The sequence below is a fragment of the Apium graveolens genome, chromosome 5, assembly GCF_009905375.1.
Source record: "Apium graveolens cultivar Ventura chromosome 5, ASM990537v1, whole genome shotgun sequence".
NCBI classification, from domain to species: Eukaryota; Viridiplantae; Streptophyta; class Magnoliopsida; order Apiales; family Apiaceae; genus Apium; species Apium graveolens.
The window spans coordinates 316,781,053-316,925,231 of record NC_133651.1 but is presented as its reverse complement, the minus strand read 5'-3'; the positions used below and the strand labels follow the sequence as shown (position 1 = coordinate 316,925,231).

The 144,179-nt window shown below is 35.1% G+C and overlaps 8 protein-coding genes across 15 annotated transcripts; 7 read left to right on the top strand and 1 right to left on the bottom strand.

Annotated features, from left to right (window-relative positions):
• The first annotated feature begins 23,672 nt into the window (after nt 1-23,672).
• LOC141659575 (uncharacterized) lies at nt 23,673-40,033 on the top strand. The gene is given in 13 exon segments (XM_074466508.1): nt 23,673-23,823; nt 23,919-23,974; nt 24,685-24,718; nt 24,984-25,082; nt 25,179-25,327; nt 27,077-27,115; nt 27,759-27,830; nt 27,832-27,852; nt 28,236-28,334; nt 30,841-30,942; nt 38,073-38,156; nt 38,414-38,479; nt 39,696-40,033. Coding segments are annotated over 13 exon segments (1,005 nt in total). The 5' UTR covers nt 23,673-23,747; the 3' UTR covers nt 39,804-40,033.
• Nucleotides 40,034-42,461: 2,428 nt separating this feature from the next.
• On the top strand, nt 42,462-44,607 carry LOC141723334 (berberine bridge enzyme-like 8). The gene has a single exon (XM_074525129.1). It carries the CDS (start codon nt 42,816-42,818, stop codon nt 44,439-44,441), a length of 1,626 nt encoding a protein of 541 aa, XP_074381230.1. The 5' UTR covers nt 42,462-42,815; the 3' UTR covers nt 44,442-44,607.
• A 5,171-nt stretch (nt 44,608-49,778) lies between these two features.
• Nucleotides 49,779-51,417, top strand: LOC141661329 (berberine bridge enzyme-like 8). The gene has a single exon (XM_074468313.1). The coding sequence runs from the start codon at nt 49,779-49,781 to the stop codon at nt 50,982-50,984; it is 1,206 nt and encodes a 401-aa protein (XP_074324414.1). The 3' UTR covers nt 50,985-51,417.
• Nucleotides 51,032-51,412, top strand: LOC141661328 (cannabidiolic acid synthase-like). The gene has a single exon (XM_074468312.1). The coding sequence runs from the start codon at nt 51,032-51,034 to the stop codon at nt 51,410-51,412; it is 381 nt and encodes a 126-aa protein (XP_074324413.1).
• Nucleotides 51,418-72,130: 20,713 nt separating the features above from the next.
• Nucleotides 72,131-81,585, top strand: LOC141659574 (phospholipase A(1) LCAT3). Its single transcript, XM_074466507.1, has 11 exons — nt 72,131-72,520; nt 73,733-73,824; nt 74,716-74,843; nt 75,007-75,142; nt 75,235-75,286; nt 76,380-76,480; nt 77,494-77,670; nt 78,884-79,041; nt 79,832-79,886; nt 80,197-80,250; nt 81,134-81,585. The coding sequence occupies exons 1-11, from the start codon at nt 72,307-72,309 to the stop codon at nt 81,293-81,295; spliced, it is 1,329 nt and encodes a 442-aa protein (XP_074322608.1). The 5' UTR covers nt 72,131-72,306; the 3' UTR covers nt 81,296-81,585.
• Nucleotides 81,586-93,471: 11,886 nt separating this feature from the next.
• LOC141723331 (AP2-like ethylene-responsive transcription factor BBM2) lies at nt 93,472-97,551 on the top strand. The gene is made up of 9 exons (XM_074525125.1): nt 93,472-93,973; nt 94,289-94,865; nt 95,328-95,410; nt 95,549-95,557; nt 95,702-95,790; nt 95,953-96,026; nt 96,120-96,170; nt 96,287-96,363; nt 96,523-97,551. Exons 1-9 carry the CDS (start codon nt 93,760-93,762, stop codon nt 97,341-97,343), a joined length of 1,995 nt encoding a protein of 664 aa, XP_074381226.1. The 5' UTR covers nt 93,472-93,759; the 3' UTR covers nt 97,344-97,551.
• A 382-nt stretch (nt 97,552-97,933) lies between these two features.
• LOC141659573 (putative E3 ubiquitin-protein ligase ARI8) lies at nt 97,934-114,219 on the bottom strand. 2 transcript variants are annotated; one of them, XM_074466505.1, is made up of 15 exons: nt 113,908-114,218; nt 111,165-111,289; nt 110,770-110,872; nt 110,566-110,656; nt 109,647-109,819; nt 108,969-109,073; nt 108,047-108,135; nt 106,486-106,593; nt 105,481-105,571; nt 105,276-105,365; nt 102,518-102,565; nt 101,184-101,255; nt 100,860-100,959; nt 100,655-100,781; nt 97,934-98,663 (listed from the first exon to the last, which is right to left on the bottom strand). In XM_074466505.1, the coding sequence occupies exons 1-15, from the start codon at nt 114,067-114,069 to the stop codon at nt 98,465-98,467; spliced, it is 1,683 nt and encodes a 560-aa protein (XP_074322606.1). In that variant the 5' UTR covers nt 114,070-114,218; the 3' UTR covers nt 97,934-98,464. The 2 variants fall into 2 exon arrangements, with proteins under 2 accessions (XP_074322606.1, XP_074322607.1); XM_074466506.1 differs by lacking the exon at nt 97,934-98,663 and adding an exon at nt 99,307-99,439 and having other exon boundaries at nt 113,908-114,219.
• A 16,579-nt stretch (nt 114,220-130,798) lies between these two features.
• LOC141659572 (uncharacterized) lies at nt 130,799-138,837 on the top strand. 7 transcript variants are annotated; one of them, XR_012549791.1, is made up of 5 exons: nt 130,799-131,414; nt 132,434-132,862; nt 135,872-135,959; nt 136,050-136,183; nt 137,312-138,837. XR_012549791.1 is itself a non-coding variant. In XM_074466504.1 (2 exons), exons 1-2 carry the CDS (start codon nt 130,852-130,854, stop codon nt 132,702-132,704), a joined length of 834 nt encoding a protein of 277 aa, XP_074322605.1. In that variant the 5' UTR covers nt 130,799-130,851; the 3' UTR covers nt 132,705-132,994. The 7 variants fall into 7 exon arrangements, 1 of the variants encoding a protein (XP_074322605.1); XR_012549790.1 differs by having other exon boundaries at nt 135,872-136,183; nt 137,312-137,443; nt 138,315-138,837; XR_012549789.1 differs by adding an exon at nt 137,176-137,231 and having other exon boundaries at nt 135,872-136,183.
• The last annotated feature ends 5,342 nt before the right edge of the window (nt 138,838-144,179 follow it).

The window sequence follows — 144,179 nt, the reverse complement described above, 5'->3', positions numbered from 1 at the left end:
TCCTTTCAGTGTCTTGTCATCCTTGCATTTGGACTTAATTACTTTCTCCCCCTTTTTGGCATCAGCAGGAAGTAGAAGAAAGATAAGCAATTCCACTGAAGATTGGATTTCAGTCAATTGTGATTGCTGAGAAGCTTGATTTTGCAGAATTTGATCAATCTGTGCTTGTTGACGATCTTGAGTCTTCTCAATATAAGCAATCCTGTCAATAGAAGGTTGAAAGAACTTTTTCTTATCAAGTTTCCAAACTTGTTCCTGCTTGATTAAGTTCTCCTGAATCTGGTGTATGTCTGCATGAGTGGTTGAATGAAGACCTTGGAGATGTTTAGTACTCAATGCAGTGACACGAAGCTGGGTTTTGAAATCATCAGAATTTAACATTTCATCAGCTTTAGTTAAGTGCTCAGTAAGATGTAACGCAGATGGAATAAATGAAACTGAGTTCCATTCCTTAGTCCACTCCTGACCTGCAGGAGTTTCACTCCAAGGCACTGGTGGTTCCTCTGTAACAAACTTCTTTACTTGTTCAGACTTATAAAGAGGAATATGTCCTGAAGGACCTGCTGCATCAGTATCTGCAGTTGGAGCAGCATCACCAGTATCTCCAGCATGTGCAGCATCAGAACTTATAGAATCAGTATCATCTGATATAATAGCAGTGTGAGTAGCAATGGAGACTTCAGCATCCTCTAATTGCTGATCTGATGCTAAGTTCTGATCAACAGCCATATCCTGATGCTCACCTAAAGTCTGATCATCAGTGTCTAGATGCAGAGAAGGTGACTTAGATAATTCCGGAGTTTGAATAGCATCAGTAACAGGTGTTAGCAAAAGATTTGTTGTTGTTGGAGCTTCTAAGAGAATTACTCTAGGCACACCTAAGTGCTGATCAGCATTATCAGCACTTGTGCCTTGATTACCAAGAGACACAGAAGGGGAATTAGCCTTGTCAGATACTGGTTCCTGAGTTGGAGTGGATGGAGAAGAAGTAACTGGATCAAATTCTTTTTCTTGTGAGATCAGAGATTCCTGATCCCCTTCCTTAGCTGCTTCCTCCTCATCAGCTGAAACTGGCCTTTGTGCCCTCTGTTTCTTGTATTTCTTGTTTGATTTGGATTCTTTTGGAGTTTCAGGAACAGTCATTCGTCTAAGCCTTTTGAGAAGCTTAGAACCCCTAATATCAGAATCCTTCTGAGAAGTTGCTTTCTCAGCTTCATTTACAACAGGTTCTGAAGAAAGAATCTGTTCCTCAGAATCTGATTCATCTCTCAAAGTAATCCTCCTCTTCTTCTGAGGTGTTTGAGAAATAGTCTTTGTTCTCTTTGACTTAGAAGATGTAGGCTTCACATAGGACTTGAGATATGTTCTGAGAGATGGTTGAGAGGTTTGAGGTGGCTGAGTAGAGGTGGTAGGTGCTGATGAACCAGGTTCTGATGTTTGAACATCAGGATAAAGTGCAGTGTACTTCACAGGATCATAGGTGATTAAGGCTTGTTTGACAGATAAAGGTATTAAGAGGGGTCTTAACAGAGCCTTTTTATTATCAGAAGATAATAAATCAGTAAAAGCTCTCTTAGCTATTCTGAAAGATGGAATTAGATCACCAAAATTTTGGGGCTGATTACAACAAAAACTATAAATAAGCTGACAAAATCTTGCAAAATATACAGTATTGCGATCTTCTGTCATCCTATCCCCAATAAAACCTAAGACTGCTCGTGCATAATCAAAATCAGTGTGATTTAGAAGTGCATACCCGATTTGTTGGCTGAATATGGGAATTGCATCAAAATTTGAACATTTGTTGGCGAAAGCTTTGGTAATGCAATCAAAGAAGAAACTCCATTCCCTCCTTATGGAAGATCTCTTCAACTGTCCAAGCTTGGTCAATGTTCCTTCATAGCCCAGACTAACCATCATGTTTTGAAGAACTGAGTCATCAACAGTAGAATAAACACAGTCCTCAGGTAGCTGTAATGCCTGTCTAACTGTAGACAAAGTCACAACATACTCATCTTCCCCTGATGAAAATATTATACTTGGGGACCCTTGAGCACCACCATTGTCATATACTCCACTCCTCCAAAACTCCAGTACTTGAACTCCAGAAATGGATGTAGGCTCAGTTAGAGCAAACCCAGTATCAGAACTAGTGAGAAAGTCCTGAATGAAATGAAGTTCAGAGGGTGCCTCTGTAGTGTTGAGTATCGCAGAGAAGTTATTAGGAACAAACTTTGCTCCATCAAAGAGAATGTCCTTGGGTGCCATTATGTTTGAAAAGAAATCGGTAACCTGTAATGTGTTTGAGAAAATGCCTCTTAAAAGAAAATCGTCAGTAGGTGAGAGAGTTGAAAAGTAAAGAGAGATAAAATATAAAGGTAAATAAAAGATTTGACAATCTTTGCTCTCTTTTACTTATACACAAAAAGTAACCGTTGAGGACACATGGCAGACATGCATTTAAAAGTAGTGGTAAATACCTTGACAACTGTTATACATAGAGAAGGCAAAAAGTAATGGGCACGATAAATAAGGAATAATTACCACCCACTTGCAGTTTTTCAAGGAAAAACCGTTCCACTTACCTAGATTCCATTAATCAAGGTGAATCAGTTTAATTTAAAATTAAAACCGTTCCACTAATTCAAATATTTTACTCTGCAATATCAATATTCTGAAAAAAAACTGTGTATGAGAATGAGTAATATCAATCAGTTAAGTAAGTACTGATAAAACATTATCAGAACTTAAAGTCAGACACAATTTAGACGATCATCAGAATATTTATCAGGATTTATCAATGCGTATCAAAATTTCTCAGAGACAAGATCATAAGATAAAAACAAATTCCATTAATATATCAAAATAATACATTTGATGAAATTGAAATTACATCAGAACTTTTACAATCTTGTCCTAAGCTTCTAAATCTAACATCAACAGCCTTAGTCCTAGCTAAGAAGCCTGATAAAGCTGAGGATGAAGAAGAACAGGAAGAAGACGAGATTAAGTCATCTTCCTCTTCCTATCTTCGACAAACAAGATAGCGAGTCGAATGATTCGCTCTTGCTGACGGATAGCTTCCCGCCTTTCCTCCTCCAATCGATCAAGATGAAGCTGGTAATCCATCTCGAAGAACAGAAGTCGGTTCAGCACCGCCTGTGGGACAGAGCCCCATATCTCTTCAGGAATGGCAGTTTTGTTGCAGTGGTCATGGGAGTGGATGCACTTGAACAGTCTTGCATTCCAAATTTCTTCAGCAAGTTTCTGGTGTACTTAGATTGACAAATAAAAGTGCCTTCTTCACTCTGCTTGACTTGAAGGCCCAGAAAATAACTAAGTTCTCCCATCATACTCATCTGATATCTTGACTGCATTAGTTTGGCAAACTTTTTACAAATTTTGTCATTTGGAGACCCAAAAATGATATCATCAACATAAATCTGGACCAAAAGTAAGTCCTTGCCATGGTTGAGATAGAACAGTGTTTTGTCAATAGTTCCTCTGTTGAATCCACTTTCCAGAAGAAACTGAGCTAAAGTCTCATACCATGCTCTAGGAGCTTGCTTAAGTCCATAAAGTGCTTTATCAAGCCTGTAGACATAATCTAAATATTTGGAATCTACAAAGCCTGGAGGTTGTTCAACATATACTTCCTCCTCCAATTTTCCATTGAGAAAAGCACTTTTCACATCCATTTGAAAGACAGTAAACTTTTTGTGAGCAGCATATGCCATGAATATCCTTATGGCTTCTAACCTAGCAACTGGTGCAAATGTTTCATCATAGTCAATTCCTTCCTGTTGAGAATATCCTTTTGCAACCAGCCTTGTCTTGTTCCTTGTAATTATGCCATCACTATCAGTTTTATTTCTGAATACCCATTTTGTACCAACAACAGATCTATTCTTAGGTCTTGGCACTAAGGTCCAGACTTTGTTTCTTTCAAATTCATTTAACTCTTCCTGCATTGCTTGCACCCAATCAGCATCTTGAAGAGCTCCTTCCACTTTCTTTGGCTCAGACTGAGAGAGAAAAGAATTGTAAAGACATTCATTAGAAGTACCTGTTCTAGTTCTGACACCTGCATCTGGATTTCCAATTATCAAATCATGTGTATGTGATTTTGTCCACTTCCTTGCAGATGGAAGGTTTTCTCTAGAACTGGATGCTCCCCCATGATTCATGCTGTCTTCGTTTTCATTTTCTGATGCTCCCCCTGAAACTATGCTCTCTGAGTTGGATCCTTCAGCATATAGATTTTCAGCACTGTCAGTAATTGGCTTATCAGAACTTGACGAATTAGAACTTGAAGAGCCAGTTGTGTGTTCTGATGCTTCTTGAGATGTGATTATATCTTGAGTATGCTCCCCCTGCATTGGTGCATCTTCCTTTGACGTAGTCACCACAGTTTCAATAACATCAGAGTTTAATCTATCAGAGTTTACAATATCAGGACTTAGACTGTCAGGACTTAAGGTATCAGAATATGAATCTTCATTTTCAAATCTCAGCTGATCATGATCAATGCAATCTTCAAGTCCAGTGATCTTCTTGTCATCAAAAGAGACATTGATAGATTCCATGACCACTTTTGTTCTCAAATTATAGACTCTGAAGGCTTTTGTGGAAAGTGGATATCCAACAAAGATTCCCTCATCAGCTTTTAGATCAAACTTGGATAGCTGTTCAGGATGAGTCTTGAGAACAAAACACTTACATCCAAATACATGAAAGTATTTCAGATTTGGCTTCTTGTTCTTCACCATCTCATATGGTGTTTTTCCCTGCTTGTTAATGAGTGTTGCATTTTGAGTAAAACAAGCAGTCTGCACAGCTTCAGCCCAGAAATAGGTTGGAAGCTTTGCTTCTTCAAGCATTGTTCGTGCAGCTTCAATGAGAGTTCTATTCTTCCTTTCAACAACTCCATTTTGCTGTGGAGTTCCAGGAGCAGAAAATTCCTGCTTTATTCCATGATTTTTGCAGAACTCTTCCATTATCAGATTATTGAATTCAGTGCCATTATCACTCCTCAAAATTTTCACAGAATCTTTGATCAATTTATCCAGATGTTTGACATGATCAATCAGGATAGATGCAGTTTCACTTTTTGTGTGCAAGAAATACACCCATGTGTATCTGGTGAACTCATCTACTATGACCAATGCATATTTCTTCTTTGCAATAGACATGACATTCACTGGACCAAATAGATCAACATGAAGTTGATAATAAGGCTCAAGAATTGATGATTCAGTCTTGCTCTTGAATGAAGATTTTCTTTGTTTGGCCTTCTAACATGAGTAACAAAGACCATCAGGAGCAAACACTGATTTTGACAGTCCTCTCACAAGATCTTTCTTGATCAGTTCATTTATCTTGTTGAAGTTTAAATGAGAGAGTTTCTTGTGCCAATTCCAGCTTTCTTCAATTGAGGCTCTACTTATCAAACAGATTGCAGAACCTTCAGAACTTGTTGAAAGCTTAGCTCCATAAATGTTACCACGCCTGAATCCCTTCAGAACAACTTTTCCTTTCGATTTACTAACTATTTCACAATGTTCTGCAAAGAAATCAACATGATAACCTCTGTCACAAATTTGACTTATACTCAGTAAGTTGTGTTTAAGTCCTGAGACCAGAGCTACATCTTTAATGATGACATTCCCAAGATTGATATTGCCATATCCCAAGGTTTTTCCAATGTTGCCATCTCCATAAGAAACACTTGGGCCAGCTTTCTCCACAAAGTCTAATAGCAGGGCCTTATTTCCAGTCATATGTCCTGAACATCCACTGTCCAGAACTAAAATATTTTTCCTGTTGCCCTTTGTTTCAACAGCTTCAGAACTGCTCTCAGAACTTGATTTATCAGCATTTGCCATCAATGCATAGTTCTCCTCACTTTCAGAGTCTGAGGTGTCTGTCCAGCTTTTCTGCTTTGTGACAAGAGCTTTGCCTTTGTCACTCTTGGTCTTCTTGCAATCAGGAGATATGTGGCCTTTCTCACCACAATTATAACATTTAACATTGGTGTAATCTCCTCTGTCAGACTTTCCTCCTCTTCCTTCAGATCTTCTGAAATTCTTCTTATCAGAACTTATGCCTTTCCTGGAAAACTTCTTTCCCTTTCTGAACTTCCTGTATGCAATCTTTGTGATTCCTTTCACCATAAGAGCACACAGCTTCATCATCTCCTCATCAGCATCAGTCTCAGGCAAGCTTTCAGAATCTGAGTCATCATCACTCTCAGAACTTGATGACTCAGTATCAGACTTTATGAAAAGAGCTTTACCCTTGTCTTTCTTTGAGGAAGGTGCTTTGGGGGATTCCTCTTCAGCCTTGAGAGCAACTGTCCTTGACTTTCCTCCTTTCCTCTTGCTTCTTTGTTCCATCTCAAGTTCATGAGTCTTGAGCATTCCATAGATTTCATCAAGAGTTGTTTCATCAAGATTGTAGTTGTCTCTTATTGTTGTTGCCTTCAAATCCCAGCATTCAGGAAGAGCTAACAGGAATTTTAGGTTGGTATCTTCAAGATCATACTCTTTATCAACCAATGACAAATCATTCAAAAGTTTGACAAATCTATCATATAAATCATTCAATGACTCATTAGATTTTGAGTCAAAATGTTCATACTCTTGAGTGAGTATTGTCTTCCTGTTTTTCTTAACTGTTTCAGTTCCTTGACACCTTGTCTCCAATGCATCCCATATCTCCTTGGCAGTCTTGCAGTTTATTACCCTGTTTGATATTACATTATCAATGGCACTATGCAGTAAGTGTCGTACCTTGGCATCCTTAGCAATAGATGCTATATCTTCAGCAGTGTAATCACTCTTTTCCTTTGGTACAGTCATTGCTGCTTCACCTGCAACTACACCAGCGAGCTTGGTAGGTTTGTGAGGCCCTTCCTTGATTCTATCAAGATATTCTGGATCTGTTGCTTCCAGAAACATGGTCATCCTTACCTTCCATATGGGATATTCAGATGGTCTCAATATGGGAACTCTAATAGTCTCATATCGACTCTGAATTGATGTCTTTGATGATTCCTCAGTTTTGGTAGCCTTAGTTGGAGTTTCTGTGTCAGACATGATTGTGTTTGGATCTTTAACTGTATGTGTGTTTACAGAATGCTCTGATACCAATTGTTAGGTCACACTATCACTGTAGAGGGGGTGAATACAGTGTTTATTACAATCAAATCGAACTTCAAGAACTTAAATAACAGAAAACAAACTTTATTGAAACAATAAACTCTGTTACAATCTGGAACTGTTATCTCTCAGTGATGAACAAAATATCACAAGAGCTGCTAGGGTTAAGTTAATAATATTCTCGATTATGATAACACTTATAGTGTAAACCCTATGTCTGTGTTTATATATTACACAGTTACAAGATAATCGCTAATTGATATGGAATATAATTCTGCTTCCTAATATATATCAATCAGATATCTTTTCTTCCAAGTATTCCATTCTTTATGGAATTCCTTCTTCATGCATATCTCTTCTGATGTTTATCTTGATCTTCTTAACTTTAATCAGTTGTTGTCCTTATCTGATCGTCCTTCAGCACTTAAGTTCTGATATCTATCTCCTGATGCTTATCTCCTGATGACATAAGTACTGATATCTCTTAAGTCCTGATATCCAGTATAAGTACTGATCAGTTAAGTACTGATTTGTCCTGTTCAAATAAGATCTGAAATCTAAACATAAAACATATTAGCCATGACATTATCAAATATATCTAACAAGCTGCAAGAACAAATTTGATTTTTAACACAGATTATTCCATCAACGGATATTCCCTATCCGTTGAAAGTCAAAATTGTTCTGTCAACGGATGTTCATTATCCGTTGAAAGTCATATACATTTCTGGAATTTTTATCCGTCAACGGAGAAAACTGAAGTGCTCTTCAACGGATGACAGTTTACCTTATCCGTTGAAATATCACATCAGTCGATTCAGGTGTTTCACAGCCGTTGATTCTATTGTCTTAACCGTTGATACTCATACATACAGCTGTATGTATTTGTTTTAAAGGTAGTTTTTAGAATACTTACAGTTTATTCTTAAACGGCTGAAATTCACTTACATATATTTATTGTTTAATCTCTTATTTATGCTTTTTAATTTGAGAAAGTATATAAGCCCTTCTGATTTTTCATTTTTTACTTTACGCTTTCTTGAAATTTCAAAGCTTTTACCATTTTCTCTCTGTAAAACCTTCAAGTTATTCTCTGCAAATTCTACTCACAACAATGGCACCAGTAGTAAAGATTATGTCTCAATCCGGATTCATCTATGAGAAGAACAATTTCATAGCTTTGGTAGAAAAGAATGAAGCCCACTCCGATTATCACAAAATGATGGACTTCATCAAAAACTGTAAACTTAGCTATGCAATGCTGGAAGCCCCAACGATTTACTGTGAAGTAGTTGAGGAGATTTGGACAACTGCTGAGTTCAACTCAATAGATATGACTATCTCCTTCACTCTCAAAGGTAAAAATCACTGTGTTAACTGTGATGATTTACTAGCATGTTTTAAATTACCTGAGAACAATGCCATGACACCACACACTGATAATGATGTATCCAGCATGTTAGATTCCATAGGTTATTCTCTTAACTCTGCTAGTTTAGGGAGTATTAAAAGAAAAGGCCTTAGGAAAGAATGGAGTTTTCTTGGGGATGCCTTTATCAAGGGTTTCTCTGGGAAAATTAGCAATTTTGATGCCATAACTTCATCTCTTGTTAATATGCTCTATATGCTTGTTTCTGATAGGTATTTTAATTTTAGCAACTATGTTATGCTAGAATTGGGTACTAGATTAGGTAACAAAGCTAATAGATCTAATAACATCTATTATGCTAGATTCTTTATGTTATTGGCTAACCATGTTGCTAAAGGTTTGGTCATAACCAATGAGAATAATAAACTCAAGTGCTGGGCACAAGAGAAAAGAGTTCTTGCAGATTTATTGAGAATGGATCTCAACAGCAGTGTGCCAGTGGTATATTTACCAATCATGAATGCACCTCAGGTAAGTGAGGTAATTGCTTCTATAACTCCTACTTCTTCCAACCACTCTATTTCTTTATCTTCTAGTGTGGCCATGGAATCTGTGACAATGCCCCAACAGATTCCTACCAAGGTCACCAAAACTAAACTTTCAAAATTAAAGACAAAGAAAACTACCTCTGTTGTTTCTCAAAAGACAACAGTTGTAACATCTACCATTAACCTTGAAGGGAGTGAACAGGGTGTGAGTGGTGAGGGGAGGGGTGAACATCAAAGAAACCCCCAGGATAAGGAAGGAGAGATAAGTGCTTCCCAAGCTAGCCAAGCCACAGTTTCTCAAAAAGCTGTGGTGGTTGAAAGGGTTACTAGCATATCCCTAGCTGCATCCTCCCAAAAGGATGTAACTATTGAAAATAGTTCCCAACCAGGAACACAGAACAAACGAGGGAGGGACACTAAAGCCAAACACTCACCAACAAAAACCTTTATTAGAAGAAAGAGAGCAAGAACCCAATCTTCTACACAGGGTGCACACACTGCACAGATACATCCATCTGTATCTATGCCTTCTCAAACTCAGTTTGATGTGGCTCCAACAAATGTGGAGTCACAGCCCCATTCTCTCACAATTAACACACATCAATCACCACACACTTCTTCACCATCTCTAGATGTGGATATGTTATTCCCATCAATTCCTGATTCTCCCTCTTTACAACTCAGGGAGGAGCCCCACTCAAAAACAAGTGATCATCATCTTTTAGATGATTTGTTGGATCACCCGCAAATTCTTTCAGATGTAATTGAAGGATTTGTGTCACCAAAACTCATATCAATCTACACAGATTCAACAGTTATATCACTTTCAATTTCTACTTCTTTTCCTTCTTCAACGGATATCACTCATCCGTTGACAAGTGGTTGTTCTTCAACGGATAAGCTTAACAGCAGTTATCCGTTGATACCATCAGTTTCACCTTCAACGGCTATTCCTCATCCGTTGATAGTCTCTACACACACAACTAAAACAATTTCAAGTGTAGAAGACTTGATTATTGTACAATCACTTCTAGGACTGAGGGAAGGGAGTGACAATTTGAGTGAGAGGCTGGGTTGCTCCCATGCAAAAGGAGAGATTGAGAGCTCAAACATGCATGCTATTTTTTCCAGCATGGCAAAAGTAAGTGAGAGGAGTACCACCTTAGTAGGTGAAGGTGAGGGAGTGAGTTGTGTGAGCCAGGGGGAGCCCCTGATGCAAGAACATAGAGAAAATGAGAGAAAGGCAGGTACAGCAGAAATAAGGATGGATCCAGCCATTGCTAGTGAGTCAATGATTGTGAATGATGCTGAAAAGGAAAGACAATTTCAGCAACATTACAAAGCTGTTATTGATAACATTTCCTTGGATGCTGACACTTTTACTCATCCTGTTTCAGCCTATCAATTATTGGATGCACAGGGCAATGTGGAGGCAGAAAAGACACTACATCTAGTACATACAACAACATCTCTTCAAAGGGACAAAGCTGCTATTAACAAGATGCCTTCAACAGCTGGTGAGTCATTTGAATAATTTGGAGTAAATTCTGATGATGATGACTTTGTTTCTTCTGATGGAAGCATGAACTTAGGGGGAGATGAAGGCCCTAGTTCTATTCCAAATCTACCTGAATGGGCCTTCACAAAGGAGTCTACAACAGGGCAATTCAATGTCTCCTCAGTCAAACAAATCAGTACTATCAAACAGGCCATTCAGAAAACTTCTCATGCTGGTACAAAGGCTATCCTTACAGCTCACTTGGACTCACTGCATCTCATGAAGTTGCAGCAAGTAAGACAGAATCTGAGTGTGGATGAACTCAGAAAGGATATTGCTGACTTGAAATCCTACAATTCTGAAAAATTGGATTCAGTCATGCCCTATGGTACAATGCAGGACATTTTGTTGAGATTGAAAAAGGAATCACATACTAAAAAGAGGCTGGCCAAATTGGAAGACAGAGTTCAAGTTATTGAAGATTCTGTGGCCACCATTCTTCACAACCAACAATCTCAAACAAATCTACTTATGCAGCTGGCAAAGGCACAGGGCTTGACCCCTCTCCTTGATGATAACAAAAAGGGGGAGAGTAAAAGGGAAGGGGAAGGAGAGCCATCTACAAAAATCCAAATATCTAAAGTGCTAGTTCCTGCCATCACTACTTCTCCAATCATTCAAATCAAAGGAAAGCCTGATGGAATTGATTTAATCCAGCTAGCAGCAGCTGAAATTCAAGTGAAAGAGCAAAGGAGGAGAATTGATGAAAGGATGCAACAGCTGTTTGGCTCTACACAAGATAAATCAATATCTGTGAAACATAGCACAAAGGTTGAACCAATCAATATGGAGCACAAGCCAGAAAGGAGAAATAAGGTTGGAGAGACTTCTTTCAAGAATCTAAAACCTATGGTTCTCAAGCCCAACACTAGATCTAGCAAGGACTCCACAAAGAACCCTCTAGACTTTGCTCAGATGAAAGAAGTGGACTTTCATCTTCCAAAGCCTGATGAAGACAAAGTTTTGGGTACTAGCATCATAAAACACAAGGAGACCATGGATGAGGCAGTAAGGAGAAACATGGCTATTATCTTTAGAGAGGGAAAGAGCATATGTGTGATGCAAGGACATCCCAAATTCTCAATAGCCAAGAGGGAAGAAACCAAAAGGTTAAAGAAAGAAGCTGAAAAACTCAAGGCTGACAAAAGAGCACAAGCAAAGCTTGAACAAAAGCTAAAGTCAAGTCTAGTTGAAAATGAGAAAGGAATTGAAGTCAGGGGTGAAGACAAGATTGCAAACTTAGATGAGGTTTTTGGGAGTATATTTGGTGAAAGTATGGAGGAAAAAGAGGAATGGCAGAAGGGAAACAGAAGAAAGGCCAAGGCACATAGAAGGAGTGAAGGCAACACTGAAGAAACTAAATCTCTACCTTACATACCTGAACCCTTTGTTTCTGATCCCACTATAAACATCCATGGTGAACCAATCATCCCAAAAGAGGAACCTATTGATTGGGACACCATCAATTTGCCTACCTTTTTAACCACTCTTCCACTACCAAAGAAACAGAAAAGAAAATCCAAATCTACACCTCCCCTAAACTCTAAGAAATTCACTCAAAAACATAAACCTAACCCTAAGCCACCCATTTCTAAAGATGATTATGTTCACATCTGTGACATAAAAGAAATTTCAGACATTGAACTCTATCTGGATGAGCTGGAGGATGTAAGGGGAATTGCTGCTTACAGACAGCTACCAGAGAGATTGGTGTTCAGATACAAAGGAGCTGGGGAAAGAACATGGCCTCTCTACAGGATTCTGAATGAAGGCTACTCTACCTTGATCAGAGTCTTTTCAGCCATACAAAAGGATTCTGGCTTTACCAGGACTGCCAAGACTGAAATTCTCAACAAGATTGCCAACATAAGGAAAACTTGGAGGGAGCCCAATGCCTTGCCCAGAACCTTACTCATTCAAGAAAGGGGAACTACAATTCACAAATCACCTCATTGGTTGATGGAATTCAGAGATGATAAAGGAGTCAGAAGATTTTTCAGACTTGAAGACCAACTCAAGATTGCCAGCAATGAAACTCTCAAAGAAATGCAATCTAAGTTGGATATCAGTGATGAAGATGAAGCTGAATTCTTCAGACAACTCCAACTCCAAATTGAGGAAAATGACAAAGGGCTAGGAAAGAAAACCAGGGATCAAAGAAGAAAAAGATGATTTGCTCAGGCTAGAGGAGCATCCTTGGAAATACTGTAAATCTTCAATTACCTTCTAGTACATACACTTTTGCAGCACTTTTGAATTTCTACTTAGTTTCAGTTCATATAATTGTTAAGTGTTTTGTTATCATCAAGTTAACCTTGAATTTATGTCTACAATTCTTATAGACATAAATAGGGGGAGATTGTTAGGAATATATGTGCATTAGTTTGATGATATGTTTAACAAAACACTTAAGTAGAAATCTAGTGTTTGTAGCCTCAACGGATAAGACCATTTTGGCTATCCGTTGATGGTGTAGCTTTACTTAGAAATAAGTCTAGTGTTGTAGCACATTTCAGTCTCTGAATTTGAGATATAAATTCTTAAATGTTGAGGGAAATTATAAGTCATGTTGACTACTAGAGGATATGCAGATAGGAAGGCCAATTGTAAGTATTTCATGCCTTGTAATTTTGTATAAATGAAATGGTGTCAACGGATAACTTAAAGACCTTCAACGGATGAGAAACAAAGCTTCAACGGATGTCTCTAAAGCTTCAACGGATAACATCCTTCAACGGATGAGTGCATCAACGGATAGAGCTTCGACTGCTAACACATCAACGGATAAAACCATCAACGGATGAAGGCTTCAACGGATGTTCTGTTAAATAGCAGTTGACAAGTGGTAGTTGTACCTACAAACAGAGGCACATGGGTTGACAGAGACAACTGAGATGTGGTAGCCTATTTCAGGAACATCAGAAAAAGTAGCCGTTCTACTCTAGTATAAAGAGGCAATAGTCAACAATGCACTGGAGTAAAATGGAGAAGAAACAAGTGGAGAACTTATTTTATTATTGTACTTTTTATCTTTGTCTTCACTTGTAAACTTGGTGATATATAAACCAAGTAGCAGCTAGTAATTAGAGAAGAATTTTTCCAGAGCTGTTTAGAAAAATCTTGAGAGAAAAATTATCTAGTTTGTACTAGGACGCAGCTGTGATCAACTTCTTGAATCACAGATTTTCTGAAATACCATCTCTGGTGGAACAACAATCCACCAGAAAAGTTTTTAAGGTCTGTTGTGTTCTTTACATTAGTGTTTGAATATATATCTGTCAGTCATAGCTTAAATCAATTCATACACTTGTTTATCTTAAACACATAGCCTTTGAAACTGCTCAAAACTTGAAAAAGTTTTGAGATTTACATTCAACCCCCCTTCTGTAAATCTCATTGTTAGTTCATTAGGAATAACAGAACCACATATCAAAACGAAGCTCGTAACATGAACTATCTAATCATGGCAGTGGTCAAAACCTAACAGTGAGTTCTTGGGTCCTGATGTTAAGAACAAAACAGTCTAAAATAAATCGGGCATTACGACGGCTATGTTTACGCGATTACCAATTTTTATCCTACTCCAAATCAACCACCAATCAACCACAATTCAACCATACAACCAAAATCCATACATACAATGCTACAACAGCCCCAACAACTCAATATTTCCAATTTACACTACTTCCCAATCATGAACTAAAAGCTTACATAAGTTCTTTAACTAATCTACAAGATTTACAACTCCAAACACATCACAAAACCAACACATCTCTAAATACACAATAACCATGCCTCTCATGAACCATACCAAACATACTAACTCTAATTTATACAAAAGTAGGGCTAGGGTATGAGATTATACCTTCCTTGGTGAGTAAAAGTAACTAGGGAGCTTGGAATCACCCTTGAAAATCCTTACCAAAGCTATATCTAAACAAAAACACAAGATCAAAATTTCAAGTTCTTGAAAAACACTATTCACCAAGAATTTTGATGAATTGATTAGCTATGATAATCATGGAATCTTGAGCTTAAACTTATGGCTCATCTAAGTTATGAATTATAGAAGCTAAAGAAACAAACCTCTTGAATTATGAAGGCATGTAGCTTAAGTTTTGAAAAATTCCCCTTGCTTTCCTTGGAAAAGGCGAGAGCTTTCTTGAAGAAAAAAGGAAGTCAAGTTGTGTTTTTGTGATTTGTTTTGCTTGCCTTGGTTGGTTGCTTTATTTTGATTAATTACTTTTAACCATGGTGAATTTTGTGTGGTTTAGAATCAACCAACACTTCCTTCCCTTTTTGTCATGCTCATGTCATCCTCTTATGTCATCATCCCACACTTGTCCTCTACTTGTTGGTGAGTTGACATCACCCTCTACTAACTCTTTGATTAACTCCTAATCAATTGGCTAATGACCGCTGATCTGTTATACGGTTCGCTTAACTTTCGTTCTCGTTTGTCGCTTGAGGGATCATACCCGGGATCTTATTACTTGGGTTCCCTTAACCTTTCTCAATACATTATATTCCTTTTATGATCCTCTCTTATAATCCTCGAATCTAAATCCTTTTAATAACGTTACCTTATACTCAATTCTTTTGGTATCTGGTGGATTTTCGGGAAAAATCAAAGTGTTCGGATTTGGATTCTGACGATCTTTACATACACTTATATACCACATAGAGTACTAATAATATCTCAGAAGATCAATAAAAGAATCCCTACATAGTGTGGTATGAAAAGTTTTCTCATTCAGCATAATCAGCAAAACACTATTCATAAGGGTTTCAAAAAAATTCAAAAATTGGGGTTATTACATCAGAGAATGTGAAAAGTCACCAAGAAAATCTTATTTAACTTTTCTAATGCATATTACTTAATACCAGCAATGCACTTGGGTCTTCCCTTCCACATACATTTTTCTCTAGATCTCAAAGGAGTACCTGATATTTATTTCTTTTCTTTTCTTTTTCTTTTGATAAGTGAGGCTTATCAACACTTAGTACATCCATCAGAATTACCACATCATAACTTAACAGATAAGAAGCACTATTCTAGTTTGTGACTTAGTAATAAGATACACAAAGTAAACCTAACCAAGCTCAATATCAGAATTTGCTTGTGTTAAAAGATTTCCACATAAACAATTACTTCAAACATGGGATCCCTAGTATATTAGAGACTACTAGGTCAGCATCTAGCACAGTTATCCTTATTGGATTGAATAGTCACGGAAACATTCATATCACAATTAGAGTTTAGAAATTCACATCATACAGCAATCATCACTTAGGAAAATATCAATTTAAGCACATATTACATAAAGATAGTAATATTTGTAAATACTAATCATAAAGTCTGGTGTATCATAACATAAACTAAACAGATTTAGAGAAATAACCTGAAAACATTCCAAGTTCATTTACCAATCTTGTAAAAGTAGCTTCACATAGTGGTTTTGTGAAAATATCTGCTAGTTGTTGATCTGTTGGAACAAAATACAATTCCACTGTACCTTCCATCACATGTTCCCTTATGAAGTGGTACCTAATGCTGATGTGCTTTGTCATTGAGTGTTGCACTATATTACATGTCATAGCAATAACACTTTGATTATCACAGTAAATAGGTATTTTAGAAAATTCTAACCCATAATCCAGTAATTGATTCTTCATCCAAAGAATCTGTGCACAACAACTTCCTGCAGCAATGTACTCTGCCTCTGCAGTTGATGTGGAAATTGACTTTTGTTTCTTGCTAAACTAAGAAACTAATCTGCCTCCAAGAAATTGGCAGCTTCCACTTATGCTTTTCCTGTCAATTTTGCACCCTGCAAAGTCTGCATCTGAGTAACCTATTAGCTTAAAGTCTGATTCCCTAGCATACCATAATCCTATATTAGTTGTACCCTTAAGATACTTGACAATTATTTTCTCAACTGTTAAGTGAGGTTCTCTTGGATCTACTTGAAATCTTGCACAAAGACAGGTAGCATACATGATATCAGGTCTACTTGTAGTTAGATAGAGTAGTGAGCCAATCATACCTCTGTAATCAGTAATATCTATTGATGTACCATTATCCTTATCCAATTTTGTTGCAGTGGCCATGGGAGTGGATGCACTTGAACAGTCTTGCATTCCAAATTTCTTCAACAAATTTCTGGTGTACCTAGATTGACAAATAAAAGTTTCTTCTTCATTCTGCTTGACTTGAATGCACAGAAATTAGCTAAGTTCTCCCATCATACTCATTTGATATCTTGACTGCATTAGCTTGGCAAACCTTTTACAAAGTCTGTCATTTGTAGAACCAAAAATGATATCATCAACATATATCTGTACCAAAAGTAAGTCCTTTCCATGGTTGAGATAGAATAAAGTTTTGTCAATAGTCCCTCTGTTAAATCCACTTTCCAGAATAAACTGAGCTAATGTCTCATACCATGCTATTGGAGCTTGCTGAAGGCCATAAAGTGCTTTATCAAGTCTGTAGACATGATTAGGAAATTTTGAATCTACAAAACCTGGAGGTTGTTCAACATATACTTCTTCTTCCAGTTCTTCATTAAGAAAAGCACTTTTACATCCATTTGAAAGACTTTGAACTTTTTGTGAGCAGCATAAGCCAAAAATATCCTTATGGCTTCCAATCTGGCAACTGGTGCAAATATTTCATCATAATCAATTCACTCCTGTTGAGAATATCCTTTTGCAACCATCCTTGCTTTATTTCTTGTAATTATGCCATCACTATCAGTTTTGTTTCCGAACACCTATTTTGCACTAACAACTGATCTGTTCTCTGGTCTTGGCACTAGGGTCCATACTTTATTTCTTTCAAACTCATTTAACTCTTCCTGCATTGCTTGCACCCAATCAGCATCTTAAAGAGCTTCTTCCACTTTCTTTGGTTCAGTCTGAGAAAGAAAAGAATGATAGAGACATTCATTTGATGTTGTTGTTCTAGTTCTAACACCAGCTTCAGGATTTCCAATAATCAAGTCAGGTGTATGTGCTTTAGTCCACTTCCTTGCAGATGGAAGTTGATCTCTATAACTGGATGCTCCCCCATGATCCTTGCTGTCTCCATCAATATTTTCTGATGCTCCCCCTGAAATTATACTCTCTGAGTTGGATTCTTCAGAATTTGAGTTTCCAGAACTATCAGAACTTGGCCCAGCAGAACTTGATGAATCAGAATTTGAATTTCTAGAATTATCAGAACTTGGCCCATCAGGAACTTGATGAATCAGAACTTGAAGAACCTGTTCTAGGTTCTGATGCTTCTTGAGATGTGGTTGGATCTTCAATATGCTCCCCCTGCACAGGTGCATTTTCCTTTGGTGTAGTCACCACAATTTCAATAACATCAGAGTTTAACCCATCAGAGTTTGCAGTATCAGGATTTAGACTATCAGAATTTACAGAATCGGAATTTAAAACTTCATTCTCAAATCTCAGCTGATCATTATTATTGAAATCTTCAAGTCCAGTAATCTTCTTATCATCAAAAGAGACATTGATAGATTTCATGACAACCCTTGTTCTTAAATTGTAGACTCTGAAGGCTTTTGTGGAAAGTGGATATCCAACAAAGATTCCTTCATCAGCTTTTAGATCAAATTTGGATAGCTGTTCAGGATGAGTCTTAAGAACAAAACACTTGCATCCAAATACATGAAAGTACTTCAGATTTGGCTTCTTTTTCTTCACCATCTCATATGGTGTATTTCCATGCTTGTTGATAAGTGTTGCATTCTGAGTAAAACAAGCAGTCTACACAGGTTCAACCCAAAAGTAGGTTGGTAACTTTGCTTCATCAAGCATGGTTCGTGCAGCTTCAATAAGAGTTCCATTCTTTCTTTCAACAATTCCATTTTGCTGTGGAGTGTCAGGAGCAGAAAATTCCTACTTTATTCCTTGGTCTTTGCAGAACTCTTCCATAATCATATTCTTGAACTCAGTGCCATTATCATTTCTAATGATTTTCACAGAGTCTTTGACCAATTTGTCCAGTTGTTTGACATGATCAATCAAGATAGATGCAGTTTCACTTTTTGTGTGCAAGAAATACACCCATGTGTATCTGGTAAACTCATCTACTATGACCATAGCATATTTCTTCTTTGCAATAGACATGACATTCACTGGACCAGATAGATAAACATGTAGTAGGTAATAAGGCTCAAGAATTGAAGATTCAGTCTTGCTCTTGAATGAAGATTTTCAATTTTTTTGCCTTTTGACATGAATCACAAAGGCCATCAGGAGCAAATACTGATTTTGGCAGTCCTCTCACAAGATCTTTCTTGACTAATTCATTTATATTGTTGAAATTTAAATGAGAGAGTTTCTTGTGCCAATCCCAGCTTTCTTCAATTGATGCTCTGCTTAACAGACAGATTGCAGAACCATCAGAACTTGTTGAAAATTTGGCTTCGTAAATGTTACCATGCCTGTATCCCTTTAGAACAAATTTGCCTGTAGATTTGCTTACAACTTCACAGTGTTCTTCAAAGAAATCCACATGATAACCTCTGTCACAGATTTGACTAACACTCAGCAGATTGTGTTTAAGTCCTGAGACTATAGCTACTTTTTCAATGATGACATTTCCAAGGTTGATATTGCCATATCTCAGAGTTTTTCCCATGTTGCCATCTCCATAAGAAACTCCTGGGTCAGCTTTCTGCACAGAGTCTGATAGCAGAGCTTTATTTCCAGTCATATGTCCTGAACATCCACTATCAAGAATTAAGATGTTTTTCCTGTTGCCCTGCAATCACAATAACCACTAATGATTAGTTTTAAGGACCCAGACTTGCATGGATCCTTTGGCCTTATTAAGTTTGTTAGCATTTGTAGCAGATTTAATTTCATAGTTTATGCTAACATGCTGTTTATCAGGATTTACAGTATCAGACTTTGCATCAGAACTTACACTAGAAGGAATAATGCTAACTTTCTTCAAAGAAGGCTTTATTTGATAATAATCATAGTACAAACTATGATATTCCTTACAAGTATAAATGGAATGCCATAAACTACCACAATGAAAACAAGGATTTTGTGGCTTGAACCTAACAGACTGACTCTTAACTCCTGACTTAGAAGGTAAGGAGTTTATATTCTTATTCTTCCTGCAAAAAGAAGCCAGATGGCTAGTATTTCCACAGTTATAACATTTCTTTCTAGGAGCATTAGGAACAGGCTTATAATTATTGCTTTTATTCACACCTTCCTTTCCATTCCAATTTTTTCCTAGGTGGCTTTACCTTGTTTACATTCTTAATCTTTTTCAGCTTATACTTAAGCTGCTTCTTTGTCATTAAGCCTATGTTGACTTCAATTGGCTTATCCTGTTTTGATTTGTCAGAAGTTGACTCTGCCTTAACTCCTGTCTCAGTATCTTTCATCTTTTCAGAATCAGACTTTACATTTTTAGGTACAAACTTAAAAGGATTCACCTTTGGCTTAACAGTATGTTTAACAATAATTGGCTTAATTTGTTCGGTTCCTATTTCACTTTTATCAGCTCCATAACCTAAGCCCTCTTTCCAGTTTCCACTACTTAGTAAATTCTGAGTTGTTCTGCCAGAGTTAGTCCAAGTCCTGATAATCTCTCTTTCCTTTTCTAACTCAGTTTTTAGAGATTGATTCAATTTTAACACTTCATCTCTAACATAAAAAGCATCATCTCTTTCTTTCCGAGTTTGATGGAACATAACTAACTCCTTTTCTAAAATAGTCATTCATTTTTTTAAAAGCCAGATTTTCAGAAGTTAACCTATCACATGTTAAAGTCTGATCTCTATAGCTAATGAACATGATTTTAAGATAAGATCTCAACTCAGTAATATCACCAGTATGAAAAGCATAAGTTGTTTAAGGTACTTTTAACTCAGTAGCATCAGAAATGCTATCAGCATTTGCCATCAAGGCATAGTTCACCTCATCTTCAGAATCTGAAGTGTCTGTCCAGCTTTTCTTCTTTGTGACAAGTGCCTTGCCCTTGTCACCTTTTTCTTTCTTACAATCAGGAGATATGTGGCCTTTCTCACCGCAATTATAGCATTTAACATTTGGGTAATCTCCTCTGTCAGACTTTCCTGCTTTGCCTTTAGATTTTCTGAATCCCTTCTTATCAGAACTTCCACTTTTCCTGGAAAACTTCTTTCCCCTTCTGAATTTCCTGTAGGCTATCTTTGTGATACCCTTCACCATAAGAGCACACAATCTCATCATCTCTTCATCAACATCCATCTCAGATAGACTTTCGGTTTTTGAATCCTCATCATTATCAGAACTTGATGACTCAGTATCAGACCTTATGATGAGAGCCTTTTCATTGCCTTTCTTTGAGATAACCACTTTGGGGGATTCCTCCTCAGCCTTAAGAGCAACTGTTCTTAACTTTCTCCCATGTCTCTTGCTTCTTTGATCCATCTCAAGTTCATGAGTTTTGAGCATACCATAAATTTTATCAAGAGTAGTTTCATCAAGAGCATAGTTATCTCTTATAGTGGTTGCCTTCAAATCCCAACTTTCAGGAAGAGCTAAAAGGAATTTAAGATTAGTATCTTAAAGATCATATTCCTTATCCACCAGTGACAGATCATTCAAGAGTTTGACAAATCTGTCATATAAACCAGTTAATGACTCATCAGGTTTGGAGTCAAAGTGCTCATACTCTTGAGTGAGTATAGTCCTCCTATTCTTCTTAATTGCATCAGTTCCCTGACATCTTGTCTCCAAGGCATCCCATATCTCCTTTGCAGTCTTGCAGTTGATTACCCTGTTTGATATGACATTATCAATGGCAATATGCAACAAATGCCTTACCTTTACATCCTTGGCAATAGATGATATATCTTCAGTTGTATATTCACTTTTCTCCTTTGGTACGATCTTTGCTGGCTGATCTGCAACTACAACAGAGAGCTTGGTTGGCTTATATGGTCCTTCTTTAATTCTGTCAAAGTATTCTGGATCTGTAGCTTCCAGAAACATAGTCATCCTCACTTTCCATATGGGATACTCAGAAGGTCTCAGCATGGGAACCCTAATACTCTCATATCGACTGTGGATTTGAGTCTTTGGAGTTTCTTCAGTTTTGGTGGGCTTGGTTGGAGTTTGTTCTTCTTCAGACATGATTGTTTGAATTTTTACTGTATATGTGTTAACAGACATGCTCTGATACCACTTGTCAGGTCACACACACTGTAGAAGGGGGTTGAATACAGTGTATAGTACAATCAAATCAAATTAAGAACACAAGTATGTAACAAAGAATAATCTTATTAATAAGACAGTGTTGCAATGGAACTGTTCTCTCTCAGTAATGAACAATATCACTAAGAGCTGCTAGGGTTACAAAAAATAATATTCTCGATGATGATAACACTTATAGTGTAAACCCTATGCCGTGTTTATATAGACACACAGTTACAAGACAATCTTCTAATTGATATCGAATATAATTATGTATCCAAAAATATATCAATTAGCTATCTTTTCCTCCAAGTCTTATATTCTTCATAGAATTCTTCTCCATGCATATCTCTTCTTATTTTATTCTTGATCTTCTTTACTTTCAATCATCCGCCTTCCTTATCTGAATGTCTTCTTAAGTCCTTATATTATCTTCTGATGAATATCTTCTGATGAATATCTTCTGATGAATATCTTCTGATATCTTAAGTTCTGATAACTTAAGTTCTGATATCTTAAGTTCTGACTTCAGTATAAGTACTGATTTCCAGTTAATTCCTGATTTGTCCTGTTAATCAAGATCTGATAACTAAACACAAATCATTATTAGACATGACATCACAAATATATCTAACATAGTGTCATAATGATGGGTTGAAGAAACACTAAAGAAAATTGGTTCATTTTAATTGGTGGAGATTTTGTGTATGCACTGGTCAACCCTTATTAAAGAGTAGGAGTCAACCAAAACCATGTTAAAATTATAAAATGTAATGCTTAAAAAAAACAATATAAAAATTAGGGGTTGGTACTAAATATCAATTTGAGGTGAAAAATGGTCCAAAATGTCACTTCTGAAATTAAGGTCTAAAATAGCACTTCAAGACGGTAAATTGTGTAACGTTAATAAAAATTCTCAAAGCACTGCATCGTATAGCATTTTGACACTTTTCCTTTTTTTTTTATAATATGCAACACAGGGGATAAAGTATAGTTTTGGTTCCAAACACTACATCATGTAGTGTCTTGGACCCAAAACATCACTTTATCTAGCGTTTTATACATAAAATTATTTTTAAGAAAGTATTTTTAAACCCAAATAAAAATTGTTAAATCCTAAATTACAAAAAATTATTTAAATTGTTTCTAAATCTCAAAAGAAAATTGATGAGCCCTAAAATATTCAAAATTATTAAATTAAGTTACACTTTTAAATTTTAAAATTGTTTTATTTAAAGTTTACATTTTGGTTTACAGGGATAGGTTAAATTAGGGTTTAAGATAAGGTCTTAAATCTTAAACCGCTGTAACATTTATTAATACTTTTTTAATATTTAAAAATTCAAAAGGGTATTAGTAAACTTAAATATGTTAAAATTGTAAATTATGGTGTACTCTTAAATTTTAAAAAGTATTAAATAAAAAAATATAAAAAACATAACATTAAATACTGTTTTGACTTTTGAGGCCTCTAAACAATATATTAAAAAAGCTCAAAACAATAAAAAAAAAAACATCTTAAATATTACACGAAATAACATTATGATCTTAAATTTTTTTAAAAAGAAAACAAAATCCTATATCGTGTATCCTTTTAAATTATTATACGCTACACAATATAGCATACTCAAGTAATATTTTGGACCGGAACGAAATGAAACGAGACTTCGGACCATATTTTATATATACTTTATGATCTTAAAAAGTTTAAAAAAGGAAAACAAAATCCTACATCGTGTAGCGTTTTAAATTATTATACGTTACACGATATTTTGGACCGGGCCGAAACCAGACTCAGACCATTTTACATATTTTGGTCTATTTCTGAAAAAAATTGTGGCCGAACAAAATTTAAATTTGACTCGGTTGAAGCACCGAAGATCATATTAACTAAAAAAATGCTAACGATTATCATCTCTCTCTCGATTATATCCCTTTTCATCGCAATCCTCTTCAAATTCATCACCGCCGATGGTACTTAAAATCTATATCTACACTCTTAGCTCACTCATCTAGTTTCAATTTACTCTCTCAACTCACTCATATAGTCATATTGTTTGATTTTGCAGGAGATTTCACTTTATTGTCGAAACGAAGCGTAAAGCGCGAAGAAATCGAGGATAAGGTTGTTCAATTGGACGCGTAGTTTGTTTATATTATACATAATCTACTGTTGTGTTGAATTGATTTGAAAATTTAGAATAGTTTGTGAGTTTGTTTAGTGTTTGAAGTGATAATCGCGAATTTCGATGTGGAAACAAATAATTTGTGTTATGTTTGGCGATGGTAGCTGTTTTTCAATAATTTACTGTTTTGCTGAAATTAGTGGAAAATTGAGGATAGCTTGCGAATTTGTTAAGTGTTTGAAGCGATAATCGCGATTTTCGATGCGGAAACAAATAATTTTTGTTCTGTTTAGTGATGGCAGCTGTTTTTAAATAATTTACTGTTTTATTGAATTTAATTGAAAATTGAGGATAGCTTGCGAATTGTCAAGTGTTTGAAGTGATAATCGCGATTTTTGATCCGAAAATAAACAATCCGTGTTTTGTTTAGCGATGATTGCTGTTTTTAATTAAGTTATTGTTGTATTGAATTGATTTGAAAAATTAGAGTAGTTTGAATTGTATGGGAATTTGTTAGGGTATTGAGGCGATAATCGAGATATTTGGTGCGAAAACAGACTACTTGTGTTTTGTTTAGTGATAGTATCATAGTAGCAATTTTTATGAGAATATTGAAAGACAGGATTTAACTGAAAATATAGATTACGAGCTCTAGATTTAGGTTCTTTTTGAGTTGTAGGTGCTTATGTAGATAATTTTGTTTCGACAGGTTGTTTGGATTACCGGAGCTAGCCGTGGGATAGGTATGACCGCAGGAGATGTTATTATTGAAATTTAGAGCTGTTTCATAAAATTATATCTCGAAAATAATGAAGTATTCTTTGGAATAATCTTCTTATGAACGTTTTCCTACCCGCTTGTACGTTTACAATTCAACTGACACTAACCAACACTAAACTTGATATTTCTATCTGAAAACCCTCATAATATATTTTTTTTTAATTTTTTTTTATGTAATATTTATTTTTCGGTGTATTTATATTTTTTGGTGCCTATGCTGGTATGTAGGTGAGATTTTAGCTAAACAACTTGCAAGTCTTGGTGCCAAGCTTATCATTTCTGCTCGAAGTGAGCCTGAATTGGAGCGAGTCAAGAAACAGCTGGTTGGTCTGCCCTCTTATCAATAGTTTTTTGAGTTTTCAACTCTCTTTTTTATTTTAATGGTCATTTCCTTAATTTATACTGTACGTTTCTTGCACATAGGAAAATATGCACCTCAACAGGTTATGATATTACCTTTGGACTTGACATCCGGGGAAGATGTTCTTAGGAAGGCTGTACAGGAAGCCGAGTCCTTTTTTGACGGCACGGGTGTTAATTACATGATCCATAATGCAGCATATGAACGCCCGGTAAGTCGGATATAATTTTTAAAGATAATATCACCTGCTTTGCTCTTAACAATTCTGTCTCTAGAATTAGAATGAAAATTAAGCTTGAGGAAAGGTACGGAAAAACTGAGTATTCAGGTTACTAGTGAACTTTTTGTACTTTGCTTTTAACAACCGTATCTAGAAATAGAAAGAAAAATTCAGGTTGAAAAAGGACAGAAAAAACTGAGTATTCATATTACTTGTGAACCTCTCGGAAAATGTTTAATATACATTCAGATTTGTTGTTGATGTATAATGTTTTCGTAGAACCTTAACTTTAAGGTTTTTAATAGTAAGAGTTGACGTAGGATGAGTGAAAGACATACTAAACTATGTTGTTTGAGTTTTTTGGTTTTGACTTGGGTTTAAAGTTATCTATTGAGCATGTAAACCAACGACTCAGAGTATAAAAATAGAACTGAAGGAAGATAATGAATAAATTAAAATAAAATAAAATATTAGATGGCCGTCAATATCCTTAGATTTCTACCACCTGGCAATATTGTACTCAAATCTTGCATCTATTTGATACATCATAGTATCATACATGAATTATGTCATTTACCTGCCACCTGCTTCCACCATGATCCTAAGTACTTGTGGTATCTACTATCTAGGCTTTCTCCTTTGATTATTTTTATGATCAGTACATGCTTTTAAGAGAATAATCAAGCATCCCCATTTGAACATTTGAGGTTGTTAAAGTTTCTTAATAAGAAATTCAACAAATACTATAATAGCAAGTCGTAATGTCTTATACCCATTTTCTCCTATATTGTCAGAATATGCTGCAGTTCATCAATCATAGAAATTGTTTTTTTTTTGTCTTTGAAAGTCACTTTTTGTCAAATTGAATAGGTTACCCCAGAAGCCACAAACGACACATGACAGAGTATTTCACTTAGCTATCAGTAGGTGTGCATGCAAAAAAAATAAAATTGTTTAAAATATCAGAATCTGGAAAAGTGCGGATTAAAATACGACAATCTAGTAGAGTGCCTGAAATGCCACATGCATCTTGATGCAAGGCAGGTAAAGAAGAAACCTGTCAATTGCACAAATGAGCAATGTGTGATCAGTTGTCCTTGAAGGTGATGCACAGTTCTCTAATGTGCTCTTATTTGGTTTTTACAGAGTGTTGTATTTTGGGCCAGCACCCTGTGTGAATTATATTTTGTGTCCTTAACTTTTGCTAGAAGAAGGATATTCATTTGCTTTTGCTGCATAAAAGAGAAACACAAGATAAAGCAATTGCTTGATGTATGTTAGAATGGAGTTTTAATTATATAATTTGGTAAAGATTCAAAATTTAAAAAGTAATTTTTCTTGTTACTGCAATTGGAAATGGAGGTAGACCAGTCACCAGTGGTTATTACTTATTACATACCTGAAAGCTTAGCCTCTTCAGTATCCAAAATTTTATAAGCTTTCTCGATAACATGCTATATCGTTGCTAACAAACTGGCTATGCCTTTGTTAATACCAAATAATATTGTCAAATGTCAACATATCTTTAGTTTTATTTTGTCCCGAATAGAATCGATATATTATGAAGGCGTCTGAATACATAAATTTGTGCTGTATTTGCAATTAGGTGACGAGAACTTTTAAATTGATAATTATGAGGTAAAAGCTGACTTCTTTACAATTAGTGAATTCCATAGAGTGTCGGATTGTTCAATCTATTTTGTGAATATATGACCCTCCCTAAATTTTCTTTTGCTGCAGAAATCATCCGCGGTGGATGTCCCCGAAGAAAGTCTCAAGGTATGATATGCCAGAAGTACATTGTACCACATTATAGTTGTAGATATTTGTTGACAAAAAATATTCACTATTCCGGGTTGGTTACAACTTAAATATTTATATATATATCCATTAATTCTAAGACTGACACTGAGACTGGATGCAGATCTAAATTCATTTTTAGATTTGAATAGCTTGTTTGCAGTTCTTTCCTTTATTGATTTATAGGATCATTGTGAATGGTTTGTGTTCTGTTTCGTACTTACTCTTACTTAAAAAAAAATATTTATATCCTTTACTTAACATAAAAATAATATTTTGTTTATATTCTGCCTTCACATAATTGACGTGATAGTCGGACTAAATTGTAACTTGGTTTAGCACAAAGACAAGCTATTGAACTTAATTACCAGATCGGATCATCATTTCCCTAGAATTTTGATTGGTATTTATATTTGAAGCAGTTTGTACGTATATATTTATTGATAGAATTACTTTTCTCTTGGGTCTTTGAGCCAGATGTTTTGTTAGAAATTAAAACTACCATTAAACGATATCACTTGATAAAGGTGATGCTCCAAATTTAATCTTGTATACTACTTTATCTCATGACTTTCCAGCTCAAATGTCTTAAAGTACTGATGTTACACTATTCTGCAAGTAGGCTGCATTTGAAGTTAATGTTTTGGGGCCGATTTGTCTTACGCGGCTGCTGGTACCGTTCATGCTGGAACGTGGGAGAGGGACACTTTGTTGTGGTATGTGGCAAAAATCTGTCCATAATTCTCGGCTGAAAGCTTTGCTCCTGGCTATTCTTAACTGCACGTTTGTTTTTAGTCATTTTCTGTTGGCAACATCAGAAGTCGATAAACTACTTTAGGCCGAGTTAACTGCAATTGCTTATTTATTACAACAAACATATAGAACCAGTCAATAAGTTCCTACTCTTATAGGTGGTCGGATCTTACCATATGTACTTGATAATATTTTACTTTTTATTAAGTGATTAATGATTGTTTCTGATTATCGGGTTTGTTCTAAAATTTCTTTTCTCATTAGATAATAAAATTTGTTCTGTGACTATTTCATAATTGTTTTACACCCAGTAAGAATCTTACGTTTTTATTTATTCTACATACAGATGAGCAGTGCTGCTGGGAAGTCTCCTGCACCTGGTCAAGCAGTATACTCTGCTACCAAGTATGCTCTAAATGGATACTTCCATACCTTGCGCTCAGAGGTATAGTGGTAAATATATTTGGATATCAAGATATTAATATCTACAATCCTTTTCGGTGCAAGGAACTTCGGATTAATGTTAAATTTTCATGAATAAGCTTAACCTAATCCCATAATATCCCTTGTATGAACAACAGTGTTGATTGGAATGAGCCCAACAGTTAGAGTAGTTATCACATAAATCAAAAAATCAAGTACTTTCTTCTGATTAGATTATTCTAGTTTACCATTAGTAAAACAGATTGACGTCTTTTAATATAAACATTTAATTTATAGTAGTCGTTAAATTTTTAATTGCATATGAGAAGATGGAAGTTTATTTTCGTAGTAAGATAGTATGTTGCTTAACCGTATTTGCACTTGGTATCTTGTTGTGCGCAAGTAGATATTCTTAAAGTCTTTAAACATGAGATGCTGCGGACAGTTAGTAAACAATTCCCACATGTATTTTTTTCCAAATTTTTGAGTGGAACCACACTGGTCGCCCTTACCCACCCCTAATACATTCCACTGAACTCCTTAAATTTCCTGGAATAGAATCTACAGGTTAAATTAGTCTGATCTTTTTTATACTTGCAGTCCTCGTCTACCTTTGATATTTATAGAGGCAGTAATATGTACAATTCATATACTAATATACCCACTGGGTGTATATTTTGACATTAACACACTAAGTTTTACATTCCTTGTGGGCACAAGGCACATTGAGAAAATTTTAGAAGTCTACAAATCAGCAGCAGCCTGATCCCTTGTTATTCCTTATAGGAACAAAATCAATGCCTTCTGGAACGGCCCCAACTGTTAGAGCAGTTATCTTAGTTATCAGAAAGTCATAGTTCCTTCTCCTTAGATTCTTCTATTTTGTATCATCTTAAGAGAAAAATATGTTTACTTTAAACAGAATCATGTAACTTGTAAAAGTTTGCTGTGAATCACTATAAGATGACAATAATTATATACAGTTAAATAAATATGAATATGTTTACTTTAAATAGAATCATGTAACTTGTAAAAGTTTGCTATTTATCACTGTAAGATGACAATAGTTATATACAGTTAAATAAATATGTTGTTCAGGATTGTTTGCAATTTATATCTTATATGTGTGTGCAAGTAAAAATAAGCTTCGTACCTGGCAATTCATATTGCGTCGTGTACTTTTGTGTTTCATGTACAAAATGATGAACACAAACATGATATTAAATGGGGCGTGTACTTTCGTGTTTCATGTTGTATTTTCGTGCCGTGTGCGTTTTTGTGTGACACAAATAAAATTAAGTATATTTTTAAAATATAAAAGTATAAAAAGTATATATTTATATTTATTTCCTTACAACGTACAATATTATAAAAAATATGCTTATTTATACAAATAAATGTATTAATATTTTAATAAACTGCTTAGCAAAAAAAACAATATAAATATACTTATTTCATGTACTTTCATGCAGTGTCGTGTACCCAAAGAGTAAACGCAAACACAGTGCTAAATTTGACCGTGCACTTCTGTGTTCGTGCACTTTCAATTTTGTGTCCTTAAAAGATGAACACATACACTAAATTATAAACTGCTGTACAAAATTGCCGGGTCTAAGTTAGAATATCTTAAATCATCCTTAGTCTGCAAACATGATATGCGGTGGACAGTTACAAAACATGTTGTGCATGTATATGCTTTCCAAGTTTTTGAGAGGAACCATGAAGGTTGCCCTTCCCCTACCTGAATAAATCTTACTCCCACTCAACATCTTATTATTACATAACTACTTTAGTCTCCTGTAAGAGAATCTTGAGGTTATAGTTTATACAAAGTCGAAATTTCATTAGAATCATCCTCTTTGCCAACCATTGATATATATTTTAGCAGTAATATATGAAGTTATATCCCTTTTTAGGTATCAGCATTTGTCTGCCTTTGCGCATGAGTTTATTTCGCATTAACTTGTTGAAAGCCATCTAATCATTACGTCAATGCAATGTGACATATAATTTTTTTGGTAGTCTGAAATACCCAGAACCCAAATGTAGAAGCATTTGTAGCTTTTAGGTTTGTAATTGGTGGTTTTATCTACGTGCATGTTTGTGTGTGTGTGTAGAGATCTCAACTAAAACTTTGCCCCTAAAGTTTTGACTGAACAATGATAGTTGTAATATACAATTTTCTGCAATGAGGTCTCCACATCCTTTGTTAGGAAAATTGTTGATCACTAGAACTTTGACAGCAGTTAGTCCACGATATTTAATAAACTAGTTTGATTATTTCTAGTGTTCAAAGATTACTCACTTTTAATTTAACTAATAGAACTTTTTCATGGCACAGAGATATCACCTCTTTATTTCATTTATACCTGGGTGGATGGAAATTTGACTATAACTAGTTCCACAGAAAGTAACGTCTTTAGAACTATCCAGGAAGAATCTCAATACATGTTTATGAAGACATTGCTATAAATTTACTATAATGATCTAAGATGTCTCTTCTTCTATACTATGATCTTTCCCTGCAGTTTTGTCGTAAAGGGATTGATGTTACTGTTGTTTGTCCTGGGCCGATCAAAACTTCAAGCGCTCCTTCAACAAGCAACTCTGAAGAAAAGGAGCCTGCAGAGGTACATTCTACCAACTCTAAATAAATTAAGGAGGAAATACTAAACTCATGCTTAGTGTAAATGAAGGGTACGGAAACCACTTATTAAAAAATTTACAATCCTAGAGTCATCCTAACCTCTGCATCTTTCCTAATCTGTTCATGATATAAGTAGGCTATAATGGAAATATTAACATGTTAATATTTGAAGTTCCTTTCTTCCCATTCGATACATTAGGTGAGTTATTTATGTGTACCATCAGGCTTGATGCTTTATAAATTTGGATAGACATCATTTACTACTGGATCTTTAGTGCCATCTACCCTTGTTGTCAATGATTTGATTCCAAAGGTTAGCCTATTTGTTATTCCTGTGCTTACTGTTAGAGTTAGTTTAACCCGACTAGATTTTTTTGGTAAACTTAAAAACCTCAATACTAGAAGTAGTTCACTTTTAAAAGATTTTTTTTGTGAACATTCTGAGAGCTACTTGCTAATGGTTTTTATATTTTTAAAAAAAGAAAACTGCGTGATGGAAACTTAAATCACACTGTAAGCTTGTTCGCGATATTCTGGTTTAAAATTTAAGTCCTCTCCTATTTATGAAGGAAGACTTGTAGATTTTCTGATCAAAAGAGGGAGAGGATACTCATAAACGGTTGTGCAATTGTGATGGTTCAGGATCCAGTATAAGGTTGTCTGAAAGAACTTTGGGTATGTTGTAGCCTTCGTGGTAGGAGGGTTGGGTGAAGTATATATAGGGTATTTTCTTATTTCATATTTTTATTATCCTTATCTCCTGAAGACTAAGTCTATCTGATATGAAACTTGGGATGGAGCGTTATCACACTTATTGCTTACACGTAAGTTGTCTGTGTGGGATAAAGTTCCTTACTCTCCAAGAAAATTTATAGGTCCTTAATGGACTATGATATAGATGCATTTACTGGGAAGTATTATAAAAGGAGGGGGAAGTCAACATAGTAATGGGAAGGTGATCAAATTAATAAACATAGTAATGTGAAGGAGATCAATTTAATAAAGGCAATAAATTACCAGGAGTATTAGCATCCAGACTTATTAGTTATTTCCTGTTTTGTTTATTCTATTTTCCAAATAATTATCCTATAATTTAGGATATGTGTTTCCTGTTTTACGCAACCTATATGTAGCCTATATAAAGGCCTTTAGAGAGGAATAAGAAATTAAGTTTTATTCTCTGGAAATTAAGTCTCAAAAAGGGGCTCTGTCAAGGAGGAGTCTTGCTGAGAACAATTCACCATAACTTCTCATAAGAATTCTCTCGTATCCACTAGATCCTACGCTCAGGCACATAACATCTTGGTATCACAGCCATCCGTCATGGGTGATGCGGAAAGTTTAGCGAGTAAACTGGATGTGTTTATGGAACAAATGGCTACCCGACAGCGTGCACTGGAAGAGCAGATGGCAGAGTTGTCAATATCGGTTAAAGGGAAAGGGAAATATGTTGATAAAGACAACGGGGGAGAGCAACACAGCAGAATTCATGGCAATAGAGGAAGTTCAGGTAATAGAAATCCGAATGATTCACAGTCAGGAGGTTTTATGGTACCTCGATACTCTAAGATGGAATTTCCTACGTATGATGGCATTGAAGATCCTTTGGGATGGCTAAAAAGATGTGAAATTTTTTTTATCAGCCAAAAGATTGCTGAAGAAGATAAGGTGGGACTACTTTCCTTCCACAAATTAGGTGAGGCACAACTTTGGTTTGATCAAATTGAACAGGAGGAGACATATATGAACTGGGAGAGATTTAAAGAATGTTGTCATGTGCGATTCGGGCCCCCTATGAGTAGTAATCCTCTTGGCGAGTTGGCCAATTTCAAACAAAGTGATCTGTTGAAGATTATCAACGCCAATTCCAGTCGTCGTTGGCCAGAACTTCAGATCTTAACCCGCGTCAACAAGTAAATCTTTTTACTGCTGGTTTAAAAGAGGACTTGAGAATTGATATTGAGTTACAGCAACCAGGGAATCTTGGTATCGCCATGAATATGGCTCGAGCATTAGAAAGGAAGCACTTAGTGTCACACGGAACCTTAACCTCGCGTGTCAATGGAAGCTGGTCCACTCCTAAATCCAACAATAATGAATCTATTTTCTCATCTAACAAGAATGCAAACACCAAAAGTGGGGAACAATTCCGGAAGCCTAATAGCAGTAGCAATCGAACGAACACTTCAACACCTTTTGTCAAGAGGCTAACGCGAGCAAAGATGGCGGAAAGAAGGGCTAAGGGACCGTGCTATAATTGTGATGAATCCTATAAACAAGGGCACAAATGCAAAAAGTTGTTCTGGATTGAGGTTCCCGATGATGATAGTGAATCAGAAGAAGACAAAGCTAGTGACCTTGAGATCTCTTTGAATGCCATCAGAGGAACACGAAATTCGCCTACTATGCAGCTATTGGCAGAAGTACGTGGTGTTACGGTTTCTGTGTTGGTCGATTCGGGAAGCACACATAAGTTTCTGCGTGAGGGCTTACTTCCAAGCATTGGGTCTAGAAATCTGGAAAAGACCAGGATTACAAGTTTGTGTGGCGAATGGAGAACGCGTACCAAGCATGGGAATTTGCAAGTCAGTATCTCTTCAAGTTTTGGATGACATCTTTCAAGCTGATTTTTATACCATTCCTTTAGAAGGGTTTGATGTGGTGCTGGGAGTAAAATGGTTATGCACCCTTGGACCAATTTTATGGGACTTTAGTTCTTTGACTATGAAATTTGTTCTTAACGGAAAGAAGGTCATGTGGCAGGGACAACCCCCTTTAGCGGAGGCACGGCTCAGTTTGATGCAAACACGGAATTCGAATATGACAATATTAGATAATTTATTGGCAGAATATGCTGACTTATTCCTAGAGCCTTCAAGTTTACCTCCAAGCCGCGAGAGTGATCACCGCATACATTTGTTACCCGGGAAAGGACCTATTGTTGTCCGGCCTTAAGATACCCTCATTTTTAAAAAGATGAAATTGAGAAACAATGTGAACAGATGCTAAAACAAGGAATTATCCAGCCAAGTAAATCTCCATTCTCCTCCCCGGTACTTTTAGTCAAGAAACAAGATGGCTCATGGCGTTTCTGTGTGGACTATCGTGAACTTAATGCCAACACTATTAAAGATAAATTTCCAATACCAACAGTGGATGAGTTGTTGGACGAACTTCATGGAGCGCAATATTTTACAAAGTTGGATTTAAGAGCAGGATTTCACCAAATCAGAATGGCGCCATCAGATAGGGAAAAGACAGCTTTTAGAACCCACCATGGGCACTTCGAGTTTCTGGTCATGCCATTTGGGGTTACCAACGGTCCTTCAACTTTTCAGAGTTTAGTGAACGAAGTTTTTCGACCTCATTTACGTAAGTTTGTCTTGGTTTTCTTTGATGACATTAATTTATAGCAAAACATGGGTTCAACATATGCAACATGTGAAATTAGTTTTTGAACTCTTGCGCTCTAATGTGTTGTTTTTAAAGAAATCTAAGTGTTCCTTTGGCGAGTCAAATGTAAATTATCTGGGACATATCATTCACGGAGAGGGAGTTGAAGTTGATACAACAAAAATCAAGGCCATCAAAGATTGGCCAACACCTCAATCAAATAAGGCTTTACGGGGTTTTCTAGGGCTGGCCGATTATTACAGGAAATTCATCAAAGATTACGGACTACTGGCTGCACCATTAACTAGTTTACTAAAGAAAAATTCTTTCAAGTGGAGTACTGAATCAAACACTGCTTTTAATCACTTAAAGACCTCTCTCTCAACAACCCCTGTTTTGAAGTTACCAGACTTCAAAGAGGAATTTGTGGTCGAATGTGACGCTTCTGGAAGCGGATTTGGGGCTGTATTGCAACAAACAGGTCATCCAGTAGCTTATTTCAGCCGCAAAATAGCTGACCGCCATCTGAAATTGGCTGCATACGAGCAAGAATTGATTGGATTGGCAAAAGCAATAGCTCATTGGAGACCCTATCTTTGATCTTTGGGGCAGACACTTCCTTGTTCGGACTGATCATTTCAGTCTTAAATATTTGTTAGAGCAGCGCATTACCACATCACCACAACAACATTGGATCAGCAAGCTAATGGGATTCGATTTTCGAGTGGAATTCAAGGCTGGAAAGTTAAATAAGGCTGCTGATGCCTTGTCTAGATGTGAGGAACACTCCCGGCTCATGGCAATTTCTCTTCCTCGAGTTGAAATCCTCAATGCAATTCGACAAGAAATATCTACCTCACAAGAATTACAACAATTGTAAAGACGCATTGTGCAAGGGGAGTTAGGGGCTGAATGGAATGTAAAGGATGGACTAATTTTCTTCAAGGGTAAAGTATATTTTTTACCCACCTCTTCGATTATCTCAACTCTGATTTCAGCTATTCATGATATGGCTCATGAAGGTGGACAAAAGACGATACAACGTATTAATCAGGATTTCTAGTGGAAGGGCATGAAACGTGTTGTTTTAGAGTATATACAAAATTGTGTGATTTGCCAGCACCACAAGTGGCAAAATCTACAACCTGCAAGATTACTTCAACCTCTTACAGTCCCGCAACAGGTATGGGCTGATATTTCCATGGACTTTGTGGAAGGATTACCTAAGGTTCGAGGTAAATCTGCCCTTATGGTGGTTGTTGACCGACTTTCCAAATATGCTCATTTTTTTCCGTTGGCTCATCCATTTACGGCTATATATGTTGCTACTACCTTCTTTGCAGAGGTGTTTCGCCTCCACGGACTACCCGAATCAATAGTCTCGGATCGTGATAAGGTTTTCCTAAGTTTGTTTTGGAAAGAGTTATTTCGTCTAAGTGGTTCTAAGCTAGCTTTTTCTACAACTTACCATCCTCAATCAGACGGTCAAACAGAGGTGGTTAATCGAACGATTGAAATGTACCTACGTTGTTTGACAAGTGATCGACCTCAACAATGGGTTGATTGGCTACCTTGGGCCGAGTATTGTTATAATACCTCTTATCACACTTCTTTGGGAACCGCTCCTTTTCAGCTCGTTTATGGCAGATTGCCTCCTCGATTACTTTCATATTCAGCTGGTTCTACACGAGTTGATGCAGTGGATAAAGTTCTGCTGGAGAGGGATGCAGTACTGAAGGCTGCTCGTGATAAGCTTTTACAAGCTCAACAACGAATGAAAAACACTTATGATTCTGGTCATCGGGAGTTGAGTTTTGCAGTTGGAGATTGGGTCTGGCTTCGCCTTCAACCATATCGTTAGTTAACAATAGCACGAAAAAAGTATCATAAACTCCTTCCAAAATATTTTGGCCCTTTTAAAATTACAGCCACCATAGGACCTGTGGCTTACAAACTTGAGCTTCCAGCTGGTAGTAGAATACACGATGTGTTCCATGTGTCTCTTCTCAAAGAGGACAAGGGTCCTCCTCCGGAAGTTGTGACTAATTTACCTCCTGTAGTTGATGGGAAAAGTTTGCCAACACCCCATACTGTTATCCGTAGCAGGCTTAATAGGGGCCAACGTGAGCTGCTAGTACATTGGACAGGTTGTTCCACCGAAGATGCAACATGGGAGCCATTTGAACACTTCCAAGCTGCCTACCCAGAATTTAAGCTTGAGGACAAGCTAAAAGACGTGATGAGGAGTGATGATATAGATGCATTTACTGGGAAGTATTATAAAAGGAGGGGGAAGTCAACATAGTAATGGGAAGGTGATCAAATTAATAAACCTAGTAATGGGAAGGAGATCAATTTAATAAAGGCAATAAATCACCAGGAGTATTAGCATCCAGACTTATTAGTTATTTCCTGTTTTGTTTTATTCTGTTTTCCAAATAATTATCCTATGATTTAGGATCTGTGTTTCCTGTTTTACGCAACCTATATGTAGCCTATATAAAGGCCTTTAGAGAGGAATAAGAAATTAAGTTTTATTCTCTGGAAATTAAGTCTCAAAAAGGGGCTCTGTCAAGGACGAGTCTTGCTGAGAACAATTCACCATAGCTTCACATAAGAATTCTCTCGTATCCAGACCTGTGACTAGATCCTACGCTCAGGCACATAACAGACTACATCAGAAATCCCACACAGCGGAATCTAGACCACCCCTTAGATCATTTGACAGTGAAGATTATTCTGAGAGCCTAGAGCTATGCCCATGTGGTCCCTGTTAGTACATGTCGCAGTCTCATCAACATTCCAAAGAATGTGAACTTGAATCGTCGATTTTGAAATTTACTGAATAAACTCTGGGTTGTTATTACTCAGATCCCCTAGTATAGCATATCTATCCCGTGTACAAGGGAGGACCACAAGTCAGTTCAAATTTCCTTTGTTTTTACTTTGTCATTTGTTTGGTGTTGAGCTAATTGTCCGAGTCAGTGATTGCGAAGGTAGATTGTGTTATTCTTATGTGTATTTATACTTTATATACAGATCTAGCTTACTGCATATTGGGAGTTACCACACATACTGCTTGATATAAAACAGAGATTTGATTTACTTCTGTTTTTTGTTGAATCTTTTTCACAGCTTGATAGATAACTTAATAAGACTAGTTTAACTAGTAATTTCTTGGGTGGTGATTATTTGACTGAGCTAATAAAGAACGCTGGAGTGATTCTAAGTTATAACTATTGAAAAATATAATGAAGTGGAATCTTAATGGATACTTTCATCTACAGCTATAAATATGCTGGATACGGGGGTTAGCTAATGTTGATGGATGATTCAGAATTTCAATTCATGTGTCCTATATGCTAAAACTTTGAATATAAATTTGAGACCGTCAAGTGAGCTAAAGAAATCGGTGAACTTATTTATTGTAAATCAATTAGTCATAATCTACTTCAAGGTAAATAATAAGAAAAACCGATACACTGGCTATCGGATCTGTATGTTATAATTTTATTGCTGCTGAATCATACAATGCATGCATAGTGTAGCACAATGTAATACTTTTTCACCATTTGCTGTTACATTATTGCAGTACACACTTCTTGTAAGTTGTAATTTTTCCAAGTGAAGGAATTCAGTTAACAGCTTTATCTTAGACAATGCAGCTGCAGAAGTTTTCTGTTATTAGCTTTTAACGATTCATTATAACATTTTTTCCAGAAGCGTGTTTCATCACAGAGGTGTGCTGAACTTACGATTATTGCAGCAAGCCATCATCTGAAGGAAGTCTGGATATCATATCAGGTCTATATGCGATTGTGGACTTTTTCTGCACCAACTGATTTTTCTCTTCATCAAATGTGATAGTGCTCTCACCATTTACTTACTATGACTAAGCTAAAAGTTTGTGATTCGTTCTGTGTTGAATTTAAGTCGGTGTTTATTTTAAAGTCTTTTGGGTTGAACCGTACAAATTCCGAAGTATAGGCAGAGAGTTTTCACCTCCACGCCCATTTATGCAAATCATGGTGGTTTATTTTTGCTTCAATTTTTTCTTGCAGCCTGTTCTTGCTGTAATGTACTTGGTTCAGTATATGCCGTCTATTGGCTTTTGGCTCATGGATAAGGTAATCTCTAATGCCACCTAATGTCAGGGTTTGGAATATTTTTATCATGCATGATTTTTGAATGGATCAAGTACATTTGAGTAATATTTGTGCATGTGCCTAGTAGAAAGCATGCCGAGTGCCAGCTCTTGGCTACTAAGTAATGACATATGATTGATAATTAAGATAGCATACATCATGTTGATCTTTCTGATATTAGCTATGCATTATATGTTGGCTGTTGAGTCGAGTATTTTTTTTCATAGATGTAGTTGTGTCGTACATTTAAAAACTAGCTGAGCATAAGTTTTGAGACATTAGTTGATCTATAATTGTACAATGAAAAAAATATAATAATATTATCAAGGGAGTACTGTAAAACTAATTTTACATGTGTGTGGGTTGGAGAACTTGTAGCCAGCATACATTGCGAATAATCTCACCAAAAAAAGAGTCCAAATGAATTATTGCTTTTGTTTCTCAATGTTAAGTAGTCGCTTGTAACTACAAACTACTAGTCTTATTCTTAAAAACTTAAATTTTTTTTGGAAGGGGATGGCTATCCCTGGGTCAAATACAATCTTGGTCCTCTACATGTTATGTGTAAATCCTGTACATCTTACTCGATATGCCGATGCTGTGCCAAATCCTCTACCTCCGTATGTAGTATTTTATTTAATTGAAGCTTAATCATACTTGGTCGGTTTACCCAGTAAATCTGTGCCCTTGTTCACGGTCCAAACATGATAAGTATGCTTTTAATGGCACCATAGGAAGACATTTAATTCTTTTATGTATTTTTTGTACCAAGTAATCCATGCACAGTAATTATCTTGCATGGTTAAAGTCAATTGCCATTCCTTTTCATTTACTTGTTTTACTACAAGGGAGTAGAAGGGGAAAAGGAACTATTTCGAAGTTTTAGGAAAAAACAGCATATTGGCTACAAAACTGTAAATTGCCTTAATGTAACCTATAAAGTCTGAAACCTTGCTTGTCTAAGCTTGGTATTTAAGTTCATTCTATTGTACAAAATTGAAAAAGTATAAAGGCAAAGTACTTTAATTTCCATTAATTCTTCGAAGAAACTTGATATTACTTCTAAGACACCTGCAGAAAATCAACCCGTGATAGCTAGATTTCCCCGGCCTTTCATAAATTTTTACTTTAAAAAGTTGAAAAGCTGGTCTTTTATTGATTTATTCTCTCTTGGTTTGGTCATTTTTGATGGCTACAGATCGGGGCACGGCGTGTAGAAGCAGCAACTCAGAAGGGGAACACATACTCGCTTGGTTTGCTCTCTTCAGTAAAAAGAGAGCATAGTCTCGTCTTCTGTCATATGTGAAGCTCATCTGTTACCTAAGTACGGGTTTCCTCCCAATTTTCTCCCTCATGCCCGTGCTAAAAAGTACTACTGGTAAGAATAACTTTTGTATTGCCATTCGGGATTCGGGAATGTAGCATAAGCCAAAATAATAGGAGGTGTATCCCATAATCACTTGGTATTTTCGACCTGCCTCTCCATGTACTGCAACATTACTGAATCAAAAAGTTGGATATGCCTCGTTGGTTCCATGTCTTCTTCTTGGGTAGTTGCATATTTATATTAAACGGGCATATATACAAGAATGTGAACATAAATATAGAGGATTAGCTAATTTTACTCTCCTTAAACAACTGAATAATTAATCTACATTAGGGAAATCGATTCTCTTTCATGAGGATTGCTTGCCACGACGGAACTAGGAATTTAAATAAGAAGGCTTGAGAAGTCACTAGCCAAATTTTGCCGGGAAGTAAAAAGATACTCCCTCCGTCCCTTTCAATTGTTTACATTTTTTCGAGAGTGTTCGAAACGTATTTTAAGGTGTATATTATGTATAGTTCTGTAATTTTTTTTTACAATTTTGTTTTTCTGAATGAAAATTAAAACATTTAACTTTTATTCAGAAAAAAAATTTGTAAAAATAAGTTACATAACTATACTTTTTATGCACCTTAAAATGCGTGTCAGACACTTTCTCAAGACCGAGGGAGTATTTAACAATTTGATCATACTTACGGTTGATCCTCGATGAAATAATAAATAATAAAGTAATAAGCTCGTTAAAATAATATTTTTCTCCGATCCCAATATAATGGACGCAATATATATTTAAGTCTGATAAAGTAATAAACTCGCTGAAGTAATTTTTTTTTATCCCAACCATATTAATTTAAAGAGGTTTAATATATTTGGTGATATCAAATAAAAGTTGAGTTTCATACATAAATGGACTATCATAGAATATTAATAAGTGTAACTAATAATTTTTTTAAAGTTACTGGACTTGAGCCTCGAGAAGCCATATGAGTTCATGAGTATATCATACATGAGTTCGCTACTTTTACGGGATATTGAGGTTTGGGATATTGAGGTTTCGAAGTTTCTAATATATGTTCCGACATTCAGACATGAGTCTTCTTACCAATAATTGGAAGAAGTTACAGCGTTGCATGATACTCCCTCTGTCCCAAAATAAGTGTCGCTTTGACTTTTGACACATTTTTTAAGATACTAAAAAAAGATATTTGCATATATTTTTTTTCAAATTTCTTTTCCTGAATTAAAATTTTACATTTATATTTTTATTTAGAAAATAAAATTTATAAAAAAAATATATACAAGTACCTTTTTTTTACACCTCAAAGCGACACTTATTTTGGGACGGAGGGAGTATATCGATGGTGATCACTGAATTAAACTGAACTCAAGTACGGATGTTTCATTTATTACTGAACCTATCCTTTACTGTAGCTTTCACTGTAAAATTAAACTCTCTTCTTGCAGAAGACTTGTTACACATAAATATTTCATTGTAAATTACGATGACACAAATCATTTGTACTAGTTTATTGTAATCAAATAACGTGTAACATGACCCTTCAAATTTTAAAATAAATTTCATCTTACTTTATACACGTGTCTTATGGTAAAAAAAAGTGGCCTAAACATATTGTTCTCTCAATTTTTCTTCTTTTTTTCCTAATAAAATTCAACCATTATATTATTTCCAAAAAATGAAAATTAAAAAACAATATATGTAATTCATTTTTTTGTGAAATTCAAAATAAAAGCATTATTTTAAAGCAATTCTTATTTCAAAATGGAGGTAAGTGAAAACAGTAGAGCCAATCACATTTAAGAAAAATATTATTTAAAATATAAATATCAATTAAAATATATAACAATCTGATTAGACAGTATATATTATATTTACATTTTGTTATTAAAAAACAAGAAAATTATTATTATTATTATCTTCAAAAATGAAATCAATAGAGTCAACTATGCTCAACTAACTAAATGAAATAAAAAAATGAAATTAATTTGTCTTCGCTGGATAGAGTGTATATGTCGAATAAATCAACGAAATTATTTACAACTACTAACCATCTCCCCTAGGAAGTAAATGAGTGCATTATTTTGTTCTTGTAATTATGATTGTTTTGCATAGTCTATATCCACTTTCTAGCATTGTTTATTTTATATTTTTAAGTTATTGTAAATATTTTAAAATCCGAAATGAATATACGACGGTAGGCGTTAAAACTACTTATTATATTCATGATATTCTAATTATTTGCCAACAAGCAAAGATAAATGCATTTAGCATCATAAAACACTCTCTTGATAAACATCAGTTTTAATTAGCACCAATGTTAGAGTTTAGGTTATGTATTTAATTTCTAAATTAAATAAATAAGGTGATAGGATGGTTAAAATGTAAATAATTGAAATAATATGTGTTCTAAAGAATATTATAAAAATTGGTAATCGGCACCAATTCTCAAAACAACGAACAATATTGTAAAAATCGGTAATCGACACTAATTTTCAAAACAACCTCTTAACGATTAATCAGGCAAATTGGAGATTAATCGTCACATAAATTAAAATAATAGATTAATATATAATTTACTTACCTTAACATATTAGTTTATGAAAACTATGAAATCGTTGATCAAATTTAAAAAATGGAGCCCGTATGGTTTACCCAGTACACACCCGAAGAGTAGCGGCTGCGAGTTAACTACGATAAAAAAATTAAAAAATGGAATCGTTAAATCGAGAATTTTTAGAACACCGCAGCGAATAATGTGCTGTGTTAATTGTTGAATCAAACTGTGGCATGTAACCTGAAGCCTCCAATCAGCCATTTTAATATTTACATGCAAACTGTACGTCAAGCAGTAGTAATATATGCCATTTTCTCATCCCACCTGCAGCCTTTACTGAAGTCTAGCAGTGCAGTAGTATAAATAAGAAGCAGAGAAAGCATAGTTCTTCACAAACCAACCAAATTCATCTGCAATTATGATGAATAATGCAAGTAATTTAGTTCTTTCTTTTGCATTCTTGTCGATCATTTCATTGTCAGCTTCTTCTCATACTGGTTTCGATTTCCTTCAATGCCTAACTCGAGTTTCTCTGAATACTGAGTCCATTTCCCAGGTTGTTTACACTCCAAGCAACTCTTCCTACACTTCTATTCTCCGAAGTACCTTGCAAAATCTGCGATTTGCATCTTCCAAAACCCCGAAACCTCTAGTTATCGTTACACCCGTGGAAGAATCACAAATCCAAACTGTCGTATATTGTGCTAGGAAGACTAATGTGCAAATGAGGATTCGAGGTACAGGGCATGATTTTGAGGGTGTGTCTTATGTGTCACAAGTTCCATTTGTGTTGCTCGATATGTCTAATCTCCGGTCTATTGACGTTGATCCAGTAGCTAAAACTGCATGGATTCAAGCTGGTGCTACTCTCGGTGAGGTCTACTATGCAATTGATCAGAAGAGTAAGACACTTGGCTTTCCAGCTGGTGTTTGGTCTACTGTTGGTGCTACTGGCCTAATTGGCGGTGGAGGGTACGGTATTCTGAGACGAATGTATGGTCTTGCTGCTGATAACGTCTTTGATGCTCGTATGATTGATGTTAATGGGAGGATTCTGGACAGGAAAGCAATGGGAGAAGACCTCTTCTGGGCTATTAGAGGAGGCGGTGTTTCTAGCTTTGGAGTGATTCTTTCTTGGAAGTTAAAACTAGTTCCTGTCCCGAAAATCATGACTATTTTCGAGGTTGTCAAGACCTTGGAACAGAATGGAACTGATATTGTTCACAGATGGCAAACTGTTGCACCAGAACTCCCAAAAGAGGTCGAGATACGAGTCGTTGCAGAGGCAGTTAAAAGTGACTCCCCTCCTGATGCTATAGGAACAGTCTTGAGTGAGTCTAGCCGAGATCATCATAATGGCAAGACTGTACAGTTCAGAATCGTTGGCTCGTTTCTTGGAAAGATCGATAAACTTCTTCCAATAATCGATCAATGCTTCCCCGAATTAGGCTTAAAGAGAGAAAACTGTAACCAAGTTAGTTACATCCAAGCTGTGCTCACATTCTCCCTTCTCACACCTGAAACTCCACCCGAAGCACTCCTCGAACGAGAATCGTTCAAAATTCCATTCAAAGCAAAGTCCGATTTTGTGAAACAACCTATTTCAAAACAAGGCCTGATTGGAATGTGGAACTTGCTCCTCCAAGCCGAACCACAGACAACAAACCTGATCTTGACCTCATACGGAGGGGAAATGGACGAGATATCCGAATCATCGATCCCATTTCCACACAGAGCTGGAACATTGTACATGATGTACATGAGAGTCCTATTAAGTGGAGATACCAACAAGGCCTTAAGCTGGATCAGAGGCTTGTACAGCTACCTGACACCTTATACAGCTCCAAGAACAGCATACGTGAATTACAACGATTTCGATCTCGGAGTGAACAATCTGCATGGGAGTACTAGCTATGAACAAGCTAGCAGATGGGGTAAAAAGTATTTCAAGAGTAATTTTGACAGATTGGTGAAGATTAAGTCCAAAGTTGATCCTACCAACTTTTTTAGACATGAACAGAGTATTCCTGTAATAAGGTGTTGATTAATTTGATGATCAGCTTCCATCTAATCAACCTGAGCGACAAAGATTTTATCTGGGACATGTATTATTTCTTGAAAATAGCTCCTTGAATTCGAGGTGCAATGTAAAATAAATTTACAATCGGTTTTTAAAAATATCTGCGTCGTTTCTCACTTTGGTTGGTGATTTTCAGTGCCGGCTCTGGATCGGTGCAAGCTCTGTTCGAGAAATCGGTCGATTTTTCAAAAATCGTTGATAAATCGGTCAAAAATATTTATCCGATTCGACCGATTTTTGATAAATCGCCGATAAATTATTCAATTTTATAAAAATCGTCAGATAAATCGCAAATCAGTAACTCAGCCAAATAATTTCGATTTCCGAAATCTGTGAGTGCAAATGGTGCGAACGCACCGGACCCATTACAAAATTTTCAAAATGTTGTTAAAGGTTTTCTCCCAAGTATCCAGAAGGTAAACTTATTTACAACTACAGATGCACAAAAAACCCACCGGGCTGGCCTTTGAACGGGCCTTAAAAAGCACGGGCTTTGACCAGGTCGGGTTTTTCGGGCTTTGACTTTGACCGGGCCGGGCCGGGCCGGGCTTTCCGAAAATGTCAGAGCCCGGGCTTTCCGAAAATGTCAGAGCCCGTTTGGGTTCTCGAGGCGGGCCTAACCGGGCTTTTTTTTTCGGGCCAGATCGGATCGGGCCGAGCTTTTTTCTAATTTAAATCGGATCGAATATTATTAGAGATTACGAAGAATACATATGTTAGCAACTAGATCATCGTAAAAATATATTAGTTTACATAGAATATTTTATGAAAACATTACTTCGTTGAAAACATTTAAATTCGGCAAAAAATAAATATGTTTATAGAATAATATCTTTTATCATTGTTATGATAACAATGATATCCAAATATATATAGTGTACTTATTATATCTTCTTTCATTATTTATGCAATGAAATATATAAATAATATTATTAATCACAAATATGTAAATATATATGTGTTCAAAGTATTATTTATATATATAGTAAATGTGAATTTATAAAGATATAATAAAATATATTAGAATAATCAGATTATAACCGGGTTTTTTCGGGTTTTTAACCGGGTCGGGCCGAAACCCGGGCTTTTAACCGGGTCGGGCCGAAACCCGGGCTTTACCTAAAAATATAGGGCCTGTCGAGGCCCGAAGCCCGGGCCGGGCCGGGTTTGACCGGACCGGGCTTGACCGGGTTTTGACCGGATCGGGCCGAGCCAGATTTTCGGACCCGGGCTTTTTGTACATCTCAATTTACAACCAACTCAACTCAAGTGTGTGTTGTATAATGGCTCATTACAAGTTCAACTCATAAGTTAATTTTTTCTGTTCAAATTTCTCAAGACCGCGTATTCTATGTTTGTAAACTATAATTTAGGCAACTCTACTTGGTTCTTAGAATATGTTTTGCACAAGTGTGGTTGCCGAAAATTGCTGCAAGTTAAAAAATGCTAGAAATCATATACTCCCTCCATCCCATTTTAGTTGTCTCATTTGTATTTGTACCGGTCAAATTGACTTAAGTTTGACCGAAGTTTATTAATAATTTAGGATTGAACAAAATAAAAAAATTACATCACTAGAAAGCAGATTTAATCTACTTTAATATATAATTTTTAGTTTTTCGAAATAATTTAAGAATAATGTTTAATCGTTGGTCAAAAATTGGTCAATTTGACTTCTATAAAAGGAACCGTGACAACTAAAATAGGATGGAGGGAGTACTAGAATAGAAGCGTTTATTGAAATTATCAACAAATAGCAATCACACCGTTGGAAAATGTTCAATAAACATTAATTTCGGACCAATAATCTTCACGTTGGTGATTTTTTCAACCGATATTAAAAAAGATATTACTTATTGACATTTTTCTATTAGTGTCGTGATATTATAATCACCCCATCTTTTAAGTAAAATATTTATAATTACTTATAGATAGTGGGGATGAAACCGAGCCCGAATTAGGGGCCCTATCAAATGCCCTTTTAACTAGCAAAATTATTTTAATTACTAGAAGAAACCAAGTCAGGATTCTGAATTAGGGGACCTTATCAAATGCCATATTAGCAAGCACCGGGCTGACACAGAATTCCGGTTTGGACCTGTAATTTTGACCGCAACGGGTTTATCAGTCCAAGACCCGAACCAGACCGAACTTATCCGGTCCGGTTCCCAGTTATTATAATTGAAAAATTATGATCTTCGGTCTGATCCGGTACAAAACCTGAACAGTTCAGACCTGAATCTGAATTCATATATATAATTATTTTATCTTTACTTTATTTTTATAAGATCATATATAAATATTAAATATTTACCGATATCATATTTTATTGATCCAAATTAATGGATAATAAATTAATATAATAAAATAGATCGATACTACAATTTAAATTACTAAATTTCGTATTTCATGTGATAAACCATTGATATTCATACACTTAAAAATTACTCCCTCTGTCTCTCCCATTTGTTTACACTTTCCTTTTTTGGATGCCCCTTCCAATTGTTATATTTCAAAACTTTCCAAAAATAGTAAGGTTTTTATAATTTTTAAAATAACTACATCCACTACTTCTCTCCACTATACCCACTTTATACATATAATATTAATCCGTCCCACTACTTTACGCACTTTTTTAACTTTTCTCCACTATTTTATCATTTTTCTTAAACTCCGCGTCCCACCCAAATGTAAACATTTGGGAGGGACGGAGGGAGTAATATTTACTTTTAAAATAATAAAATATATACTTACTTTTAAATTTTTATTGACGTACCAACTAACAAACTTTTTAATGTCTATAAATTTAAAAGAAAAATTGAAATAAAACTATATAAATAATTTTTTTTATATAAATATTAATTAAACTTGTCGAAACCGGTCCGGTATCAAAACCAGATAGAGCCGATCCGGTTCTTAATTCTTAATTTTGAAAAATTCCGGTTTTCGGTCCGGTCCGAATCGATCCCGATTCGGTCCGGATTTTGACCTTTGTGCCGCCCTAGCAAGCACAAATCGAGTCAAATGAGAGGGATAAATCCTTTTTCACTTTAGCTATGCAATAACGTTCTCTATGATGTTACTTAAAATTCTTAAAAAACAAATAAAACTTGTTTGCTTACCAATGACGAAGACAGCTCATTCATACTAAACCATGCGGGAAACAAAAACTTATATATTGATAAATAAAATATAATATATCCATGTTGCTCATGCCAAAAATTATATATCCCATGTTGGTAATCTAGAAAGAGTTGATTTTAACACGAGTTACATTGAGTTTATATTTAGAAAATTAATTAGAATATATATACGAGCAATGTTACATAACTCGAAAATGATTTCAATTTTTTCTTAAATGACACGTGTCTTTTTTTGTGGGATTCATATTAATACATGAGTGAATCATTTTATTTTAAAAAAGTTAGTCATAAAACGATGATAACCTAATATTTGAGAATCATTTCGGGAACACTTTTAGAAATTTTAACATTTATTTACATGTACTTATTGTCGAAAGCAATGCTCTATTCGCTAAGTTATTAACATACAGTCATTATTATAGAAATCAACCGATTTTTCAAAAATCGCTCAAAAATTGGTCAAAAATATTTGTTGGATTTGACCGATTCCCGATAAATCTCCGATAATTCATCCAAAATTTTAAAAATCGCTCGATAAATCGCAAATCGGTAGCTCAATCAACTAATTCCGATTTCCGAAATCTATAATCATGCATACGGTCATAAATTACCACCAGTTCTTGAGATCGCATATCACTATTCTCAAATATTTCTATTTCCGATAAATCTCCGATAATTCATCCAATTTTTTAAAAATCGCTCGATAAATCGCAAATCGGTAGCTCAATCAACTAATTCCGATTTCCGAAATCAATAATCATGCGTACGGTCATAAATTACCACCACTTCTTAAGATCGCATATCACTATTCTCAAATATTGCTATTTCCGATTTCGATTCCTAATCAAATGCCCATTGAGTTATTATTAATATATACAGCGATACAAACCGGGCTTATATTAGAAAATCTGTGGTCGAAGCCGTTAATCGCGACACGTACGCAAATATTCTTACATTTTTGTATTGCACGAATGTGCTGTGAGAGTATATTGTTGTATGTAAATGCGCTGTATATAATAGTATATTTAATAATTCATTCAAGCTCTTAAGCCATTTATTAATTACCAAAAAAAAGTAATTGTGTTCAAAAAACTCAAATATGTCATTTATTACAATTATAACTTAAAGTTATCTTCGATTAAGTTAATTTGATTATTACGTTAAAGTCGATAATTGAAATTATTCAAAACCGAAAAACGGTAACATAAGATGACATAACTCGTTTGTATTGAACTTTGATATGAATACTAAAACTTGGCTCACGAAATTATGATAAAATCTGACTTCCTGGTCTATTTTTGAGATTTTAAAAAATTAAGTCAGATTTCGTGAGCCAAATAACAAGTTTTATAACATATTATTTCGTGATATTATTCTGTGACTTGTGTTAATTGAATTTTTTTGATGTGAATAGATGATAATTGGTTTTATATTCCCTCTACGGCGCTATGATATGTTATATACTAATATATGCTTATTCTATGACATGTTAAATAATAATATACGTTTGTTCTGAATCATCCGCCTAAAAATTATACCAAAATACTTTTATTGTATCTTTTAAAGAAAAACAGTCTGTTTTCTTTTCCGGGAAAACCTCTAATTAATGAGGCTCAAGTTAGTACTCCTTCCGTCTCAAAATACAAGTCGCTTTGACTTTTTATGCGTACTTTTAGGTGCATAAAAAAAATAGCTCCATAATTTTTTTTCAAAATTTCTTTTTCTAAATAAAAATATACATATTAAATTTTAATTAAAGAAAATAAATTTAAAAAAAATATGGAGCTATGACTTTTATACACCTTAAATTACGCATAAAAAATTGAAGGCACTAATATTTTGGGACGGAGGTAGTATATTGGAGGGCACCTTATTCAAAATTATTTGACATTAATTTCACCCGAACTTAAAAAATTCATGTTGTGGGAGTTGACTTTCGTTATTCTAATTTTCTCGAACTGGAATTTAAGTTGACATTTTCTTGTTAATCATTGATTTAACTTCGACGTGCAACTACGTAGAGCTCAATATTATCCCATGCAAGCTGGCCATTTGCCGTAACTCTCGCACATCTTCATGCCAATGGTGCTATAAATATACATGTTTCCCACTTAACATGCTCTGTGCAAACCAAACTAGCTTGTGTTAATCAACGAACATGAAGATTGCAGTTTGTTTCTTTCTTTCTTTTGCTCTTTTTTCCTGTGTTTCTTCGGCAAATTTGCCTCAAACTCATCAAGGCTTCCTTCGATGCCTAACTCGAGTTTCTCCGAACGCTGATGCAATTTCAAAAGTTGTTTACACTCGAAGCAACTCTTCGTATTCTTCGATTTTGAAAAAGACTCTGCAGAATCTGCGATTTGACACGCCTGAGACTCCGAAGCCTTTGGTTATTGTAACACCTGTTGATGCATCGCAGATCCAGACTGTGATTTATTGTGCTAAGAAAAATAATGTTCAGATGAGGATTCGAGGTGGAGGGCATGATTTCGAGGGTGTTTCTTATGTCTCAGAAGTTCCATTTGTGTTGCTTGACATGTTTAATCTTCGAGAAGTTGATGTTGATGTTGTTAGTAAAACTGCGACGATTCAAGCTGGAGCTACTCTCGGTGAGGTGTACTATGCAATTGCTTCAAAGAGTAATACACTTGGATTTCCAGCTGGTTTTTGGTCTACTGTTGGTGCTACTGGCCTAATTGGCGGTGGAGGGTACGGTATCTTACGACGAAAGTATGGTCTTGCTGCTGATAACGTCTTTGATGCTCGTATGATTGATGTTAATGGGAGGATTCTGGACAGGAAAGCAATGGGGGAAGAGCTGTTTTGGGCTATTAGAGGAGGTGGTGCTTCGAGCTTCGGTGTCATTCTTTCTTGGAAGGTGAATTTAGTCGATGTTCCTGAGATTATGACTGTTTTTCAGGTTGAGAAGAAGGTAGAAGAAGATGCTACTGATGTCGTTTATCTCTGGCAAAGCCTTGCCCCGAAACTCCCTAAAGATGTTGAGATCAGAGTCGCGATAGATTCTGTCAAGAAAGACGCGATACCTGAGCCTAGCAAGACAGTTCTAAGCGATGGCTCAGGCCCGAGTGTGACTCCTGATCAGATTACAACGTTACGGATCAGATTTTTTGGCACGTACCTTGGTCGAAAAGATGCATTACTTGCACTAATGCAGCAAAGCTTCCCTGAGTTAGGGCTAACTGAACAAGGTTGTCAAGAAACTAGTTACATTCAAGCAGTGCTTATTTTCGGGCTTTTCTCCCCTACAAGCTCCCTCGACGCCCTCTTGGAGAGGACGTCGTTCAAAATCCCTTTAAGGCAAAGTCTGATTTTGTTAAACAGCCGATTTCCAAACAAGGCCTAAAAGGTATCTGGGATCGGATGATCCTAACATCACCACAGACGACAAACATGTTATTGACCTCATACGGAGGAAGAATGGATGAGATATCGGAATCTGCATTGCCATTTCCCCACAGAGCAGGAACATTGTACAAAATGTACATGAGGACTCAACTGACTGAAGATTCTACGGAGGAACTCGCCTGGATCAGAGGCTTGTACAGCTACTTGACTCCTTATACTGCTCCAAGAACTGCGTATTCCAATTACAACGATTTCGACTTAGGAGTGAACAATCTGCGAGGTCCTACCAGCTATGAACAAGCAAGCAGATGGGGCAAAAAGTATTACAAGAACAATTTTGACAGATTGGTTAGGGTGAAGACTGTGGCTGATCCAACCAATTTTTTCAGGAATGAGCAGAGTATTCCTCCTATAGTAGGCATTTGATGAACTGAATGATTAAGTAGCTTCTTCTTTCATCTAATAAATTTGAAATCTTCAATATGAAAGTGTAAAACTAATCAAATCACACTTGCAGTTGCAGATGTCTTTTAATTTTAATGTTTAATTTGTATGGTGTAAGTGTAACTTATCATTTATATGAACAATATGTATTTTCTGCCTCCAGTTTACAACTCTGTAGACGTTTTGACTTGAGTGATAGAGTTCGAACATTGTAAAATATAAGAAGGGGTGTGCCGGTGCGTTTAACTGTTGCAAGTAGGAGTGTAGAAAACGGCTCAGTCGCTCGCAATCGAACCGTATTTTGTGAATAATCGCTACCAGTGGGTTGATTGTGAATTTAAATTTTAAAAACCGCTTATTCGTAGTTTGGATGTGATTTTAAATTCTTGAAAATCGCAAAATTGTAACCGCAACCACCACTCGCAACATATATTTATAATAAAATATATTTTCAAAAATATTGTTGATATCATATAAATTACATTTATTCACTAATAATAGGTTAATATTAAAATTTCGTTCATAAGAAACACAATCATTATAAGATATATAACAAAAATAAATCGAAAATGTAATAAACATGTAATTTTATTTTTATCCTTTTCTTTTTTCTTTTCTCTCACCTCCATATTTTTGTATATTTTTAATATCCAATTAGTTTATATTTTATTTTTGAATGTAAATTTATCACGTAACTTAAACTTGAATTTATTAATATTCCAAATTAATTTTTTTATAAATTATTAATTATTTTAAAATAAGGAGTTGAACTGCAAACTGATCGCAATAATCGCAAATTCGCAACCGCAATTGACGTGGTTAACCGCAATGACAATATTCTAAACCGCTCTTCGCGGTTTAGTTCGACTTTTACCCCAAAATCGAACCGCGTACACCCCTACTTGCAAGTTACATTCAAAAAAAAGTTTTAGGTAACCTAAAATTAGTACAAAAAATTGCAAAATGACGTGATATGACATGTGTCGCAATTTAATTCATGGACGCGTATGAATGCACACCGGTCCCATATTATTTTGAGAAAAATTACCATTATAAAATATTTGAATTTTTTTTGAAACAATATTTGAGATCTCTAACATTTTTTTAAGAAAGTGTAGAATAAAGCCTCAATGTAACATATCAATTTTAGATGTCTACTTAGAATTTTTTGGTATCATATAATTGGATAAAACACATTTTTGTTGAAAGTGTATATCACTTATTTGTTGGATTTACATTTTTTATTTAATTTTTCTCATAATTTAATAATAATAATAATAATTAAATATTATCATTATAACGAGTTAACAATATTTGATATTGTTATGGATTAAAAACTAATATATATAATTGCTGTATTTAGTACTAAGGAACGTGAGCTTCAAGACTCGATTTGACTGCTCTTGTGTTTCGTGACTCAATCTGCCTTAACAAGATGGCTATGTACCTTGCTGATTGCCAAGGATCAAGTCAAAAAACGTAGTTATGATTTGTGGGGTGAGGCCCCTTATATAGATGTGAGAGTCCTTGAATTGGACTTGGTATAGGAGAATTGGTGGTCAAGTCTCTGAATTAGGATAGACTTAGGAGTTCTAGGAAGTAGAAAGCTGATTCCTTATCCTATGAGGTCCCTTGGAGGCCAATCTACAAGGAGTTACATCCCACTAGGACTTATCTTAATAGCTGTTTTTCTCCCTTATTAATTAATTAAGAATTTAATTAATATTCAGGGTTTTGGGCCCTCTTTGTTCCATCAGGCCTGATCTGGTCCATCAGGCCTGATCAATGTGGTAACCTTTCTGGTCTGAATATCATACATCTTCTTATTGGGCCTAGCAGCCCACACCTTGTACAATTAATGCAATATTTAATTAAACAATCTGGATTTATTTATCCCTGTCATTTGCCCCCCAACTTTTGGGAAATATTGATTAGGTTTCGCAGAAGTTAAGTCTATTCATTCCCTTACAGGGTTTCATTTTTGCGTAAAGTGTGGAGCGACCTACACGTTTACAACGATTTTTCCTTTTATTCAGGAATTATCTTAATTTCCAGGAATTTTTCCCTTGATTCCGGGATTTTCCCCTAATTTTCTGGATTTTTCCCTTAATTTCTGGGATTTATCCTTATTTTTCTGGATTTTCCCCTTAATTTCTGGGATTTATCCTTATTTTTCTGGATTTTTCCCTTAATTTCTGGGATTTATCCTTATTTTTCTGGATTTATTCCTTATTTCTGAAAATATTTCAAAAATATTTTAAGGAATTTCCTCAATTTCTGTAATTTTTCAGGAATTTTTCTTTCTTTTTCTTCCCTCTTTTTCCTTTTTTTCTTTCTTTTCTCTTTTTTTTTACAGATTTTGACCAGGAATCCTATTCGACCAGGATCCTGGTCGAATTAACCTTCATTCAGCCCTGGTCGAAGGCTTTTCGAGGAGAATGTGTTCGAGCAAGAATCCTGGTCGAAATTCGGCCAGGATTTTTTCCTATATATATATTTTTTTTTGAGCAGAAATCTTCGAGCAGGTTATTAATTTCGATCAGGATTTTTGGTGAGGACCCTGATTTTGACCGAATTAACCTCCCTTAGTTGCCCAGGTCGACAGAAATTCGGGAAGAATCCCTTCGATCAGGATCTTCTCTTGATTTCTAGTCGAATGAGTCTTAATTCTGGTCGAATTAAGCTTATTTTTCAGGCTTGATCGACAAAACTTCGACCTCGGGAGCTTCGATCAGGATTTCTTCGTGTTTCTTGGTCGAATGGATATTCATTCTGGTCGAAATAAGGCTGTATTTTAGCCTTGATCGACAGGATTTCGACCTCAGTGGCTTCGATCAGGATTTCCTTATATTTCCTGGTCGAATGGGTTTTTAAATATATTAATTTCTCGTATATATTTCTGTAATTTGGATTTGGGCCCTTAAACCTGGGCTGGATCCTTTTGGGCCATCCTTCCCTTTTTTGGGCTGGTTTTATTGGGCTATCCTTTGGGCCCATTGTTTTCAACTGGGCTTCTTTTCCACCCCCTAAAATCATTTGGGCCTAATCCATGGGCCTTTTTACCTGGGGTTTTTAAACACTTGGGCCCTTAACTGGGCTTGCTTTTTTCTAAAATTGGGCCCTTTTTCTGAGCTGGGCTTTTGTTTTCTAAGCCCAATTCCAAATTCTTCTAGGATTGTTCTGGATTCTTCCAGAATCTTCAAAAAACTCAAATTTTTCTCTTGAATTTTCCAGGAATTTCCTGGATAATTCCAGAACCTTCTTAATTTTGGGCCTGAATGGGCTTTTTAGGCCCAATTTCCTCTTTTCCCCCTATATAAAGGTGGGAGGAGTGTGCTCTCCTTCACACTCTTCACTCTTCATTTCATTCATTTCTAAAATACTCAACTTCCTCCTCTCTCAACTTTCCTCCCTTAGTTTCCAGCCTCCTTCCTTTCAAAGTTTCCAGGCTTTTCCAGCTTTACTAATGGCTGACAAGAGTTCCGAGAGGGCGGCCAAGATAGCCTCGGCTTCAAAACGGGGTAAGGATATCGAGATCCGTTCTTCGTATATGTCTTTAATCGATATGATTAACACTAGGGGGGATGAATATCCCTCTACTGCACATCTCGATTCTTTTAATCATTGTAACACTTGGCACAACATTGATTTCGATAAACTAAATGCACGTTATAATGTCCTTCCTCCTCTTAGATTAGTTCCAGTCTCTGGTGGTGATCGTACTTGCCACTGGAAACCCGACACTCTCTTTATTTATACAGATGCCCTTAATGTTGGGCTTAAGTTTCCTTTCCATCCTTTCATTCCTCATCTTTTAGCTGATTTACAAATCAACCCGTGTCAGCTTCCTCCAAACGCTTGGAGGAACATTTTATGTTTTATGGTCTGCTGCCTTAGGGAGGGTTTTCCCCTTTCCGTAGCTGTTTTTAGGAAGGTCTTTCAGTGCTATAATAGCTCTTCCAGTATTTGTGGTTGGGTCTATGTTAAGCAAAGGCCCAAAAGTAAACATATCTTTAACAGCGCCTCTATTCCCGATAACAACCAAAATTGGAGGAATAGTTTCGTTGGGTTACGTTGGGAGAATGGTGACTGGGGCACACTCTTCCGATCTTCCTTCGGGAAGGTCAGTGATGGTAGCCTCAAATCCATTCACTTAACTCCTGAGGAAACTATTATTTATAATGGGCTTACTCAGGACGACGACACTACTACCAGCTCGACTCTCTTAGAGGAGTTCTCCTTCATTCACGTGGGACTATCCCATGTTTCTCAACAGGGTATTTTTCTTCCCTTCTCAACTTTATTTCATTTCATGCATTATTAACACCACTTATTTTGTTTTTTGCCTTATTTTGCAGCTGCTAAGGAGATCAACGAGGACAATGTTCCTCCCGTTGAAGAGACTACTAGGATGAAAAAAGCTCGCCTTGCAGGCCTGGATACCCGAGGGAAGGCCACGGAGCCTAGCTTCTTGAGAAAACACAAGGAGCCTATGTGGGAGGCTTCAACTGAGGGAGCTGAGGGCCACAACGCTCCTATCGCTGCTGTTGTTCCTGCTGCTGCTGCTACAGGTGCCTTCCAGCCTCTCTGACGTGGTGGCCACCCCTGATCTTGAGAGGATAAAGCTCATGGGAGCTCAGTCTCTGGCTTCGGTATGCCTCTTCTTTTTTGAACCTATCTTTCTTTCTTGTAGCATTCTCTTGCCTTATACTTTGTTAATTGCTTTATTTCAGTCTAACACCTATTTTCAAGACGCTGTGAGGCAAGCCGAGTCATGGAAGCGGGCTTCCGATAAGGCCGACAATGCCCTCAGGAGGCAACAGAAGAAGTATGCTACTCTGGAGAAGAAGTTCAAACGCAAGGCGGAAGAACTCGGGGAGTCTAACGCCGAATTGGTGGTACTTCGGGCGGAGAAGGACAAAGCTATAGATAATTACCTGGACTCGGAGGAGTTTGCTCAGTCCATGAGGATTAGGGATGACTCAGTCTTTCCCGTGTTTTTTAGGACTGGTTGGGATACGGCCCTTGGGACCGTGAACGAGGCTTGTCCTGATATTAACCCGACAGATTATGTCTGCCCTGATGACGGGGCTTTGCTACAGAGGTTTCGTACCCGAGTAGTTGTCTCGGATCATGTTCCTAAGGATCCGCTCCTTCCTCCTCCCGAGTCTTCTTCCAGGCCTGCTGAGGACGACAGCTCTTCCTCCTCCTCCGAGACAACAGAGACATCTAGCGAGAGCGGAGGAGACGATGATATGGATGCCGAGGGCACCTCAGCTCCTTAGAGCTTTTCCAGCCCTGCGTGGCTTGTTTTCTTTATCTTATTTTCGAGACTTTATTTATCGAACTCTTGAAATATTTATCCGATCTACTTTATTTATCACATTTTATGCTTGCATTTCACACATTTGGTTTTCCTTGCATTCAAACATATTCTGAAAACTTCATGAATTTCCATAAATTGTTTGGGATTCATCCCTTACACAAGTCTTAATAAACTTCAAAATAAAACTAGAACATATAAATACTAAGCAAGCAAAGCTTCAAGGTGCTTTTCAACCTACTCGCCATCTTGACAAGTGAGAATCGTATCCAACTGACCTACACATAGTTAACCTTCAGGTTTTGTGCATGCCAAGTTCTTGGGACTTCAAAACCATCAATCGTCTCCAGCTTGTAGGTTCCTCTACCTTGAACGCTCTTGACTTTGTACGGGCCTTCCCAATTCGGGGCAAGCTTCCCTTTCTGTCCTACCCCAGAAGCTTCTATCTTCCTCAAGACTAGGTCACCTTGTTTACAAAACCTTTCTTTAACCCTTAAGTTATAGTAGAATGAAGCCTTCTTCTGATACTCTACTATCTTTGCATGTGCCCCATCTCGCACCTCATCGATTAAGTCCAGAGCCAACCTTTGTCCTTCCTCATTTTCCTCAGCATTGAAAGCCTGAATCCTTGGAGAGGAATGTGATATCTCTACGGGAACTACTGCTTCTGCCCCATATGCCAACATGAAGGGAGTTGCTCCAGTCGTGACTCTACAGGTAGTCCTGTAGGCCCATAATATTGGAAGTATTTCATCCACCCAATTATTTCTTGACTTTTCGATCCTCTTTTTTAGTCCATCCAGGATTATTCGATTTGCTACCTCTGCTTGCCCATTGGCTTGCGGGTGAGCCACAGAGGTGAACCGTAACTCAATCTCATTTTCTTCACAGTACTTCTTGAATTCCTCGTTGTTGAATTGTGTTCCATTGTCGGTGACTAGGATACGGGGAATTCCATACCGGCACATAATATTTTCCCACAGGAATTGTGCAACCTGCTTAGTTGTGATCTTGGCTTCAATCCACTTGGTAAAATAATCAATGGCTACAATCAGAAACTTCCTTTGTGCTGTGGCCATGGGGAAAGGCCCAAAAATATCCATTCCCCACATAGCAAAGGGAATGGGCGAGTTGATAGAGGTCAGCATCTCGGGGGGTTGTCTAACAACAGGTGCATGCTTCTGATAGCGATCGCACTTCTTCACATATTCTTTGGCATCAGCCATCATTTCTGGCCAATAGAAGCCTAAACGGGTTATCTTATGAGCCAAGGCCCTGCCCCCCAAGTGTTGCCCACAAATACCTTCATGCACTTCTTCAAGAGCCAAGCGTGCCTCATCGGGCCTGAGACACCTTAAGTAAGGAACCACAAAAGATCTTTTGTACAGAATCCCATCTATCAAAGAGTACCTTAGTGCCCGAACAGTTAATTTCCGTGCTTCAGTTGCATCGCTTGGCAACCAACCGGTTTGAATGAGAGCCTTAATGGGATCAATCCATGACGTCCCCAGGCCTATAGGAGCCACAAGCTTAACATCTATGCTTCGTGTTTTTAAAACACGGAAGTACACACTTCCTGAACTTTCTTCTATCTCGGATGAAGCAAACTTTGATAATGCATCTGCCTTAGCATTTTCCTACCTTGGAATGTGCTCAACATGGCATTCATTAAATTGGGTCATCACAGCCCTTACTAGGCGGACATACTTAGCCATCGTATCATCCCTTGCCTCAAATTCTCCCTTTACCTGGGATATGATCAGCTTCGAGTCTCCACGGACCTTTAAGTTTTTGACTCTAAGTGTTCCAGCTAGGCCAAGGCCAGCTATCAGGGCTTCATATTCTGCCTCATTGTTTGTGGTTGGAAAGTCTAGCTTCATAGCATACTCAATTAAGAACCCATCAGGGCTTTGTAAAACCAATCCTGCTCCACTGGAGTTTGTTTTTGATGCTCCATCAAAATAGAGAACCCAATATTCTTTCTCCTTATCATCCTTCTCTTTGTCCCCATTATCGACTCCCTTATCTTGAGGTATGGTATCTTCCTGCCCCCCGACTTCTTGGTTGGGTATGGTACACTCCACCATGAAGTCAGCTAGCGCCTGGGCTTTTATTGCCGTTCGTGGCTTATACTTGAGATCGAACTCTCCCACCTCTATTGCCCACTTAATCAATCTCCCACTTGCCTTGGGACTGTGAATGATATTTCTCAGTGGCTGATTTGTTAGCACCTCAATTTGATGAGCCTGAAAGTAGGGACGCAGCTTTCTTGAAGCCATTACCAAGGCTAGAGCAAATTTCTCAATAGTTGAATAATTCAACTCAGCGCCATGTAGAATTTTGCTTACATAGTATACGGGTTCTTGGATTTTCAATTCCTCCTTAACCAACACAGCGCTCAAAGCACTTTCTGAAATGGCTAAGTACAAGAATAAAACTTCATTCAAAGCTGGCTTGGCCATCAACGGGGCCTGGGCCATATGCTTCTTTAACTCTTCGAATGCCTTCTGGTTTTCCTCCTTCCATACAAAGTCCTTGATGTTCTTTAGTGACTTGAAGAATGACAAGCACTTGTCTCCTGACTTGGAGATGAATCGTCCTAGCGCAGCAACCCTTCCTGTGAGCTTCTAAACATCCTTGACGGTTTTTGGTGGTTCCATGTCCAGAATTGCCATTACTTTGTCGGGGTTAGCCTCTATCCCTCTCTTGGAGACCATCAATCCCAAAAATTTTCCAGATCCTACTCCGAAAGCACATTTTGTAGGATTTAACATAATCTTGTGGTACCTCGGGACCTCAAAAGCTTCCCTCAAATGGGTTATATGATCAGTCTTTACTAGACTCTTGACTAACATGTCATCAACATAGACTTCCATAGTCTTACCAATGAGATCCTTAAAAATTATATTTACCAACCTTTGATAGGTGGCTCCTGCATTCTTAAGACCAAATGCCATAACAAGATAACAATAAACACCAAAGTCAGTGATGAATGATACCTTTGGAATGTCATCCTTGTGCATCTTAATCTGATTGTATCCGCTAAATCCATCCATGAAACTCAGCATCTCATGCCCAGCAGTGGCATCAATCAAAGTATAAATCCTTGGCAACGGAAAACAGTCTTTAGGGCATGCATCATTCAGACCAGTAAAGTCTATACACATCCTCCACTTTCCATTAGCCTTCTTCACCATTACAGGGTTTGCTAACCACTCCGGAAATTGAATCTCCTCAATGAAACCAGCCTCTAAGAGCTTTTCTACTTCCTGTTTTATAGCCTCTTGTCTTTCCGGGGCAAAGTTTCTTTTCTTTTGTTTCACTGTCTTCCGGCTCAGATCCACGTTTAACTTGTGAGTAATCAGCTCCGGGTCTATGCCTGACATATCAGTTGCTGATCATGCAAACACATCACTATTTTCTTGCAAAAAATTCACCAACTTCCCTCTAAGGGGCTCCTCTAATGTAGCTCCAATGAAAGTCATCCTCTCAGGATTCTCGGGGTCTAAAGGAATTGAAACCATGTCTTCTGCTGGCTTTCCTCTCTTCTCATCATTTTCTCGGACATCCATATCTTCAATAGGAAGAACCTGCCCCCCGACTCCATCTGCCCTCAAAGAGGCCACATAACAGCTTCTAGCCATTTTTTGATCTCCTCTCTCTTCTCCAATCCCGTTCCGGGTGGGAAACTTCATGACTGAATGGTAGGAAGTAGGGACTGCTTTGAAGGCATGTATCCCTGTTCTCCCCAAGATAGCATTATAAGTTGAACTAGCCTTTACCACCACAAAGTCCAACATCTGCGTTGCTTGCCTTGGTTCCTGACCTATGGTGGTTGGCAACTTGATTATCCCTTCCACATGACATTTCACTCCCGTAAATCCATATATTGGCATGTCGGTTGGGGTTAACTGGGAGTCGTTATACCCCATCCTTAGAAAGGCGTCATGGAACAAGATATCCACTGAAGCACCGTTATCCACAAGGACCCTCTTGACCGGGCTATTTCCTATTACCGGTGTTATGACCAGCGGGTCGTCATGAGGAAACTTCACACCCTCTAGGTCAGAATCATCAAAAGCCAATGTTACTTCTGTCTTGGCCCTCTTCGGGGCTTCTCCAACAATATGCATAACCTCTCTAGTATATGCCTTTCTGGAAATTTTGGACAATCCAGCAGCAGTTGGACCTCCAAAGATCGTGTTTATCACAGGTCCTCGAGGTCGCGGTCCTCCATAAATTGTGTTTATAACTGGTCCTCTAGGCTGGGGGTTTCGCCCCTGATCGTCTTGGTCCCTCCTACGATCTTCAAAGTTCTTCCTTCCATTATTATTCCTGTCCCCTCCTTCTCCAGTGTATTTGTTTAATCTTCCTTTTCGAATGAGGAACTCAATTTCATCTTTCAGCTGCCTACACTCATCGGTGTCGTGACCAACATCTTTGTGAAATCTGCAATACTTGCTTTTGTCTAGCTTGGCAGGATCAGCCTTCAGGGGCTTAGGCCAATGAATATCTCGATCTTTCTCGATTTCCATCAAGATCTGGCTTCTAGGAGCATTCAGCTTAGCGTATTCGGTGAACTTTTGCCCAGGTCCTCCCTTCTTGGGGGTTGAATCAGGGTTTTGCTCGGTTCTAGGATACTTGTCCTTAGCGATATACTCCAGATCAGTTTTTCGCTTCTTGCCTCTAGTGGGCTCATTACTTACTACGGTCTTCCTCATGCTTTCTTCAACTTTGATATACTTCTCTGCCCTCTCCTGGAGCTGCAACATGCTTTCAGGGGGACGTTTAGCCAAGGACATCTTAAAAAACTCATCCCTAGTTCCTTGTTGCAGTATTATCATGGCTACCTTATCATCAAGGTCTGGGACTTTTAAAGCCTCCTTTGTGAAATGATTCAGGTAATCTCTCAAGGATTCCTTTGTTCCTTGCACAATGCTCATAAGAGATGCTGAACTTTTCTCATGAACTCTCCCATTGATGAATTGCTTAATAAAAGCATGACTTAACTCTCTGAACGACCCAATAGAGTTTGGGGGCAAGCGACTATACCACCTTTGAGCCATGCCCGACTGGGTTTGAGGGAAGGCCCGATACTTAATAGCGTCATTCACGGGTTGCAGCAGCAGTGCATTAGAGAATGTCCTAACATGATTAGCGGGATCTCCTATGCCATCATAGGCTTTGATAGTTGGCATCTTGAACTTCCTTGAGATATGGGCATTCATTATCTCTTCAGTGAAGGGCGGAGTAGGATCATCAGGATCTCCAAGGGGAAGAAGATTTCTTGGATCAGTTCTTGGGACAACAGCCCTTCTCCGTACCGGACCATCCAGGTCTATGACAGGAGGAGGATTTCTCCCCCTATGAGGTATCTGGGGTCTGGTGATCTGGTGCGCCTCCAAGTCGCGCCTCAGCCTTTGAATCTCAGCCTCATGAGCCCTGATTCTTTCCTGCACTTCTTGGGGATTCGCCCCTTGGGTGCTTTGAGGACGTCGGCCTCCATCAGCCATCGGCTCTTTGCCAGCACGCCTCCTTCTTGGGGCTACTCCATCGTCCGAAGATTCAGAGTCTCTCTCAGTGTATGGACCAGAAAATTCCCGATCCTCGGGGATAAGAGCCAAACCTCGTATGTAGGGGGTGATTGCCCTCGTGCTTCACTTCGCCCAGCATGTCCGCTTCCTCCAACCTCGGGGTAAAGGGGCATCCCATAAGGGGGTTAGTAGTAACAACGGTTGAATATTCATACCCGACGGGTCGAGAATTCACAAGTACATGTACTTGTTAAACTTGAGGATTCGTACCTTGAATAGTCGGGGGAGTCGTCCCTTGTGGCTGAGGTTGAGTTGCCCCTATCTGGGCTTCCCCTTGAGTAGATGCATAAGTTGAGTGGGGAGGAATCTCCACGGTTGACGAAATCACCTGGGTTGTCCCCGATGGTGTTCCTACCTCCAGAGCTCTAATTGTTCTCCGTGTTCTCGCCATGATTGTTGTTGTGCTTTCCCACAGACGGCGCCAAATGTTATGGATTAAAAACTAATATATATAATTGTTGTATTTAGTACTAAGGAACGTGAGCTTCAAGGCTCGATTTGACTACTCTTGTGTTTCGTGACTCAATCTGTATTAACAAGATGCCTACGTACCTTGCTGATTGCCAAAGATCAAGTCAAAAAACGTAGTTCTGATTTGTGGGGTGAGGCCCCTTATATAGACGTGGGAGTCCTTGAATTGGACTTGGTATAGGAGACTTGGTGGTCAAGTCTCTGAATTAGGATAGACTTAGGAGTCCTAGGAAGTAGGAAGCTGATTCCTTATCCTATGAGGTCCCTTGGAGGCCAATCTACAAGGATTTACATCCCCACTAGGACTTATCTTAATAGCTGTTTTTCTCCCTTATTAATTAATTACGAATTTAATTAATATTCAGGGTTTTGGGCCCTCTTTGTTCCATCAGGCCTGATCTGGTCCATCAGGCCTGATCAATGTGGTAACCTTTCTGGTCCGAATATCATACATCTTCTTATTGGGCCTAGCAACCCACACCTTGCACAATTAATGCAATATTTAATTATACAATCTGGATTTATTTATCCCTATCAGATATAGAATAATTTAATAATATAAGATGATCATGTATAAACGATTATTAGCGATATTTCATGATCTAACATGATGTATAAAAATACATCTTATGATATAATATATTAACACAATTGTTTGTCTTCAACAGTTATGGTTATAAAGATCGACCGATTTGAAAAAACCGTCAATAAATGATTGATAAATAGTTAAATATTGTGACATATTTGATAAATTTCAGATAAATTATTCGAATTTTTAAAATCATTAATAAATCATTTATTAATAACTCAACCTATTAGTTATGATTTTCAAAATTCGTAACCGTGCTTAACGAACTCATTTACACCTTACTTCTAGATTTAAAAAGGGAAAAAGTGGTGATAAATATAAATTTGACATAGTTTCAATTCAAAAATATAATGAAAGTACTAGCATAAAAGCCTGTGCGAGGCATGGGCCTGTATTTATATCGAAATATTATCTCGAACGAATTTATGTTTATAAGAAATTAATTTTTGAATACAGTAAATGATTATTATAACTCTATTTTATATTCATACATCAATTACGTAAAAATGAATAATATATTTTTATAAATTTAATTACATTTCATTAAAATTTAAATAAATAAATATGCAATGAAAATGAGATGACATAAAGGTCATCACTATATTTTCCTATTTTTTTCCTTTTCGAACATATAGACAACTTAAGTGGTGAAAACTTATTTTTATCGTAAAGTTCGATTCTCGCTTAGCCCGGATAATTTTAATATTAGATATTTAGTTTAAAGTAGATAAACCTAATTACTAAAAAAATTAAAACTATATTATTATAACAAAAATACTTCTAATTGTTTATAAGGATAAACATTGGGTCATTTCGGAATCAGGAAGTGCTATCTGATCCCCAAACCCACCCTACACCCCGAACGGAGATTCTATTCCTTTCCAGTCCTCACCCGAATGAGAAATTCTGCGAGAATTCTGGATATAATTAAAAATAATAAACATGTATTTTTATTTTAATTTTTTTTTTAAAAATCTACTAATTCGTATTATACAAAAACATTAGTAATATCTCATATTTTTAAAATTAAATCATATTAAAATTGATTTACAATATAAGGAAATGATAAATTAAAATTCAGATAAATATTTTAAATTATAATATAAAAAAGTTGATCAACAAAGTTTTAGATTAATTTAAGAATAAAATTATATTTTATTAATATTTTTTATAATAATTAATATAATATAATATATAAATATGTTGTTATGTATATATATACATATAATCGGAGTCGGGAAAATGGGGTAGGGAGACACTAATCCTAAACTCCGCCCGACCCCCGAAATTTTATAAAACCTTCCTCGTTGCTAGGCCCGCCCCCGAAAACTTCTCGAAATCCCTACTCGAACGAGCTGGGATGGGTCGGTGTGACGCCCTTAATCTCGGGGTTAGGAAATGAGGACTCACACACCTCTAATCTAGAATTAAATAAGCATAAACCCCGATTTACTACTAACAAGATCAACAGGATAAAGTATGAGACAAGATTACAACTACCAATCATAAAATATAACTTACAAACCCCAAATATTATTAAATAAACAATATCGATTCCGGCTGGGAACCGACAGATAACCCATTGTATCTTTAAATATTTCCTTCTAGGCGCGAGCTCACTCACAAATACCACTACCTGCTCTGGCAACCGAAAGCCCTCAACACGGTAGGGACCACCAGGTACGCTCTTACGAGCAGTGCGCCTAAGCCTGACCATCTTCTTGCTTAACTGCCATGGTTAGATTTAAACAAAACAAATGAGTATAAAACTCAGCAAGTAACTATATAGCAGTTCTACAATATCAATTCACAATATGCTTTACCAATCTCAGGGCATTCTACTTTATTTGATCTAGGTGGCAGATTTCCAGCTTTTGGGTTAAGGAAAGGTTTTGAAGGATAATGTGGGGCTGTCAAGGAACAAGGCTCAATGCAGGACGAAAGACGACATTCATCACAAATCATTAAAGGATCAGAATAGATCTTTCAGTAGAGGAAAGCAACAGTATGGAATCAATCATATGATCAACAAATGCAAGAATCAGGGTTCTCGAGCTTTAAGCTTCACATTGACATAATCAACTCTTTTCAAAACAATATAAACCATTTTCATTTTCAATAATCAATTTTACTGAACAGATAGTTTCAGTTCCCTTTTTAAATAATCATTTAGAACCCTTGATTGGATCACTTTATCTTTCCATTTCATTATATACGGGTGATCAGCCCGTACCGACCTCCATTCCGGTCTTTAAGGTACCAATCGGCATAATTTCAGCCTTAAGTTGGACTAGCCCCGCTAGCCTCTTACCATGACTTGACTAGTCCCACTAGCCTCTTATGTCCCAATCCTATCCATCAGGAATTCATTTGGAAAACCTTGAGTTGGAAAAAAAACAAATAGGTTTTCTAAAATCCATTTTATCATTACCAAGAATTTGAAATCATTCGGACTCTTTCAAGTCGAAACTCATTCTTAATTCAGATTTTAAGGAAATAAAGTTCAGGGAGTGATTCAAAGATACGCAAGGAACAATTCATAAGGATTCTGTATCAGGGATAATAAGGCACTTAAGTTAGAAGGATCAACATTTGTTTAGGGATCAATAGGGTGATCAGGAAAACAAGGTATCATTAAACAGGGTTAACAAGGATAATCAGAGGGTTCAATATAATCCATGGATTAATAGATAACTTGAACAGAAAGGACAGATTATCAAAGGGTTGAATCATTAAGCTTATCAATAACAGTTTAACAAGAACAAAGGCAGGGTATTAATATCAGGGTTTTAAACAGTTCAATACTCTACATGGTATGAACAACATTCTCTTTATAACCATTTACACAAGTAATCAGAGTTACTTGCCTAAATTTGCTTTCCTGAAGGTTGAACTACTGCCACCTAGTATATCATTTCCTTTTCTAGCGTGAATGCCCTCACGCTCCGAATCTACAATCAAAACCAAAACCTTAATCAGATTCTCAACTCTCGTTCCCGGAACGATCACTCAATACGATAACTCGATTATATCTTTGACTCGAGTATACGATTATAGCTTATACACATAAGCACATAGCACATAGCATATAACATATCCCTTTCTCGCAACTTTTATATCCTTATATACTTAACAATCAAAGCGTACTTGCTTAACCTTAGCTATTTCTCAAATCACACTAATATAACTCTTTTTCGACCATAGCTGTCACTTATAGCTCTTAATAACAAATGATTTAATTTTCTTTTTCTTTTATTCCTTAATCCGAACCATACATACAAAACACAACCATATATATTCAATTTCGATCTCATATAATCAAGCACAACTAGTGCAAATCACAAGAGTCATTTACGCACTTAAACTTCATCCTTTATAATTAAAAAAAATCCGAATCATAATCACATTAAGAATCAAAATCAACGCCTTCTTTTAATCATCAAAATTCGAACATAAACACCACCCCAATCTTTATCATGCAATCAAGTTTCCACTAGCCATTAAGATAATTGACAAAACCAACTTAATTCCTCTTTTTTACTCCTAAGACCCATTCGGGTTTTTCCATAAATCAAACATGCAAGAATCAATTTTGACATGCAAGGTTATATATCACATTTCCCACTTATTTTAATCCTTTACTAGATCATTCCATTCATTTAAACACCAAACAATGCATCACCTAACGATTCTAACTTTAATTAAGTCATTCAACCAACATGCATTCACTTAATCAACAAATTAATCCCTTTTAAACTCATTTTCCATTCGGCAATAATTAAATTCACAACTCAAGGACTAAACATTGACATGCACAACTTGATCTTCTTTAAAACTAACATGCAATTACTTTTTATGCTAAATAAGCTTAGTGTTTACTAAGATCAACTCATCAAATCCAATTCCTCTTTTTAATTAGCATAAATCCGAAGTATAATCCAACATGCAAACCTTGATTTTTGATTTTTCTAAGAAACAATCACCTATACACATCCATTTACTTCCTAAAACAATCAATGGAATCATTTTATCAATCCCATATTCGAGTTTCAACAAAAGAAATAAAACCCTTTTTCAAGCTTTCAAGAAACCATAACATGCAAAGCTAAAAAATAAAATTATCATATCATAGAAACTCCACCGGCTCTCCTTGGATCATAGTCGGTGGTGGTCGAACTTGAGAGAGCCCGTAATGGGACTCCTCTCGAGTTTATGACCCCAAAAATTTCTTGAAATCACTTTTATAGTTATGTATCAAGAAATCATTTTCCTTGAACACCACCATAGTGATTAATCATCAAAACACTTGCAAACACTTACATGCAAATGGAAATCGAGAAGTATACCGAAAATAAAATCTAGAGGAAGCAATATTTTTGAGTTTGAGTAAAGTTTGAGGGTTGCATGCAAGTGAGAGAGATGAGAGATGGAGAGAGCCGAGAGAGAGAGTGAGAGTGTTCGAGAGAGAGAGTGAAGGAAAGAAAGAAAAAGAGAGAAAGGGAAATGGGGTGCACGGGAGGAAAAAGAAAAAGGGGGGGGAATGGATTTATATACTACCAAAGCAAGGGCAATCTTGTAATTCACTAATTCCTTTTTATGCTCATTGTCCCTTTTCTTTTTACTCAAATGCAACAAAAATTAGATATAAAATATTTCTCTCTCGGAAAGTCGGAAATTATTGGAAGTGACGATTTTAACACGTAGATCTCGAAATTAGCTTTTTAACCATTACTCATAATAGATTTTTGAGCAGACGGTTGATTTTATATGAATTTCGCAAGCTCCCTTTAATAATAACATTTTCCACATAAAATAAATTTAAAAATGCAAAGACCATCAAATAAATCCACTCATCATTTTTAAAAAGTCTTCGGGACTACTAAGAAGATATCAGAACAAATCCCATATTTTTATCTTACTCGGATGATTTTATAAAAACGCGCGAAGGTTAATTAAACTTTTATTTAAATCACATAATCCCTAAAAATGTCACAGAATACATAGTCATGCACACATACAACAATCTCACATATACAATCACATAACGACTCAAGTCTGATCATAGAATTTATCCTTCTTTAATCTTTATCCTTTTCTACGCGTACCGAGTCACGTTCAACCTGACGGCCCGACGCTCAGCGTTCCGATTACGCTTCTCATTATCATTATCAATCGACACGTCACTTCGGACGAAATACTTTATTTAAACATTCATTTCATAATTCACATTTTATATTCTTTATCTCCTTATTAGGACGTGTTCCGTTCTACCTGACGGCCCGACACCACAGCTTAACTTCTAGGCTGACTCTTTAAATTGGAACGTTTTGATTTACGCTCCTATATTCTAATATACAAAAAAGACAATTAATCAGCACTTAGTCACATAATTATAATCACATCACATAACACATACTTTATTGACTTAATTACGTCGCAAAATTCTTAGTCGTCACAGTCGGGGTCAGGAGGGATGACGTTAATTCTCATTCCTATTTATTTCGTTGAGATTCATTACTAATTCGTCTCAATTCTCAATTGTTAACACTTATGACTAAGCGCGTAAATTAATAAGAGTGTACAACATTTTAAAATTAATAAAAGACTAATATTCTCTATTAGAAGATAATAACAAATGAAGTATACTCAGAAAAATATCATGATAAAAAATAAATTTTCCAAAATGAGTGTGTAAAAATGAATATTATTTAATAAAACTTGCAGCACTAATTTTCTTATTTTACAAATATACTTAAAACAAGTAATGAAATGCAATATATTTAATATATTATTTATATTATATCAAATTTTAGTATTTTATTTTCCATGTCACTACTCGACTAACCCAATTTATTGTTCTAAAACTTGAACGTTTTAGCCAAGATATCGACCGCGTACACATAATTGAACTTATTCACGAGCTATTTTTTCTTTAGTCGAATAAACTCGATTTTGAGCCAAACTCGGGTCAAACTTGTATCTACTCGGATTAAATATTAAGAAGTCTAAAAATAAATAGAAGGTAAGAAAAATATTGAACAAACACAATTACCTAATTATTTAAGAGTCTTACAAAATTTACTTACTCATCTCGTTGTGTAATTTATATATGTTTGATTTTGTACTAAATTAACTTTTTTACCTCTGTAATGAATTATAATTAATATTTTTCAGTTATATAGGAGTATGTATATAATAATGATAAGAATGAGAGTAATGCATACTGTTTTGATTGGTTTCATCTTTAAAAGTAATATATAATTTTTTATATGATACATATATATAATAAAGGTATCTCCAATCACATCTTTATATGTCATATTACTTCATTTATTACTCTATATATGAAGTTACGGGGCTCCAACGCTGAATTACCCTATCTTTATAAATAAAGGAAAGCACCGTGCAACTTCAAATTTGGAGTTATGCTGTAGATATGAAGATATTGATTTTATAATAAACCCTCTCAAATATTTCTATATCATGTAGGTTCAACTCTCTGTGTATTTTAAAATTATTTAATTATTGTACATAGTGATTAAGTAGATTTAAAGTAAAATTTGAAGGAATGATTGGAGATGAAATGGTAATATAAGTAAAAAAAAGGTGAAATATGAAGATAAAGTTATTTTAAAATAGAGCAATGCTTGGAGATGACCTAATGAATTAGTTTTTAAAGTTAAAATTTTAATATATTTGGTTTTTTAGATCCAAATACTCATTACAAGTACTCCCGGATTAAACCGAATATTTTTGACTCGACAATCACACAAATCAAACTGAATAAAACAGTATTATGATTTTTTGAAAACAAATCCAAAAAAAGTATAAAAAATGAATAATTTTATTAAATATATTTTAAAACATAATTGATATGTGCGTGTGTGTCTAACTACAAAATTTAAATTACAACTATATAATTAGATAAACTATTATTTTATTTACTCAAATAGCATAAAACAATATATTTTGTCACAAATAATCAGGGGTTTGAATTGGGGCACGCAACATGTTCGATGTTTTGTCTCAAAAAATCAGGGATTTAAATTTGGGCTTTTTCCGAATTAGGATACTGGCGGGAAAGATTGAGTTTGGGGTATCGAAATGAGTGCAATATGAGAAATAGAAGGGTCTTATGACGACTACTTTTGGCTGAATTGAATAGGTAACTCCCATGTGAATAAAATCATGGGCGGAGGTATTGTCTCGCTTACTTTTTATTTACCGACTTTAATATATCATTGTTTATAATTTTTTACTTAGATTACACATATTTGTGCACACACAAGACGAGGGTCTTTTGAGAAAACAGCCTCTTCATTCTTTGGAATGAGGGTAAGGCTGTGTACTGTACACCCTCCCAGACACTGCCATAGGCGGTATTATTAGGTAAGATGATGATGATGATTATTTTATTTACTCAAAAGTTAAAATTAAAAAAAGGAGAAAATATATTTTTTTAAACAAAACTTTTAAAATAAAATCAAAATTCATTATAGCACCATGATTCTAAGATAAAATTTAGTCACAAGTTCGATTCTCGTATATTTGATTTTTTTTTCTGATTACTCATTCCAAGTATTTCCGGATTAAACCGAATACGTTTGGCTCGATAAACACACAAGTCAAACTGAATTAAATGAAATTATGATTTTGTAAAAAAGTATTAAAAATATTTAATTTTATAAAATATATATATATATATATCATAACAATTACAACATAATTGATATATGTGTTTGTGTTTGTCTAACTACAAAATTTACATCACAACTATATATTTGTATAGACTAATATTTTATTCACTCAAAAGTTAAAGTAAGAAAAAATAGAATTTGATAAAAGGAGAGGATGTGAGTTATCTAATAAGAAATTTAATTTGGACTCAAAAGTTATGTAGCTTGATGGTAGGGACATGAAATTTGTGAGTAAGAGGTAAGGGATTCAATTCTATAGTATACAACAATTTTACTTATTTTTAACAAAAATTATGTAATAGTGACATTTTTATAATTTTTCAAAACAAAAGGGCAAAATTGTAATTTCACAACCATTAAAATGGCTATTTTTACCCTTGGTTGACATATAATATATAGTATAAGAGATTTTGCCTCAAATCAATTAACAATACTTCAATCCATTTTAAAAACTCATCCTGACCTTAATTATTACTATTTATGTTGTAAAAATTGCTAGGTGGATAAGTGTGATTGGTATACCGCCTAGCGCTTAATCGGGCAAAAGATCATTAATCGGTTGCATTATATATTATTTATATATTTTATATTATTTTAATAGTAAAAAATACTTTTTATATAAATAAATATAACCTCTTTAATATCAAATCTAGTACATAAATATTACCATTATATATATTAACTTCATTTTTTATTAAAAATATTACTTTTTTATAATTTTACCCTTATGACTTATTTTAATTTTTTTATCAATTAATTCCCGATTAATTTCGATTAATTACTAATTAATTAATTCTAATTTTGACCACCTTAATCGATTTTTGCCGATTTTGACCAATTTTATGAAAAATCGCCTAATTAACCGCATAAACCTAACTCAGGACACTTCACTCGCTCTAGATATCATCTATATTAGCGTTTCAACCGATTTTTAGAACACTGCTCGATAGCCTCGACCAAAACCAACTAAAAAGTGTAGGGGGGTCAAAGATGCAACCCAAACAAAAACACAAGGGCCACACAAAAAAAACCAATCTAGATTCTTGTCCTCTACCACCTTCCAGATAAACTTAAAAACTGCTATATATATCACTACACACCAACACACTAAAAACCAACCACCCCACCACCAGTGTGTATCTACCATTCTAACTTCTTCTGCCCCCCATTTGACCCGACCCGACCCGACCAACTAAAAAACAATGCTGGGCAGCGGTTTCTGTTGCTTCCCGGGTCGGAGCTCCGAGCCCGACCCTCAACTTGACCCGGTTGTTCTCATTTCAGGCATTGGTGGGTCCATTTTGAATTCCAAGAAGAAGAAGTTCGGGTTGTTTCAGACCCGGGTTTGGGTTCGGATCTTCTTGGCTGAGTTGGAGTTTAAGAAGAAAGCCTGGTCTCTTTATAATCCTCTATCAGGTTTGTTTTTTTAAATTTAAATAAATTCTCGGGGTGAGCGAGAAACGAAGCCAGAGACTTAAAGTTTAAGTCTTTAGTGTTTATTGTTAGTGTTATGGAAAGTGTTCATTTTTAGTATTTGTACTAGAGAAGTAATGTTTGTGTATGTTTTAATATGAGTGAGCGAGAATTGAACCGAGGACCTCGGACGATAAATGAGAGTCTTTAATGTAAATTGTTAATGTTATGGAATATTATGATCTTGATCATTTTTGATATTTTCAGTGTTAAGTGTACTATAGTAGTTATAATTTGTTTATGTTTGAACTTCATTTTAATATCGCGAGAGCGAGAATTGAAACTAGGACCTTGGATGATAAAGGATAAGTGTATGTTGTTAATTTTTACGAAATATTATGATCTTGGTTATTTTTGATATTTGAGTGTGTTGACTTTTTTGTAGCTCAGATTTAAAGTTAATTAGGAGCTTTAATGAGTAGATGAGCTTTAAAGAGAAGTTGGTAGATGGAATTTAATGAGTTTTGAGCAAACATAAAATAAAAAGTGGATAACATTTTGCATGTTTCTTTAAGTTGTTTATCTGTATAAACTTATTTAGTGATTAGTTTTTCTTTTAGGTGTGAAGTTAGTTCTTGATACATCCTTTGATCTATAATAGTCGTATAGTTTTTATTTTAGAGTTGAGCGTTTGGCTTAAGAAGGAAGTTGTAAGAGAAAAATATGTCAGATGTTGAATAATATGAGGAATTACGTGATATGAGATATGCACGAGTGAAAATCTGCAAGCATTGTATAATCTAATGTGTTACGTTATCAATTTATCATATATGCGGGGCGTAAGACTCTTCTTTGATGCCTTGTAACATCACGATTTTATAACACTTAATAAACTGAAATCTTATCAGTTGGTCTTTTTTCGTGAAAGGCTACGTTTTTACTTGTACTCCCAGAAAGTAACTGAATATCATTTTATAAGATATTAGTGCATCTTGTGCAGTGTGGCCAGACAGAACTACCTTGAATCTTTGTTTTTATGTGTAACTGCTATTATTTTTTTCGTGCTTGATTAGTTATTTACCACAAAATAATAGTTTCAATAGTATTGGTCTATCATGCAACTTAATATTTGGTTGCTTTCTTTTGTGTTTATTTGGTAAATTTGTAAATATCTTAACTGGTATTGTTTCTTTTGGTTTCTGGGGTGGATTTTAGGTTATACGGAATCGGTGGATGATAGCATTGAAGTTGCAGTCCCTCAAGATGATTATGGACTCTATGCAATTGATATTTTAGATCCTTCTTATGTAAGTTTGACAGTTACTATTTTCTAAATTATTTCACATTTTTAGTATTAAGTGTTGCATATTTCATGTCTTATGTATATCACATCTTTCATTTTATAGTTCCATTACTTTGTATCATCTATCGCAAATGTACCGTCAGTTTGGTGGAATGCATTTGAAGCAAGAAGAATTATGTTATTTGTAACTGTCAAATAAACGTAAACATGTATGTGACAGGCGGTAAACTTGTACCATGTCAAAACTGTCCCTGTTGTCTGCCACTCGTGCTACTGACCCCTTTACATTTATCATAGGGATATTTCAGAAATTCAAAAAAATTCAATGGCTTGATTGAATTGAAAAGGGCACATAAATTTTTATATATAAATATAATGGGAAGTCGGGAACAATGTTGGCTGCAACAGTTATAGGTAAAAAATTAAGGGACATTGCCAAATCTTCTCATAGATTATTTGTTTTCTAGGTTGATTTTTTTAATCTTCATGCCATATATTTAGCTGGGGCTTGTTCTCATTTCAATTTCCAGAGAGACTCTCAAATTCTACTTCTTGCAGTCAAACAACATTTCAGGATGTTAATTGATTTCAATTTCCAGAGAGACTCTCAAATTCTACTTCTTGCAGTCAAACAACATTTCAGAATGTTAATTGGCTATAGTGTGTACTAGTATATTTTTAACTGTATGGGTTGTTTACAGAACTATTGATCACAAAGAATCTTATATTTTTATTTTTATCTGGATTTCGCATGAGTCTAAGAGAGTAATTATGTTACGAGTTTTCACTTAAATAACCAAATTAGGATTGTTTTGTATATGAGAAATTATATGTATGGTAAATATATGTTTGCATATAAGAAATAGAATTCCTCTTACTTGTCTTGTTATGGCAGATGGTAAAATGTATGCATCTGACGGATGTATACCATTTTCATGATATGATTGATATGCTAATTGGATGTGGTTACAAGAAAGGAACAACGTTGTTTGGATATGGTTATGACTTCCGGCAAAGTAATAGGTAATTTTTTTTGTGCTATCTGCTAAAATTTCTTCAAACCTACATAGATGATAAGATAATGACTTGAACCCACCCAAGTTGTGCCGAATAGCTCAAAGTTCTATAATCTTGTTAAACCGATAAAGGGCCCAACATTTTGTCACTTGTCTTGTATCTCTGGCAGAATTGGCAAATCTATGGATGATCTTAAAGAAAAATTGGAAACTGCATACAAAGCTTCTGGAGGAAGAAAAGTCAACTTAATTACACACTCTATGGGTGGACTTCTAGTAATGTGTTTTATTTCACTTCATAATGAGGTACTCTTCTTCCATACTTATCAAAGAAAACATATCCAAGACATGTTTAAAACCATAATATTCAAAAGGGATGACATTTTATATCTGTACAGATATTCTCCAAGTATGTTAATAAGTGGATCGCTATTGCATGTCCTTTTCAAGGTAATTACTACATACTACCGTTTCAGATTTTCCTACGTAAATCTTTCATCTTTAGTTATTGTTTCCTTCAAAAAAATAAGAGACAAAACAAATCCATGGTTTAAGTTAAAACAGCTAGAGTATGCAACAAAGAAAATCAACACTTGTATGCCTGTGCGTTGTGCTGCTATTTCTAAGGCCAGTGAGATCTAGGATGTCACCTTAAGAATCCTAGTAACGAATCAACTGTACTAGCCTTTAGCACTATAGAGCCACTTAAATGATATCACTTGTAATATTTGTTTTATATATTTTGATCTGTGGGTAATACCAAGGTATACAAAAAAATTCATGCTCTATGTTCAGTTCAATCCACTTCTGCTCAACTGAGAAACATGGTAAAAGAAATATCTTTATCCAACTGGTAGATTCAAACCTAGCTTGTTCAGGTACTCAACTGGGATAAGGGTTTATTAGTTGTGCAGGTAAAGGTCTTAATGGACAACATGACAAACCATACCCACCAGTGATTATGACTCTGGTACTTTTTTTTAGCATGTTCAGTCGATTTTGCCTAATTTGTGGGGACTTCGTCAAGTTTGTGGAGTCTTTGTCTATATTAATGTTTAGCAAAAACATTTTTTTTAATTGATTCCCTTGTGTTAATAAAATACGCGTATAGATTTTGTGCTGGTACATCTTGGCAAACTTATTGGTTCTAATGTTTCATCGTGTTTTCAAACAAACACACACTCACTTATATGTGAGATATCTATTTTTTAAAACCTTAACTTGTTACTTCAAAATATTTCTGAATGGAAACAGACTACTTGTTTTCCTTGTGTAAAGTCACAGCAGCAAGGAGAAGGGGAAGATAGAATATTTTGGCTCTTAATTGCTAACAAATGTATTTAAGAACACCTACCAATGTAATTTTAAGAACATTTCCTTGTTTCTGGGCTCTTGATTGACTCTTATTTGCTTAAGAAGTATCCTTACCTTTAAAGAACATTGGACATCAGGCAATCATTATATGTGTCAACCTATATGCTTACAGTGTCTAAGTATGTTATGCAGACCTTTCCTTATCACGAGCTTGTTTCATGCTTGACAGGTGCACCTGGATGCATCAATGACACACTCTTAACTGGACTGCAATTTGTCGAAGGCTTTGAAAGCTACTTTTTTGTGTCAAGGTGGTCGATGCATCAATTGGTAATTTCTCTATTATTATAATTCTTATACAGCTACGGAGCTGTGGGTGATCCACTGAAATTTTGATGCCACGGTTAATTTTTGTAAACTAGTAAAATATAATGGTTTCCTCTTTCACAAATTAGAGGCTACATAATTAAGAGTGCGTTAATTATTAGGTTTAAAAATATTTGATATAATCTGTTTTTTGGTAAGGACGAGTTTTAGAATTTTCAGGACAGTTCTAGCTTTTTTTTTTTTTATCTTTTTTAGGGTGTGTAAAAAAATCTTATTGAGGTGGCAAAAGTTCTCCCTATTCCCTAAAGGAACTTGCCTTGTAAAAGATGTTGAATCTAATTTATGTTTCAATTAAGTCCTCCTTTATAAATCAAAGGTTTCATAAGAGTTGATTATTTAACAAAAGTTATCGGTCATGATCAATTAGCTGTTACAACAATCCATTCACGGATTCAACCTTTGCTTGCCCCATTCCAGAAAGTTCGTCCTTGAATGCATCAGTGAGATACATAATAACAATAATAGAAATCTATTACTACACGTTTCAGTTCAACTTAACCAAGAGTTTGTAGCCAAGCTGTATTTAACTTTTCACCAGAATAATCTGTTATTGAACTACTCTAGAGTCTAGATACACTTATCTTGTATGTCCATAAGCTGGGGATACAACAATTACTGTGCAGTTTGAAAAATGTTTTAGGATGCATAAGTTTACAATACATGCAGGCCTTGGTTGTCCAGTTACATTAAATATTTATTGTTTTCTGAACTTGACTACTTTGCTTCTGGACCATAGTTATTTAGACTTCAATTTTTTATTCTGTACTATTTAAGTACAACAGAAATCCAAACCACGTAAGCACCCCTCATCTATAAGGCATGTACAAGTGAGTAGAACCTAATGCATAATAAGCATAACTTATTTATTTACTTTCGTGGAAATAAGCTGTCAATTTGGGGTTTATGTTTCGTTTGGAATATGTATATACATACCTAAAATTATGTCTGATGTGTAGCTGGTGGAGTGCCCATCAATATATGAGATGTTGCCAAATCCTAAATTCAAGTGGAAAAAACAACCTGAAATATTAGTATGGCGGGGACAATCAACTGATGGTGAAACTGTCAACTTGGAGTCATATGGCCCAAATGAAAGTGTTCTTCTGTTTGAAGAAGCACTGAGAAATAACGAGGTACTATTCTTGACTCTTGTAATGATGTATGTGCTGCAATAATAACATTGTAGTCAAACAAGTAGTGACAAATTTGTCACCTTTAAACAGCTCTTAAATCTCTTACAGAATATGGAAAGCCCTCTTAGTTTCTTCTCATCAATAACAGTTATAGAAGAAACCTTGAATTTTTCTGGTCATATGGCTGCTTCATGAAATGGCAAAGCCTCAGAGAGGCTGTTTTTCAGATATCAGGCTTGGATTTTATTTTCTTGGTAAACGGATTTTTAAATTTAAATCAAGCTGACCTTGGAAGGATATATTGGTGCAAACTGTTATATAGTGCGGACAATTCTTTATATTTTTGGTGAAAGTATTTACCCTCATCAGGTGATAGAAACTCGTATGCAAAGCACACACCACAGTAAAATTTGTTTATAATAACAATCTACATGTATTGTATTATTGCCTTAACCATATATCATTACATATTGTAATTGCAAGAAGAATTCTGAGCTTATGTAATATGATCATCAGTATTACATTGATGTACAATGAGACCAACTGATTGTAAGAGATCAGAACTCTGTCCCGGTTCTTATATATAAGTAGAGATTCCAGCAACAAACACATTATAGAACCTGTAATGATTTGTTTCACTATAATTGGACCTGGGCATCAAGAGCAAGTTGGATTTATCTGCTGAGGTCTATACATAACCAAAGAAAGAGAAAAATAAAGCAGCCACCGTGGATGAAATCTTAGTTTCTGTGATTCAAACAAATATGCATTGTCTATAATGGAAAAATAATTATCTGTGTATTAACAGCCGATTTCAATCTAGTTTCTAGCATTTCAGAAATCAGAAGAGATGACGAGCAACCGATTACGGTTAGGTATTGGGTTATCTCGAGAACTATGCATTTGATTGTCATTTGAAGTCATGCAAAATTATAGTAGACATGTCTTTGATATAGGAAGTTGAGTATCATTCTGTGGAAAGACGACCGTGTCAAAGAACTTTACATGTCATGGCAATATAGGCTTATAATTATTGCTTCCAAACAGTTTGTTGTGCATATTTGTTAGTCGATGCTCCCTTGTAAATCAGGATTTTTCTTTAAATACAAAAGTGCATATGATTTTTTTAGCGCGTGTATCACTTCACACTAACTGTTTACTGTGAAGCTAGTACTTATCGCTTTTTGTCTCAACTATCTGTGATCTGTTTCAGTTAGAGTATGACGGGAAAACAGTTGCCTTACCTTTCAACTTCTCTATTCTCAACTGGGCTTCTGATACTCGGAAAATGCTTAATAATGTAAAACTACCTGAAGGGATCTCGTTCTATAACATATTCGGGACATCTTTTGAGACACCTTTCGATGTCTGGTAGGTATAGAAATTACATTTATTTGCTTGTAGATAGATAATTTTTTCTGGTTATAGTTAACCATATGCACTTAAGAATACTCTCCCTCTAAATATTACCCTTACGCATCGTAGATGTGTTTATTTATTGCCAAAACCTGTCAGTGTTCTAAACACTTGCACAGTGAAAAAATAGAAGGGTTTATTTTATGCAAACATTTTAAGAATGCTCTTTTTTTGTTATACAATTTTTTAAATAATGATTTCAGCCGTTAAATTTAATTTGACAGTTCTGGTAATTAGCCTAATGGTTTATATTGAGGCTTACTTTTTTGGACAGAGGGAGTATATATCATATTTGGTTGTCTATTGTGCTGTAGCTAATAGATTTTATTTAACTTGCCTGTTGAGACTGCTTTTTCTCTTTTTATAACAACATCAGAGAACATTATACTGTTTGTAAGTGCCTCGTGAAGTACTAAAGAAGCTATTTATTTTTGTGATATCTTTCACTTCCTATTAGATCCCTACATTTAGACATTTAATAGGATTAAACCATAATTTCAAGTAATATTTATGAAACTAACCAACTATATAATACTTATTACGCTTTCGAATTATATTCCCCTCCGAATTGTTTAAAACTATATTCATATACAGTACGTATGTTCTCCTCATAAGTTTATGGTATGACGAAATGGATCTTATTTTCGGTACAAAGTTCCTGTATGATATCTAATCAAAGTTTCACTATTGTTTTAAATGAACTGTCATATCTAACATCTACATTTATTTTTAATGTTGTTTTCAGCTATGGTTCAGAAACTTCTCCAATTCAGGAATTATCTGAAGTATGCCACACATTGGTAAGGGGTTAGAGTGTCATGTATATTAATAGGTCTGGTCAATTGATGTGCCGTATCATGAAACTTGATATGTATCTTTGAGGTTGGAAATATCTGTAAATTGCGTCTGATATTTGAGCTCTCATAACCACCAAATTTTCACTAATTCCTTTATTTAAATGGGATGCAAGTCTTAACATTGTAGAATTGATTGGTAAATATTGGGGATTTTTTGTATGTGACATACATGTGCAACATCAAATTGAACATGTTGCTAGATTGAGGAGTAGTGAATGTTTTCTCATATGTTTCATTTTTCGCAATGCTCCAGCCTGTGTACTCGTACGTGGATGGAGATGGAACAGTCCCTTCAGAATCTGCAAAGGTGCTAAATCTAACTTTCAAAGTTATTCTTGGCCATAGGCACCGTTAGAACCTCTGATTTCAATATAATATATACAAAACATTGTTGCAGGAAAACTTCACAATCACAATGATTAACTGAATATATCTGATGTGAACTTATTCTGGTAGTACATATATTAATTTGCTTAGCAATATTAATCATATAGTTATTTTCTGGTTAAATGTAAGCAATATTGATAATAGTTGAGTTCTAGGTGTCTAAGGTACCACCTTTGAGGCATTGATGAATATCACAGCGGAAAGTCAAGATAGACTTTAAAATTGTCACCCTCACCAGCCAGCCTCCAATATAACTAAATGAATAAGAAAGTTTTCATCTTCAATTTTTTTTTTTTAATAATTTATGTATTCCCTTATTCCTAATGTAGCGATTAGCATTAACTTTTATAGCGGTTACGTCGAAGGGTAGAGTTACCCTTGCAAATACACCTTAACATTTGTTTATGTGATAGTACCGCTTCAACAGTACACAATTAAAAGGTAATTACGGTGAAGCTTTTTTAAGGAGCTGAAATTTAATTGTTCTTGGTTTAGTATCCCCTTCGGGAAGATGTATACCTTAAGTGTGCAATTTATTATTTTCTCTGCCCGTGGGACGTGTAAAATAAAAAAAATATCTAATTAAAATAAGTAAAAAATTCATATACCTAATACAACCATTATTTAGGAATCACAAAACTACCATTTTTGTCAACAATTTTGACCAATTGAAAGAAAGTTATATATATGCATTCACTATATCAGGGAGCACATATAGACGGAGTTAATATTTATGACCACCTACTTTTACTTGCTTCTGATAGATTGATTGATATCACTGTACTTTCTTATGCATCCGACAGGCTGATGGATTTGCAGCCACCGAAAGAGCAGGGGTTGTTGGTACTCACCGCGAACTGCTAAAAGATGAAAAGGTATTTGAACTCCTCAAAAAATGGCTGGGAGTATACGAGGTCAGCTCGGGCTCGACAACTGCCAAAGTAATGGATGCATGTATACAGTAATTTGTATATTATGATGATATTACCTAGTAAACTATCAGCGAACTATGATAATCCTTGTAGTATTTGGAAAGGACCCATAATGGTTATTGAGAATCCTTGTATACAATATAACTCAAGTGGTTAAGGTTTATCTCTTGTCGTCCGTCCTAGGTTCTGGGTTCGATTATTGGAGAACAAATACTCAAATTGTAAGGCATATAAGCCTAATTAGTCTGAAAAACAGAACTCTGAGCTTAAAAGAACTCTGAGCCACAAGTGGGAATGCAAATAATGTTTTATTTTTATCCTTTTTTATCTTCATCTGCTTTCATATGAGAATACAATTTTAATTTTTAAATGAAGGTCAAAATTTTATAATATTTATCAAAATTATGTGAGTAAAATGCACTTTATGTACTTACATTTTGGGTGTCAGACCACTTGCAATACTAACTTTCATTATCTCTCACTTGAAATACCGCAGTAATAAATTTTGTATAGTTTGCGTGATTCCGTTAACTTCCACTAACTCCGTCTCTTTTTGCAGGGGTATGATTGTCATATCCTTATTACAACGCGACAATCATATTCTGCCACTTTATTGAAAGAAAGAAGTTCTCATCTCTGTCTCTCGCCTTTTAGAGAAGAAAACAAAACTCTTTTTCCCGCTAGAAGATCGTTGTTGCTGCTACAATGGCGTGGTTCATCAGAGATAGGAAAGACAGATATGCTTACCAGCCTCATGAAGGTCCTGATTACGGAGGTTAGTGCTCTAATTGAGAACTAGGGTTCTAATTGAAAAGGGGCTTTTTGTATTCTTGTACATATATGTTCGATTAGGGTTTTATTTTGTTAGAATATGAATTTTTAGTTTAGTTTTGAATCTTTTTGTCTATTTAATGTGTTGCATGTGCTTCGAGCTGTATTCATGTGGTTCTTTTCGTTTTTATACTAGAAAGTGATAAAAATATGTTTATGGTGGTCCCTTGTGTTTCATCAGGAGTGTACAAATAGTCGAAAATGATTGTTTTTTTGTATTTTAGGTTTTGTTCTGTACTATTAGGGTTTGCACTATTTTAAGTGTATAGAGTATGAATTTGTATGCAATTATTTCTTCATTTTCTTTGCAGAGTATCCAGGACTGTTTAGTATTAAACTACACTATGGTGGAAAGTTTGAAGAGAACCCTGTGAGATATGTAGGTGGAGAAATTGATTTTGTTGACATGTGTGATAGTGACACCATGAGCCTTATAGAGGTAGGAAATATGTTAAGGGATTGTGGTGTATTAGGAGCACACACCTTTTCATATAAGTTACCAAAGACAGATATTTCTAGGGGTTTATGGCCTTTACAAAGTGACAGTGATATTGTTGAGATGTGTGAACTAATGCCTGCTGATAGAATGATATATGTTTATTCAGAGACCATGATACCTCTGACTGCTGTTGATATTGATGGTGTACCTACCCAAGACTTTCAACCTTCACAGGATATGAACATTCAGTATGTTGAACCTATGAATGATGTTGAGGAAAATGTAGAACAGATGGGTGATGTTAAGGAAATGGTTGATGATGAAGGTGATTTACAGAGTGATGGGGACAGTGATGAGGAGTACATCCCAGATGAGCTAAGTGACTGCAGTTTTCATTCTGATTCCTCAAATTTAGACAGCACTGATGAGGAAGTATGCTACCACAAGAGTGAAAGACAGAAGAAGAGCAAGGAAAAAGCTAAGAAAGAAGGTAAGGACAAAACAACAGTCAATACAGCTGAGAAAGATGGCAAGGCCAAAAAAACTTATGAAGAAGGCATACTTAATCTTATGCAGATGGAAAAGGAAGCAGATAGTTTTAGTGAAGATGAAGAAGGGTATGCATCTGATGCTTCTAGTCATTTCATAGACAGTGAAGAAGAGAGGATGGCCTCTAATAGCACTGATGAGGATGAGATTCCCTATCCAGTATTCAACCCTAAGACAGACATGAAAGAACCCAAATTTCAGATTGGTATGTTATTTGCAACATCAAAAATGTTTAGAGATGCAGTTAAAAAACAAGCTATACTGGAGAGGAGACCTATTAAGCAGTGCAGGAACTATGGAAGTAGGGTGAGGTTTATTTGTGAAGGGAAATGTGAGTGGAAGATATATGCCTCAAAGCCACAGAGGACAGACACCTACCAGATCAAGGTGTATAATCCTAAACACACATGCACACAGACTTTTCACCAGAAACAGATAAATTCAAGATGGATAGCTAACTATTATGAGGATGATATCAGAATGAATCCCACATGGCCCTTAGCTTCATTCCTACAGAAGGTGGTAAATGATTGGAACTGTCATGTTTCCATTTTTGCAATAGGCAGGGCAAAGAAGAAGGCATTAGAGAAAATTAATGGGAAACATGTTGATCAGTATGGGAAGTTGTGGGAGTATGGTAATGAGCTAAAAAACATATGGAGGAGCTAAAAAAGGTATACATAATCTATATTGTCTTTACTGTCTGCCTTATCTATAACACATCTGATATGTTGCTGACATGGGCAGCTGTCAAAAAAATGCTATGACTGGTTAGCTGAGAAACCAAGAAGCCAATGGAGTAGGAGTGCTTTCAGAGCAATATGCAAGAGTGACATTTTTGTCAATAACCACTGTGAAGTCTTCAACAGTAGCATCACAAAGTATAGGGATCTTCCTATAATATCAATGTTGAAAGCAATTCACAAAGATGTGATGAGGAGGATACAACAAAGGAGGGACAAAATACAAAACAGCTATGCTCTGAACCCCATATGTCCTAATGCTATGAGGAGGCTGAATAAGTAAGTACTTTTATCCTAATTATAGTATTCTCTGTGTATGTTTTTAAGTGACTTATACCTGAAAAATAACTATTTGTATATAGGGCAATTGACCAAAGCAAAGGATGTCATGTTTTATGGAGTGGTGGTGCAAGATACTTGGTCACCATGACAGCTGGAGGTTATGAGATGGTGGTTGACTTGGAGGCACATAAATGTGCTTGCAAGAAATGGGAATTATCAGGTATCCCATGCTACCATGCTTGTGCATGCATAGCATGGAGTAAAAAAGGTTATGAACCATTTATTCATCAATGTTTTACTAAAGACCTCTTCTTGGAATGCTACAAATATATTGTTGAGCCTATCTGTGGTGAAGAGGAATGGATAGAGACCCCATATCCTAAACCTCTTCCACCAGAGGTCAAGCCTCAAACAGGTAGGCCTAAAAAGAAAAGGAGCAAGAAAAATGATGTGGTTGGTGTTGATGCAACTAGGTTGAAAAGGCAAAATACAACTGTCAAGTGCACCTATTGCACTGAGTATGGACATAATACAAGAACCTGTCCCGCAAAGGTAAATACCAAACCTTTTTGTCAATAATTTGGTAAACACAAGTGCTAATGACTGTTTATCCATGTGTGTTAGGCTTCAGACATTGCAAATGGATGTGAAAAGACAGTTAAGACAAGGAAGAAGTACATCCCCAAGAAGAAGGCACCCGAGGCACCCACAACTGGACAAACTGATATTCCTCCTGTGCAGAATCTTATTCCTCATGAAGCTAGAAATGTGACTCAGACTGACATATCAGTTCATGAGGTGCAAGGAAGAAGGACATCACCAAGAAAGATAATGAGAGTAAGGCAGAAGTACACCCCAAAGAAGAAGGCACCTGAAACACAAACAAATGTTCCTCCTGTGCAAGATCCAATGCAGTCCAAATCAATTCCAGAAGTTGGTGGTGGATCCTGTGAGGGTACCCAATGTGGTGTATTCAAGACAAAGAAATGTCAACAAAAGTCAACAAACACTCCTCTTGGAATTCAGCCCAAGACAGTGAGCACCAGGAACAATGTCACAACCACTACCTATGAAAATATTCAGGCCAAGAGAAGAGAAATGCAGTCCAAACTTAAGGACAATCCAGTTTGGAAGATTTAGATTTGTCATGACTTCTTTACTATGAAAGTTTGTCTGTGGTTTTTTATGCTCTTGGACTATTTATGCCTTACTTTTGGATGTAATCTGATGACTATTTATGCCTTACTTTTGGATGTAATTGTATGTGTTAAGACAGTTGACATTACATCATGTAATGACACAAGACAATGGTTATGTCAAGGCACTTGATTACTTATGCATTTGATTTTGTATACCATTACTGTAGTGACTTCTTATTGCTCATACTGGTATATGGCTAGTGAAATGAAATGAACAATACACAAGATTTTTCAGGAAACACAACCACCACTACATTCTTTCACTTAGATTTGTTCACAATAACAATGATCATAGTACAAAACAAACTGATTGCATAGAAAATCAAACTAAAACACTTAAGCAAACTAAACATAGGTCTACCCCTCTACTCGTCGATTGAGTCGTAACCTTCCTCGTCCACACTAACTTGTCCCAATGACTGCAGCACCATGTTCATTATGAGAGAGAAAAGGACAAACATTGCAATGACTGTAAATTCTTCCTTCCTCTTCAGCTTATCCAACTGAGCTTGGTGCCTTGCAACCATTCGATCCATCCTCCGCCTGAGCTTGTCGATCGCATCAACATTTCTTTGTTGTAGCTCTTCAATCACCGCTACTGCTCGAGCACTAAGTGGTGGGTCGATCCACTTGTGATACCCGCAATTATCATCTCCACATTCTCTGAACCTCCTGCCTGCATTTACTCCAAACCAACGAGTCTTCACAACACTCATTCGGTAACAATCACACATAACATCGAGCAAGTCTTCACCAGCAGCAACATTGGAGGAGGCCATTGTGATGCTCACTTTCTAATTAGGGTTTAGAATTCGGTATATACATGTAATTGGGGTAAAAGGCGTGTATATATAACTGATGTAGCCGTTGTAATAAGGATATGACAATCATACCCCTGCAAAAAGAGACGGAGTTAGTGGAAGTTAACGGAATCACGCAAACTGTAAAAAAATTATTACTGCAGTATTTCAAGTGAGAGATAGTGAAAGTTAGTATTGCAAGTGGTCTGACACCCAAAATGTAAGTACATAAAGTGCACTTTACTCAAATTATGTTGAGAGTTAACTGGGCTAAAAGAATTTGCTTTATAAAATCACAACCAAGGCCCTAGCAGTTTTATGCAAGTAAATCCGATTTAGAGTCGGATATCTTTAAAAATTATAAAAAAACAAAACTTAAATAAATATAAGTTGAGAAATGTTATACTCCCTCTGTTTTTTATTATAACGGTTAACCTTTATGCACACACTTCTAACTGCTTTGACCGCATACGTAGAATAATAATTTCTAATTTTTTCTTTTTGTGAATATAAATATATAACTAAAACTTTAATTTAGAAAAAGAAAATTTTAAAAAATTTTATTTTATATATGCGGTCAAAGTACTTAGATTGTGTGCAACAAAGTCAAACGACATATAAAAGAAAACAGAGAGACTAGTATTTATAATAGTTGCCAAAACTGTTCATAAATATGGAGTCGTTGAAATGATATTTACTATTCTCTCGTAAATAAAGTTGATCTCTCGTATATGAATCTATATTCCTCTCACGTAATATATATACAAGTATCTTCACCGATCAAAATTATTTACATTTCACTTGAATTTTTTTTTAAATTATTTTTGCAAGATCGAACGTTACTTACTTTTCAATAATTGAGCGAGAATACAACCAAGAAGCGTTCGGAATCCGAATACAAAAGAATATTACCAGTACATGCAAATTCCACTGTTACTCATCATCATCTGCACACACCAGTAAAATCCACCCCTTTTGAAATCCATCATAGTATTTTATCAGCTCTTTGTCTTTATAGTCTTTAATCTTCTTTCTATAATATTTAACAAAAAGTAATAAGAAACAGATAATTAAAAAACACAAAGCTGCAAATAAAGATCTCTGGGGGATGACAAATATAACTGTGAGAGGACTGGGAGTCTGGTATGTGATAGTATGTAATTGATGGATGGGCACGTCTTGGATCCTCTTCTCTCCTCGGGGCTCAGATTATTTAACTGTGAAAATGATAAAAAAAATGAGGAGTTTTTGTTTTAACCTAATTTTGTGGGAGAGTTGAATGGAATAATGTGCATGGTAGACCGTGCGATATTGCAGGGGGGAAGAGACTGGCAAATCAAAGTAGTAATAAACATTTGATGTGTTCCCAAGAAGGCACGGGTGCTCCGCTGATTTCTCCAACACATATCTCACTTCCCTCCACCATGCTCTCTCTCTCTCTCTCTCTCTCTCTCTCTCTCATTTCATCACTCTCTCTCTCATTTCATCACTCTCTCTCTCATTTCCTCCCTCTCTCTCTCATTTCATCTCTCTCTCTCCCTCCCTCCCTCTCTCTCTCTCTCTCATTTCATCTCTCTGTCTCTGTCTCTGTCTCTCTCTCTCCCTCTCTCTCATTTCATCTCTCTCTCTGTCTCTCTCTCTCTTTCATTTCATCTCTCTCTCGTGTTAGTTCTATGAGTGTTTTGAGTTTAGAAACTCTGATAAACTCTGAAAATTGGATAACAGCTCGAAGGTTTAGACCCGACTGGATAAAAAAACTTAAACCTGAATTTGATAAGTCAAGATCATTCGACTCGGCTCGAATTACACTCGTGATATAATCAGCTTAACATGTTTACACAGCTCTTAAGTCTTAAGCTAGCTACTAATGTTAAAGGTGATGTACACAGCGCAACAGCTAGCTCAAGAACAGATTGAGCATTTTAACAACAATGAATAAATTCTCGATACAATAAATAAATGTTAAGTACGTCTAATATTTCAAGATGTCAGAGAAAGATTAAAAAAAGATTTTATCATATTCAACACTTTTCGACCTCAAATTCAAAACTATATTAATCTTAATTATTATATGCGGCCTTATTTGGTAATTAGTTGTTAGCTATTTAGCTGTAACGATTTTAATTAACTGTTTTTGATTAGCAAATTGTTTTGACTAGTAATTTAAATTTAGATGTTTTAAATAAAATTGTTTGATTAATAGATATTTTAATTAATTCTTTATATACATAGTTGAAAAAACTCCTTTAAGTATTTTTTTTTCAAAACTAGTTTTTTAAAATCAAAAACTATTTCAGAAAATTAACTATCAAATACATATACTAAAAGTTTCATTTAGTCAAATTTCTAATTTGTTGTCAAAAAACTAAACTAAATTCCAAAGTCCGATTGATAGTCATTCCCATATATATATATATATGGTCATGTTCCCCGACAATCGTGTACCAGTTAAATTTTATCCAATATACTACTGCAGCGTGTCAGATCTATATTTCAAAAGACCAAATTTAAGATTTTTTTTTAACCTTCCTCGGATATTTTCCGCGGAAGAGCTTTTCTCCCTTCCGCGGATAAGCGAAAAGGTAAAAAAAATTCTTAGATCTGAACCCCTAAAATAATAATTTAAGGTCTGGAACAGTGGGTTAAATATGACTTACAATATATATATATAGATATATAGATATATAATATAATTTTATTAATCATATTTGTTATATTCTGCATTGATTTGGATTTTTATTAATTAGATTTTAATGTTTTAATATAGGAGGAAAGTAAATCCTAAACTTAGATGGATCGAAGAACAAGGGCTTTATTTAAAAATTTATTAAAAAGAAATTCGGATTTATTAATATATATTAAGCAACACAAAAAAGAGTACTAGCACTTGTATATATAGATAGAGTAACTCTAAATGCAAATGTTTATTGGAGTATTATGCAACTTAGATGCATAATGGTTATTGAGAGTGGAAAATTGATAGAAGCAACACATTGTACACTCCAATGCATAAGGGTTCGCCACTACCAACCGTCCCTTGTCTAGCCCTACTTGTCTTTCCCATTTTTTATTCAGCCCAACTCATTATTTTATCACCCCTCCATCTCTAGAGTCTAAACCAAGCCCCCGAACCACGGCGTACCACCTTCCCTGCGTGGTCTTGGATCCGACACCGCACCGCACCACACCGCACCACGCATCTCTAATTAGTGCATCTCCGCCAATTACTCTTGCTTGTTATCCGGCTTGTCTGCCTCTTGCAAAACCCTAATGTAGTTTGCATACATATCATGTGTGTGTAAAGTTAAAGTGCAGTAAAAGTTAAAACCTGGTTGTTAAGTAGGTGTTTCCTCATGCATGAACCAGTCAAACATGCGTGATCTTGTAATTACTTCGAGATGAATACACCCTCAAAAGTCCAACCAATGGATTATTTTAGTTTAGTTGTAATAATGAACAAGAAACTTGCTTATTAAACTAATAGAGCTTTTATAATGAAATGTTCATCTCCTATATACTCCGATCTTCAATTGCATGTATATAATGAAAATAAAAGAAGAAATTTGAAAAATGAAAATGTTTGATTTTTTCTTAAGATTAAACATATTGATACTATATATATAAATGGTAACTCCAAAAATATTTGTTCTGAACATCTTATAATTTTAGTCCCTTCAAAACACTACAATAAATAGAGGTTTTTTCCGACCGACGCAAAAAAAACATAAAAAAATGACCGTGACAAAACATCGATCGGCATTTGCAACGCAACACCGACCGATCGACAAATACAATTGGTATATGTGTTTTACTGATCGATTATTTCGACCACGATTAAAGATATGGTAAAAAATTGTCTGAATTCCTGACGTGTGGTACTGACATGTTAGGTCGGGGGCCAAGTCACATCAGATGGGGCCCGACACGTGAAATGCACACGTGGCCGTAGTCCGATTCAGTTAATAACGTAAAATTTAACCAAAAAAATAAATAACGATCGGGATAATCCGATCGTTTTGGTTCCGGTCGTTATTCGTTATAACTGACCTATTTTAATCTTATAATTAACGATCGATTTGACAATCGGTAAAAACCATGTTTCTTACCGTGAAAGTCCAGCCTTCAATGGTTATACAGTAAAATATTGCAAACATGTTTGTTGTCCCGATCATTCTTATTAGTTCCAATCTTTATGATGATTGGGATCATTTTTGCAAACGAGATTGATGTTTATTATCCGAAACATTCTTAATAGATCCTACCCTTGGTAGGATCCAATATAAATTATGCATTCACACCGATATATCATCTTGAAAATTATTTTATAATATTACACTAACATAAATCAATTTGTAATAATTTAGTGACTAATTTGATATAAATTGATACCCTAATCTCATGTACTTATCAAACAAAACGACCTTGCTGAACATAAGATGAATATCATGTACGCGGAAAGTAGAGATGCGTGATGCCAATTATCAGTCGTCGGGGGAGCTGCATGGGGTTGCATGCAACTGAGTATGGTGCATTTCTCGTGGGGTGAGTATGGTGCATCATCTGTCACGCGGGGCCTAAGTTGAGTCCAGCTCCCTCACGTGCACAGCCACTGCTGTCTCCACAATTATACCCCAGCTGTGACAGCATCAAATCAACATGTCACCAGTTTTACCTACATTTTTCTCTCAAACTGATTCAGTAACAAATATGTTATCCCGACTCTTTAATTTTGCTCAAGTACCAACATCTGTTCTTATCAGACACTGGACACTGAAACACCTATTATAGATTAAAAATTTAAATTTTTTAAATGTTATAACTACATTAGGGCTTGATACAGTATCTTCGTATTTCAAAATTGAGATCCTGCGGGTGTTTGTGTGAACGAACAAATGATTCTCTTTCAACTTTAATAATGAAAAAGAAGTAAAAAAGATGGAAGCGGTCAGTGATGCATAAATTATTGCAATGTGGAGAGAGAGACAGAGAGAGAGGGCGAGAGAGAGAGAGAGAGAGAGAGGGCGAGAGAGAGAGAGAGAGAGAGAGATTTGGAGTTTGGAGAGCCCCCCGTTTGTAGCGGGGGAGCAGTTTGATGATTAGGATAAACAAAAGGAGGGGGGGGGGAATAAAGATAAGTTATAATAGAAAAACAAGGGCCTGACAAAATAAAAAAGAAGAAGAGGGAATGTGAGAAAGTTATGGGTTTTGAATTGAAGGTCTGAAATGAAAAGATGAGTTGGTTAGGTGGATGTAGCAGAGGGCCATATTTCTGACATGTTGATATGACTTGGTGTCCAAGTGGGAATCAAATAGTTGTGGCTCCTGTGCCCCCCTCTTCCCCTCCGGCCCTCCCTCAATTTTTCTCAGACTACTGTCAGTTAGTACATATATGCATCTCCCTTACCTTTCATCTTTCATAACCATGAGTTATTATGCATGAATCCCGATCTCTATCAAGTGTATGCTACAACATACTTATCTCGAGTATTGAATAATCAACTAATCCCGAAAAGAGTTAGCTTATAGTATAACATACTGTCCTTATTCGGAGTAGTTTTTAAATCTGAGCATCATATTAAACTCGAACTTAGGATGTTCAGCTGAGCTACTCGAGATGGGTTTCAAAGGGCTATTTTGGAATATGAACATTTGATGCAGGTACCCGCATAGCTCTTTCGTTCTTTTACATTATTAGTCTATATTTCAAGTCTGCGACAAAAACGTTTTTGATGTGCTTCAAAGTTCAATAGTCTATCCGACAAAAAAAGAAGAAGTTCAATAGTCTGATTCTTGATTCTTATTTTTTGTTTGAACAGTTGACAAAGGTTGCATAATAACCGGATTTAGTTTTGAGGCTCGTCTTTAAATATAATCGTTATCTTTAAATGGTTGAACTCAAATGATTTTTTGCTATATGTCTATAAAATTTGTATAAACATAATATTTAATGTATATATACACACATAAACACACTATAAATTTAATATAATATATTTTTAAATTACTTAAATATTTAAATATAAAATATATTTATTCGGATTCGGATATTATCGGATACGAATATGTCTATATCCGTATCCGTATCCGCAATCGTAGGATTCGAATACGGCCGTTTTGTGTCGGATACGGATAATATCCGCTTTATTTCGAATACGAATGCGGATTTTTCGGATGAATATCGGAATTTTCAAATTTTGTTGACGGCCCTATTTGGAGCACTATACTTTGGACATAAAATTTGTGTTGTTTTCGGAAAATAAGTTTAAATAATAGCATAATTATATAAAAAATGAAATTAGGACATTGATTTTAGATTACGGAAGAACATGTTGAGAGATTAGTTTAAGAACCACGCATGTGCTGTAATTATATAATAACCTCTCTTAACCAAGCTAAATATATACTTTGTGTGAAACAAAAATGATCTTCCACATTCGCATGAACTATGAAGATAAGCTCAACTTGACTACTTGCCTTGCTAATTTAATTTAATATAATATTACGTAAACTAATACGGAGACCTAATTAAAAATAAATCAAAATTTAAATAATATCGTGCTATGATCACGGTTCTAAAAAATTTCGATTTTTAAAAAAACCCGATTAATCCTTAAAAATATTTAGCTGATTTAGTTTTTGAAATCCGATTAGTATTTACAAATTATTTTTAAATTATATATTTCATAATAAATAGGATAAATATATTCAGTATTATATTAATATATACATATATCCAATTTTTATTTTAATTAATCCCTCCAGTTAATTTTTAATTTATCAATTAATACTAAATTCATATCTAAACGGAGTACTGTAGTATCTACTATTAATTTTTAGAGTGATGTTTAAAAATACCCATTTTTTGGGTGTAATGGCTGAAAATACCCATTTTTAAAACACATGACTGAAAATACCGTTTTGGTTACGCTTTTTGTAATTGGGTAAGTGTAATACGCATTTAAGAATCGGGTATCCAAGAAAATTACTAAAAATACGTATTTGAACTTGGGGTATTACCATTGGGATACGTATTTGCCAAATACTTATTTTCGTACGAGACAAAACATGTAAGTTTAAATTTATTAACAAATGCTAACAATACAATGTAAATCATGTGTACTAGCTATAGTGGGAAGTGCTCAAGTAAAGTCAAATTATTTATCTGTGACATTTTCTTTATTAGAGTGTGTAACATTTTGGGGTGAGTCTCATCACTGGTGTCAAATCATCGTAGGGTAGAGAGTTTAAATCAAATATTGGGATTGGAGTTAGACTGGTCTTTGAATTAAAGGATACCCTATTTATGAGCGAGAGAGAAGAGAGAGAGTCATATAAATCCTCATTTTGCCTCGGATGAAATGAAACTAGTAGTCCTGCATATTTCCCCATTCATTTCTTCTGCTTTCACCTCTTCAAACTGCTAGCTAACTCACGACCAAAATCTCTCTCCTCTCCTCCCTCTCTCTCTCTCTCTCTCTCCCTCTCTCTTTCTCTCTCCCTCTCTCTCTCTCTCTCCCTCTCTCTCTCTCTCTCTCTCTCTCTCTCTCTCTCCTTTGGCCTTTCATCTTTACTTCATGCATGAACTACTAGATTAGCTAGATCCTTCAAATTAATTCAAGAACCAGCTATTTATTTACATATTAGTCCAATATCTATGGCTAATTCAATGAACAACTGTTTGGGTTTCTCTCTATCTTCAGATGAACAATATCAACAACACCCTTCTCAAGATTTCAACTCCGATCAAATTTCAGGCACCAGTGAATGCTTTGATCTCATGACTTCCGGCGGCTCTACTCTTCCTTCTCTTAACCTCCCTGCCCCTTTTGGTCTACTTGAAAGCTTCAACACAACCAACTCTCTCCAAGGTTAGTTTTGTAAACAACAATATTCTAAAAACCCTAAAAAAATTAGTATTTTTTTCTTTTTTGTCATATACGGATTCTAGTCAGCTTACGTGCAACTTGACTAATTCCCGAAAATATTTTTTTTTGCTATTCAGATTACTCGCACCTCGACTAGTTACAGAATATTTTTGTTAATGTAGAACCCTAAAAATAACTTAAATCTTCTTTTCTTTTCTTTTTTGTTATACGGGTCAATTTAGACGCACTTCGACTAATCTCTAAGTATTTTTGTGATTATAGAGGTATTGATTTTATGTGTTTTTTATTTTGTGAAAGAGTGGGACTCAGGCACAAACTACAAAACAAATAGTAGTTCAGAGCTATCAATGATAATGGGAGGAGGTTCATGCCGTAGTCATCATTCTGGACCAAAACTCGAAAACTTCTTCGGACACTCATATCAAGATCACAATGATCATCACTACATGTATCAGAACTGTTCTTCTCAAGTTCAGGCTGAGGCAGTAGCTGCTGCAGTACCTTTAACCGCGAGATCTTCAGAAAATGACCATGATAAGACCATTGGACTGTCAATGATCAAGAACTGGTTAAGGAACAACTCGGGCCCGACGGAGAGTGTCAATGTCAGTGAAAATAATGGGGATTTGATGATGGCAAGTGGTAATGGAGCATTAACAAGTAGTGCTCAGACTCTATCGCTTTCGATGAGTACCGGTTCGATGGCTGCTGCAAGTAGTGGTGGTGGTGGTGGTGGTGGTGAAAGTTTGTCGTCGGATAATAAGAGACAGATTGAAGTAAGTAATTGTGATCAAAATGGTGTAGTTGAGGCTGTGCCAAGAAAATCTATTGATACATTTGGACAAAGAACTTCTATCTACCGTGGTGTAACTAGGTTTGTTACATTTACTTATTTTTGTTTATTTTGCACTTTCGATAGTAACGCGGACTACTCCCTCCGTCTCATTTTACTTGTCGTGTTTTTTACGGTCAAATTCATCAAATCTATAGTAGAGTGATGAATGAAGCTTTAAATATAACAAAAAAAGAGAGAATAAATTTAATGTCTGATTATATTTCCGTAATGTGTTTGTATTTAATATATGTAGTCCATGTTATAAGTTACAGGTTCGATTCTCGCTCAAGAGATTGCTAAAAAATAGACCAAAATCTATCTATTCATGAAGTAGAGAGATGAATGAAGCTTTAAATAGATAACAAAAAGAGAATAAATTTAATGTTTGATTATACATCCGTAATGTGTATGTGTTTATACGTCGTCCAGGTTATAAGTTATGGGTTCGATTCTCGCTCAGTAGACTCCTTTTGCTGACATTTAGAGTTTATGTTGGTGCAGACATAGATGGACAGGAAGATATGAGGCACATTTGTGGGATAATAGTTGCAGAAGAGAAGGACAAACTCGTAAAGGGAGACAAGGTACATTTATATTTTGAATTTGTACAGTTTCATATTTAATATATTTAATTACTTTTATAAAAAATCACAAAAAAATATTCTCTAACTTGAGTTTCCTTTTCTGGATTCTGTCAAATCTTGGAATGGATTCACTTGCAGTGTATTTGGGTAAGAGAAACTTTTTCAACTTTTTCTTTTTATTCATGTCATGATTTTACATTTTATAAACTGCTCCTTATTTGTTTTTACTTTGTGTATATATATGTTTCAGATTTTTATTCCTCACCTGATTTGTATGTGAATATATATCAGGAGGTTATGACAAGGAAGATAAAGCTGCTAGGGCTTATGATTTAGCTGCACTCAAGTACTGGGGTACCACCACCACTACCAATTTTCCTGTAGGTTTAAATTCTTTTAAATTTATCCGTTTTTCAGATATGCACTGCAACAAGAACGGCTAAATTTATAAACCGTGTCAATCTGGTTAATGCACTAGCTAGAGCCTAGAATAATGTTATTAGAATTGGTTTTGTAATATTTCTCTATTTTGAAAATTTTAGATTACTAGTTATGAGAAAGAGGTTGAAGATATGAAGCATATGACTAGGCAAGAGTTCATTGCATCCTTAAGAAGGTACATTGTGTTATACTTCTCCAGAATGATGCTACCAAAATCAATTCTGTAGTGCAGATCAACTACAACTTTCTGTTTATTTTCTCAATTCAGGAAAAGCAGTGGCTTTTCTCGTGGCGCGTCCATTTACCGTGGAGTGACCAGGTATGAGATAGATTAAAGCAGTGGCTCAAGTACTGTAATTGTTTGCAGAGGGATTAATCTATGATCACTTTTCATAAGATTTAGTGTTTACGGGTTGAAGATGTAATCGTTTACAGGCACCACCAACATGGGAGGTGGCAAGCAAGGATCGGAAGGGTTGCTGGAAACAAGGATCTTTACTTGGGAACCTTCAGTAAGCATCTCTTTTAATCGTCTTTATATGATTAATACTGAATTATTACTGATTAAATCATGCTTATCAGAAATGCATTTATGTTATGGAGAATGTGTGTGGTCTAATTAAGAATACTCTCTCGCGATCTCATTCAGTTTTTACCACGACTATATATAGGCACTCAGGAAGAAGCAGCAGAAGCGTATGACATTGCTGCAATCAAGTTCCGTGGTCTGAATGCAGTGACAAACTTTGAAATAAACAGATACGATGTCAAAAACATTCTTGAAAGTGCCACATTGCCAATTGGTGGTGCAGCGAAGCGTTTAAAGGAGGCTGAACAAGCTCAAATGACTCTCGAAGCTCTAAGGACTGAAGATAGTAGCCTTACTTCACATATGCAAAACTATGGTTCACACCATACTAACTGGCCTACTATCGCATTCCAGCAAACGAAGTCTCCAATTACTATGCACTACCCGTACACTGATCACCAAAGGCTCTGGTGTAAACAAGAAATCCCAGATGTCGATTCTTCCTCCCAAAGCTATCAAGGATTTCACCAGCTTCAGTTAGGCAGCAGTAACCACAACTTCTATCAACCTTCCGTGCTGCATAATCTCATGAACTTGGATTCTTCCTCGATGGAACATAGCTCGGGCTCTAATGCTGTCATGTACGGGAACACAAGTGGCTACGCGATACCAATGGGTGCAATCATACCATCTCAAGAAGGCCATCATCCTAATCTGGGATTAGGAGAAAGCAACGAAGGAACGTATAATAACCCGTACGAGACAACAGATCCTTATAGTTCGAGAAGTTTGTATTATCTCTCCCAACACTCTGCAAATGGAGGTACATTGAAAGAAACAAGTCATGTTTACGATCAAGGCTCGGCTTGTACCAACTGGATTCCCACTGCAGTACCAACAGCTCTCGTTCAAAAGACAAATAGCATCGGAGCTGCATCCTTCGCCGCCTGGAACGATACATGAAATCAGTCGCATTGTGAGGGGGAGAACTAGCACAACATGGTATACGAAACTAATTTTCCTAATTCTAATTATTAATTTTCCGCGGATAGCTGATTAATTCTAATTTCGTAAGAATCTAACTTAAAGTTCAGTATATAGCAATGTGGGGGTGATTTTACACTCCCGGTTGCTATAAATTTTGGGAACTTTAGATTATTAGTCTTCGGCAAGCAATACACCCATCCTTTGTATTTCGAATAATATATTATCGTGCGAAGTATGGATGATTTTATATTAATATCGATTTTTATTGCGGTGAGTTAAGTTTCCGTTTGGTATTGGTGCAAGATTGTTTGTGATATTGTCACAATAAAAAAAGGCTCGAAAGAGACCATTAAATTACTATATATTCATTTATTTATTATAATTTCAAAGAGACCATTAAATTACCATTAAAGTTATTTTTTAATTTCGGGATTCATATTAATACATTACGAGTCCATTTCATTTAGGAGATAAGTGCCAATAACATAACGACAACTCAGCATTTGAGTATATTTACGTAAACACAGTTGCGGACTATAGCATTTCTCATATAAAAAGAGAGGGAATACTTCAACAAATCAAGGTCAAATAAGAAGAAAATTCAAGCATCCGAAAGCGAACATGTGCCTTATTTTTGTAAATTACAACAGAAATTCCAGTTAGGCCAGACTTAAACAGCTTCACCTATAAATAGTCTATCCCAATCTATTACACTGCACAAAGTACAGAAGATACATGTGATTTTGACGGGGAAGAACTCTTAAAAGTATGTGTGAATTTTATATGGAACATCAAGGCTATAAAAGAGACAACAGGGGCTTATGTACAAGTATCATATCACAGTAATACAGTCTCGTTCGGTCTTGGTTTCCTTTTTCAGACCTCCATACTATCTTACTAAGATGATTTGCAACCCACAACCTCCTTTAAATATTTGATGCAGCGAATTGCGAATAATTAATGGTACTCGTGCACCAGAAGGGGTATAATCAACTATCAAGATGCATCTGTATCTGAGATGAAGTTCATCGTTGCTCTCGGCACATCTGGCAAACCGTAGCAGACTTGACATTGGCAAATGTACAATACTCACACGATCAGTGCCCAGTGTCATCTATGTTCCTCGAACTGCTTGATTTAGATGCAGTTCCCTTGCCTTTATTGTTTTTCCCCTTACTAGACCCACCTCCCAAACTCTTTGAGCTAGTTGCTCTGCTGCACGCCGGGTGGGAGTTCACATCTGATAGTCCGTTCTCTAAAGCGCGAACAAGATTCTCAAAGTAATTACGGGTAACACTGTAAGAATAGAGTGCAAAACTGGTTATCAGATACACATCCCTTTTTGTATAGCACATGAACTAGATGGGAAACTCCAGCAAACAGATTGCCACATAAATTGCCCCACAAACTACTTGCCCCCAAACACTAGTAAGCACGCTGAAAATGTGATAAAAAGAGGAGCATGCGAGCATGCAATGTCAACGCAATGAGGTAACTAAAATTGGATTTTAAGTTCAAGTCTACCTGTCAAACGGATAATTCGGATACGGATGGATACGGACTTGCCTATATCCGGACATATCCGTATTCACGTCCGAATCCGAAAATATTTAGAGGACAATATCCAAATCCAAATCCGAAAATGATTTTCAATCAGATTTTTTATTTTTATATTAAAAATTAAAAAAAATCCAAATAAATAGTTAAAATAAATATTAACTTTTAAAAATTAAGTAAAGACTTAAAGTTATTTTGAGCCAATTTTAATTTTTTCAAAAATTAATTTTTATTTATCTTTTGATATAGTTTTTTACCTTTAAAATATTAAGCTCAAACGATATATATATATATAAATATAAATTTTTTTCGAATATATACACACACACTATCAAATGAATAGAAAATTTTATATATGATTTTATATATATTATTTAATATGATATATATTTAATTTCGGATTCGGATATTATCGGATTAATTGTCTCGCATCCGTATCCGCAATTGTTGGATTCACATCTGATAGTCCGTTCTCTAAAGCGCGAACAAGATTCTCAAAGTAATTACGGGTAACACTGTAAGCATAGAGTGCAAAACTGGTTATCAGATAGACATCCCTTTTTGTATAGCACATGAACTAGATGGGAAACTCCAGCAAACAGATTGCTATATAAATTGTCCCACAAACTACTTGCCCCCAAACACTAGTAAGCACACTGAAAATGTGATAAAAAGAGGAGCATGTGATGCAATGTCAACGCAACGAGGTAACTAAAATTGGATTTTAAGTCTACCCTAGGGCTGTCAAACGGATAATTCAGATAAGGATGGATACGGACCTGTCTATATCCGTATCCGAATCCGAATCCGAAAATTCATATTTGTATTCATGTCCGAATCCAAAAATATTTAGAGGACAATATCCAAATCCAAATCCGAAAATGTTTTTTAATCAGATTTTTTATTTTTATATTAAAAATTAAAAAAAAATCCAAATAAATAGTTAAAATAAATATTAACTTTTAAAAATTAAGTAAAGACTTGAAGTGATTTAAGCCAATTTTAATTTTTTCAAAAATTAATTTTTATTTATCTTTTGATATAGTTTTCTACCTTTAAAATATTAAGCTCAAACGATATATATATATATATATATATATAATATTTTTTCAATTATATAAAATTTTTGCTAAATATATTATTTAACGAATATATACACACACACTATAAAATGAATAGAAAATTTTATACATGATTATATATATAATATTTAAATATGATATATATTTAATTTCGGATTCGGATATTATCGGATCAATTGTCTCACATCCGTATCCGCAATTGTCGGATTCAGAAATGGATAATATCCTCTTTGTTTTGGATACGGATAATATCCACTTTATTTCCGATACGAATACGAATGCAGATATTTCGGATTTTTTTGACAGCCCTAGTCTACCCTATGCAAATCATTGGGGTGTGCACAAGGAACTCTCATTTAGTTGAAACTGCATAATGGCTTACATTTTCATGGTCATCAGCCAAGTTGAAGATTACATAAGAAAAATTTTAATTCAAGAAAAAGATACAGTCATGACTCGCCACTTAAGGATATATCAACTGATCTACAAAACCCAAGTAAATAGACAAAAGTGTGCATTAGGATCTTCATCCCATTTTTTTCCCCTGGGGTTAAAAAGATTTTTCCAAGAGTAATAAACACTTTTAATCAGCCAAAATTCCATACTTTAAATAAAATAAAGAGAAAGGCAAGTATGCTTAAGAATCACCTAGTCAGCCCAGCGAGCTTAGTACGGAACTCATTAAATTCTTTTGATGGACCCTCAGCATTTAGATAACCCTGCAGCTCCTTCTCCGCACATTGATGGAGTCGCTCCAAACCCGACTCAGCCTCACCTTAAAGACAAAGTACTGCGCTTCAAAAGAATGAATTTGGATGTATATAGTATTCCTCGGCCAGAGTAAAAGTCATACCTTGTAAGTATTCGAAGAATTGCCTCTTGGCATGTTCCTGCTCTGCTAGGTAATATCCATACGCATATGTCCATTTAAGCACTCTCCTACATTCGACTATCTGGGAGCACAGGAAAGACAATAGCAATGAAGAAAACCATAGGTCACAGAAAATGTTTATACAAGTGCACATGGCACCAACATTTTAGTATTTAAGAATTAAACTCATATCTGTAAACTCATGTGCTGATGTCTTAAGTCGTTCCATAAATCATTAATGAAGTGTGTAACTATTGCATTTGAGTTTGACTATTTCTAGCAAGAGAGCTGGAGATGCTATTTTACCTGTAGCCAGGCTTCTATGATGAACTTGAGCTGGGACTCTGGTTGGCACTGTTTGTCACTCAACTTCTCAAGCTGTACAAGCACAATCAGCGATTAATAAATAATGATGAGGAACAAAACACTTAAGAGGGCTCGAAGTATATCTAAACTTATTTTGACTTCTCAATCAGTCAATCTAACTCATTTTATAAATAATATATTGATATACAACAATTAAAAATTATACTTCTATTGTGTGCTTAATAATTTAACTGAAAAAAAAAAATTAGCTGTCTAAACTACAAGTAAATGACATTAATTTGAATGAAAAAATGAGGCCGGTAAAAATTTTCATAATTTCGTCAACAATAGGTAACCGATAATCAAATTAAATTAGTAGATGAGTCTATTTTGACTGAAACGTCACAACTTTCTTTGAGCATATTTTCACACATCTTTGACACAGACTTGAAACATTTCATATAGTGTTTGTCATGACATAATATGCAGTCTACCAAATGCAGTACTTAAAAAAATCTAGACATTAAAATATGCGGGGCTGTACAATATTTTGTGAAAAATCCACTCAAAAAAGTCCAATTATATATAGTGGAAGCTTATTCTTTAAAAAATAGTCACAAAAATTCATAGCTTGTATTTCACAAATAAGCACTGTAATAAAATTCAGAACTCCTAATTAATTATAGTCTGGTATCTTTCTTTTTCTTTTTTTTTGCTAAATGTCTGGTACCTTTCTGCTTACTATGGGTGAAAATGTCTCTAATATGAGAACTTGTATATAGCTTCACTATTTATCATTTTCTATTAAGAGTTAAGAAAATTTTAAAATGCAGTTTTCAAAGTTCATTAATCCGTCTTCTCTAAAATAAGTTTTTGGAAATTTGATGTCAGTCACTTCAAATCCAGGCTGTTTATATTCGCTTATACATAAATTTATTTGTTTTCATCTTTGGTTCAGAATTCCTGGGCCTTGTCAGTTTCCCCTGAAGTGTAATCAGCTCAAGCCTAGCATATCCGTTTTAGGATTTCCAAGCCGCCTGTCCATACTTAAATATTATAATTTATCCTATACGCTTGCATCACATTCGGATAAGTCTTAAACAGCATGTAAAGTTAGTTAAGGCCATCCCCAAGGAAAACAATGCTACTAAATTTGAAAGCATTAAAAAATACAGGGTGAGTTGAAAAGTCATCACGGTTCGAAATATACTACATTGAAGAACAAGTTTTTTGCCTAAATAGCACATGAAAAGTAATATGTTTATCTGTTTCAAATTAGTGAACCTCTAACCAGGTAAAACAGACAAATTTATTAAATATTAAGTATCACTTACATGCACAGATTGCATTAGCTGCAGGTCTGAAATTGCTTTTTGCCTAGACTGCAGATAGAAAGCAGAGAAATGAGATCAACTACAGATTAAATCTATTCAAATAACAAACTGTGTAACAAATGCGTTCACCATGAACTATCAACCATCCGAATGTCAATTGTGTGCACCACATGTACGAACGGGTCTACAGCTCCTACTTAGTTAACAATATACGCTATACTAACAATATTACAAAAAAATCCTCTAAACATGGTACAGTAACCTTCCATCTTTTCCAAGTTCTAATAAGTATATATATATATATATATATTTACTCGGCCAATGAGGGAGAGAATCCAAAAAGAAACAATGTTGTAAAACAGTTGTAAGTTCAGAATAGACAAATTTTACCCTTTCTGACTAAGCATCCTTAAATTGGACCAGGTACATGATGTGTTAGATAATGACCATGTTGGATACTGATATAAAGTGCAGGGATGCAAATTGTGACTGTCCCAATCACTAGATTTTAGATACCTGGAAGTTCTATCACAAAAACGTACTAAAATCACCAAATTTCAATGCTACTGGTAAATCAGATGTTCTTATTTTATAAAATTACAAGGAGAGGGAACTATAATGGTTATATAATAAAACCTATATGCTGATATGTTCTTATGAATGTATTGTATACAACTTCGAATTACTTTTGAGTTAAAATTTTGAAAAGTCTTGGATATATTCAGGTGTATTCTTGGAGATTTATTGCAGTAGAGAAGCCATGTTTTGTGCATAACATTTCAATATTGCTAGGCAACATAAGACTTGCTAGGCAAAAAGAATAAAATATAATTCCCAGGCTTATAGCCCAGCGTATGCCCCTCTATTTTTAATATATATGTTGAGGGTTTAAACCTGAGTCAGGTCATGGGTGTGCCTATATAGATTTCTCATTCCTCCAATGAAAATTTCCAAAAAAAATGAGTATGCGTAACTCTTGTTTACAATTCTTTGTTCAGTTAAAACGAATAAACTGAACTAAATTTAAATCAAATTTCAATTAGTAAATATTACCCAATACCCATCAGGATAGACATACCATCTTACTCCACTAGAGGTTACATTCTAAGAGAGCACAAAAATAGGACCTCCATATATAGGGGGTGTTTGGGGTTCCATAAAACTAACTTATATACCCATAAAGTTCATTACAACTTATTACTATATGTTTGGCAAATTTCCACATCGGACACTTCAAGAGCTTATATCATTAATATGCAAAAGTTAGGATGGACGTACATTTCGGATTTAAGTCGTCGGTGTGCATGGAAATACAATCAAAATTTATTTATTTTGTACCTTTGCATTTTGAAACTCAAACACGTAAATATTAATTAATTTATTTAGTGTAATAATTATAAATTATGCCCAACTAACATATACTTACTCGTTTATGTGTATATAACTTTAGGATTTTGAATTTTATTTGTGAATTCTGTCTTTCTAATTTTATATTTATGTATCAAAATTACTATACTAAAAAATCAGATTTAAAAATATATTTTATTTTGAAAGTTATATTTACCAAAAACATAACACTGAGTGATTTATCCAAACACCTAGATAACTTTTTAAGTAATAATTTACTAATCACTTATATCAAACTTTTCAACTTTAGGTTATAATTTACTTATTTTAAGATATCAAAAACGGGCCCATAGAATGAAGGGCTTTAACAACCCTGGTATAATTCTATAATTCCAGAACTGGACAAAATTTTCAATCCTTCAATACATTGTAGTACGACACATCTGTTTATATGAATTCCAAATTGATATGACACCCTTTTATAGGTTATTAAATTTTAAACTATAGAGATCAAAGGGATGAGAGGTGAGAATCGAACTATCGAACCGTAGACCTCTTCAGAGTACATTTGCCAATGCTAAGGCAATCCTTACTGCTCGACAATGAGACCTCAAGTAATGTCATTTACTCGTTTAAAAAGAATGACAACAATTCCTAGATAACATGTTAAAAACTTAGTACACCATTCCTTCACGTGACACCATATATATCAAATACATTTCGGCATTTCTTTAAAATCTCAATTTTCCAATACTCAGCCATCCTTCTTAAACCTCACAGTCCAACCGGCTATCCTAATTGTTGTATTTCTCTATTTTTGAAAGGTAATGAAGATTCTGGAAGATTATAAGTTTTTTACTTCTCTTTACAGCAAGGCTAATAACCCGTGCTTGAGAACTGCCATATTGTACCCTTTTGACACTGGATAGGCCTATGTCTTCTATTTTTTCTATTTTTGCATACCCGGTTTACCCAAGCTAAAATACCCCCGACTCGATTTCAACTCCCTACAAAAAACAATTTGAAATTGTGTGATTTGAAACTTCAAAATAGAATTAGAACCATATTTTTTGGGATCGGGTTCCTGTCAAGGTCATTTTGCATGATTTTAGCCCAACCGCAAACCCTAGTCCCAAGACTGATCATGCCTACTATCAGAATAAGAGAATTTAAAGACCGTCTCAAAACACTTTAATTGTTTAGTGCATAAAAAATACCATTCTAGGACTACCATAGTAACATAATCTGCTTAACATTTTTTTTCGTAAAAAGGTAATAAATGATAAATCATAATCCAACCTAACATGAAGCAAATGCTGGCGATAAACATCTATGAATTTATTTGAAACTTTAAGCTTTGTCAATTAGGTTAGTTCTACAAATAGCCCCAGAATTAAGAAACAATACCTACCGATTGGTTGGTTGCCCATCTTTCGTAATAATGAGTATATCTTTCAAGAGAATTTTTGGCCATCTCTCTTCGTTTTTCAGTATCATCATACTGCAGCCAGAAGCGGAAGAAAATGACAGATTCGTTCAATGAGCTTCACATATGAACAGCAACAACATAGCTATTACAAGAAACAACAATCACTAAATAAACAAAATTAACTTACCACGCCTTCTTGCTTTGCCGCCTCATAACGGTTACATGAATAAAAACCGCCTGTTCTCTCACCATGCTCTGACCACGCCCCCAAACACAACCTATATAAAGAATGTCATATGATACAAAACGGATAATGAAGGAACAGTATAAATATTTCAGGACGTATACTTTTCATATGTAACTGCACAAAGCAAAAATACATTAACTTGGAATACATTATTAACATGTAATGAGGACTTTATAAGCATTGTATCAATCAGATGAACAGATAATAGGACATCATAGTAACCAACAACAAAGAATTTGTGATACTATTTAGGAGTAGAAAACGCTAGAATTGTGATGTCATTCAAAAACACATTGTGGGGAAAAATTGAACGATGTATATTTATATATATATATATATATATATAATAGGAATGTATAGAACTCTCACTCCTATAATTTTCATGCATGAAGTCAAACTATGGTATTAGTAAGTTGAATGTGTTGGCAAAAGTTGTAATTTCGGAGGATTGATTACCACAAGAAGTAAGATTTATATGTATAGAATTTATGCTATGTTACTTGGACTCGACTAGAAATGTCCAGCATGAATGCGTGTACAAGTATCAAACTCGGTAACATTTTGACAAACATTCATGTGTTTGGCCTATAATAAGTGTCAAAATCTGAGTGTGAAGTGTCCAACAAGGATACTTGAAGATAAAGTGAATAGTCTGAGTAACAAAAAGTTTATAATAATATATATATATATATAAACACCCCCGTGAGATGCACGGTTGTTTTAAATAAATGTTATTTTATAATATTTATTTTAAAATTATACTAATCAAATTTGTCATATTTTAATATAACATATATATTATATTTGCCACAATAGATTTTCTGTAAGCAGACAATTCATGTAAATCAAATACAATTCTAACATTTTCTAAATTTCTATTTATATACACATATATCTTCTGGAGAACCCCCTAGTTGTTCAGGAAAAAAGATAGATTCAGCTTACCAGCAAAACTCAAATTTACAAGGTGGTGTACATGTGATGTGCATACAACCTTGATTCTTCTCAATTGGGCGCTTGCACTTGGGACAGGGCTTGGAATTAGCTAATATCCTGAAAGTTGTACTGATGTCAGTCAGATATATGTAACCATTGATTAAACAATTGGGTTGCTGAACAAAGATATACCAAACTATTATATGAACCTGTTAGCATCTGTTAGCATGTATTAATAATACATAAGATGATTGTGTATATATTGTCAGTGATATTGTAAATATTCTCAAAGATACTTTCCTTGTAACTCCTGAAGTCATGTATATATTCATGATAAGGAAATACAGAAGGCACGGTCTGTAATTCTAACAGACTCTAGCCTACTCAAGTAAATCCCATTTATCGATCCGGGGTCCGGACAGGTTCGGGTGGCATCGAGCTCGGGTATCTGGAGAGTAATGGACTCCAAACCTGAGGGGAAGTGACCTAATGATCATCCCTATCTTTCATCGAGTCTAGTTTTCCATATTATGATGAGGATTGTAAACTAAAAATAGATAAACTTCTCCAACATGAAAACAAAAATATTATCAAAATTCAAATAACCTTATTACATCAGTTTTGCTTAAAATAAATATTTACATTTCCTAATAGCAAAATATTATTTTAGCTAATAAAAAACATATTCCTAATGGTTAGTTTCATATGATAATAGATGACTACAATAAATTAATTTTAAGATTCTAATAGTATAATATATAGATAATACACTTGCATCCAAGAAATAATATCGATAGTCAAACAATTCAATAAAATACTACGACAAAACTCTAGATCACATTACCCTCTACATAACAAAACTCTTGTCTATTATCTAACTGTTTAAACAATTTAAGAAACTAATCTAACAACCTAAATACTACGATTTAACAAATATTCTATCTGTATAATTGTGATGCCAAACGAAGAATTAGAATATTAGTTTGTATATATTTTATGTTATTAGTTAGGATTAGACTTAATGTTGTTTGGTTTTATATTATATTATATATGTGAAGGAGTATTCTAGATTATGATAGAAAATAAGAAAGTATTTGTTTCCTTTATTAGAAGATTGTTACTTGATCACTAAGTTTAGGGTTTTACTCTTATGTGGCTATATAAGCCTGATGTAATCTTTTATTATAGGAATAGAATTGATTGATTATTACTGAATTGAGGATGTTCTCTCTCTTGTTATGGGTTGCGATCCTAACAAACTTCTCTTCTGCGGTTGAGAAATCCTAAGGGTAGTAGGGTAGTGATTCTTCTTCGGTTGGATTACCTTAGGTGTGGGTTTTCTGCGGTTAATTCAAAATATCTATCATTTTACCTGTTCTTAATACCTTGTCCTGCATCAAATTGTGAACAAATTTCCGTTACTTGAGACTTGAGAGCCATAATAAAAATCTGCTATAGCCATCTCTTTTATGTTAGATTATATAGAAAATATGCTTCTTGTCGGCATGATTTCCAAACTACAAAGAAATACAATATTACTTAAATTAATATTGAACTTTCATTGACGTACCAATTCATGTTTTCAGACTCTGCACTATTCTTCATTACCCACTTGGCTACGGTGCTACAATCTACTGGTCGGTGAGCTTCTTCAGTACACTGCAAGACAACATCATCCATATAGTTAGAAGTGATGCAAGGCAAACACCAAAATATATTTTCATTAATTCCTGTCTATTAATCAGAAGTTTATTTATACATTAAAAAAGAAAAAAGGATTGTATTAGGTATTTGAATAAGATATGGAATACTATATAAAAAATTTACTGTGATAGCTATCTACTGAGTTATTTGCTTGACCGGGACGCCTACAAGATAAGAGTTTGGAAAACAACACGCAAAGAAGAGGACAGGTGGCGTCTTAGGGGATTAAAACATTGCGTGTTTTCTTCACATCCATTGCCTAATAAAGTTGAGGAACTATTTATGATAAAATAGAATCATTTCCTATTTGGCTGGGGAACTTCTAATGGGCTTAATGTCATTTTTGGCCTCGATGGAACTTTTATTGGGCTCAATGTCATTTTTGGCCTCGAGAACACACCAAAGATGCTTCACGACTCCTAAAGGTGGCCCAATGATGCAATGTCTTCACGGATATGGAAAGACACGCTGTGAAATTTTCTCCCCTTCTGATGCCAAAACAATCTCGCGCTATCATTAAAAATATATATGGAACTTTTCTCATTATTGGAATTCAACTTAGCTCCCAAAACAGGAAATCTCTGTAAGTACAGCATATATTTGGATCATAAGTGATAAGAATATAAAGATTGAGCAGCATCAGTTATTTCCTCCTAATATCATGGATGGATCTGTTCTTTTAACATCCATTTCCTGTATCTTATAAATTGTCCAGAGATTTTACATCATACAATTTTCCTGGAAAAAAATACTAATCTACTGAAAGAGGAAAAAACAGATATACTCACATTCCAGCAAAAGCTATATGAACAGCGACAACTAACATCATAGCTTTCACAACCAACAATAAAATCCACTGCATAATCACATCCAGGTGCAGGACACCATTTTGTCTGTACAGTAGAAACACCAAGGTTATACTATATAATTATATATATAGATATTATCTTTTATAAAAATAATAAACAGAAGTTCACTAAAAGAAATTGATCATCACAAAACAAAAAATGAAAAGGATAATACGGCATATTTTAAAGACAAGAAAACCTTTCAAAAACGGCAGGGAAAGATAATATAAAATATTATGCACATTTGACCAACTAAATAAAACTATGACATTAACAAGCAGTACAATGTAACCCATACATTACGCCAAATGTCTAATCTCAGGCACTAACATATAATTGGTTGCTTACACATTACAAGCACCAAGATCAGTACTGTAGTAAAAGTTGGAGGAATAAACAATGATAAACGGGGAACATGTAAACACTAAGTTTCAGGCCTCCAAAATGTCTTAACAAATAGAGAACTTCTGTAGTTTTCCAAGTACTCATCCTAGCACAAGTCAAAATACTTGAGCAAAGCTTTTGATTAGTTTCATAAAAGCTAAGGACTCTTTAGCAGATCATTCACCATGGTAAAAATTACAAATGTGCTAATTCATAAGCTTTAGATTAATATACCTTCCTGTTGTCCTCAATAAATGATCTAAGAAAATAACGATTATACTTCTGTTTCTCATCAGCAGTGGCCAGTTCGTTTATCATGTCTGGACCAACAGCAGCACTACATGATGGATCGGGGCATCGCAACATCAAACATCCGGGACCATCATTAACAGAAGAGCTAATATAACCTGCAAAACAACATAAATACATATGGGAAAAAAAATTGTGACCACTACAAATTTAAAGTGGAATAAAATTATAAAAGTATTTAGATATTGTTTAGGAGAAAGAGATGTGTATATATTTTATATGAGGGAGAGGAAATGTCTATACTTTGTTCTCCAGCCTTATCTACTCAGAGTGAGCATTGTTCATGTTAAAAAAATAAGAAAGAAACCTTTTCTTTTGTGTTCTTCTGGATAACATATTTCAAACGTGAGGAAAGTAAGAGCAGAAATACATAGGCTTAAAATACACTTCTAGCCTAAGAAACCCTGACAATAATATCAACCGAACCATCAACAGTGCAAGCGCCAATAAGGTCCACCGAAACAACAAAGTCAATACTGCACAGATGACCATATAATGAACTTGTTACATGATACAAAGAGGTGTCCATCAGCAGCCCAGAATTTTCATAAATCATAAAGTATTAATTACACACAAGGACATTCATTATTTTTCTCTAATTCTCTGAAAACATGTACAGGTGAACACGCTTTTTGATCACAAATTATTAGAGATGAATGCGTATTAGCAACATGTAGATATGAATGCCTAAATCACTTGCTAACTTAATAAAATATGCACACATGTGAGGTATTTCGTGCACCAGAAAAAATCAGAGTAAGATCCTCTGAATACAATTTGCTAATTTTGGAGAAGCAGATGCTCTAATAATTTTAACTACAAGGAAAAGTCTACTGAAACAAACCTTGCCAGCATGTGACACAAAAAGGATGACCACAGGCAGCAGCACCCATATTATCACGGGAATAATCTTCAAAGCAGATCCCACAAGTAAGCTGCAAATTTAGCTTTTGTAATGAAAATCAGAGATAAAGATAGTACAGCCAGCTGTGAGATTCAAAAGCAACTACCAGAGGTGTTCACTGTTCATGGAATTTGATTTACCAACCTCTCTACCATCGGGAAGTGGCATAGGTTCCTCCAGCAACCCAACCGCCTTCCGAACCTTCTCCTCGTCAGCAAACCATTCATCGTTAACTTTACTGACACTCCTGTGATTCCGTACACAGTTATATTAACCCAGCAAACCATTTTAATACAATATTTTCCATCAATTAAGAATATCGCAACCAAACATTGCATTGTTCATTAAACTGTGTTACCGGCAGAAATGCAATCTTACATAAAAAAGATACAATCAAGGAGCACTTCAAGTATTTTAACTGAACATGCTTTAATACTAATTTTTGAATATGAGAGCAATAACATTAAAGCTATTAATGTGCATACAAGGATTTTTATTGCAGAAACAAAACAGCATAGTAAATAAACAAATATCTTTACCAATGATAATGACGAAGTAGGATTCCAGCAGCAACCCTTGAGATTGAAAGTACATTGGAAATCTTTGTCATACTATCCTCCTGGTGCTGTTTAATATCAGCTTCACTCAAAATTTTATAATTTGGCTGAAACAACAAACTAAAGACAGTTGGTATCAACATGAAACAGAAGCTGAATATAATTTAACATTGCTACAAATAAAATCATGCATATCTCTTGTATAATTGTAAAATCAAACATGGCGAGTAAAGAGAAACCTTGCACATTCCATACTCTGAATATATTTGCACCATAAGAACTTGGAAACATCTTGGTCTTAATATTTTTTATAAAAAACAACATAAATCTACTGATTCAACAATCAATCTCAACTCCAAAACTTGTTTTGCAAAAAATAATCATCATCTCCCTAATTTTAATTGTTATTCCCAACAGTGTCTGATTGGTTAAACTAAACTATTCTCAAACAGCACTATCCCGAAAATTGCATGTAATATTTTCAACTTGGCAGAAGAATGTGATCGAGTAACCTCACTTTTTGTTTCACTGCTGCCACATGTTATACCTTAAGTCTTGCACGCTGTTTCCTCATAATTTACATGATCCATTGCTGCGCTGAGTTAGGGTTCTTAAAAATTTACTCTCAGGAGAAAACCAATAAATAAACAATATATAGTGATCAGTTAACAACCATCTTCAATGACTTACAATACTACAAAACTTTGCATAATAATCTAATTATATATCTTAATTTACTTTCCTTATTAAACTTAAATAAAACTCTAAAAGACGATATTCTGAATTAAAAGATAACAAATAATTTCTAAAGTAATTGGGCTTCCAAAGCCTTTTGTATTGTCCCCCCAGTTACTTTTGGCCTTCCAGTGATGCAGAGCATAAAACAAAAAAATTAGTCCTGCATCATCCAGCCTTATTAATCTATTCTCCTTAAATCCAACAAATTATGAAAAGAAGGACTTTTTTGTGTTAATTCAAGATATCCTCAAGTTCGATGTTGAAGTGATATGCCAAGTCAATATATAGTTAGAATTCTGGTGTATGCAAATCATTTGGTTGCACGCACAAACCAAAAATGTTGAGAAAAATAGAGGGGTCGGTTCAAAACCTCATGAATAATCTATGACAGAAATAAAAGGCCTGTGAAGAAATATATAAGGTCAGGACTGGGTGTAAAATACTTCTAATTCTCAGGGACTTAAATATTGGTTTGAACCAAGGCTGCTGAGGGTGATGTCGCAAAGTATAGTTAAATTCCTGTGATAAATATCTTACTATTTCCATGCGGAAGCTAAACCAAAAAGGATAAGATTCATAGGGATTGGTTAAAACAACAATTAAGCCTAAGTTATAACAGATTTAATAGGCTACAATAATCATATAAAAGGTCAGCATTGTGTACAAAGGACTAAAAAACTCTGGAACCGTTAAAGAACTGGTTAAATAGGCTACTAAGGGGTGATTTGATGAACATGTGATTCTATGATATTAAAGATAAGTGAAAACAAGGAAACTTGTAGGCGTTGCAAGGTATAAGGTCAAAACAACAGAGCGGCTGTTAGCTCTCACTTCCCAATTACGAATCTCTTTCAGTTGGGATTTCTTTATCAGAATAACAGAGGCTTGCAACAAAATAATTACCCATGTAAATTGGTGACAAACCATTCAAGTTCAATTGGCAACTGAAACTGTTAAAGTTTATAAACCAAAATGATAATAGACATACCAAACAAATTATCATTCCTTAAATCCTATGTCAAGAAAAACAGAAATCTTAGACGCTTTTGTATCAATCCAACCAGGGGTAATGACCTGTTCTTTAATCAGTCCGACTGTCCAACTTCATTATTTTTCACACAGTCCAGAATAAGATACAAGAGCAAGTAGGCTAAAACTAAAGACATAAATCATAGACTACCCATTGAACTCTTGAAAAGGCATACAATAAATCTAACAAGGAAACAATAGAAACGAACACCTAATCCCCCGCCAAAATAACAAAAGTACTACTATTTGTAAACTTATTTCCTGCCTGCCTCAAAATATTTGCAAAAAAACAGTCTTGAACCAAATGCAACTTTCTCTCACGTTCTTCAAAAAGATTTTCATTTGCACTTAGTTGCATTTGCAACTGATTTGGTTGCATCTAGTTGCATTTGGCTAAAAAGTTATATTTTCGAAAAAACATCTAACCCCTCCAAAACATAACAAAAACACTACTCTAATTCTAAACATATTTCCCACTCTACTACCTGCATGAAAATATACAATCTTCAACCAAATGCAACTTTTTCTCACCTTCATTAATAGAAGATTCGCAGTTGCATTTGTAACTGCTTTTGGTTGCATTTAGTTGCATTTGGCTGGAAAGTCGTAATTTCCACAAACTTATCCAAAAAAATTGTACTTCCGCAAATAGGCATCTTTTTGCAATGATTTTAAATAAAAATCGTAATTTCCAAATAAAACTCTAGATGTGTGTGCAGGAGCGCATAACCAAACAAACAAGTAGGCGAAATGAATCCCAATCCAAACTTCAATAATTCAAACCACAGCAATCATTTCACACAAATCAAACATATCGCAATCCAACTTAAATTTCCGCAAACACTGATAACTCAATACGAATCAACAAAAACAACACAACAACATACAATCACCACGAAATTGAACTCATATAACTAAAAACAACAATACACACGCAATTAGACACAAAACAAACAACCTGATTACGAAACGCCATAAAGTCCTCAGAATCATCATCAGAATCATGATCGATGAATTCATACGCAGCATCGGCGTCGTCATCGGAGTCCATCGCCGTCTCGCCGCTGTAAAAGTCGTCGTCGATTGAGCCGGCGTCGTGCATATCTTCATCGGAGTCCATTATAAACCCTAGATTTTCAATAAAGCTTCGATCTTTATTGAAATTGATGATGATTTAATGGAGAGATTGGTCAAAAAGATTGTGAATTGATGTGTAATTGAGAAATGAAGAGATGTCTAGATACAGAAATGATGTGTGTATATGTTTTATGCGTTGCTTTTGTTAGAAAAAATGACAAAAATAGCCGATTTTTGAAAAAATTTAACAAAAATAGTTATTCTGAAAAAAGTGGTCAATTTTGGTCGATTGTCAGTTGGGTATCTCAATTTGTATAAGATACTCCACTGGTAGTTGGGTATTTCATATATGGGATAATCCACTGCCAGTTGGGTATCTTATATAAAGTGGATACTTCACTGACAGTTGGGTATCCCATCGGCCAAAGTTGGTCAACCTTTTAGAAATTGGTTATTTTTGTCAATTTTGTGTAAAAATAGGCTAAATTTGTCATTCACCCCTTTTGGAAGGTGTAGTGCACAAATGGAAATTTGGTTTTTGTTGCCTTTTTTTTACAATTTTTATGTCCTAAATTTGTTTACAAAATATGTACAATGACTAGTATTACAGATTTCGAAAATCGGAACTATTCGGTTGAGGTACCGATTTATGATTTATCGGACGATTTTTAAAAAATCGGATGATTAATCGCCGATTTATCGGAAATCGGTCAAATCGGACAAATTTTTTTGACCGATTTTTGAGCGATTTATCGGCGATTTTTGAAAAATCCGTCGATTTCTATAACAGAGACAATGACCAAAATATATACTAATTTATTATTTTCTCGATTTGGGACTTTAGTTCAATTTAATGCAACTAAGGGGTCATTTGATAAATCTGAATTATAAATATCTGAATAATTTAAATTTATGAATCATATGAATTATTAAGATATCTGAATTCAGAATGAGTAAAATTGTTTGATAAATAAATTCACCAAAAATCTGAATGATTTTAATTCAATTAATATACCATTTTAAATGAATAATTTTTTCTCTTAAAATATATTAAACTTTAGATAATCAATTTAATAATTATATATAATAATACAAGTAATGTAATTAAAATTGTAAAATTATAAAATCTAATATGAAATAAATCATGATTAAAATTTTTAAGTAACGTATGTGGACTATAATATAATAGTAAGATGCATTAAATTTTTTACTCAATTAACAACATGTAATTAACATGCACATGCCCCCCTAATAGTGATCTGTAAAGTGCACGTCACGTGAGGTGATCGAGAGTATATATATATAGATATTGTTGAATGGCTCGGTTGGAAATTTATAAAAGAATCATTCATGGGAATATGGTTCGCTCGGTTAAAACAATTTTTATGTCCAAACAAACTGAATGACCGGATTGGTCTGTGGACTGCTCATTCAGAGGTATTAAGTGGTAAACAGACGACTTGTATCTCAGTTCGCCTAGAAAACCTATGCAAGAACTTTGTATGTATGTAGGAGAAAAACGATAGAGAGAGAGTCAATTTCACTATTCACATCGCCTTTACGACTCCTTGACTCCGTAGAATCCATGGCTTGACAGAAAGTTAAAGGTTCATCCTCAACATTGTAAGTGATAAAATCACTTCCAAAGTCATTGACTATCTTTGAACGCTTAAAGGTTACTCTTATTCGTTAGTGAAAGAGATATGTCCTAAGTCCAATCATGTATGAGGATTTAGGAATAACTTTTATGTAATATGTTTTGATTTCATCGATATTAATAAAAGACTTGTTTTGTTTTTATTGCGGGCTCTATCTATTTAAATATTTAAATAAGATATACCACAATTTAGAGTAAAACTTTTTATGGATTGTGATAAGATCATAATAATGAGACCTAAAAGATGATAACTCTAAACTTAAATAGTTCCTGGTCGTAGGATTACTAACTGGTAATTAATAATCCGCAAAGATCGGTACATACTATGCTTGCTTCATTATGAAGGATGTCTATTCTCATAGACATTTGTGTGGTGACACTATAACTAGTATGTAGGTGCTTATTATAGAATAAGTTCACTGAACATGACTCGCACAGCTGAACAACTGATGGAGTTCACTCACGTGCCAACTGTTGTTCACATAGTGATAGTTGTACAAGTATCCTTAGACTTGAGGTCATCATAGTCATCTTGTGTACACTAAACTATGTTTTGGTTTAGTTCTTAGTCTCCAGGGACAATTATAAGGGCTCTACTGGGTATAAGAATTTGTACACGAAGATAGTGTATGATCAATAAATGATCAACCCCTTCCAGTGAAGGAAGAGAATGTTCAATGCTGACCCACTTATGCTCGTTCAGGAATCTCTGGTCAGAGTGAATGAAATTAGAAAGGAATTTCTAATTTACATTAAATAGAACTAAGCGTAGTGAATGGGAAAGTAAGTGATTAAATAAGATAGGCCTTGATACAAGTTCTATGCCTTGTATTTAATCGTGACATTGCAGGGTATAAGGAATTGATTGTACGGTAACTACTCACTGAATAGGTTCTTGGTATTCTAAGCAGTGAATTCGTATTATCCGGATAGTCGATATATGCAGAGAAGTATCCCTCACGATGTAGAATAAATATGATTAATTAATTAATCATATTTAATGAATTAGAGAATTTATATAAATAATGATAAAATAGTTTTATTATTATTTATTTCTACTACCGGCTTAATATTGAACCTACAGGGTCACACCATAAAAGAGAGCGATTTAATGGTGGAGGAATTAATTAGTAATGGCTGATAATTATTTATTTATGAAATAAATAATTAATTGACAAATTTAATAATTAATTAAATGAGATTTAATTGATTATAAATTAATTAAGAAAAGGTTCTTAATATTATTAATTAAGAATTTAATTTTTGGAAATTAAATCAATGTGAGAGAATTATTTCTAAAGAGTTTTAAAAAATGATTAATAATTAAAAGGTGTTTTAATTATTAGTGAGAATAATAAAGGGTTAATACTAATAATATTTTATGGGAAAATTTTCAGCTGAAAATTTTGCCTATAAATATATTATTATAAACCCTATTTTTGCCTCAAAAAAAAAGGATTTACAAAACCCTAATTCTCTCCACGTCCTCCTCCTTATTACATCGTATTCTTGGTGGATACCGGTGGAGTGTTTCACACTTGAGGAGCCGCTGCTAAGGATCTCCGCTCGTTGTTCTTGGATCGCTATTAAAGACCTCCATCTTTCCACTAACGTAAAACTTCTTAAGGTAAACATACTGAACTACAAATTAAATATTATTTTTCGCATGGATCCTGCGGAGAGTTTCGGTTTTTTTTAAGATTTAAATTTACATTTTCGCTACGTTTATGTGCTAAACACCCTTCAATGGCATCAGAGCTACTTGCGAAAAGTTTTTAATTCGTTTATATGTTTAACTGTTTTCGATATATGAGCATGTACGTGATTCGCCATGATTTGATGTTGATATAATATGCTTATATATGTATGATTTTGAATATATGATATTCATGCGAGTTGTATAATCATAAGATGATTATGTAATCTGTATATATACTGATATATACATGATTTATGTTTGTTCTAATTATGAGAATCATATTGGATACGGATTCTGAATTGGGTGCTGCAGATTTGCTGAAATCTGGGTCTGGTGTCCGATTTACGCTAAACGAATACCCTATTCCATAGGTAACGAGCGTCTGAACAAAACTGATAGATAAGCTATCAACGACTCGTCTGTAAGGCGTTTGACGTCGTTTACTGCCCGTAAACAGTTATTCTTATTTTTCTGATTATGATTCTGATTTTTGTCATATTTTTTTTATGATTAGATCATGGATAATATGATATGTTAAGATCAGATTATGTGTTTTAACATGATTTTATGTGTTGTATGAGCATGGTGGATGGTTATGGCCTTTCGACCTTAGTGTAATGGTTTTGGTTTTGGTTTTGGTTTTAAATACGACTTGCATGTCGTCAATCTTTGTAATCATAAATCTCGAATGTAACTCGAGTTATTCTTGTAAGTTCATTACATTAGTTTTACTTTCAATCATGTAATGTAATTGAGGACTCAAGAAGGCTATCCAATGGAGGTGATACAAAGAAGAAGACGAGGCATACAAAAAGTATAAACAAAGAAGAAGACTTGTGTAATAAGTAGTTGTATTTATTTCCATCACCAACCAAACACATTTACTTTATTGCACTTTACATTTACTTGTTTATTTAATTTTATATATGAGATATATGTCTATGTTTACCATGTGATGATAGATTTAGGTGAACTTAAATCAATATAAGGCGTGCTCTAGAAAATCTAGAATAGGAATCGTTTCTTGTCTTAATATAAATATTATGAATACGATCATGAGATTCTTATATTTATGAAACACGTAATTAAATATGAATTTTCAATATTGAGAGAAAGGATGATTCTGTCAAAAGCAGATTTCTATCTGTAAGAAAGGGGTATTAAGTGACGCCTCTTGACAATGCTCCCCCCGATCTGGGAATCATCTGATTATCGATTATTGATTTGAAATATTTAATTTAAAATGAAGAATCTCTTTATAATATGATTATGATTGTAACATAATATAATCCCTCTAAAATTAAATAATATCAAGTAGTAATTGGCCAATGCAACAACGGGCTTGTGTCGGTCATAGCCTTCCAATATGGTAGAAAGTGGTTCTTATTTTTAAATCATTGTCGTTTCGTGCTACAGCCGAGGGCTTTGATTTCGAAATAAAAAATACTTGTCTATTATATAGAGATGTGTACATTGAATTAGAATCTAAAGGTTGGTACATGCTACAGCCGTGGGCCGTTGGAGACTGATTCAATTGTACGAAATGTTGGGTTAGACTTGACTTAGAATATTGAGTTTGTCGTGCCACAGCCGTGACTCAATTATTCAAGAGGCTAAAGTTATATTAGGGAATAACATAAGATGTAATTGACAAGAGTTGTCTGCCTATTGAACATCACATGACGTTTCGTGCTACAGCCGAGGTTGTGTGATGGAATGTAGGATCCCTATTCCCACTAGCATTATGAATGCTTAATTTTCACTTAGGGGGTGAATAAATTAGATAAACTAGTGGGAGACACTTATGAATAAAGACCCGATTCATATAGTATTTTGAAATGAAATTGAATATTTGCTAAGTGTTGTTATGTGTTTATCATTTACAGATTTACTATATTCGTCATGTCTTCTGCACTGTCACTCCGGAGCATACTAGATGCTCAGAAGTTGATTGGTCCTAATTTAGCTGTTTGTTTTCACTGTAACAAGTTGGGGCACTGGAAGAGGAACTGCAAGGTTTACCTTGCAGAATTGAAGAAGAAGGGTAGTGAGACTACCGCTTCTGATTCAGGCATGTTCATGATCGAAGTTAATATGTCACTAGGTCAAATTTCTACTTGGGTATTAGATACCGCCTGTGGTTCTCATATATGCAATTCGTTGCAAAGACTAAAGGGAAGTAGGACTCTTATTAAAGATGAGGTGATTCTACGTATGGGCAATGGAGCAAGGGTTGCGGCCATATCTGTAGGATCATTTAGTCTACATATGCCTACGGGCAAGACTATTATTTTGAATAATTGTTATTACGTTCCCTCTATTGTGAGGAATATTGTTTCTATTCCTATGTTGGATTTGGATGGTTTTTCATTTATTATTAAGAATAATGAATGTTCTATCCTTAGAGATAATGTTCTTTATGGACGTGGTATTTTAAATAATGGTCTGTATGTATGTGACGTAGAGCATGATTTACTTCAGATTGAACAAACTAATAAAAGAAAACGAGATGATGAAAATCTCACCTATTTATGGCACTGTAGGCTAGGTCATATTAGTGAAAATAGACTGCGGACATTGCATAAGGAAGGGTTACTTGACCCCGTTGATTTTGAATCATATCCTACATGCGAGTCTTGTCTATTGGGTAAAATGACCAAATCTCCATTTAGTGGACATGGAGAGAGGGCTGCAGATTTGCTAAGATTGGTACACACAGATGTATGTGGACCAATGTGTACGCAAGCCATGGGTGGATTTTCATACTCCATTACTTTCATAGATGATAGATCTAGATTCGGATATGTGTATTTGATGAAACACAAGTCTGAAGCCTTTGAAAAGTTCAAAGAATATAAACATGAAGTGGAGAAACAAACCAAACACAGTATTATAACTCTTCGATCAGATCGAGGTGGTGAATACTTAAATGGAGAGTTTCTAGATTATCTCAAAAAAAATGGTATAGTCTCCCAGTGGACTCCTCCATATACTCCACAGTTAAATGGGGTATCTGAAAGGAGAAATCGAACTTTGTTAGACATGGTTCGGTCCATGATGAGCTATGTGAATCTTCCAGTATTCCTATGGGGTTATGCATTGGAAACATCAGCATATTTACTAAATAAGGTGCCTTCCAAATCTGTTCCTCAAGCTCCATATGAGATATGAAAAGAAAGTAAACCGAGTCTTAAACACGTTAAGATTTGGGGATGTCCAACTTATGTCAAGAAAGTTGACCCAGATAAGCTGGAATCTCGATCCGTAAAATGTAATTTTGTGGGATATCCTAAAGAGACCTTGGGGTATTACTTTTACACCGATCATCGGGAGTTTGTCTCCAGACATGCTACCTTCTTGGAAAAGGAGTTTATCCTTGAAGGAAACAGTGGGAGCAAAATTGAACTTGATGAAGTTCAAGAAGCACAAACTACTACGGATCAAGTGGAAACACCTGTTCAGACTGAACAACCTTCTGTGGAACAACCCATTCGTGGGACAGGAAGAGTGTCTCGCCAACCTGAGAGGTATTATGGGCTTGTCATTGAGAATGGAAATGAGTTATCAATCATTGATGATGACGACCCTGTGACCTATAATGAGGTTATGAGTAGTGTTGACTCAGAGAAATGGCATAGTGCCATGAAATCCGAAATGGAATCTATGTATACCAACCAAGTATAGACTCTGGTTGAGGCTCCTGAAGGTGTTAAGCCTATTGGGTGCAAATGGGTATACAAAAGAAACATTGGAGCAGATGGCCAGGTGGAGACCTATAAGGCCAGGCTCGTGGCAAAAGGATTCAAACAAAGGCAAGGGATTGACTTTGATGAAACGTTTTCGCCTGTAGCCCTGTTAAAATCAATTCGGATTTTGCTTGTGATTGCTGCTTACTACGACTATGATATCTGACAAATGGACGTGAAACACCCTTCCTCAATGGGGAACTTTAAGAGGAAGTGTATATGACACATCCAGAGGGTTTTCTTTCCAAGGGAAATGAACACCTAGTGTGTAAGCTGCTGCGAACCATATGTAGTTTAAGGCAAGCTTCTCGTAGATGGAACATCCATTTTGATGAGACAATCAAAGAGTTTGGTTTTATCAAAAACATAGATGAACCATGTGTCTACAAGAAGTTTATTGGGAGTGCGGTAACATTTCTTGTATTGTATGTGGATGACATACTTCTTATAGGAAATGATATACCGATGCTACAATCAGTCAAAGTATGGCTATCAAAGAACTTCACCATGAAGGACTTGGGAGAAGCATCCTACATTCTCGGTATGAAGATCTATAGAGATAAATCTAGAAGAATGATAGGTCTTACCCAGGGTACATACATCCAGAAAGTGTTTAAAAGGTTTAGCATGGAAAACTCAATGAGCCATGAAGTGTCCCTTTCCGAAAAAATGTCTCCTAAGACACATGAGGAAAGAGAGCGTATGAGTAAGATTCCTTATGCTTCAGCAATAGGATCTATCATGTACGCGATGTTGTGTGCAAGGCCTGATGTTGCTTATTCAATTAGTGTGAGGAGCAGATATCAGTCCAATCCAGGTGAAGACCACTGGAAAGCAGTGAAAAACATCCTTAAGTACTTGCGAAGGACTCAGGACATTTTTCTTATTTTTGGTGGTGAATCTGAGTTGAAAATAGAGGGTTATATTGACTCTAGTTTTCAATCAGAAAGTGATAGAAAATCCATGTCAGGGTACTTGTTTACTCTGAATGGTGGTGCGATTAGTTGGAAGAGTTCCAAACAGCCTACAACTGCTGACTCCACAGCGGAAGCAGAATATATAGCTGCAAGTGAGGCTGCAAAAGAAGCCGTTTGGATGAGAAAATTTGTTTCTGAGTTGGGAGTTGTTCCTAGCGTTGAAGAGCTTATTGTGTTGTATTGTGATAACAACGTAGCAATAGCACAACCCAAGGAACCTAGGTCTCATAAAAATTCCAAACATGTCCTGCGGCGCTTTCATCTGATTAGGGAGATTGTTGAAAGAGGAGATGTCAACGTCGAGAGAGTTGACACACATAACAACGTAGCAGACCCACTCACAAAGCCACTTTCTCAAAGTCACTTTGATCGTCATAAAGACAAGATGGGTATTAGATACCAAAGTGATTGACTTTACTACAAGTGGGAGATTGAAAGAGATATGTCCTAAGTCCAATCATGTATGAGGATTTAGGAATAACTTTTATGTAATCTGTTTTGGTTTCATTGATATTAATAAAAGACTTGTTTTGTTTTTATTGCGGGCTCTATCTATTTAAATGTTTAAATAAGATATACCACAGTTTAGAGTAAAGCTTTTTATGGATTGTGATGAGATCATAATAATGAGACCTAAAAGATGATAACTCTAAACTTAAATAGTTCCTGGTCGTGGGATTACTAACGGGTAATTAATAATCCGCAAAGATCGGTACATACTATGCTTGCTTCATTATGAAGGATGTCCATTCTCATAGACATTTGTGTGGTGACACTATAGCTAGTATGTAGATGCTTATTATAGAATAAGTTCACTGAACATGACTCGCACAACTGAACAACTAACGGAGTTCACTCACGTGTCAGCAGTTATTCACATAGTGATAGTTGTACAAGTATCCTTAGACTTGAGATCATCATAGTCATATTGTGTACACTGAACTATACTTTGGTTTAGTTCTTAGTCTCCAGGGACAATTATAAGGGCTCTACTGGGTATAAGAATTTGTAAACGAAGATAGTGTATGATCAATAAAGGATCAACCCCTTCCAGTGAAGGAAGAGAATGTTCAATGCTGATCCACTTATGCTAGTTCAGGAATCTCTGGCCAGGGTGAATGAAATTAGAAATGAGTTTCTAATTTACATTAAATAGAACTAAGCATAGTGAATGAGAAAGCAAGTGATTAAATAAGATAGGCTTGACACAAGTTCCATGTCTTGTATTTAATCGTGACATTGCAGGGTAGAAGGAATTGATTGTACGGTAACTATTCACTGAATAGGTTCTTGGTATTCTAAGCAGTGAATTCGTATTATCCGGATAGTCGCGATATGCTGAGAAATATCCCTCATTATGTAGAATAAATATGATTAATTAATTAATCATATTTAATGAATTAGAGAATTTATATAAATAATGATAAAATAGTTTTATTATTATTTATTTCTACTACCGGATTAATATTGAACCTGCAGGGTCATACCATAAAAGAGAATGATTTAATGGTGGAGGAATTAATTAATAATGGCTGATAATTATTTATTTATGAAATAAATAATTAATTGGCAAATTTAATAATTGATTAAATGAGATTTAATTGATTATAAATTAATTAAGAAAAGGTTCTTAATATTATTAATTAAAAATTTAATTTTTGGAAATTAAATCAAGTGAGAGAATTATTTCTAAAGATTTTAGAAAAATGATTAATAATTAAAAGATGTTTTAATTATTAGTGAGAATAATAAAGGGTTAATAATAATAATAATATTTTATGGGAAAATTTTCAGCTAAAAATTTTGCCTATAAATATACTATTATAAACCCTGTTTTTGCCTAAAAAAAGATTTACAAAACCCTAATTCTCTCCACCTCCTCATCTTTCATTACATCGTTTTCTTGGTGGATATCGGTGGAGTGCTTCACACTTGAGGAGCAGCTGCTAAGGATCTCCGCTCGTTGTTCTTGGATCGCTATTAAAGACCTCCATCTTTCCATTAACGTAAAGTTTCTTAAGGTAAACATACCGAACTACAAATTAAATATTATTTTTCGCATGGATCCTGCGGAGGGTTTCGTTTTTTTTTTAAGATTTAAATTTACGTTTTTGCCACGTTCATGTGCTAAACACCCTTCAGTTAGGAGTAGAGCTACTACAACGATCCCTCCCCATATTTATCATTTTTTTACATGATCATAAATAGAACTCGATGTGCGAGTGGAATCATCATCAGAATTACCCAAAAGTATACAAGTCTTCATAAGGAACACTTCCTCGAAGAAAGTTGCATCACGAAACTCAACTATCGTATTCGTCACAATACCATATATGTCATAATTTAATACTAAAAATCTCATAACGATTGTGATTTCAATATAACCTAGAAAGATACAATCAACAATTTTCGGACCTAGTTTCTTTATCTTGTGTTCAGGGATAAGCACATTAGCAAGACACCCCCACACACGAAGATAACTCAAATTAGTCTTACATTTTTTCCATAATTCATATGATGTCTTGTCCATATATTTCAGAGGGACTCTATTCAGAATATGGCAAACCGTATTCAGATCCTCTCCCCACATGTAGTAAGGAAACCCATAATTAATCAGCATATTGTTAATCATATTTTTAAAGTTATGTTCTTTCGCTCTGCCACCCTATTAGACTCATGTGTGTATGGCGGATTAACATCATGAACTATACCATGACTTGCATAAAATTCATTAAATAAGGTACTCGTCTACTCATCACCTCTATTAGACCTCAACCATTTAAGTACTTTGTCAGTTTGTATTTCGGCTTCATTTTGAAACAAAATGAATTAATATAATACTTCATCCTTATGTTTAACCAAATAAACATATCAATAACTACTACAATCATCAAAGGTAATAAAATGTCTACAATCGAATTCACATAGTCCGGGTGTACTAAATCTAACAAGTCTGAATCCCTAACAATATTTTGAAAAGGCTTTCTTGTTTGTTTAGCAGTTAGATATACTTAACATTTAAATTTCTTATCAGTGGCATGCTTTAGAACCAACTCTAAATTAATCATATTGTTTAGAGCACCAAAATTTAAATGACCAAATTGCAAGTGACACAAATCAGATGATATAACACAATCAACAGAAGGTGCAACACTTTCATTAATAAAACTACCCAAAACGGGTTTATCATTTATCAAAAACAAACCATCAGACAAGTAACCATTACCAAAAAAATGTACCGGTGTGAGTAATCACTGCTTTATTATATTTCAAAGAAAGTTCAAAGTCATTTATAACTAAACAACTTCCATTTATAATATTTCTACAAATCGAAGGAACATGATGCATTCTAGTCAGCGACATATTACGTCCAGAAGCGAACTTCAGGTCCACGTCTCCTACTCCAAGCACTTGTGCAAGACTAGCATTCCCCATCATCACTGTCATTCCATAACTCTGTTGATAAGATACAAAGTGAGTAATGTCATCACATATATGCACATTTGCTCAAATATCAATCTACCACTCATGTGACATATAAGTGGAAAATAGCATATGATTGTAAGTAACGTACATGTCGTTGGCTCCAGAGGCAACAACCTCACCAACATTTATGTTAGTTACAGGCCCACAAGTGATTCCAAGTCCAAGCAAAATATTTGTTTGAGCTACCAATCCAGTTTTCTTAGCTTTCTTAACATGACAGTCCTTGTTGTAATGACCAACATGGTTTGTTTACCTTTGATTTCTTAGCCTTGTTATTGTCAGGTTTAGTGTTAGTGTTTTTAGTGTCTATCTTTCTTTTATGTCCTACAATCAATACATTCACCTTCGAGCTCCCATGTTCAGCAGGCATCACATGTCCTTGTTTAGACTTGTGTTGCTCATGCACAGAGATGTCCAATATCAAGTTAGTCCATGTGATATCTCTTTTATGTCTTTTTTAGGCAGAGATTAAACTTTTCCCAAGACCTATAAAATAATTAACATTACACGAAACATTCCAGGTAAGTTCATTTCGGACTCGCCCAAAACATGAACCAACATTTCAAACTCATAATCCTGCCCAATCATGGATTTTCCATTCACCATCTTAAAATCAAGAAACCTAGTCACATAATACTTCTCAAGACCCTGAGAATCAGTATTGTGGTTTTGGTCTAGCTTATCCCGCAAGACTTCAGTATTATAAGCATCTGATGAATAAACATCAAACAAGGTGTTCTCCAAAACTGTCAAAATGGTTGCCCTAGCCACCCCATCATTTTCAGCCCATAAAGCATAAGCTTTAACAGATTCAACATTTACTTGATACATAATAGGAGAATCATGATGCACCACCGGTCGTAAACCCTTAACTGTTAACCAAAATTTCATCATTTTATGCCAACGAGAAAAATTAGCTCCACCGTTGAATTTATCAGGCATGCCCGATAAATCAATAGGCTGGGGAAAAAGGTACATAGTCCAATCAACGGTGGAAGCAGTAACACCAGAACCATAACCGGTATCAACAGTCATAGAAATCTCAGTTTCGTTAACCATCTTGCTAATTACAAATATAATACAAATAATCTTTTTAAGACTGTTGAGAATATTTAACTAAACATAATTATAGGACAGTTTATATCATAGACTGATATATAAAACACGAAGGTTAAACAAGATATAATCAGATACTGAATTGACAAAGAAATGAGATAATCACTTAGCTCTAAGAAAAGTTTTAACAATTCTGGTAGAACAATGAAATAACCGAGTGCCTAGCCCTCAAAAAGACTAAATTGTTCCTGAAGAGATTATTGCCCCACTTACGCTGTGTTGGCTTGTCACAATATCGCTTCCAAAATAAAACAACATAAAGTATTTCGTCTACATATATGTAGTACTCAACATGGACCTGTACCTCAGTCTGACCAGAAAACCTATGCAAGAACTTTGTATGTATACAATAGAAGAGAGAGAGAGAGAGAGAGAGAGAGAGAGATAGAGAGAGAGAGAGAGAGAAAGAGAGAGAAAGAGAGAGCCACGGTTTTCACAAGTGTATTGTCTCGTGTATCTCACAGTTGTATCAAACGTTAACCTTGTATATATTATACATGCCAAAACATAACAGCATATATGTCATTAATTAAAATAAATATCTTGACTTAAATTACATTTAATATAATATTTACATATAACAACACATATCAGAGTTTAAAGTCTGATCAGTATATCAGCATTTAGTCAACCATCAACAAATACTGATATTCCCCATGTCATCTCGCGTACGCTGCTGAGACATTTGTCCAAATTGCCTTTCAACCCGACCCGTATCGTGTCGTGTCGTGATGTGGCGAGGTAATGCGGCACGCGTGTGTGTGTGCGCGAGGCCCACACTGCCACCATTCTCACTCACATGCCTTAATAGTTGTATACTACGCTTGCACATTGTACTATATAAAGCACACAACCTCCATTTACAATATCAATATGGGATAAAACCACAAAACCCATTTTAATCTACTAACTTCACCTCAATTTCTATATGAATTACACTAAGAAAATGACTTTAATCCAAACATGAAAGTTTAAATCCTCGTTAAAAGGAACAACCTTCAGCAATTAGTTTCCGGTAATTCCATCAAGAACACATCTAAAATGTGACTTGAACTTACCATTTTCTAACAGGCATGTGATGGATTTGTTGTTTATCCAAATTGGTTGCATTTGGGCAAGTAGGCTTCGGCTTATTTCGGACTCAGAATCGGGACTTGACCCGGTTTTGAAAAAACCTCGGGATTTGACCCGGGTTGTCATATATGCCTAGAATAAAATGATTTAATACCCACAAAGTAAAATCACAATCACTATATCAATTGTCGCCATTCTCTATCAAGCCAACGCTCGGTAATAATCAGATTGCAGGATAATAATATTAGAATAACCCAAATCTCTTGTTATTTTTATGCCTTCTATAATAGCAATAAGTTCTTGCAGTTATAGCATGACATGTTTTGTGCATATAAACACTTCTAGTTCCAATGTATCCCCATTTATCATTACGTATCATAATACATAAAGCACAACCTGAAGTCTTCCTCCGTGTACTTCCGTCTACAATAATCTTGATAAATTCGGGGAGGCACTTCCCATTTACAATTTAATCTATTTACTATTGCAGAAGTAGAAGCATTCAAAATTTTAAAATCTCTAACATACTTAAGGCAGTAGTCAACTAGAGTATTAGTATGTGGACAAATTTATTTTCATCATGAACAAAACTACTGCTAAACTTGCCAACTCATCACATAAAATATTATGTATTTTTTTTGGCTGAAAAATTGTTAATCATGATCAGAAAACTACTCATTGCTATCTTTAATTAAATACAAAAATTCGGCAATCTTCCAACATTTTGAAATAAAAGAACATATTTATAAAGCATGTGTGATACCCTCTTCTTCAGAGTTACACCGCGAGCAGTGAGAACTTGCATCAACGTCTCTACGAGAATTAGTAGGTAACAATGAATGACTCGCATTCCACATAAAATATTTAATTTTATGCGAACCTTTCATTTTCCAAATTAATAACCACCAGTTTTCATCCCATTAATATCTGAAGCTTCAACCTGGTTGTTCAACTCCATTGCCACCTTATAACCACTATTAGAATCCCCTTCGTTGGAGTAATGCAATTTATTTTTGTCCTTAAACTCGTAATCACAACAATTTATTTGGATCATTATGTCAATATCTTCTTTATAAAAGTTCACTTTGATAAATTTTTCATCCCACAAGTCATCTCCGCGTTTAAGATCAATATCAAAAAGATTAGAGGGAATATGAGGTTTATCAAAAATTTTAAATGTTGTCGGCTTGAGGATCCAGGGATCATCAATAATCCGGACACCATAACCATCACCCACCTTCCACCTATAACCATTCAGGATGATCCCTTTCCCTCATAAAAGACGTCTCCAAATTAAAGAAGCATTCAGTTCATAAGACGAGACAATTTCAAAATTGATATACGAGAAAAATAAAATTCATTCAATATTTTGTTGTAAAGAGAATAAAGATTCATAAAAAATCTCCAAATTTGTTTGGATAATAAAATTTGAATAAAAAATTCCAACGTTCTAAAACACAATCCCTCTATCTCCTTAGTTCTTAGGAATACACAAATATTTTCATTTACACCGATTGATTCTTTTTTTTCATTAGACACTTACAAAAAACGAGATGCAGTACTATAATTTATTTTGAACATCAACTTTACAAATTATAAAATAAAACATATGAAATAAATGAATAATTTATACGATTGCATTTATAAGAATATCTCATCCCATCTACAATAAATGTACGAGACTTTCACCTTTTGAGACTATTTAACACTTTTTATTTGATAAATTTAAATACATCATTCTTGCTTTTTATGTCTGAGTCTTGATTATCGAAGATTTGATTCAACATTTGAGACTCACCCATCCTTTTCATTTCATAATCTCTTCAGGGAATCGAACATTCTCCACAAGCAACTCCAATGCCCTGAATTTTCTACTTTCTATCTTTGTTGTAACCGCCATATTTACTACACATATATCATCATCCAAATGATCGTCACCGTTAACTAGATAAAGAATAAGAAGTAAAGGCACCATAGTATCCATACTTCAAATAATGCGAAAACTTTTTTCTCATGCACCACGTTGTTGGAGAAAGAATGCACGAGTCATCGATTGGCGGTTGACGATAGTCGACTTGTCAATCATCGACACGCAAAGTGGGGCGAAGAGGATCAACGTTGGTTATGAGATTGATGGTCACATTGTGCTTGCATTGATGACGAAAAAAGAAAGTTGCAGAGTTGTTTACGCGGTGGCTATGATTGAATATAGAGATATAGAGACAGAAGTTTGGGTTTCTTCCTCTAACTGTTATACAATATTTTTTGCATTTGAGACCGCGATCGAGATAATCATTTGTTTGTGTAGTTCCACGAATCCAGAATCTTACGAGTGTCGACGAACATTGTGTGAATAATTTTAGATATCAGGATTATCGAAAATATGCAAACAATTCAAGGTAATTCCCATGTGAAGAATGTTATGGGTTCAGGTAATATCAATATTTTTTATGTTACACAGACTTTATTTGTTACGCACTAACCCTAGGGTTTTCACGAAAGCAGTCACCATATTTTCAGGACAGACGCACATCTTACCCTCTCACACCGCTATGAACAATTTATACTATGTATATTTGGTTAAGTTTTATTTATTCTTTCTTCTTCCCACATCTCAAATTTTTTAAAAATATTTCACAATATTTGTCCCTAAAATACTTGCCGAATTTTCCTAAATTTCATTCTCAAATCTCACTTGCTAAAATTAACATAATGTCCAGAAATTTTAGAGTATCAATTTACAATTTCCTTTAACTTATTATATTCATATTAACTTACTTAAAAATTATGCTATCATCCCTAAAGAAAAAAATGTGAGACTAGTACATTAACTTTTCTATATAAATATATAAACTTTCAACCACACAAAATATATATTACTTTCATTTATAAATTGGTTCAATAAATTTATCCGAATCCCTTTCTAAATTCCATTCCGTTCGCGACGTCAACCGCGTCTTACCTTAGCGGGGAGGATAAATTCCAATCACTCTCGTAATATTCCATTCTTTTAAAAACATTCACACAGCTAATAATAATAACAGGACTATTCAAATAATACCCAAATCAAATGGCATCTTCAAGCACAAACAATTTCCCCAATTCAACAAACCCTAATTCTTCAATTCACGAAATGTCCGAACCAAATTCAACTTCATCTCCACTGCACATCGATCCCGACTCATCCTTATCCAACTCGGACCACTTAACTCGGCGCGAAGTACTGAGTCGCCGATCTCGAAAGCTCCACCAACTCGCCAAGCTCTATAAACACCACTACTGGTCCTTAATGGAAGAGCTGAAAAATCAGTACGGCGAGTACTACTGGGAGTACGGGAAGAGTCCGTTCCTTGTCGACGCCAACGATGTCGAAAATCTCGAAAAAAATGATATTACGAACACGGAGTTTAATAGAGAGTGTGATGGCGCGAGTAATGTGGAGAGTGAGAGGAATGAGGAGGGAGAGGTGGAGGAGGAGAGAGGAGTGAGAGGGAATGAGAGTGTGTTTAGTAATAGGTGTGCGGTGCAAGGGTGTAAGATGAAGGCGATGCAGCTTACGGTGTTTTGTAATATGCATATTTTGAGAGATGAGAGGCAGATGTTGTATAAAGGTTGCGGTTACGTTATTAAGAGGTGAGAGTTTTGAGTTGCGGTGATTTGACTTGACTTTTATTAGTTTCGGTGTTTGATTGATTGTGTTTGTTTGTTTGATGTGTGTGATTTGTTATGTTGTTTACGTAATGTGGAATCTCGGATTTTAGCATTTGGTAAGTAATGTACTAGGAAATGTTGTTGATTTCTTCGAGTTTTGACTTGAGTTGATTTTACCTGACTTTTATTAGTTTTGGTGTTTTGATTGATTGTGTTTGTGTGTGCTTGTTTTATGTATGTACCTTGTTATGAAATATGGATCTCGGATTTTAGCATTTGGTAGGGAATAGTAATTCAATAGGGAATGTCATTGATTCTCTAGGTTTTTATATAAGGGTTGCGGTTCTGTTATTAAGATGTTCGAGTTTTGGCCTTTCTTTTTTAAGTAAATTTTGGTGTTCGATTAATTGTGTTTGTTTGTTTGATGTGTGTAATTTGTTATGTTCTTCAGACTAAAAATTTTATCCATTCATTTGTGTTACGGTGACCAAAATGAGATTAAGTCATCTTTGTAGACTTCATGGTTTTGCTTTCCTGAGAGGGATTTGATTGATTTTGTCGAGCTCTTTTGTTTTTGAGCAGTTAACTGTTTGTGCCTTTGAGGCTGCTTCCTGCGTGGTCTGCTTTGCTATGGTGTATTTAATTCGGGGTGCTATATAAAGTAGTCTGGCCTTGATTGTTGTTGTGGTGTGTACATTGATATGTGGCGGTTATTAGTTAATTGTTCTAGTGCTCCATGAGGCCTTATAATGGTTATTACGTTGCCAACTGGTCACCATTAGTAGCATCTTGATAATATGTACCGGACTTATATGATACAATTGGTGTCATACTAATCCATTCCGATGAAGCTGTTTTAAGTTTCCATCGGAGGTAAATTGAATGTTTATATATGTGTAGGCATCAGAGTACTTACAGCCATTGATTTTGTTTACTGTAGTTGGTAAGTTTACAGCTGAAAATGCTAACACCATTTTATTTTATGATCGCCTACGTAACAGTTCACAAGCAGGACCAATACTTTGCAGTAAGCCGATACTAAGAGCTGCTGTCCCATCTCTCTGCACTCCTCATATGCAGAAAGCTGAGAAACATGTTGCCAGGGCCCTGAAGAAGGCTGGCCTTAGTGGCCATTCCACCAGCAAGCTTGCGCCCCAGTTCCATGTCATAGTTGCAGAATATGTCAACCAGATTCAAGCCAATAGAAGAGCAGCTCGGAAAGTAAAGAAGGAGCCCTGTGAAGTGAACGAGGAAGACGATATCAGTCTTTAGGGTTGTAAATTCTTTGTAATTCTGTATTTGCATAAACATGAGGATTTGCTACTGAAGAAATGGTAGTAACTGGAAGAGATTTATTGAATTATGATTATGGAGAAACCAGCTTTGAATGGGACACATGGTACATGTTTTCTGAAAGGTTCAATTTGCAGGTACCTCGTACCCCCATCTGTTTCTCTCTATTTCAGTCTGTGTGTCGGCTAAATACGTTCATTTTTTTTTACCAAAGTGATATTGTGAAATTTTGTAAATATATCGCAAAATGTATGTTTAAAGTTATACTCTGCTGATTAATGTATATTGATTTATAGAAGCATTTGAAAAAGTATGAACTGTGTAAATCTGTCATGTGATACATCTGAAATCTCTTAGTTACAAAGCTCCTGTAATATACAACAAAAATCGTAAGAAAAGATGGATATGGGTGATAAAACATGCGTGAGTAAAATTTTGATAAAATGAAGTTAAAGATCAAATTATGAATTTAAATTAAGTCCCTCAACTTAAAAAGATCACTATTCCTTTCGACTAGAGATTACAACTTTACGACCTAATAAAAAACATAAAAAGAAGATTGTAATATCTATAACTTTCTGAATTAAATAATATGTGATTTTAAAAATTTGTATTCTGATCTGCTAGACTAGAATTTATTATCGCAAAGCATCTGAACGGGCGGAAAGGATGAACCTTATTATTTGACACTACCTTTTTGACATTTTAATGTAATGGACTGATAAGGCCCTAATTCCTATGTTGATACATAGTGTGATCTATGAATTTATGACTAGTGGACGATATGTATACCTTATTAGATAAGAGGTGTTTCTGCTTACTGCAACCTAGCTCTTTCTGACATGACACACATACGCTGTCACCTTTAAATGGTCATCCAGTTCTTAAAGTCAAATGGTATTATGCTAGTGCTATTTATTGTAGAAAACATAGTCATTAATTAATTGATCCTCAACTTCTATTCAGACAGCAACAAAAAACGACATACTTGAATAATTGACCGACTTAGGTGGTTTAGGTTGTGTTTGTCTTCAGTCACAAATTTGATGGTCACCTGTAAGACGACTAGTTGATTGGATTTTTATGCACTCAAAACTGTTGTGTTTTGATCTGATTTCCACTTGTTCAATTGTTTGACTACCAATACTCTAGCTGTCTCTAAATAGAGGATGAAGGAGAAAAGCTTTGAAATTAAAAAAGAGAGTGACACCTGGAAAGTTGCTCAAATTATTCTTATTTTTTGTCTCCGACTGAAACTGATCCGTTTCTTAGTAGTTTGCTACCTATTTTTTTTTATTAAAAAAGTTATTTAAATGTCCTAAGCCCTATTCTGTATATGATGTAATCAGCTATTTTTTAAATACTGATCAGTTATTAGCACTCCTTCAATTTTTGCGAGCATTTGAGTTTTTACCCACACTGTATGGAACATAGTAAAAGGTACTTGTACATATTGATTATATGTTTTTAATCTGTATAATCACTTATATTGCAAACTTCTATACAAAATAACTTTTACAGAAATATTATGTGTGTATTTATGTATATCTTTTGTATACCCGAAAGTGCATGGAAAAAATAAAACATTGTGTTCCCTGGTTTAAATGTGGAGTGAAAGGGAAAGACTTGTGCTTATTTATTTTCTTTAAGGTGTTCCCAAGATTTTTAAGGAAAGAAAAGAATAGAAAGGGAGGTTAAATATGGTCAATTTCTCTCCAAAAATTTTCTTTCCAAAAGTGGGATGATTGAGAGAGATAAATTGCAGTAATAAATATATTGAATGTTTTAACTTTAACATATCTTCACTTTCTATTCTTTACTTAATATTCATGATGATTAGAAAGAAAATTACGCATCAAATATTTTCCATTCTTGTCTCCCATATTTAATTCCTTTCTTTTCTTTTCCTCATATGAAAAACTCAGTAACATAGCATCACATAAATTTGGACGGAGAAAAGCCATTGCTATCATGAAAATTGAGAATTATTACTGACTTGTAATTTTTGCAGTCCAAGTTCAGTTATAATTAGTTAATGGTATGTCCGGTATACAGATTATAGATAATTAATATAGTACACATGTGCTTATTTACTAGACTAAACGATGGTAGATAATTAATATCGTCCATTATGAGCTTCTCTATTAGACTAATCGATGACCGGGGGATTCCAGCAGTCATTTGATCAGTTCAGCGTTGGTAGAAAAAGCCACATTTCTTGGATGCACGTGTTGGGTTATGAGGGTGTGTAGGACTTTGGGTTTAGGCAGAAACAACAGTAGGATATCTTTGTGAGCAATTAAAACATGCATCTTTGTTTCATCTTAATATATAAATATCTATAGGGTTGGCCGGTTGGGTTTTAGAGTGACCACATCTATTTTGGAGAACCTTACAGACCAAATCTCAGCCATCCGATGGATTATAAAATTCTAGGGTGTAAATGTAGCCGCAATGATTGCAAAAAGAATTAAGCTTTGTTTTTGAAAGATGGCCGAGGAGATGGGAGCAGAGAAAATTAATGGATCAAGTGGTGCGTTGTTGAAGTAGAGACGTTATGCACAAGGAAGCAAGAGATGGTGAATGAAGACGTGATTGTCGGACAAGGCCATTGTTAATAATGGTGGAAATGGCTGTAGTTGTTTGTTGAGGACTGAAAAGTTACAGGAAGAAACGAGAGGAAGAGGTTGAAGTGTGCGGTGGGTATATGCAAGTAGATTTGGTGCTTGTTAATTTAAGTTCAACGTGTAAAGCTGATTTTTGTTTTTTTTCAATGGGATACACAGCCTATTCTAAAACGCATTGCATCCGTAATAAGTAATCCAAGAGTTGCATTTTAACTAAACAAAACATTCAAATAAATAAGTTCAACATCCTAAATAGCCAAATTCATAATTCAATTATATAAACAAATATAAAATTACCTAAATGTAAATCTTATATAAATCAATTACATACTGTACATGATATAATTGTATCCAAAAAGCGAAAATGAATCAGCAAAGAGAGTCACTTAGGCTCTTATACAAACATATGTACATAGATAAGACACACACACACACACACAACAACAACAACAACAACAACAACATAGATAGACATACATATATGATATACACTCATCGATCTGTGAAAGTGCTTACCAGTCTAATCGGAGACAAAAGAAGACTAAAGAAGACTGAAGAAAAAGACGTCGGGTCGTCGCTCTCAATACAACGTCAATTGCAAATTAGGGTAAGCAAAGGGGAATTTTTTTTTTTTACTTAAAGTCTTTGCTGATATATAAAGATGCCATTCCTGCACCCCCTTGTAAGCACCCCTCAGCATCCCTGTTCGAGAATTTGCCAATACGCCGTGTAGTGTATCCCACACGCACTCAAGCGTATCCACGCACACTGCGCACTGAATACGTACGGATATGCAGTTGTTCACTGGGGGGGAGTATCCCTGCTTTCCAGGTGATCACATATTTTGGCACAGTAATTATATATTGTTTAATATATGTATTGCAACTATATTAAATTTGATTGAATTATCTATCATCAGATTTCTTCAGTGTATTGCATGATTGATTTCTCTTGATTTTTGATTAGTTCTGTATTGATCATGCAAGACTAACTAGTAAAATCAAATTATTATGTGCAAGAATATCCTGCTGCAGGTTTTTGTTATATGCAGTTCCCTGATTTCTCTCGTGTTACTGCATGTAGCATGCCTCCTTTCTTTATTCCGTTCTGATATATTCTCACAATCACACACTTTTTGTATATTCTCTCCAACACTCTGCACTATTTTTCCTTTGTTCTTTTTCAAAATGGGTTCTTAAAGAAATCCCCTACCTCTCCTGACGTCTCCATTAAGACTTGAATCCTCAACCATTCACTGCAGGGAGAACGTGTAATACCAAGGAGAACTGCCCCCTTGGTAAAAAAAAATCTTATATTAACTCAGAACCTTTAATAATATTTATACTGTATATATTTGGATTACTCCCTGAACTATAGGTGTTTTATGGTCCAAGTCCTTGAATTATTCAACTCAGTTGTTTCCATCCATTTTCTAGGTCTTGTCCTTCCATCTTCATTGAACTGATGGAAGTTAACTTTACCTACATTGGTGCTGACTGCTCTAGCCTTGTTAGACCGGTCGGCAGCCACCTGAGTAAAGTTAGCATCTGTTAGTCCGTGAATTAGAAAATTCAAAGTACAATCACAACATTGAGTCACATAATTCAGGAACTTGGACAATAAAACACATATAGTTTAAGGACTAAAGAATTCATTATCCCAATGGATATTATGTAGTTTTGTTTGTAATTGAAAATCTGCCAGCAAGAGTACATACTACTTTTCTGAAGTTTATAGATTAGTTATTTACTATTTCGTATTTATTACTCTTTTTATCTCAGTAATTTTCAGTGCCTGAAGATATAATTTTTTTATGCATATAGAATTGGCAAAAGTTATTAGCTTATGTAATGTTGGGGAATGATATATGTACCTTCAGGTAATCTGAAATGGAAGAAATGTGTATCAAGGGTTTTAAGTTGCATATATTTGAGTGAACTAATGACTTGTACATTTCAGATCTACATTGGATTCAGGGGTCCTTCATTCTCTTGCACGTTGTTGTTTGGAAGTTATCCAGAATCGATTAACTTTACTTTGGACGAGCTGCAGCCACAAAGGATAAACAACAAAAGGCCATGTTTTTAACAGGTAGGAACAACACGTCTTTTGATACTTCAACGACTGTTTTTGCAATTTGAGGGGCATTTGGATAAATGAATCAAAGTGACTCTAATATGATGAAAAGTAGCTACCTGTTAATTGTTAACATGAGTTAACATGAGTTAACAATTAACAGGTAGCTCCTGCTGATGCCATGTAATGAATAAATGCGAAGTTGTGTCACCGAACTTTCAGATTGGGTTGTTGCAGTTAACCTGGTTTTATGATTTGTTTTTTTTTTTGTATATATCTATTGGACTTGGGCTAGGGCAAGGATAACTGAAATTTTCCAAAGTCCAATATTAATATAATTATCAATATATTATTATTTTTCCAGAAGAAAATAATTTTATCAGTTTTTAAACATATGGCACTACATGGTCTTAACAATTTGTAATAAGCGTTGGACCAACGGGTGTTGCTCAATATTTGTATCATCATAAAACAGTCTCATGGATGTGAAACGATTGGTCCTTGTAAGTACTACAGATGGATTTTGAGCTTGTATAGGCTTGTGTAATGGTAATGGAACTGTATACAGTGATGAGTAGGATACACGATGAGACCCAGAGCATCGTTGGATGGTCCACCTGCATTAGAGCAATAATATTTTTCTTTCTGTTAAAGAAGAACAAGTGTTTAGTGGTTAACATTTTACATGGAGTCTTCATGAATTTAGCAGCTGCTGCATAGAGTTTTAACACAATTAATACAGTTGGAACTATAGAACAATGCATTTGTGTTGCGTTGTAGTTAAGTACTTTGTTCTGGCTAATCCTCATGCAAAGTCTTGCTGCATTTGAAATGCAAAGATCAATCCTCGAGAAACTAGATTTGCCATGTTGTACTCTGTCTGTAGGTTGATCAAGACCAGATCAGTCGCGTTGTACTCCTGTGTGGGTTGATCAAGTCCATGTTTATCATGTAAACTGAATATTATGTCAGTTTCATACCTGCAAGAACTATTAGCCAATGAATATCAACCAAAAAAACTTCTACAGCCACAGAAGTTTCCCTCTACCCCTTTTCTCCTTGTTTGCAGTATTGTAGGCAAAGTTAGTCGTGTATGTGTGTCAATTATGCATGTATGGAGCCTGTCTAGTCATGCTTCGATTCTTTTGCACACATATCAGCTGTCTTGAAGCAGAAATGCATAGAGGTTTAGCATTGCTCTGTTGACCATACAATACAGAAATTCTGGAGGTAAAAAATATTCTGGTAAGATGATGAGATAGAAAGAATTATATTCTGGTTTATCAGATAACTGCTTATCCAATTGTCTGTCTTTCGGCACTTGTAATGTTGAGAGATTGTTTTCTCATGTCTGATTCTGCTAGTTTCTGCTAGGTTAAATGTACATGTTCACATTTCAAATTTATGTATTTTCATGAATCTCTGGATAACTAAAAGCTTACTATTGGTTGGTTATCGAGAAGAGAATGTGTTGTGCTACAAAACATAATGTTTTTATGAAAACACTTCCCATTAATCAACAATCATAATTTTCGGAATATATTCTATGTGTACATTTGGCAACCTTTTTCCATTAAAAAAAGTTTGATTTATATGAAATTTATGTCAATATGTAAAAACAAACTGCATCGCAAAAACTCGTAAAAATCTGCAAAGTTTTCGTGCTTATTGAGAATTTCGTGTACTATTCAAAGAAACTCACCGATATATATTAATTGTAAACTTGTCCTTGTAAGGAATCAAATATTATTATCGATATCGATGTGGGACGTTTAGAAATAATATATTTATATATGTATAAAGTATGTGTACAATTATATAAAATTTGTATAAACGTATAATTTAATACATTTACACACACTAGAAACTAAAAAAAATAAATTTTAAATTAAATATAATTATATATTTATATAATTTAAGTATCATATATGTATTTAGTTTCGGATTCGAATATCCCGAATTCAGATACAGATAATATCCGCTTTTTATTGAATACGGATAATATCCGTTTTTTCTCACAGACAGATGCGAATTTTTCGAACAAATATCAGATTTTTAGAATTTTTTTGAAAGCCCTACAGGTGGCTAATACCTAGAGCTAGATACTTAATGTGACAAGTCCATGAGTTGTTTGTTTGTGTAACATGAAAGAATGAAAGAACTTGTTCTTTTTTCAACCACTAATATAAATTATTGGGGGTCATTGGGTTGGACTAGAAACTACATCAATATTGCAGAATTGGAATATGAGTAAAACACAATGGGAACCAGACTCTATATATAATATATGTGGTTCTTGTGTTTTGTACCTTCTGCATATGTTGCAGCATATATATCACAATGTTATACAGCTATTTTCAGTTAAACCTCCAATTTAATTTTCCAAATATTTGACCTTTTCGGCACTCGACTAATTTAGACGAATTCTTTATAGTACTGTATCCTTCATTTCTGGAATCCATATAATTGGTACAAAGCTGATAGTATGGTATATAGTTTGTAAAGCTTCTTCATCAAACAATAACTCTTATCTTGAATAGATAGTGATAACAATGGCGGGTAGTTTATTTACGAAAATATTAAGTGTTTATTTAGAAATATAAGGAAAATTTCTAAAATAATTAAACTACTTAAAAATGGCGAGAAAAATGTATTAATAAAAATATTTAAATAATTAGTAATAATTTATTATTTGTAATATATAAACTTTATTTAAGACTAGTCAAGTTAGTTGAGTTTCGAACCGAGTTATAACCGATTCTGAATTAAATGAGCCGAGTCTGAGCTGAACAAATAAATAACTTGGCTCGGCTCGTTTACTCATCTAAACTTGTTTTCATGTTCAAGATCGTTTATAAAAAAATCAACTGAATCAAGTTCATTTAAATCAACCAATCCCAAGTTTTGTTCGAGAAGAGTTCTGTATATCACTACTCATAAATTTATAAATGAAAGTAACACACGCACATTATCGTTAAACATACAAATTAAAAGATGACGTGTCATTTTGGAACACTTGTATTTCTTTTCTGGATTTGTATAATTACTTCTAATTTTATATATAATAGAATTCTGATTCCTGCACGAAATTGCACCACAGTTTCATGAAATTAGAAATATATTAACTAGAAAGTTCACTCTCTTGTGGCCTTAAAACAAAGCTAAGATTCTCCAGAAATAGAAGGTGCTGAGCAGCAGAACATGGCCTCAAAGATAAAGAGTGGAAAACGACAAGAGGCTTCATTCATTTACTTCTCCGGTCTTTTCAAGCTTTAATTTTCATGTCATATTTACTAGGGCATGAGCGCGGTGCAGGCTGATGCGATTTTTTCCTTAAACCGCGAACCAAACCATGCATGTGGATTTGATATCAAATTTTCAAAGCGCACCCGCACCGCGTACCCGTCAAAAACCGCATAAATCATATCACGAAAATGCGGTGCGGTGCGGCTCACTACGGTTTACACTTTATAAGTTCGAAAAATTTAAATAAAATACAAAACTTAAATTTAAATAAAATACAAAACTTTAAATTTAATCAAATTTCCGACTAATATAACACAAAATCGCCAATATTCTTCAATAATACAAATCAGAAATTACACACCGGAAAGTTTAACTTTTTTAGGAATTCATTTACAAAAGAAATAACTTATAAGTTATAATTTTTCTAATAAAAAATACAAGTTATGATTAAAAAAACTAGTGGACAACAGTAGTTAACTAGTGGTTAATCTCTCTGTACGAGAGCCATTAACCAAAGGGAGAAAAATACCTTAAGTCTATCATAGCTCTTAAATTCTATTAAACGAGTTCACTATTTATAATATATAAAATATTGCGGTGCGGTGCGGTTTGAACCGCATTTCAGAAATTTAAAACCACAACCTGCACCGCACCGCACCGCACGGTTTATTAAAAATTCAAACCGCAACCGCACCACGAAAATTAAAAACCGCGTTTTGCGGTGCGGATTGATACAGTGCAGACGGTTTTTACGATTTGTGCGGTTTTCTGATCACCCATAATATTTACAATAAATATCTCGAACAATCAGGATGCGATGGTGGGTCCCACTTAGTGTTAATGTCCTAAGAATCACCTGCTCGCACTATTTGCATTCCTGCGATTCTTGATGAGCCGAGGAGAACTTTATAGTGCTCTTTATTTTCATGTTATAAGATTCTGTTCGGATTTTTGTCTACTATCTTAAAGTTTTAAATAAACTGATTACATAACGGCCTATAATCGAGATTGTTGATTTGAGGAGAACTTTGTAGTGCTAAATTTGGAATTGTCAGAATTTAAGTTTCGTTCGAATTCAATCTCGAGGATAATTCCAAATTTAATTTAAAATATAAAATTTTGTTTATTTTCCTAAAAAATTACACGTCTTACTCTTATTCCTGACATCTTAAAATTTATAAGAGGTGAATATCTAATTAAGATGATATTAGCGTATGATTTAAAATTGCATGTAACATCTTTACACAATTTTCTTAATATTGCTATATAGAACATTACGACAAATCAAGATATTTCGATATTTTTGGAGTATGCGACATTTTCGATATTTTGATATTTGAATACATTATGGCAACAAGTATTTTGACTTTATAATATATATAACAATTGTGACATCTATACATAATACTTATACTTAAAATGTAAACTTTGTGTTGATAATTAAACTCATAAACATATTATTATAATAATATAAGATCCTGAAAAAGACCATTCTCTAAGATCTTGAGTTTTTAGAGTAACTGTTTCTTGATATTTAGAATAATATAAGATCCTGTAACATGACATTCTTTAACACCTCGAGATTTTAGAGTAATTGGTTTCTTGACATGTTATCAGAACTCAGGCTGACAGAGGACTTCACGTGATCCACTCTTCGACGGACTTTCGAGTGAGAGGGAGTGTTTGAATAATATAAGATCCTGAAAATGGGCATTCTCTGACATTTTGAGATTTTAGAGTAACCGATTACTTTACACATACTAGGAGTCAAATCGTAATTTTTTAAAAAGAAATCAAGATAAAAACCAAGAATTCAATTAATGCACCAACCCTTAGTTCTTGAAGTATATTTAAAATATTAGGCATTAGCAAAACATAATATGCAGCCTTTAAGATTGTTGGACAAACTTAGTATTTTAGACTAAGTTGTGAATCATTTTGAGACTCTATATAAGTGAGACACATTATGTGTTAGTAGTGTGTATTTATTGGAACGTATTCTCCTCTTCGAGGGGATTCCAACGCATATTTACACGCTCAAAATGAGTAAAAGGTGAATGAGAACTGATGTTCCAAAGTTTTACCTTTTAATATGAAAAGTGGTTTTGTACCACATCGAGAGTAGCACAAACTTATTCCTTAGTTTTTCTTATAAATACCATGTACCACATCGAAAAGAAAAACAAGTCATTTCAAGCCTCTCTTTATAAATAGAGTCTTAGGGCATCAGTTTTATTAAGTCAAGGGAATAAGAGTCCTCTCTTCCATTCTCGGTCTCTTTAGTCTTAAATTTTCCAATACTCCGGTGATAGTTCTCGGGCTTAGTTCAAGTTCGCTGAGAGTATATTCGATCTATCGATTATACTGGTATCTCGTTTTATCCTGGGAGGCTATCGACTCGCACATACGGTGAGAGGCGAAATAGCTTTAAGAAGACAGTTTCAACTGGACTCGAGAATTTCCATTTGGTTATATTCTTCCTTTCTCTGTTTGATTTCGTTTACTCACGCACACACTTATTTGATTTATATGTATTAATCGCAGATTGTATTCACAATCTTAAAGCTATCTATTTTATATACATCTGTGACTGATACATCTGTATCTGCTTGTATTGTTGACTAACAGATCGATGGAGAACCAAACTGTGAACGATTCGATGAACATGACGGCTGATCCCAACACACAGATCACTGGATCTGATGGGGTTCACCAGCAGCCGATTAACCCTATCGCACGGATCGTATGATCTGATGGGGGTCAAACGCATGTTGGACATGTGCCTTCGGGACATGTGCCTGTGGGACACACTGTCATCGGACAGTTTAGTGTTCCTCTTGGACATATATCGGCAAGATTCACTCCTCCGATCATACCTGTGGTGCCTACTGGTGTGCATACACCTGTAGTACAAACGCACATACCATCTGTTCCACCTGTGGTGCCTGCTGCACCTGTTATGCCAACTGTGCCTGCTACACATGCTGAAAAACCTGAGAAGTTCAACGGAACGAACTTCAAACATTGACAACAAAAGATGCACTTTTATCTGACCATGTTGCATATGGATCGCTTCCTTAAGGAGGAAGAACCACCGTTGCTCACTGCTGAGAGTAACATGCAGACTGTGTATGCTGCTGATGCTTGGAAGCACTCCTGACTACATCTGTCGGAACTATGTGTTAAATTGTTTGTCTGACTCGTTGTATAACGTATACAGCGCGAAGCCAACAGCTAAGGTCTTATGGGAGTCACTTGACCATAAGTATAAAACCGAGGACGCTGGGGCAAAGAAGTGGATTGTTGGCCGCTTTCTTGATTATAAGATGGCAGACTCTAAGACTGTGGTCAGTCAGGTGCAAGAACTGCAGGTGATCATTCATGACATTCATGCTGAGAGAATGGTCATAAGTGAGTCTTTCCAAGTTGCTGCTGTTATTGAAAAACTTCCACCTGGATGGAAAGATTTTAAGAACTACCTTAAGCACAAGCGAAAGGAGATGTC

What these genes read in the sequence shown, in the direction of transcription:
- LOC141659574 (XM_074466507.1), top strand. Translation starts at nt 72,307, where the DNA reads ATGCTGGGCAGCGGTTTCTGTTGCTTCCCGGGTCGGAGCTCCGAGCCC. An exon ending in ATATTTTAGATCCTTCTTAT is followed by an intron (nt 73,825 to 74,715) that starts GTAAGTTTGACA and finishes TTGTTATGGCAG; the next exon opens with ATGGTAAAATGTATGCATCT. An exon ending in GACTTCCGGCAAAGTAATAG is followed by an intron (nt 74,844 to 75,006) that starts GTAATTTTTTTT and finishes TATCTCTGGCAG; the next exon opens with AATTGGCAAATCTATGGATG.
- LOC141723331 (XM_074525125.1), top strand. Translation starts at nt 93,760, where the DNA reads ATGGCTAATTCAATGAACAACTGTTTGGGTTTCTCTCTATCTTCAGAT. An exon ending in CACAACCAACTCTCTCCAAG is followed by an intron (nt 93,974 to 94,288) that starts GTTAGTTTTGTA and finishes ATTTTGTGAAAG; the next exon opens with AGTGGGACTCAGGCACAAAC. An exon ending in TCTTTACTTGGGAACCTTCA is followed by an intron (nt 96,364 to 96,522) that starts GTAAGCATCTCT and finishes GACTATATATAG; the next exon opens with GCACTCAGGAAGAAGCAGCA.
- LOC141661328 (XM_074468312.1), top strand. Translation starts at nt 51,032, where the DNA reads ATGTTATTGACCTCATACGGAGGAAGAATGGATGAGATATCGGAATCT.
- LOC141661329 (XM_074468313.1), top strand. Translation starts at nt 49,779, where the DNA reads ATGAAGATTGCAGTTTGTTTCTTTCTTTCTTTTGCTCTTTTTTCCTGT.
- LOC141659572 (XM_074466504.1), top strand. Translation starts at nt 130,852, where the DNA reads ATGGCATCTTCAAGCACAAACAATTTCCCCAATTCAACAAACCCTAAT. An exon ending in TGCGGTTACGTTATTAAGAG is followed by an intron (nt 131,415 to 132,433) that starts GTGAGAGTTTTG and finishes CCTACGTAACAG; the next exon opens with TTCACAAGCAGGACCAATAC.
- LOC141723334 (XM_074525129.1), top strand. Translation starts at nt 42,816, where the DNA reads ATGATGAATAATGCAAGTAATTTAGTTCTTTCTTTTGCATTCTTGTCG.
- LOC141659573 (XM_074466505.1), bottom strand. Translation starts at nt 114,069, where the DNA reads ATGGACTCCGATGAAGATATGCACGACGCCGGCTCAATCGACGACGAC. An exon ending in TTATTGAGGACAACAGGAAG is followed by an intron (nt 109,074 to 109,646) that starts GTATATTAATCT and finishes TCTACTGTACAG; the next exon opens with ACAAAATGGTGTCCTGCACC. An exon ending in GATGGGCAACCAACCAATCG is followed by an intron (nt 102,566 to 105,275) that starts GTAGGTATTGTT and finishes TTCTATCTGCAG; the next exon opens with TCTAGGCAAAAAGCAATTTC.